Source organism: Salminus brasiliensis, chromosome 6, assembly GCF_030463535.1.
Source record: "Salminus brasiliensis chromosome 6, fSalBra1.hap2, whole genome shotgun sequence".
In the NCBI taxonomy this organism is placed as follows: domain Eukaryota; kingdom Metazoa; phylum Chordata; class Actinopteri; order Characiformes; family Bryconidae; genus Salminus; species Salminus brasiliensis.
This window is the reverse complement of record NC_132883.1, coordinates 8179944-8324122: the sequence shown is the minus strand read 5'-3', so window position 1 is coordinate 8324122 and position 144179 is coordinate 8179944. Positions and strand designations below refer to the sequence as shown.

The 144179-nt window shown below is 40.8% G+C and overlaps 5 protein-coding genes across 7 annotated transcripts in view; 2 read left to right on the top strand and 3 right to left on the bottom strand.

Annotated features, from left to right (window-relative positions):
- The window catches only part of dimt1l (DIM1 dimethyladenosine transferase 1-like (S. cerevisiae)), a 7849-nt gene extending 1605 nt beyond the window's left edge, over positions 1–6244 (top strand). Inside the window, exons 3-12 of the mRNA XM_072681500.1 lie at positions 195–281; positions 365–426; positions 534–627; positions 721–770; positions 1708–1831; positions 2498–2590; positions 2825–2889; positions 3263–3326; positions 3472–3578; positions 3704–6244. Of these exons, the coding sequence (XP_072537601.1) occupies positions 195–281; positions 365–426; positions 534–627; positions 721–770; positions 1708–1831; positions 2498–2590; positions 2825–2889; positions 3263–3326; positions 3472–3578; positions 3704–3746 (789 nt within the window). The 3' untranslated portion in view covers positions 3747–6244. The remainder of the gene's footprint in view (positions 1–194; positions 282–364; positions 427–533; positions 628–720; positions 771–1707; positions 1832–2497; positions 2591–2824; positions 2890–3262; positions 3327–3471; positions 3579–3703) is intronic.
- Positions 6064–23715, bottom strand: kif2a (kinesin family member 2a). 2 transcript variants are annotated; one of them, XM_072681497.1, is made up of 21 exons: positions 23546–23715; positions 19424–19518; positions 17610–17732; positions 17261–17315; positions 16964–17098; positions 14814–14914; positions 14293–14388; positions 13486–13540; positions 13228–13390; positions 13043–13133; positions 12884–12947; positions 12689–12780; positions 12418–12560; positions 11830–12034; positions 11467–11577; positions 11268–11335; positions 10887–10973; positions 8661–8811; positions 8305–8406; positions 7506–7641; positions 6064–7361 (listed from the first exon to the last, which is right to left on the bottom strand). In XM_072681497.1, exons 1-21 carry the CDS (start codon positions 23604–23606, stop codon positions 7276–7278), a joined length of 2220 nt encoding a protein of 739 aa, XP_072537598.1. In that variant the 5' UTR covers positions 23607–23715; the 3' UTR covers positions 6064–7275. The 2 variants fall into 2 exon arrangements, with proteins under 2 accessions (XP_072537598.1, XP_072537599.1); XM_072681498.1 differs by lacking the exon at positions 10887–10973.
- Positions 23716–25117: 1402 nt separating this feature from the next.
- On the bottom strand, positions 25118–32081 carry unc45b (unc-45 myosin chaperone B). The gene is made up of 19 exons (XM_072680832.1): positions 31911–32081; positions 31751–31787; positions 31457–31632; positions 31176–31265; positions 30909–31076; positions 30562–30727; positions 30302–30472; positions 30020–30191; positions 29604–29904; positions 28961–29055; positions 28662–28803; positions 28399–28539; positions 27129–27256; positions 26940–27006; positions 26735–26848; positions 26484–26599; positions 26108–26225; positions 25851–26006; positions 25118–25381 (listed from the first exon to the last, which is right to left on the bottom strand). The coding sequence occupies exons 1-19, from the start codon at positions 32079–32081 to the stop codon at positions 25118–25120; spliced, it is 2793 nt and encodes a 930-aa protein (XP_072536933.1).
- Positions 32082–36210: 4129 nt separating this feature from the next.
- Positions 36211–99010, bottom strand: pip5k1bb (phosphatidylinositol-4-phosphate 5-kinase, type I, beta b). 2 transcript variants are annotated; one of them, XM_072681502.1, is made up of 16 exons: positions 98812–99010; positions 86767–86885; positions 73384–73501; positions 72667–72735; positions 70366–70496; positions 68075–68192; positions 62106–62258; positions 58990–59286; positions 46225–46418; positions 45468–45551; positions 45175–45223; positions 44972–45056; positions 43130–43285; positions 41718–41853; positions 38607–38724; positions 36211–37441 (listed from the first exon to the last, which is right to left on the bottom strand). In XM_072681502.1, exons 4-16 carry the CDS (start codon positions 72733–72735, stop codon positions 37439–37441), a joined length of 1593 nt encoding a protein of 530 aa, XP_072537603.1. In that variant the 5' UTR covers positions 73384–73501; positions 86767–86885; positions 98812–99010; the 3' UTR covers positions 36211–37438. The 2 variants fall into 2 exon arrangements, with proteins under 2 accessions (XP_072537603.1, XP_072537604.1); XM_072681503.1 differs by lacking the exon at positions 86767–86885.
- Positions 99011–99668: 658 nt separating this feature from the next.
- On the top strand, positions 99669–112323 carry fxn (frataxin). Its single transcript, XM_072680830.1, has 6 exons — positions 99669–99835; positions 102716–102796; positions 103955–104040; positions 104161–104281; positions 109833–109930; positions 111154–112323. Exons 1-6 carry the CDS (start codon positions 99710–99712, stop codon positions 111290–111292), a joined length of 651 nt encoding a protein of 216 aa, XP_072536931.1. The 5' UTR covers positions 99669–99709; the 3' UTR covers positions 111293–112323.
- Positions 112324–144179: the final 31856 nt, after the last annotated feature.

Here is a 144179-nt window from a genome sequence, read left to right as displayed (position 1 = left end):
ATCCAGCATCAGATGAATATCCTGCTTGCTTTTAGGGATTAAACAGAGTGTAAAGTGTTAGGGACTGTAAAATGATTGGGCATGAGAACACAGGTTTTAGTCAGTACAGTTCAAACAAATCTGCTGTGTCTCATACATGTTAGTAAAGGGAATTATTAAAGTTTTTTTGTTTTTTTACAATGTTGTCTTCTCAGGCAGCCCTAAGACCAACAGATGTGGTCCTGGAAGTGGGACCTGGAACTGGTAACATGACGGTGAAACTTCTGGAGAAGGCCAAAAAAGTAAATATGCTTAAAGTAGAGGATGTATGGTTTATGCTGTGTATCTGAACATCAACGTAAAGCCCATGGTTTCTTTCTGGAAGGTAGTAGCTTGTGAGTTGGACACCAGGCTGGTAGCTGAACTGCAGAAGAGAGTGCAGTGCACGTAAGTATCTTTTGAGTTTTGCTGTTTTATTATTATTCTTTTTTTATTTGGCGAATCAGACTTTTAATGCAATGTATACTCATCTCAGTCTAAACTAACTTTCACAGGCCCATGCAGACGAAGCTTCAGATCCTAATCGGAGATGTCCTAAAGACAGAACTGCCATTCTTTGATGTCTGTGTAGCAAATTTACCATACCAGGTAATAATCCAGCATTTATTTTTTGTAAATAACCTTCTGATTTCTTCTGTGTTTTAAGCCAAATTTGTATTTGCATTCTTCATTATTTTGCAGATATCTTCACCTTTTGTGTTCAAGCTGCTTCTTCACAGACCTTCTTTCAGGTATGAATTTCAGCATTTAATTAATATAAATAAGTATAATATCTATACTCTGTACTGAATGATACTATGGCAAATGCTATGTTGCTTTATTTTATTACACTTCTCTCAGCTGTATTAACGCTTGCTTTTAATCATTTTATATTTCATCTGGTTTGAAATTAAGATAATAAATTGTTTGCCAAACTGCCAAAAAAGTTTTGTTTAACTTGGGAAAACTTTGTCCAACTCTACAACCAAAACTGTAGCAAGGTTACTAGCGTTTAATAAAATCTTTCTGTTTTATTGGGAAATCTGGAGGAATCTGATCCAAGTACCTTAATACTGACAGTTGGCCCATTCCAATCTGATCTTTGTGTTTTCATAGATAACCACAATTTAATTAAGATGTGCTGCCAATTAGTACCACTTTTTTTAGTAAACAGTTGTCAGTGTGATATTTTGTTTTTAGCCTACATTTCAAGTGATCATTTTGTAGTATGATAAATATATTTCAATACAATATCAGATCTCCTCAATCATTTAGTTTTTAAAATGCTCTTAGTTTAATGAAGCTGCTTGGTGCCAGTTTAAAACCATAAAGGGTGTGCTGTACTCCCATGCCGGGAAAACTGAGAATATCCAAGTCAAAAGGCTACAGTTACAGGTATTGGATCCATTATAACAGGGCTGGGAAACTGAGGGCTGTGGTCTAGCACAAATTGCTGATTTCTCTGCTCTAACATGCATACTAAACCTGATCATTACTAGTGAGTTAAATCCGGTGTGCTTGAGCAGGTAAAGCATAAAACTGTGTATGAGTCGAGCACTTCAGGACTGGTGTAAAATGTCAGGATCGGATAGGATTGTCTTGCATTCACAGCAAAGTTTATCTTGAATAGCCTTCAGTTTCTGCAGTCTGCTTCAGTCTGGCTAAACTGGAGTATTGTTTGTCTGAAAGGTGTGCAGTGCTCATGTTCCAGAGGGAGTTTGCCATGCGGCTGGTGGCAAAGCCCGGGGACAAGCTCTACTGCAGGCTGTCCATCAACACGCAGCTGCTGGCCAGGGTGGACCACCTCATGAAGGTCAGTCAGCTTTGCTGCTTCTGCTGCTCTCGCATGCTAATCAGCACTAGCCAAAGAATATTGATCAACAGGAACATAGATTAGATTATCTGTGTTTCTGGATGTTTCAAGCACAAACAAGTCTTGAACAGCACCATCAGATGTGTAAACAAGCCTGATGGATGTTGGATTTTAGTGTGTCTACTGATCAGAATTGACATAATTGAAAACTTGTATATTGGTCATAATGTACACAGATTTCATTATTGAAGATACAGAGTGGAAAAGGTTTTTTGTCAGTACAGTTCAATACAAATCTGCAGTATCTTATACATGCTAATCAAGGGAATAAATAGCATATGTAAAGTATTTACATTTAAATTGACATCGAAGGCATTTAGCAGACGCTCTTCTTCAGAGCGACTTAAAGAAGTGCTTCACTGTTTACTCACAAAACACTCTTAGCTAGTTTGTATAGACTAGGATCCAACATACCTCCAAACATTAGATGCTACTAAATACAAAAATCAGTATGAAGACCACAACACTCTGCACCACACTTCACCCAAGTACTCTTGGAAGAGGTGGGTCTTTAGTCGGAGTTTGAAGACTGTTTTATATTATTGTCTTTTCAGGCTGCCCTAAGAACAAAACTATGGCATCCCGTTTTTTGCTTGCTTATTTCAGGTGGGGAAAAATAACTTCAGGCCTCCTCCTAAAGTGGAGTCCAGCGTGGTCAGGATAGAGCCAAAGAATCCACCACCACCAATCAATTTTCAGGTTTGAATATATGGTTCTCATGAAAATTTAAAAGATGTAACTCTTAAGAAGTTAATTCTGGAGTCATTTTGGAGCATTTCTATTGGTCCATTTATTATGGCACAATGTTCCAATGTAAAGAACCAAATGAAAAATGTGTGAAAATGGAGAGACTAGGATTGTGTGTGACCGTGAGATGTCAGAGTGGATATGACCACAATGGCACTTAGTTTGCTTGTTTATATTTTCCTGTAGGAGTGGGATGGCCTTGTCAGAATTGCATTTGTAAGAAAGAACAAAACACTCAGTGCAGCTTTCAAGTAAGTACTTGCACAGTATTCTCTATGACTCAAAAGGCCTGTTTCCACCTGGCATTAGCGTGTGTTTTGTATATGCTTAGAATCGGGATCTACTTTGACCGGGTCCTGTTTACTCTTATTATTTAAATGTGTCCCTAGTGTGACCAGACCTTACCGATTTACTCTCCTGCATGAAAAGCACATCAATTATGGGGGTGTTTTACATCTGGCTTTTTTAATGCAGACAAGGTAAAATCAGAACATGGTCCTAGCATTAAAAACGCATGCTAATGCCAGGTGTACAGGCTCAGAGATCTGTCAGCTGGGTTTTGAAAAACAATCGTGAAACAGTATTAACTATGTTTCACGATTTTAAACCTTTTGTGTTTTGTAGGTCTGCTGCTGTTGAGCAGCTTTTGGAGAAGAACTACAGAATTCACTGCTCCGTTCACAACATAGTGAGTAAACACTGGTGCCTCTGTGTTTTTGGCTGTGACTCAGAGATCACATTAAAATAAATGTAGCTCTGCATTACTTTACATGTTGTATATAATTAACATGTGATGCACATTTAAGTTAATATATCGCATCCTATGATAATAGGAAGTACCACAGGACTTCAGCATTTCTCAGAAGATTGAAGCTGTTCTTCAGGAATCAGAGTTTACTGAAAAGCGAGCACGATCCATGGATATTGACGATTTCATGGTGTACGTAAATTTATGTTGCAAACATGTCCATTGTTTACTTGAGCATTCGTTCATCGGTTTCTTCTGTGTGCTTAAGTTTAATCTAAGTGTAGCTTAGATTAATAATGTTCCTTTCTGTCTCACAGACTTCTTCATGCGTTCAACTCTGCTGGGATCCACTTTTCATAAGGACAGTGCAATAAGCACAACTACAGTATGTTTGGACTGAATATTGATGCAGTTGTTGAACTCCCGATTGGTGATTCTCTTCGTTGTGCCTCCTTGAGCTACAGCCTGTATGTTATGGTCAAGAGGATTGTCACTTCCTTTCTCTTAGGTTTAGGAGTGATTTTTACAGGTAACACCATCTCCAGGAAAGGCACATGCACGTTGTATGGATGTGCTGCGGAGGGTCTCTGTGCTTCACTGTTCCAGATGAACAGTGTGGAGGATGTGTATTTTATAAAGGACAGTAATTCTCAGTATCTGTTTTCTCAAGTACTGGGAACAAATAACCTTCCAGTATCGTGTACTAATTTAAAGTACCCTTCTCCCAATACAAATCATTCATTTGCTGTTGGAACAGTTCTCAGAGCATCTCTTTTCTTCTTTGGTTACATAAACTTTAATATGTACATACACTGTATGTTCAAATGTTTGTGGACACACCTTCTAATGAATGCATTCGGCTGATTTAAGCTGTACCTATTACAGCAGTGCAAATGCACACACAGCTCATCTAGCCCCTGTAGAGAAGTACTGTCAATAGAATAGGACTCTCTGGAGCAGATAATCATGAACCCATAATGTCCCCCAGCATTGAGCTGTGGAGCAGTGAAACCATGCTCTATGGAATGATGGTGCTCCATCTAATACCTAATACTTCTAGGATGGGTTGGGGTGGTGATCAACATCCTCACTCATGCTCTTGTTGCTGAATGCAATTAAATTAAATTGAGGGGGACATGAGCAACGTTGGCTTTTCTACAATCTGAACTTTGGACTTGCCCTTAGGAAGCAACTCTTTTAGCCCCTTGTTTTATGGGAGAGCCCCTAGCCCTAGTTGCCAACTATTAACACTTGCATTCATTTATATTCTCCCGGTTGTTAGTATACATGATCAGCCATAAGATTTAAACCTCCTTCCAAATAATGTGTAGGTATGTCTTATCCCACCCAAACAGCTCTGCCACTTGCGTGGACTCCACAAGACATGGCCAGAGTTATGCTGCATTAGAATTTTTGTGGACAAGACGGGTTAGTCTTCACTCCCCATGAACATCAATAAGCCTTGGGTGGACTTTTGGCAGGTACTGAACACTAAATACTGGGAACACCCCACAAGAGCAGCTGTTTAGGGCATGCAGTCATCTAGTCATCACAGTTTGGCCCTTGTCTCAGATTCTTATGCTGGCCCATTTTCACATCAACATCAAGAACTAACTGTTCTAATATATAGATCCCACTTCTTTACAGGTGCCATTGTAACGAATGAAAGTTATTTAGTGGCTTTGGTTTAGAATTGTTAAAACAAGCACAGAATCAGTCATGAAAAGCCCATACATTGTTTCAGTCTGCTGCTAACACAGCATTATCCAGTAATTGACTACACGATTCTGTGTGTGAGCTGGCAGATGCCCCCAGTTGGCCAGACCTAGGAAAGCAACACAATGGGCTAAGTGTGCCTGCTTTGACTAGTAAACATGGGTAACTTTGCCACTGACAGGTTTTAATCTTGGGTCCCCTTAACTCACCCCACAATTAAACTACATTCATTAATGTTTGCCCAATTGTCTTGATTATAGTTTATCTGATTCCCTATAAAAATAAAGGCTAGATTATCAAGGATTGTTTAGGCAAGCATATGCTTCTTCTAAACACAGGATACCCCAGTCTTGTCCTTCATTCCACTCTTGAAGGTCTGCTGTCAAAAGTATGCTGTATGCTGTCAAATTAAGCATCTGTTATTAGTTTGTTAAATGTGTTTTATCCTGGATTTGAAGAACCCTGCAGAAACTGACTGTGCAGGTCTGTGCACGCAAGTTGGCAGATGCTCTCAGTTGGCCAGTGCTTTTGGAGATTGAAAAGAGAGGACTATAAGCCAACTGTGCTTACTTGGACTAATACACATGGATGACTTAAGCACTGCCAGGATCTGAACTTGGAACCTGCCAATAGGGTGAAAGCTTTAAGTGAGAATCTCCTAACCAAGAACTCTATTGCCCCAAACACTGCAATACAATCAAGATCAAGTAAACTCCATTAGTCTGAATAGTATGGGTACCTCTTTCAAAACACTTGAAACTGAGCAGGTGCCATGTCCCTTTCTAATTGCTTGGCTGCTACATGATTGCCTTGTTGTCTTTAGAAAGACTGAGTAGGCGGAGACTAGTTCATCGCAGTCTGCCTGCCCCTGTATTTCCTTTCTCTGCTCTGGCCCTACAAAACCAAGAAAGCACAAAGACTGATACAGTATAAATGCCTGCCCCCAAAAATCACATGAGACTTGTCAAATCAATGTTTATTTAGCCACCATTGACTTTGGTGCCAACAGTGAAAAATGTCAGCTGTAGGTGAGTGTTGTGACCTAAATAACAATTAATAGCTTCTTGTCCTAATTCTGTTTTTTGTTTATTGTTACAAATGTTGCTACTGGATGGTGTAGAATTTTGGAAGTATTAAAATGTAGAAAGCAAAAGAGAGGAGTGCTTTGTGCAACAGTTACTTTGCCAAAAATCAGAAACATGGTATGATGAGAAGAGAAGCGTTCTACAGCTGGTCAAACAGAACATCAGTACACCAGTAAAGCACATCAGTAAAGAAAATGAAAATAAAGAAAACAACGTTATAGTGATACTAAAAACAACCCTCACATTTGAGCCTATTAATCTTCACTACCATTCACTGACCTCAGCTCTACTTCCACCTCTGCGTAGCAGCAACCTTCTTTAAAAACATACTAAACATCAAAAAATGTTAAAAAAAAACAAAAAACAAAAAAACCCAAAACAAACAGTGGGACTAAAACGAACACTATAAATGACATAATGGACCCTCCAATGGGAGACAGTATAATAACATGTCTATGCAGTGCTGAAGGAGATTCACTGACAGACTCCATAGAAACAGAGTTATGTAAAGTGCAGATGGGTCTGGTCTGGTCTGGTCTGTCATGCTGGTAACGGTATTAAATGCTCATGCATAGAATTGAACTTCAAAAGAAGAAGAAGAAGTGGTAACAACCCCTAAAAGAGTGGACCAACAGCCATTTAGCTAAAATTTAAAAAAAGTAAATAAATAAAATTAAAAAATAAACAAAACATTTCCCAAGTCTTACTTCAACCAATCTCAGAAAAAAACAAAACATGAATTCACCTTCCTTAATCCTTTCCTGATGAAGTGTTCGTACAGCTGACTTGCTGATCTTGAAGAGCTGTTCATTGCAAATATATATGCCAGATGTTTCATCTCTAGGTCAGCACATGAATGGAACTAATGGTAGACATCGCTTGAAGATCAGCAGTCAAAGCAGTTCAGTACACGAATGCAACCAATGGTTTGAATATTAAGCAAAAAGAATTTCTGGAGAACTCCTCTGTACTCTAGGTCATCTAGCACAGATCCTTCTTGTTGTTGTTTGTATGTTTTAGTTTCTTTGCTGAATCTGCTTCATTGTAAAGCGCTAGGTGTCTAGCAGTCATGCTTGCGCCGTCATGGCCTATAGAGCACGAGGTCTTTTGGGATTGATCTGCTGACTGGCTTGCTCCTCTTCCTGCAGGGCCGAGCGGAACGACCTCACTTTATCTGTCCAATGAAAGCAGACACATTCAAGCTCTTAGTAAAAAACACATCAAATGAAAACCTGCATTACAGAACATTTATAATTTCTGAAAATATAGAGACATTGTTAATTAAATAACGAAAGACTAAATGGATGAATGGAGTCACCTCTGAGCTCAATCAGGATCTCAATCTTTTGGTCAAGAATCTGCTCAAGCTGGGACGAGTAGGTGTCTACATCGTAATCCACCTCCTCAGTCATCTCCAGGAGAACCTTCTCATCCTCCAGCCACCTGATTGATTCCTGTACATGAAAAAACACCAAGCTTAAATAAAATCTAAAAATAAATAAGTACTGATTATAGACGATTCCTGCGTTGACACAATTAAAAACAACATTTATACAGCTATGTACAGATGTCATGTTAGGTTGTTCCCCATGGGCTGAGTTTACCTTTGCTTTTTTCCAACATTTTAAACACCATGCAGCACTACATGCAAGCATGGCCAGTTTTACAGTTATCTTGCACATCTGGTATCATCGGAATCCCTGAATCTCCTGTCAAGGTATCTCCATTGGGAGAAACCTTAGATTTGCCCCTTTAATTCTCTTCTAAACAAAACTTCAAATCATGTTGATGCTCCACTGATTATAACAGGGAGAATGGAGTCTCTGCAACTGCCACCCCAGGCCATTTAACAGTTTTTTTTAAAAAAAAAAAACCCCAACCCAAAACAGTTTACTAGAACCAGTAAGAGCAGAATGCACACTGAAATGTAATCTGACTGAATCTCACTCCACACATTAGCACCAACAATGGTGCTCAATGAGAATATCAACTCTGCAATTACATTCAATACTGAGACTTGCTTTCTGCTGCACATACAACTAAAATATAACACTAACCCATGTTCAATGCATAACTGGACACCCAAGATGTACGTGCAAAGTGTAAATATCAGTCACCTGGAACACTGCCCGGTGATCCTCCAGGACTTGCTCTTCCATCTCCACCAGCTGGGACACTGCTTCATGGAAGGTGAAGAGCTGAGGGGACACTTCCTCTTCCTACAAAACATGATGGTCATTTTTAGTAATGAACTGGCTATCATTATTCTGTAATCTGCTATATTTAGACCCGATCACAGATCACAGCAAAAGCGGACGCAACTTTAGGTTAGATTTCCAACCCTTCACTTTTTCACTTATATGATAAGCATATGATGTAGTTGTGCTAAAAACTAGCCAGAGAGTCTAGTTTCACTGCAGTCCTAGTGCTTAGATGTCATTATAAATAGGCTACAGATAGGCTCCCTCCTTACATTCTGTTCACATAGCAGCTTGAGGTCATCTCGTTGAGGGGAGTTGCTCAGCTCCCACTCCTCGTCCATGATGTCCAGTTGGTTGATGGCGTTGATGTTGGGTCGAACTCCTTCTGCCACAGCATTGGGGTCCACGGTCAGTTCCTTTACTCTGTAGACACACAAGGAGCAGTTTTATATTTACTCTAGGTTCTGCAGTGACTGCACTAATGTAAATGACACCATGCACAGAAAAGAAGGAGGCTGCAATCACTAATATAATATAATAATTTGACAGTGTTCTCAGATACTATTTACCAAAAGAGCAAAACAAATTCAACCACTTAATGTAGTGATTGCTTCATTTAGTTCATCTGACTGCTTATGGTGTCATCATGTTCCCTCAGAACCCCACAGTGATTTTATTACTTTAAGCAACAAAAGGTTAGACCAGCAGTGCCCCCATGCTTCCAGAGATCAACCACCCTGCACCATGTGCTTCCACCCCCGATCTTACACAACTGCTGCAGTCTCCTCAGCCTCATCAGGAGCACAACAATAGTACAGCCAGGTGTTTCACATCAGGGCTAAACTAGTGGGCAAAATGGTAAAAAAAAAAAAAAAGTAATAATGACGCAGTCTTTAAACACTTGAATGCTTCTAATATTTGACATTTTGGAAGAGACTACACCTACCAACAGTGTCACATTTATACACCATGCATCACTACATCTAATTAAGCATAGCCAGTTATGCAGTTATCCTGCTTGTCTGGCATCAGGAGTGGTACTCCGTAGAGCTGGGCAATATGACAATATTTTATCATTGTGATATATTTTGTTATGATAACATGCTTTTCTAAGCATATTGAAGATACTGTTAGTGATTAATGAACACTGATCAGCTGCAAGTTTTATTACTAACAGTGTAATTAGACTGGTTTAATTAGATGAAGAGCAGCAGATGTAGTGGTTACTGATGTTTTCAGTCTGATTACATGTATTGTCATAAATATTGTGTGTCATGAAAAAAATAGTGGTATTTTTACCATATCGCCCTAGCCCTAGAACTCAGAATCTCCAGACCACTGCTATATTTTTTTCTTACATATTTATTATGTCTGTATATTTTGTACTTTTTTTAATTTAGGGTTATTTATTTTATTTAGCAAAGCTGCGTCTTTGCTTGTTTTATATATTATACCTTATATTCGATACTATTGTTTCATACGAGTTAACAGTTTTCAAAGCATGTCACTGCAAGTTGTATGGTGTATGACTATATGACAAAAAAAAAAACATTGACAGATATGCCGCTTTAATTCTCTTTTTAACAAAACATGCAGTCAGTTAGAATTCTTTAAAGGAATGGACCAGTGACAAACAAAACTTTTCACATAAAATTGATCCACCAAGACTTGTTTGATGCTTTATTTTGCCTCTTTGCTTAAGAGAGAGAGCAGAGAAGTCATACTATCTTTGCTCATATCAAATCATTCACACAGCTGAAACCTACATTATGTAGAAATGTAACCTTAAAATAACTTCAAAATGATGCTGATGCTCCACTGACTACTGCACTGCTGCTACTACACTATTTGTGGAGCTACACTACTTTGGTGGAGCTGCACAGGGTCTCTCGCCAGAACATATTAGTGTAAAATCATGTCATATAACTACCGCATCAGCCCCTCTATTACGTCTGCTGAACTATTCCTTTAATAAGGTAAAGGTGCACGTATTTGTCTCAATACCCGCAAAATACTCAGGAAAGCGTACTGCTGCAGAATTTGTGCTTCGATGGAACTAAAGTGTGCAGGATAGTAGATCTCCAAGAGTAAGGTTAAGCATTTTCAGGTTAGATTGGGTGTTTTTTCTGCCACAGAAAAGGAGAGGAAGCCATCACAACAACAATAGCACTAAAAAGGCACAGCACACATGCCCAGGGTTAAAATAATGAAATGAAAACAGACTAAAATTGGTGGGAAGGCAATGAAAATTATTCATTAAAGCACATCACTCAAAATGAGACAAAGAAGCAGAATTAGCTACTACACTAGAACGCACAGTGCCTGCTCAAATGGCAGGCTGTACATTATCAAGGTGCATTGCAATGCATGAAGGTGAACGTCCCTTCTTATGCATCATGGGTCAAAAAAACAGCCAACAGGATGTGACCAGAAAGTGAATGGCATGAGTGTGCTTGTAAGGCAGGTGGGTAGCTGAATTAATAGGCTTGTGCTCATACTCATAGGTGGGGGAAAGCTCAGAGCGACTTCCCGAGCCCCCCTGAGAGAACGGGATGTCTGAGGGACTAATCCCAAACTCCTTTACTCTGGAAAATCCAGGAAGAAGCAAGAAAGACAGCCGAAGACAGAGAAAGAGGAGAAAGAGCAGAAGTCAGGATACAGCCATTTGCCCTGCACAGGACATCCATTAGTAGTAAATATTTAAATAAAGATTAGACCATTCAAAAAGGGTCCCTGAACTTCTCTGCACATAAAATGCTTTCTATTCTCTTCACTTTGAGTTGTTTCAACTCAACAACAGAAAAGCAGCACCGGAAATATTTACTCTACATTTTTATTGAGGAAAATTTAGAAAATAAGCAAACACTTAATAGTCCTACCTGTTAGCATAGCGTAGTGTATTTAAAGTGTTTTCACAGGAAGCCATTCCAGGAGAGATGGTGGCAATCTAAACAGAAAAAAACAAAGCCATAACGAGAGCTGCAGTTTGTTCTACACACCAGAAGTCAACTGCATTTACTAAAGAAGACTGGGCTTCCCTGAATAAAGAGCTGTGTGGAACAGGGAGTGGCTATTTACCATGCATGTCCTGGAGTTCTCCCCAATGAATGAGTCTCGGAGCACCTGAGTGAGTTTACTGGCTCTGAATGGTGTGTGTGGTTTGTTCCGCCCCAGGGCTCTAATACACTCCTAATGAAGAGAGGATAGCAGAGTTTTAAACAATAGTATTTCACAAGAAAAGATAGCAAAGCATTTTAGCAGGACATAAGTTAGTTATTGTTGCTTTCATACAAAAACCTTGTGTCTCCAACATGACAGATTTACAGGAGAAGTAAAAATAATTATTCATTTCCCCCCCAGAAATGTCACTTTGTGCTTTTTTTGTTTATTTACAAATCTAAATTTGTATGTGCCTGCACTCTTCACTGATGTCTCACTGACCTTCAGTGCAAGCAGGCTCTTGTTGATTTCGGCTCCCTCCAGACGCGTTTGCCGGTCAGCACTGGATGTGTCAGCTCCGCGCTCATTTCCTGCCAGGTCGATAAGTGAGAATTTGCCATGCATCTTTGCCTTTCTCCGCAGAATTATCTGGAAGACGGCATGGCTCCGGGACGAGTGGGCATTGGCAGAAGTCTGTCCCGATGTTCTGAAAAAGTAGAGGTGAAGGTCAAGATTACCTTTAATCTCTTATTATTAAGAGATTAAAAGTGAACTAATTTCATCAGGGGTTGGGTGGGACCACAGAAATATACTAAAGAAGAGGTATATGTGATTCTTTCCTAAATGAGAGACGAATCAGATCTTTCCAAATCAGATTTGAGTCACCTTTATATGTGGGCCTTGATCCAAGATACATATCAATATACATACCAGCATGGGCAGTGCGTGAGCAACCATTAACATGACAAAAGACATCAGTGTGTTCACGATAAAGACACAAAATCGTAAATTTGTAATATAAATCTAACCTAAGTCTTTGCTTATTATGTGTGCACAATGTCAAAATGTATTTTGAGTTCCTGGAGTTACCTGCAGCTGTTCCCAACCTCAATGAGCTTGAGGACATCTTCAGTGCATTTGACCTCTCTCTCCTGCAGCCCAACCACCTGCACCTGCTGTTTCCCGTCCTCCAACACACGCAGCTTTGCCTTACGATTCAGCAAGTCAAACACCTGGACACCAAAACCAATGCAAACTAAGGAACAATCCCATTTTTTACATGCTTGCACATTACAATGATACAAGAAAACAATCTTATATTTATTACAGCAGTTAAAAACACTTGACAAGAGCCAAATACCTTTCCACTGTAGATTTCAAAGAAGGTTGCGTAGACTTGAAGTTCCAGCTTCTTGTAGTTGGGTTTCTTCAGCATGAGGAAAACATCCCGAGCTATATGTGGTAAAGAGCAAATGAAAGGGCTTAATTATGAGGACAGCCGAATCACTGGTTCAAAGTGGTCCAGCTGCAACAATCTCTTAAATAAAAGGGTTACCAGCTAATGCGTAGATTCCTTTTGAACAATCCTGATTCTTTCCTGAAAAATCTCCACCCATAGTCTAGAAAAAGAAAAAAATGCCAGGTGAATGCAGCTAAGGTTGAGCATAGATATGAAAACAAGCAAAAAAGAAATGCATAAATGATGTTTCCTCACATGCGTTTTTCCACTTCCAGTTTGGCCATAGGCAAAGCACGTGGCCATTCCTCTCTCAAAGATTGTTTCCACCAGAGGCCTTGCTGTAAACCTACACACAACAATTCCATACATTAAAATGCATTTCATTTTCTGCCTACAATTTCACCAAATTTGCCAAAATTGACCAGTAACGAAAAAGTCACCTGTAAACCATTTCATTCGTTGCACTGTCATCAAAGGCATAATCAAAACGAAATGTTTGGTTCTCTAGAAAACGCGTCAGGTCCACTTTCTGCTTTGGCTCATGGACCATGACCACATCTTTACTGGGGATGGTGATGACATCTAGTTCCTTTCCGGTGAGTTCTACAACACAAGAATGATAACACTTACACATAAACCGCAACTCACGCAACCACACACAGGATCACATGCTCAGAGTCCGATGAAGTCGCCTTTACCTTTTTTGTTGAGAGGACGCTTCCTTACACAAACACATATTCGGTGCTCTTCAATCTGCCGGAATAATATCAAACAGTTTTGTTTAGCTATGAATTCCGATCACTACCGAAGCAGCAATTTAGGTCAAGTTTCCACTTTCTTTTAAGTGTCTCTGTATTAATATGTTATTATATAACTGTGTATTAATATTCCTCATTAACTATCCCATGTAATTCATATGTAACTACTGTTAATGTGGTCACTGTTACAGATGCAGTACAGCTTGTATGATTACATGTATATCAATCTCAGTTGTGACTCATTTAAGTACACAGGACTATATACCCTCATCTTATTACACATGTATAACTACATTGGAGAAAATGTGCTGTTACTACTGAGAAACACGACACACAGTGTCGGATGGAATTTACCTTCCAGCCATTCATGCAGGAATTACACACACACCAGTGAGTAAAAGCACACAGTGGACAATGAGTGCATGTGTCCAGAGAGGTGAACAGCCTCTGCTGTGGCACCCAGGGAGCAGAAAGGTTAAGGGCCTTGCACCGGGACCCAACAGAGGGAGCTACTACTGTAATCTATTTGTAACAGTGAAGTAGTTATACTGCTGCTGCAAGGATTAGACATGTTTAATTACATAGTTATTAGATACACTTAATAAAGTGAGACCTAGGTCAGTTCTACAGGTAAAAGAACTACTCGTTTTAATTTGGTTTAAATGACAAACTAAAACCCTGCACCATACAAGTCCAGCTTTTATATTTTATATCTAAGACAGCATCTGCACATCAGTTCACACTTACCAAATCAGCTGTGGTCAGCGGCCTGTAGTCCAGGCTCGCTCTGAAGTCTCTGATCATCTGCATTATTTCATAGTTGGGGACTGTCGTGTCAACCTCCTTCAAAACAGAATGTACATGCAATTTATACTACAAGCTGCAAGATACACTTGCAATGCTACTAAAATGAAAGAATAAAGGACATACGGTGGGATAAAATCAGCAAGCTACAAGTTTCTTTATTGTACTGATGTATGCTCAGCTCCTCCAAGCCAGAGCCTATAATCTTAAAACTAAAGATGCTTCAAATGGTTCTTTAAAGAAATGGCATGAAAGAAGCACCTTTGGTTCCATGAAGGACTATGTTGTATGTAAAAGAGGGAGAAGAACATGGGAAAGTTTACAAATGGTTATCATAGAACCATGTGTGGAATTTCTAGGGCATCGCACAAAGAACCATTTGAAGCACCTTTAGTTTTGAGAGTAATGTTAACAGCAGCAACTGAAGATCTCTGTTAACTGATGAGTGTGAGTGTTACACTGACCTGTGCTCTCTTCTCTCTCAGCTCCTGCTGCTGCAGTCTCCGCCTCTCTCTCTTCTCCTGCAATTTTTCCACCTCCTTCACACAGTTAGACTTCCTCCTCGCTGCCAAACATGCATGACAACACCGTCAGACAATTCTGACTAAAACAGATGCATTGGTCACTTCCTCTAAGAAAGGGCCTCTTCCCCTCATCTCCCACTCTATGCACGTCAGAGAGAAACAGGCAGACTGCATGCGTTCCCTTAGAGGTCACTGAGTGCCTGTGGCAGGTGGCACTCGGCAAAACCCAACAACAGGCCCTGTCTGTGTCATCTGACTGGCACTGAACAGCCCCTTTAATCGGACGATCAACACAATGATCTGGCAACATCCAAGTCATTTAAGACTTGAACAAACAGCAAACCACAAGGCAGGAGTGGAGCATGTGAGGTCATTCAATACAATCTGCTCCCTCAACTTAAACCAGCCAGAGACGAATCATACCTCCGATTCTGGACACAGCTTTAAACATATAAAAGTTTTATGGTGCAGAACATTTTAAATGAAGTGCATTTAGAACGACAATTAAATCTGAATGATGACTCATTCTGTCTTTTTGTTAATGTTACAGACAGCGAAATGGAGCCAATGACATTTACTCATATAGGCAAGTGATAGCCATATATGATAGCCAACAGCAAAATGCTTTATTAACATTAATTCAGAAGTCAGTTTGTGTGTGTATGGAGATTTAAACACTGCTCAGCCAGTCATGTGTTTGTTTATGCGTCCGGCGTTGGAGCCTGTTGACGAAGTGTCTGCATTCATTTGGTTTCCAGCGCTACTTTGTAAACTAACAAGATAAGTATTTATTTCAGAATTAAGTTTTCGTTATTTGTATACCACTGACCAAGAAAACTTATCTAATTAATTATTTTTATCCAAGCGGGGCTTGAAAGACAACTTTACTTTAGTGAAGGTTTTGTCAACAGAAACAGAAATTACATCCTATCAATATATCACTATATAATATATAGTAACTGTAAAAAACATATGGATGTACACAGGTACAGTAGCACTAATTTGTAAGCCTTCAGAATTTGAATACTTGAGAGACTACTTGAGTACTAACACTGTTTGGGTTTAAGTTTCATCACAAAGTCATACAGAACGAAAGCATGCAGGACAGCAGTACAGTTTAAAATGCAGCTGCTATATGTTTTAACAGTCTAAATCTGAGCACAGTGCCAAACATTCATTGTTAATTACATGACTGAGAAGGCAGTGGTAACATGAGTATTAGTGTTGATTATATCATAAATATGGTTGTCTTGTCTTGTCTAGACTATACCTCTGCATGTTGCTACATTGTTTAATAGATTTGTTTTTACTTTAGCCCTACAGTCATTTCAATTATTTTTATTTAGTTTGTTTCTTTCCTGCAGATAACTGAATATCCATTCATTAACTAATTATGGATACTCAAATATCAAAACCATTCAGAATGCATATTACTTACAGTAAAAACAATAATTGAAGCAGATAGATTACAAACCTGTTATAACTAAAATATCTATATGATTAATTATTATAATTATTCAGATCCTATATTGTTGCCCTACAGAACATTATAGACCTACAGTTTTATATAGCAACACAGTCTAAGGTTTATACCCTTAAGATGCAAGACACTGACATTTGTGCACTGACTTAATACCAGTTTAAGGCAGCAGCCAGACCAACATAAGCTCCACAAATTCAAAGCAAGAGGATTAATCAGTGCGGGAGCCAGGTCAGTGACTGCTCTACAGTAACTTCACTCTTCACAGAGGACCTGCTATAAATCACCCCCCGCTAGGAAGAAGCTCAATGATTACATACAAACAAGAATTAATTCCACAGTAAAAGGGATTGTGTTTTTTGCTTGTCCAATGAATATGAACAATTGGAGTTGCTAAATTTTGTGTCTGTAAAGTGTTGTATGTTGTACATGAAGTATGTAAAGAGATGTACTATGGTATTTTAGCACTAGACTGCAACAGAAAGAACTGCCTAGCTGTATAATAACAAAAACACTGCTGTGGGGTTGCAATAGGATACGTTCTCTGCAGGAGGCCAGCACTGGAACTTAACTACGTCCTGTGGTAAACAATGGAGTACTGTGTGATTACCGTTCTGCTGCTGTAGCTGGCTCTGCTGAGTTTGGGTTTGTATAGGTTGCGCTGGTTGCTGGGCAGGTGGAGGGGGGGCTGACTCTGGCTGCTGCTGCTGCTGCTGCTGGCCTGGTCGCGCCCGGGTAGAGCCAACTGAAAGTAAAACACACACACACACACACACACACGTGAGTAATGCACTTATGGACAAAATGACAGTTTTGCTTAGGACTGCTCAAAGCAATACTCCAACTATACCCTAGTCAGCAATACCAACAAAAAAAATCTTAAATACAATCATGCAAGCAAACATACCTCTATTGTCTCTGGACGGTACCTCAGCCTTTCCAGGAGCAATGGTTCTACGATTCTGCACAGCAGTTAAAACAAGAAATATCTTTCAGAATAAAACACAAGCACATTTTCTGAACCCCCCTCTTTTTCTTTTTTACACTAAAGTTTATCATTTTATTTATGTGCTTATGTTACTATATGTATACATTCTTGTCTTGTGTTTTCTTGTGTATACTACAGGTATACTACATGTATAAGTAAATCTGATGTAAACTGATCCAATAAATCCCCAAATGAGTCTTTAAATTAGACTGAGTGAAGTGGTAAAGATAAATATAACCACATACTAAATTTGGGATTTTCTACCAACCTTAGGGATCTTGTTTACTTTGACAGAACTTGGCGTGGGAGGGGGTGGGGTTATAGGGCTCAAGGAAATCTCCTCCTCTGGAGCAACATCTGGGTTCAGCGAAAATATACACTCCAAATCAATCTGTTTCACAAAACAACACACACACACATATATTAAAACCAGCATGTTCCAGCATGTACCTTTCTTATAACTAATATAGGTAGTAGTGCAAGGAATACAACAAGTAACACTGCATTCAGTCGACTTCACATTTTCAACTTTTGCCCACTAAATACATAAGCTTTACAAGAAACACCACAAATGCTAATTTAAAATCAGCATGTGGCGATTGGCAAACAAATACACTTATTACACAGACACTAAAGAGGAACAGATAGCTTCTTAAAAAAACATCGAAATTAACTGTTAAATAAGAGGTCACTAATACGCATTGTCCTGTCCAGACCTTGACCTATCACCGAAAAACTATTGGTAACTATTTAATTTTGACAGAGTGTTTCTCTTTAGCAGCATAACATTTTTAGCCTTTATGTTAGTGATAGCAATACGCTTCTCTAAGCATATTGAGGATACTGTTAGTGCTTAATAAACACTGATCAGCTGCAAGTTTCATTACTAACAGTGTAATAAGACTGGTTTAAACAAATGAGGTGAAGGAAATGTTGAATAAAAATCAGTGTTCAGTACAGGAGAGTATCTGAAGAGTAGTTTATAAGAATCTGTCGCTCCTGAGGTTTTTAGTCTGTGTTTACATGTATTGTGATAAATACTGTGTATCGCAAAAAAAGTCTTTAAATATCGTGATATAGTATTTTTACCATATCGCCCAGCCCTACCACCCAGCCAATCAGATGTGTGCTGCGACTGACTGAGGGAAAAGACAAGACACAGTGGTCGGAGAAGAAAGCGAGTCAGAGGAAGTTAAATTCACATGGCAGCTCTAAAAACAGAAAAGTGGAGCTTTAAGAACGGACAGACTCGTATGTGTTTATTCGTCTCACAGGCAGTTAACTGAGACATGTTCCCGAGACTAATGATAATTATTAAAAGCAGTAATGTCGAGCGCCACTATGACACAACTGAATGCCACTATGGCACGCCGCTATTATTCATTTTATAAAAAAAAAAATTAAAACGCATTGTTTTATTTTTTTATTTTACTTGAAATAAATTTATTTGCAGTACGGTATTAATAATTCCTCCAGTTCAGTGTCAAATTGACAATACATATTGCTGAAATTGTAATTGTATTTGCAATTACAAGTCACATTTATTTGCTGACTACATACAATGTTTTTTATAACTTAGCTTAGCTTTTTCAGGATACAGGCTATTGCACAGAATTATAATTTATGTTAGACATTATGATATTCCAGACCTCAGCTTGAGGAAATTCTCTCTTACTGGACGTTACTGAATTTTAATGAAATGTCCCTGTGCTAAAACATGAGTAGACTGATAAACTATTGTGATTTTCAGTTATTTATCTCACTGTTTCTAAGCTCTTTTGAGGGATGACTGAATTGATAATCTGCTGAGCAGTAAACATGTTCAAAATTGATAAGCGTAGCATCACAGTTGTGCTGAACACATTTCATTGTGTGGCATAATTCTAAATGTATGATTGTGTACTTAGTGTACTGAAAATGTTGAACTCACACCCTGTCATACTGCTCAAACTCAAGCTGTCTTTAAGAGTAACATTCAGCGTTTTAAACAGTGCAGTAGCTTTCCTTACCCTCTCAACATGGCACTGTTGTTCCATACATTATTAATAGTGTTATAAGCTTACGTAAGACTGTTGGGCTTACCTCTTTTCCTTTCGTGTCTCCGTTTTCTATCCACTCCACAGTAACACTTTCATTGTCTTCATTTAAAGAGGTCACCATGGCCTGATGTATTCGCCCTGCATTAAAGCAAAAATTAATTTGTAAGATTTAGGCTTGGCGCTCGGGAAAATGCTGTGTGAGACAGGTCGAAAGACTCGTCACACACTCCATCCAGCCTTCACAAAACGTATGCACTTTGGCAGGTATTTCTCCCCAGACACAGAACCCTAAGACCTGGTCTTTCCAAGTAAAAGGTGAGACACACAAAGCTCCTCTTCACGGGACATTTCTCAAGTTGTACTACTCAGTGCTGTAACATCTCAGGGGAGAACAGAGCAGAAACAGCAATGTCTCGGTATCCATTATTCAGCGCCATCCTCCACACACCCCAATCTCTGCAATTATTTAATAGTAGCAACAACAGAAATGTAACCAGCTCTACAGCAGCTTCCAACAAGGGCCAACTGGATATTTCATACGGTAGCGCAAACAATCCTACAATCTAAGAAAAATAAGCTATTCCTTCCCACCCGAGTCAAATAACGTCTCTATAAATCTACCAACACAACCTTTAGAAACCACTACAGTCAAACTCCTTAAACATTTAGGGTATAGAACAGGACACACACTTCAATTTTCGATTAAGTGTTTTGTGAAAAATGCTAGACAAATAAACTTGAATTTAACTAAAATTCCTCACTCATATTTTAACTACATTTACATTTATGGCATTTAGCTGACACTCTTATCCAGAGCGACTTACAAGGTTCCTCGTATCACAGAGGAGGGCCAGTGTAGTGTTAGGAGTCTTGCCCAAGGACTCTTATTGGTGTAGCGCAGCATAGTCACCCAGACCGGGAATCGAACCCCAGTATTCCACGTGGTGTGGTAGCACACTGGCAGGTAGTGGTGTTATCTGTTGCGCCACACCAACCACATAACTACACAACCTATAACATACTCATAACATCAACAGGTATGGTTGTTCTATCTATATTCAGAATTGATAGTTATTTACAATGTATTGTAAGATAATTTATAGCACTTATTATATCAGAGGTTCTAAGGTATGTATAGTGGTATGCAATGTGACGATATCTGATCGTATCGTGATTAATTGTTTTATCGTTAAGGCACAATATACTTTTCTGAGCATATCAAGGATATTGTCAGTGCACCGATCAGCTGCATGTTTCATTACAAACAGTGTAATTAGTGCTGATTAATTGGATCACTGTATTTAGCATGGGAGAGTATCTGAATAGTAGTTTTTAAGAGACTCTACTGAAGCATTTTCCCTGCGATCCTATATATCGCGATATCACATACAGCGAAAATGTGATGGAACACGTATTTGTACTGAACCATCACAGTACAGACGTCACTTTTGGTTCATTTGGAAGATTGATAAACAATGTGAAACCCAAGTTTACAAGCATGAGTTCCACTGTAAGCTGCCAGAATTGCATGGAATTGTGAGAATTGTAGTAGATTTACAAGTAGCACTATAGTAACTGTACTCGTTGTTGCTTTTTTTCCCATGGAACCAAATTCGTACAGAACCGTGTGGTCTGATCCCTAAAATGTGCTAAATCAATCCAGGCATATTTTAACACAAATCCAATTCTGATCCTTTGTTTTCACCACTGTCTCTAGTTGGCATCAACGGACATTACTGACACTGATGGTATTATTTATAGAAATACAAAAATCAGACCGATATTCAGCATTCAGGTACTCTAATCCAAATGAGGCAAAACTGGATCCATTTATGGGTCAAGAGGTTAAATCTGAAAAAACAACATGCCACACTAAAAAAAGTATTGGGAGGGTTGTTCTTTGTCTTGGACTTTTAAACCCCCATATCATTACCAAACGGGACAATGCAATTCATACAGGAACTTCACAAGAAGGAAGAGGGGGGTGTTAAAATGAACACATCCGTTGTGTAACGGAGTAGACTTGGGCAGAGAGAGCAATGACATAAATACTAAATCACATGGCAATACTATTTTAACCTCTAATGTTAGCTGCACAGATAGATCTCACACTGGTAAAACCTGGTGTTATTACATAAGGAACAGCAGTGATGTACATTATTCAAGCTGGGATAAGTCTGTTTACTTGCCCACATCCCAAATGTGGCAACAGTGTCGCTGAATGAGGCAGGGGTTGATAAAATCACGTCTTATCTTTGTAATATATTCAGTTTATGACTTCTTGCAGAGTTGCTGCTGCCAGAAAAGCTTTAGTTTAGACCCATCAGAGGGGCAAAGTTAGTAACAGCTATTTCAACATGCAGCACATTGTCTGAGGTATAATGGCCCACTTAATGTTAGCTAACATCAAGATGTTTGACAGAGTCAATAGCCAGTGAACATCATCATCATACCAGCTATTTGGAGCACTGCGCTTATAACATTGCTTTCACTCATTCTCTCTCCCATATCAGGCAAATAAATGCCATGTAATAACATAGTTAAACTGGTCAAATAAATTACTGAAAACAAACAATGATTGCTGATAGTTAAGTTACATCTGTTGTTCAGCAGGTTCAATTATTAAGTTGATTGTCTATGGTTGTTTTAATTAAAGAATTTGAACATAAATTGTTTCAATAACGCAGCTTACATCTCACTATTGACCCAAAAGTAGCTCAATCTGAACTCCAGGTCGAGCTCAGCAACAGCTAAAATCAGTTCTGTGTTGTCGTGTTTTTTTTTTTTTTACACATTTCTTTTGATTGTGATTTTAATTAGGAAACTTCAGTCTAAAACTTCACTCATCCTTGAACCAAATTTGAGATTACTGAGCTACTACCGAATGGCTGCCTTTCAAATGTATGTTGTTTATTTAATATGTCAGTTTTCTATGGATATCCTAAAAAGAGAACATAGAAATAATAGGAGATCATAGAAAAGTAGGGTTTGCATACATTAACCATTTGCTGAATTTAATCACTTGTTCCATCATTTAATAAACTGTTCCCTGAATTAATAAATCTCTTTCCTGAATGCAACAATTTGTTCTCCCAATTTAATAAATAGCTCTTTTTACAAGGGACGCTTTAGTTTAACTGACCGAGCCATTTAGATAGATAGATAGATATATAGATATATATATATTGTGAATTTCCCCACTGCGGGACTAATACGGACTATATTATCTCTTATCTTAGATAGATAGATAGATAGATAGATAAAAAGATAGACAGACACTTTATTGATCCGGAAAGGAAATTTAGCAGCCAGTAGCAATTACACAATACAGCACATTAATACAATACAATAGTAAGGGTGGTACAGTATTTAAAAAAAGTAGTAGATCAGGCACAGCAAAAAAAGATCAGATTATAAAAGACAGATTATATCAACTATATACACATATATATCTCCCTTTTTACAACGAGGTATCTAAATATTCATTTTCTACCTTGATACTTTAGGGGCTCCTTAGTTTACAGTGTAATGCCCCAATTCCCTAAAATGGAGCCATCTACCTTTAGTCCTTGCCCCATGACACAGAGAGAGGAGAGAGGAGAGAGGGAGATGCTTTGGGTATTTTATTTGTTGGAGGGTTTCTATGCTCATCCAGAGAGGGAGAGAAAAGCAGTATATTAGTTTACACACCCAAGTTTCACAGTGGTATCGATGGATCACGAAGGCTCTCCCACGACAATAATAATAAACGATTAATGCCAATACAATAATCTAAAAGCACAGCAGCTACAGTTCAACACGCTGGCATTACTGAACCATGGCCACACTCTGTGAAATCGCGTGAAGGGGTTTAGCTGCTCCTCAGAGATCAGTGCTGGGGTCTAACAACAGCAGGTAGCCGGGTTAGGTTTCCAGTCCGCAGCGGCCGCTGCTGTGTTGTGTGTATGTGGGTCGTTCGCTACCAGAGCAACAGAACCGAGAGCAGCGCCGGCTAACCGACAGCGTGCCCGGCGGAGTCCGTTCAAACGCGCTAGCATTAGCATTAGCACGTAGCCTAGCCGGCGCTGCGGCTAATCTAATCCAAGAAAGACTTCAAAGTGGAAACGTTAGTTTAGTTGGGTTAGCCCAGCTAGCTCGCGTTAACACCAGCGGAGGATCAACTCACCGTCGCTGCGTTTTATCTCCACGTACACGCCGACAACGATTCTGCCGAAGTTTACCGCCATGGCTCCTCGGAGACGAACACGGACGATTTTAACGCTGGTTTTGTTTGAAATCTTCACATTTGTTCCGTGTTGCTTCACCCGCGAGGCGGCCAGCGGGAGAGATACGAGGAGCGGGGCGGCATCTGCGCATGCGCAAGCCGCTCAACTTTGGTGACGATATATTTTGAATTGGGTGGATAGTGAGCAAACCGAGATAACGACAATAATTATTTTTTAAATATATAAATAATAATAACAATAATACTAATAATAACAGTTCTTATTAAGACATTATTAATATTATCTTATATATAAAAAAATATTTAAAAAAATAATACACAATATAATATTGCATATCGTCGCATATTGCATATTGCAAATCTCCAAAATTGTGACTTTACAAAAAAAGGCAAAAATGCTCCTGACTTTGAATAGAAGTTATTCTAAAATAAGTGTTTATTTCATGTTATTTAGAGCTCTTCTATTTCTATTGGTTTATTCACCCTATCAACAGCTACAGGGTTCAAACTATGGAGGAAACTAAAAACGGACGAAATGGAGATGTTTTTTCATGTTTTTCGTTGGACAGCAGCAATGTTATCATCATATTGTTAATCAGGCAGAAAACATTAACTAATCATTTAGGGGCTTGCTTGAGGACTCTAGCTGGGCCCTATTCACTACATAGTGTACTGCTTTGGGGTTCCCCAATTCAGCAATGCCTCGAAATCTACCCCAGCGCATAGTAATGCCCATAATTCATCAAGTAGTCTGGTTTGAAGATCTGTGTGCAGTATCTCTTAGGAAGACCAGTGTTAAAGACACAGCTTTAGTTAATATCGAATCCACAACACTGTGATCAATAACTTACCCCTCTACAGACCTGGGATGTGTCACACTGCATGGTAAATATTAGGGGTTTAACAATTCACAATTTTCATTTTTTGCTTCTATACGATATAGTGTGGTCTTAGTTTATACTAAGCAATACAACAAAAATATGGAGAGCCTGAACGTAGTGCCTTATTATGATATTAATTTTAATTATAATAATTTGCTGGCCACAAACTAATACAAGATTTAGTGTGCTTTTCCTCCTCGCTCTTGGTTTCGAGGTTTTGTTTTGTTTTTAAATGGAAGGATAGGCCCTTATCTTAAGCTGTCTAGTTTCATTTTGTTATACTTTTCTTTTCTTTTTTTTTTGCAATATAATATTAAATTGCTTGGCTCCTATTTGCTATTCTTCTACACAAAATGTTAAAACAAATGACACTTTATCCTCAAAAATCTATATTTTTATAAACCTATAGTGTACATACAGCATAAACAATTACATATCAAATAAAAACCAAAAAAATAAGAACCCCATATCAAAACAATCACAACAAAAAAAAAGTTCTGTGTATGTGAATGTGTGTGTATCATTACAGATAGAAAAGTACATCCACTTTCCCAGAAAGCAGGGCAGTCCCCAAGGGCCTCTTTCTATCACTTCTAATTCCAGGTCTCAGTTTACCCGTTTTATGTCTGATTTATTGTGTGAAAGGTTTGATGAGTCCAAGATCCATGGCCCTGGAGATGCAGACACGTGCTGCATCGATGGCGGCTTGTCTCTTGGGGTTGTCCTCTTGCTTGGCCACATAGGAAATAATCTCCAGCAGCTCACTCTCAATCAGTTTCTTGGCCACCTCTTCGTCAGCCTCCAGCATGTTATACACTGTCACCATTCCTCTGTGCTGGACTTGAGGATTGTCATGGAGACACAACCTCTGCAAGATCTCAAGCCACTGCACAGTCTGCCAATCAAAAACATCAACAAAGACAAGATCAATAAAGGATCAATAAAGCATTATCATTAGGACATCTATTTAGAGACTCTGCTCTTTATAAAAGGGTTGACTTCTAATGTTGTTTTTGTAGGCTGAATCACATGTCAAATCACAAATGCCAAATTAATAAGAACATGGGAAGAAGATAATTAGCTAGTTACTGGCAACATCTGTAAAGGTCTTCATCTCCAGATCTTGAATCTAGTTTCCAGTTCTGACTTTTGTAATCACTGGTTGTTAATTGAGGTCACATAGTGTCATATCTACCAGTAATTATAAAATTATGGACCAGTAACTGGATTCAAGGTAGGGTCAGTTCAAACATGCTAGCGTTCCCAGGACTGGAAATGAAGAACATTATTCTACGTAGATGTTCTAAAACGTCTTCGTCTCTAGGCGAGTAGAGTGCTGCAGATGGGTGACTTGGGCAACGTACCACTTTGGTTATCTTGACAGAGAGTTTCTTCTGTGCTGCAGTGAGCATAGCCAAAGCACCAGCTGCTGCGATCTGCAGATTTTCATCATCCTCACTGCAAAGGAGCACGAGAAGCTTCAACTTGTCATTACCGTCCTCCAGATACCTCTCCTGAACCTGTTGGGATAAGATTCTATTTGGTATTCACAGCTTTCATAAACACTAGTGTGAAGAGATGAGTCTGGCAACAGCTTGTGCCAGTAGAGATTATTTCTTACATCTTTGCAGGAAACAAGATTGCACATGCACTCTGTAGCAGCCTGTCGGATTTGGTCGTGCTCCTCAAACATGTAGTTCTCAATTTCAGGAAGGGCCTTCTCTTTCAGGATCTTCACTCTGAGACAAGAATAAGAAAGGAAGAAGGTCAAAATTCATGGTTTAGCAAATAGCACTAATGTTGCTAACAAGAAATGAAACCAAATAGCCTCTAATTAGCATCAGAAGTTCATTAGAAATCATGCTGGCTGAATGGTGGCTACTAGCATTCAGACAGTGGTAGCAACATTAGCATGTGTGGCTGTTCTTTTAAAACACCAGTTTGCAAAACACTAGTATATACTCTTGAACATATTAAGTACGTGTAGGTATCCTCACCGAAGCTTTTCATTCATGGCTGCCAAATTGGTGAGACTTCGTAGGGCTTCAAAGTTCTGAAGACCGTCTCTTTCAGTGCTCAGCAGGCTAACAAGTGGCCGCACAACTTCATACACCTGCCGTAGAGAAAAACAATGGGCAAAAGCAATGGGGGGGTCGTGAGAAAAACAATTAGCATCACAGTAATGGCGTCTGATTAGCCATAACATCTGTTCCATCGTAAAAGTGGAGATGTGTCAAAGTGGTCTTACCCTTTCTCCAGGGAAGGCAATCTCTGGGTTAGAAATGGCAGCAATCTTAGCCAGTGCGTGGCAGGCCTTAATTTTCCCTGTGTCTGTTCCCTCTGTGGCTAAAGGAATCAGAGCCTGTACAGAAGAAACCCAGGCATTAAGACAATTGGTAAAGCACGAGGTTTACATATACATCAGGCACACCGTGAGACCTTTCATCTCTTACCTTCCCACCACCTTGAGCAACGATTATGCCGCGGTCCTTTGGGTCTTCTGCCAAGGCGAGGAACACCCTGAATAAGAGAGAGAAAAATGACACTGTTAGCTCTTGTTGACATAAGGGTGTTGAGTCTCTGAACGTTTTTTTTTTAGAAAACATTAACAGCAGGTTTTGGGTTGACATCAGAATTGTTACCTTGCAAGCATCTCCTTGGTCTGATCAGTCAGGATGGAACTGTCGGCCTTGACCATAACTGCCAGGGCTGAGGTCACTCCAGACTTCAAGAGCTTTTTTACTCTCTTCTCAATGAAGTCTTTCTTGTCCTGAGGTAAAAAACACACATATTACAATAATGTTTGTGCGCATTTTAATGAATGCATTCAGCTACTTTAAGTTACGCCCATTGCTGACACAAGTGTGCACATGCACACACAAAGCTTGTCTAGTCCCTATAGATAAGTATTACCAATAGAATAAGACTCTCTGCAGCAGATATAAATGGGCCAGAGGGGTATAAAAGCTCCCAGCATTGAGATGTAAAGCAGTGGAACTGTGTTCTCTGAAATGATGGTGCCATCAAATACTTTTAGAATGAATTAGGAAGTTGAGGATGAGGTCGGTCGGTGATCATCCATCATCCAGACCTTACTAATGCTCTTATTGCAAACTGCAGTCAAATCCTCAAAGCAATGTTCCTTCTCCAAAATTTAGTAGAAAGCCTTCCTTAGACAGTAGAGACAGTTACTCCAACTAAAGCAGGATGAATTCTTTTTAATATCCTTGATTTCAGAAGAAACAATAAAATAGTAGGTGTCCCATTACTTTTGCCTGTATGGTGTACATCCACTAAAGATGCTTCAATGTAGGATAAACTACCAAAACTACAAAATTAGAGAAAAATCAAACACCATGTCTTCAATGTTATCTTGCTAAGGGTCTTAATGTGGGCTCACACTTCAATTCCTCACTTTCATAACTACTTAATTTACTTCATAACTTCATTGTTGATGCTGATATCATATAATAATTAATCATAACCACTGATGAATCCATATTGAAGGGATAGTGCGATGGAAAAACAGGTTTTCAAATTTTTTAATGGTACAGTATGTTCAAAAGTATGTTTCAAAGGGAACTCCCTAGTCCATTCAGTTCACATTCAATTCCCTGTCACAAAACCAAGTACATTATCCTGTATCCTCTCATTCGACCTACAGCAGTTATGTTCTGTCCATTTACACTTAAGTGTTAAGGGTGTTGTTTCAGCCTACACTGCTGGGTTTATGAGAATTAAGGAATTATACTGTAGTATATCTTAGTACATAAAACATAAACAAGTGATTTATAAGACATATGTACAATTGAATTATACTAACATTTAAGAACATTCATAACTGATTAATAAGCCTAGACTTTTTTAAGGCATTAAGGCAGTCTATTACTATCAGCCTTGTAAGTGCATTACCTTTGGATGAGCTTCAGGGACGTGCTGCTTGGAGAACTTGGCCAGCTGTACCATCTCAGGGATGATCTCCTTCTTTTCATAGCTGTTGGTGCAGTTGACCAGTGTGCAGGCAACAGCATACAGGATGGTCTTATCTTTTGACTATGAATGGAAAACATATTTTTGCCAATAATTATAACAAGTGTGGGAAACTTTCAGTCATTTTGCTCATCTAATCTGGGCCATATTCTATTTTAAACATCCTGGAGATTAGCTTGTCTTACCTTAGCTAGCTCAAACATGGCTCTCATAGCTGGTTCATCCTCAACAAAGTCATCTTTCACATCAGCATCGCTGGTCAGGTAGGCCAAACCCTCAATGGCCCATTTCCTCGTGCGAACATCCAGGGTGGGGTTGCAAAGCCATCTGTAGGATGAGCATTACCAATATTCATTCACTCTATTGTTAAACTTGTAAAAGGTGTGTTTCAATTTCAGGCTTACGTCATGGCATGCCTGTCGTAGAACAACTACATTCTTTCAGTGTCGGTCATATCAGTGACGTCACTACGCAGGGCACTCACTTTCTGCACTGCTTGGCCAGTTTCTCAGTGGAGCCCTCGGCAAATTGTCTCATGCTGTAGTCATCACCTCCGGCCGAGCCTAGTTTACACAGTCCCTGAGGAAAGGAAATAGAAATCATATTTAAAGCAGCATTATGGAGAATTGCTATTTCATGCTCCTGGGCTCCCCTATGGTTGGGAAGTGTAATTTGCGCTTTGACCCACCCCTGAAGGATACACATTTCTGGACAAGCTGAAAGATACAGAACTGTCACGGAAAGTGAAAGAAGTGTGCGGACTGAGGCAGAAGAGTAACATTACAGGATTCTACACAAACATTACTCGGGTTACACAGAGTTACGCAGTTCTCGTGAGCATCATCCTGCCCACTTTTACATAGTGCAGTTAATGGAAATGTATTTTTTTAATAGAAAGTGTTGTATATTGTAACTTATCAATATTTACATATTACATATAATGCTTTAATTTCAATAAAATGAAGGAAATTGCATTTTCCATGCTAGGGGCCTTTTGATTGTTTTTGCAATATAACAAAAATTAACATATTTATATATATCACATCAGGCCTGACAGTCATTTACACCATATTTAAGATACAGTAACAGTAATATGGTCTCAATAACAGCAGTTTTCCAGTGCTTACCACAAGTGCCCTGATCTTAATCTTCTCGTTCTTGGTCTTCTTGTAGATATCCTTGAGCAGAGATACTCCATTGGAGATGATGAAGGAGGCTCTGCTCATTTTGGTGGAAGCATGGATAATAGCTTCTATGGCCACCAGCTGGTCCACCTCCCTCTCAGAGCTACACAGAGCCACCATCATCTCCATCACACCTTGACGACCCACCAGCATGTTACCCACATCAAAGGGCCCCTGCAGCAGGCCTGAGAGGGCATTGATGGCATGGATGTTCTTGTCCATGTCATTGGGGTCAAACTTGCCCCTGTGAATGGAAGACAGAGCAAGCTGGTTGAAAGCAATTGCTAAGTAATGTGTTGAAAAGGCTCACAATACATGCCCAACATGAGGATAGCATTTCTGCATGAGATTCTGCTCACTTGATATAGTCATCACAGATGTCCCTGTAGTTGTCTCTCTCAGGGTCGCAGCGCAGGTCGTCATAGAGCTTGTTGAGGAGCACGCTGGCAATAAGTTGAGTATTTTCTGTCATTGGCAACTGGTCCGGCAGGTCCGGCACCTGGCCACAGACCTTCAGAATCTTCCTCAGGCCTAGGTATGAGAAATATACATATTAGCGTCAGGTCTAAGCCATTAGGATTCCAAAAATGAACTGTCATAATCTCATGTAGCTTTTCAAAGTTACTTTTCACAGTACCAACCATGATCAATGGTGAATAGGGTCTTGGAGTGATCTGAGTCTTTCTTGTTCTTTCTGGGCACGTTCTTGGTCAGCAGGTTGAGGGCCTGATCTCTGCCATGTCCTGAGACCTTCTTATTGGTAATCATATCCAGCAATGCTATCAGAATAGTCTTCAGGTCCTTGCTTGAGTCTTTAGATTGAAAGGGAAGAAGAAATTAATTCATTATGAATAATTATAAATGAGACCATATCCAGGGACATAGTTCAAAAATATCTTACCAAGCACAATGGCCTCCTCTTTGCCATAAACCCTGTTGTCTGCACCAGACAGGGATTCATAGACACACTGGAACATGTTGCATGTCGCCAATGCAATCTCTTCATTGTCAATGGCCATAATACCGCACAGCTTGTCAATTCCTATCATGTGGATGATGGCAGTGGCCTACACACACATAGAATAACATCATTAACCTTTCAATTGGCCAGGATCCACTGGCTAAGATGATAAGAAAGTTGAGTCTCATTGAGAAAGTATTTACTATCACAGGATACTTCAGTATAATATGGTTTAAATGGCAACCCTAACCCTACCCATGCTCTACACCTCTGCTAGTGTTACCCACCCTCGCTCTGTGGCCAGTGCACATTTCTGACAGTGTCCGGATGGCAGCCAAGATCATCTCAACCTTTCCCGTCTCGATTAGCTGCATGAGCAGAGCTACTCCATTATTCTGGAAGATTCTCTCTGAGCCTGCGTCTTCTCGAGCCAGGACAATCAGGTTGTTGGCCGCCTGTAGGAGGAACAACCGTCAGGTTTAACGTTTTGAAGGAACACTTGGAAATACAAACGCTGTTGTCCTTGTTTACAGCCTGGGAAAATGTGTTTGTACCTTTTCTTTCTTGTCTTTATCCTCTTCATCACTCAGCAGAATGTCAAACATGTTCTGCACTCTGGAGTCTGTGGAGAAGGTGGTCTTCAGCTGTGGAAGAAATGGGGGGTTCAGACAAAGTTCTCAAAACTCTAAAACCCTCAACACTTCAGCATACATCATGATTACTCTCAAGAACCCTTGAGCCAACTAATAAGGGGTTTTCCAGAAATACCTCTGGTAGAAATAACTCTTCGGTTATCTAGTTTTTCTGCAAAAACACATTACATGGTAGGCCTCACCTTTTGTTGGATGTCAGCTCCAAGTCTCCTGAGAGTTTCTAGGAAGGTCTTGTTTTTAGGCTCCAGTGTTGCACACCTCTGGACATCCTTAAATGCCATGTCCAGTTTACCCAGCTTCTCCAGAGCCTGGCATCTTCTGTACAATGCTTTGATATCAGAGGCATCTACGTCTATGGCTGTAGTAATGAAACAAGAAATTAGGGATCTAGCAACACACTGGCATCTTCATTTACCTATGCTAGTCTGACACAGTAGACTTTGAATTAAGAAGTCAAGTCTAAAAGAAAGACTTACCTTTAGAGGCATCTGAAGCAGCACCAGTGTAGTTTTCCTATGATGCAAAGCAGGCAATTAAAAATGGAAGATTTTTGAATGTAGAAAAGAGGCAATGAATGAACTACTGTTAGCTGAACAATACTAAATGGCTTTTGAGGTTGATTTTATTAGAAAATACCTTTTTGAGGAAGCAGGCTGATCTGTTTCTATAGATGACGGCCTGGGCTTTTTTGTCCTTGCAGACTTTGATGGCTTTTGTGTAACACTCAATGGCTTTGTCAAGCTCTCCTGCCTGGAAGTGCTTGTTTCCTTCATCTTTTAACTGGACTGGATCTCCCATTTCTCCCATCTGAAAAAAACAACATATCAATAATGGGCTGATTTGCAACTTTATAAGATAAGGCAACATGCGCTTAAATGAAGAAAACCAAACCAGTGGAAATAGCAAATATATTCTTGTGTTATTCTATAATTCATGTGTTGAGGAACCTTAGATTTCTTAGTTTTGTCGGATGGTGGCTTCTGCACATATATACCAATTTGTTACTTAGATCCTTTCAGCATATCTTCAACCAAATCAAAGCTGTGCATGCAGATTTACCACAGCGTATATGAATGGGGAATTACATTTCCATGTAAAATATCAATACATACCAATAGCCAGACATACTACAGGAATGTTATACATGTATAGCTACATGTGCAATGGGAGCTAAAATTCTGCATTTAGTTCCACAAGAACTGCATTTTCCATTCAAACTAACTATTCTCTTTGAATTCTCCAAGAAAAACTCAGCTTTACACACTAATAAATCCTACATACCATTGTTTCTGCCTATTTAATACAACTCACCATTTCACTTCTTCTTCTTCTGAAAGTTCTTCAGCAAATGGTCAGGCACATGTTATCATCCTAAACCTGAAGTGTCCTACCCTCATGCCTTATTTGGGCAAAAGGTTGCCCTGCTGGGAGGCCTTTCCTTCACACCAGCTTTCAGAATGGACTTCAATGTTCATTATCCTAAAGATAAGTTATCACTGCATTCTGCATGCGTCTCTTCTGATTTCTGAACAAACAGAAACACACAAATCTGCCAGAAGCAACCTACCGTTACTGGCGTTAGATGATTCCTATGTTCAAAGTCAGTTCAGCAGTGGTAGACGAAGTAGTCGCAGTGCTCTCTCAGGTTTTTTACTCTCAGTGCGACAGACCCCCAAGTTGCATTTATATTTATCTCTAAGTGAGGTGGGCACATATCAGGATAGTGGGCTAAACCATTCTGGCCTGGGTGGGGGAGTGGACCACAACCTTCATCTAACCCACCTGTTGAGAGGCAAATGGCTCTTTAGCACTTCCTGTGGAAACTAGGAGTTTCCCCTTGAAGTTCTCCTGAAGCAATTAATTAACATCCCAATTTATTCATGTTGTTGCTTCAACAGACAATGAAGCTGCCGAGCAGCCCGTCCCTCTAGATGAGAAATAGAGTGTCCCAGATATATTCTATTTAGGGTGTAAGCATGACAGCTGAGCAATCAGCAACACATGTTAGCCCCCCTCCAAAGGCTGGGGCAGGGAGGGTGCTAGCCCTGGGACAGCTGGGACAGTGCAGGCCTGACTGGTAGTTTCTAGAATCTAAGAGATCTCGCAGGAAGGAAGGCGTCAACGAGTGGGGGAAGGACACAGGACCCGCAGCAGTAAAGACCACAACTTTCTGGGACAATCCCAGTGTCCACCTGATCTTGTCAATTGTGGCCGAGATGTTTACTTTTGTCCTCTGAGAAACTGAATCTTGTTTTCATTGTATTTTTCAACTCTAAATTCACGTAAAATGAAAGTTTACACAATTTAAAAAGAAAAATACACACAATCAAAAATTCAAGAGCACACGATTTCTCCCCTTACCTTAAATGCAGCCAGTATAAAAAAAAAAAGACAAGCCTCAAGTGGGCCGCCACTGTTGTTTGCAATGCAATACTTCATACAGAAAACAATATTTTTATAAATATATAATATATATACAATATATGTGTCCTTCACATAGATATTCATGAATAAATGTATGTTACTCAAATATATGCACAAAAATTCTATTAAAAATGTGTTAGAAACAAATGTATATCTGTAAAAAAAAAAATTAAATATATAAAAATCTAGAAATAATATAAGGAATAAAGGAAAGCAGGGCAGACGATTAGAACTGTGTATATGTTGTAATATATTACAGTAAAAAAAGTTAATGGCTGTATTTAACGGCATTATCATTTGCTTGCCTTTTCTTTGTCTTTGCTGTTGTAATAATGTTCCATCCAGAATCATTAAATATTAAACGTACAAAAAGTGCAAACGTTAATATACTGTGGAAAACAAGCGTGACATGAGCACCCTTTGTTAAAATACATTGGCAATCCAAAATATTTAAACCCCAATGCAAATTGAGGTTTATTATCAATTTTACTTTCAACTGTTTGCATTAAACCAATCAAACCAGACCAACTCCAATGCTCAACACAACTAATACAACAATACAATACAAGCGCTTTCTCCAAATTCTACACAAAAAGCACACATTTGTGAATTACTTTATTATTTCCATCTTTTACAGTTTTAAAATGCAAAAAAGGGAAAAGGGTCTGAAGCAAAAGTTTGGTCACCCTGCATGATCAGCTCTTAGTAACACCTCCTTTGGCAAGTAGCACAGCTTGTAATCAGTCTTTCAGTTCTTGTTTGGGGGATTTTCACTCATTCTCCTTTGCACAATGCTGGTAGTTCTGTAAGAGTCTGGGCCCATCTTGCTGCACTGCTCATTTGAGGTCTATCCACAGATTCTCCACTGTTATGTTTAGGGCAGGACCCAGCTAACATGTCCATGTGGTGCCTGTTTGGGTAGCCGAACTGGGAACCAGAATGTTTTGTCACTGGGTGTTGTCCCATCTTGGCTCCACACATGGATTCTCACCAGGTTCAGTGATGGGACCAGGAGGGGTTACACACGGGCATCATCTGGGTTGTGTACTGCACATGAGGCCTAGATGGGACCCATGTAAGATTAAGGTGGTCTGTAACAATGGGGCCCATTTGGGAAGCCTAATAGGCGCCCAGTAACAAAGTACGTACAAACCCACTTAGAGCCCATGCCCACCTGGAACCCACCTAGCCCACTTTCCACCCCTGTGAGCCCCAAATGAGCATGTTGGCTGGGGAGGTTGTGAGGCCCTTCAACTTGCATCTCTTGAGGAAGTACACTGTGGGGTTCAGGATCATTATCTTGCTGTGGAAGTATCCTCTTTTTTCATCTTCAGGGTTGTTTCAGATGGTGTGATGTTTGCTTCCACGATTAGAGAAATGTTCCCTGTGCCACTAGCTGCAAGACCAAAGTCCAAAGCCTGACTGATCCACCTCATCCTTAACAGCTGGAGAGAGCTTGCAGAACTGACTAGATACTTGTTTACGGTTAGTTTCTTGGAAATGTGCATGGTTGCACAGCTGTTAGCCACTAGAGGGTGCTAGAGATCTTTAGGATTCACTTTCTGCTGCTGGACTACAGGAAATAGTAAACTGTATTCTTAATTGAACACATTGTGATGACTTACACATATCACACACAGATTTTACTTTCTCACATAAGCCTTGTTGTCATTCTCCCAGTCTTGTTACAGAAACAGATCACATCCTATTCGTCTTTGCATGGATTTGCATATTATATCAAAATTTAGAATTTATTCCTCGTCTCATCATACACCTAACAGTAACAGTTACATGGCACAGATGCTCATTACTAACTGTACATTGTAGTAGTATCACTGCTGGAAAAAACATCTGCATCTGCGCCAACAGACTAAACCAGGCATTTGTCAGGCAGTCAGTCCAGCAGATGCAGCTGTAGTCAGGCAAATCCATTACAGTGAACCAGATTCTTGTAGTTTTTGCCAAACATAAGTACTTAATATTCAATTCATTTCAAAGCACCGTACTAAACTACAACAAGGGTATTCACTCGTAGTTCTGGAGGCCTGCAGTTCAGCAGCTATATGATTTCCCTGCTCAAACACACCTGGTTTAACTCATCTTTATAAGCTGTGCTTCAGCAGAACTAATAGACTAATGGTCTAAAGCAGGGTTATAATTTTAGTCCTGGGGGGTGGCAGAGTTCACATGATTTGGCATTTTCTTTGCTCCACCACACTTGATTCAACCTCAGCAGTTAACTGTGAGGTTTACTAGGTGTGCTTAGAGCAGGGGGATTGTCAACCTGTGCTGGACAATGGACCACAATGACCTACATTAATGACCCTTAGAGCACCACCATGCTAGTCAACCAGTCTGACCAGCTTCCCAAAGTCCATCAAATTTACACTATGCTAGTCAACAATTACCACAGTTGCCACACTCTCTCTAAGCTTTTTAATATCTAATTCGTAAACTATGATGTAATGGGTGGATATGATGCACACAAAAATATCAAAATCAGGCCAAAGTGTACAATATACACTGTTTATTGATAGTGATTTAATAAATTATGCTCTCAGAACCAACAAAGGTGCAAATACAATATTCCAAAGACATTTTCTTTATGGATCACTCGCTAAACTCTCTCTCTGTGTAAAAGAAGCACACTGACAAAGCAACAAGAAAGTAACAGGACACTTCGATATGAAAACGATCTCCTAAAAGAATGGATTTACAGATATGAAACACTCCCCACCCCTCATAAAATATTTTTCTCTATCTACACATTAGCAAAAGTCCTTCATTTTCAAACATCTATAAAAATGCATGTTTTTGAACAGAGAGATGTGGAAATATACATGTGTGACAATGAGAGTTTGACACCAAGCGCCACCAGTATTGTAATATTTGGCATTAAATACATCTATAATAAGCGATTTGTCTGTGCAAAAACATTCCTGGCATGATCTTTTTGAAATCAGACAAAAATATCGGCTAATGCTTTCTCCTAACGTACTCTGTATAATTTTTGAAAAGTTAGACATTCAGGAATAACTGGACCACTGACAGCCCACTTTTGGGCCACAGAAGGTTGAGTCTAGTCTACTAGCTAATCACAGAGATACAAACAGAGGAAAGAATGTAAAGGATATAAAGTGTCTATGCTTTATACTTTTTTTTTGCATTTCTTCAAACGATTTCTTAGAACAACACAATGTCCTGACTATTTTCAGTCTGATCTCAGAGGCTGTGTAGATGCTATAGGATGCAGGGACCAACTAGCTGAACATCTGCACATACACAAAGCTCTGTTCTAGGCAAAGCAGTCTTCAAACTGTGAGATCCTTTTTCCACACTACGTCTCTCTCTCTCTCTCTCTCTCTCTCTCTCTCTTACACACACACACACACACACACACACACACAGACACAGACACAGACACACAGAGACACAGAGACACAGAGACACAGAGACACACAGTAAATGATGATTGTGGATGTTTTGGCCCCAGGGCTGCAGAATCAGGCCTTCTTGCCTTTTTGTCTGTAAAGCACAGCCTCTCCCAAAACACTTTCCTGGGAAAGGAGAAACGTCTTGTTGAGAATTGCCTTTCGTCAACTGCCGCTGACGGCTGTTCTCCAATCTTTGGTCAGCAGAAGTCAGAACTGTGAAATCCTGGAGCAGCTCGGAGGATAAGTGCCCAGGACATGAGCAATGAAGGATGATGTGGAAGGATTTGATGAGCACCTCAAGTCACTTTACTAAAATATGGAAACAAAACAAAACATTAGGAGTGATCACGTCTGTTAATCAATATTAAGACAGTTTGACAGTTTTATTGATTGTTAATATTTTAATAGACACTACCATTCAAATAAAGTTTGAAATCACTGGTTACTAAAGAATGAAGAAAATATTTGTTATACAATCTTAAAATATTGCTACAATCCCAACACTTCTTCACACTTTCACATCTCAATTACAAACATGGTTCTTATGGAACAAAAACGCTTCTTCTATGTCATTGTTTGAAGAACAGAACCTTGTGTGCTAGTAACACACCAGATTATGACAATCAGCAGGAAAATATAAAACTGTAAAAAGGAGTTTTAGGCAGGATTCAGACTAATAAACCAGTGTTTCTGAAAGGTGTTAAATGCTTCCCTCAGGTTCTCCTCGGATGTTCCCACACGTTCCTTATAACTTTGGGCCTATTTACAATAATTGAAATTATTAACATGATTTCTGTTGTAATGGTGATAAAGCCTCAAGGCAAGTTAAGAGGGACGGTGGTGGTTCTACAATAGAACAATAGATGGTTCTCACATTCCCATAATGGCTCTATCAAAAAATATAATGGACTATTTAAACCGCAAGGGAACAAACTCCGTGATGCTGTTCTACTCAAACTACCAGTGAATAAGCAAGTAAACACGCACACAATAGAGCACAATGGAGAGAGAGCAAGTGGGAGAGACAAGCAGAGAACCACAGTAATCATTACTCGTATTATTGATTTTTTGGCAGGCGTATTTCCGCTTGCCTAAATTAATGTGGTTTGAGTGATCTGATCATAATTCCATCACAATGCATCTTTGAGTGTTTACACCCCTTTTTACCTGTGAACGAGTCTGTTTATGTCTGCCATTAACGCAGGTATAATATAAACAGACCCATAAAGATTTTTGCGTGACAGCAATCATTTAAAATATTAACCAATTATTTAAAAAAGGCTGAAAACATCAGTTTCAGCAGCACAAGCAATAAGTGGCTTGTGCTGCTAAAACAGATGTTGCACCATTGGCTTTTATGTAAGGGCATAAACTGGAGCTGAACAATAGCAACACTAATATAAAGCAGAATCATGAACAGTCGTAACAGAAGCAGAGGACGGTGATGATGATGACAGATTGTACATGTACTTACTAAGTAGACATCCAGCACAGAGCCATCGTCTCTGTCCATGTCCATGGTGCTTTGCTCAGACGTCAGACAGATGGCGCTGTCCTCCAGCGTGAAAGTGGAACAGGAGCCAATGTCACATCTGCAGCAGAGAAATTCAGCAGAATTTAGAAAGCAAGCGCCACACTCAGGCTGGCAGAACACACTCTGTGGACTGAACTAAAATGACAGAGCTTTTTTATAATTAGCATCACGAGGGGAATCACGTCTGGAACACATAAGTGTTCTTATTCTGAAGATAATAAAAATTTAAAGTAACAATCTGAAATCTGAAATAATAGAACAACTGGTATAAAAATGATTCCTGATTTCTACCCTATATGTATACTGTTTATATATTCTTTCATAAAGGTAATGGTTCTATGTAGACAACTCAACTCAAAATAACCATTTGGATGCTTAAATGTTTTTTTTTCTTTGTAAAAGGTGGGAAATCTTTTTAAATGGTTCTATATAGCACCATAAATCATACTATCATTATGAGTCAAAGTAACCTTTAGAGAACCCTTAGAGAAGAGCACTTGGGACCAAAATGCAGTCGGTTTGATTCCCTGGACCAACAGGACAGTGAGGGCAGGGGAAGTGAAGGAACAATGCTTTCTTCTACCTCGAAGTTCACAGTTAAGGTGCCCTTGAGCAAGGCTTCAAAACCCCAATGGCTCCCCCAGGCACTAAGGTAGCTGCCCTCCACTCCAATTATGTGTGCTCACTTCCACAGATGAGTTAAATGCTCTGCAGTGGCTGTGAACAGTGTTTCTAGTTCTACTGTAGAGCCCTTTTGCTCAGAGAGTGTGGTTTTCTCTACTGGCCTCACTGTTTCCCACCTTCTCTGTAATATACACATCACCGGGCAAGTAAGCATCGACCTCAGCTGAAGAAGGCGCTTACCTTTTTATTGCCCTCAATAATGTCTTGAGCTATTGCTGTCATAGCAACTACCAACCTGTCTACTTCTTGAACTTTCATTCTCATAGTAACACATTTCAGTCATCCGGGCTATTCATTAACACAGGTGTGCCCTGGACCCAATCAAACATTGCCCAGAGCTGAATCACAAATCTGTGCCACTTTCCCTCCTCAAAAAGTAATAATAGACTTTAAATGATGTAATCTCGCTCAGTATTAAAAAATATTGACCCTCCTCCGCTAAAGTTGCTGTTGTGGAGATACAAGGTTTTTGTGTGATGGCAATGACACTGCATGTTTTAAATACCTTATACAGAAAATATTCAGCCTCATCAACCATTTTCTAAACACCACATTAACTGTGCCTTTAAGACAGGTACATGTACATGATCTGAATTCTGATTGGCTACTCTGTATTGTGCCTAATTTTTAAAGCAGTCAAGGATGAAACGCAAATGGGCGGGGCTAATATTTTATGTAGTTTACTTGCACTACAAAGCACTATTACAGGAGAACTGGTATTTTTGGCTCCTCCTACAGTTTGTGTGTTCACTTCTACATAACTGCTGTAAATACAACTCATGGTATGGAGCTCCCCCTTATGGACAGGTATAAACATGCATCTGTTTACAGTCTGAGAAATATAGCACGGTCATCTGGAGTGAAAGAAGCATGAGGACTGAGGCGGTAGAGTAATATTACAGGTTACGCAGTGTTACACAGCTCTTGAAAGAGGTCTTGGGCTGCTACATCACAAATCCATAGTGCAGTAGCAGAGTTGTGGCTACATGATGATGAATGAATTAAACATAATTAATTAAATTAAAGGCTGCACAGAGGTCTGTCGGAGTCAGCCTCCCCAGCACCACGGACATCTACACCTCCAGATGCAGGAAGAGGGCCACCTGCATCATGAAGGACCCCACTCACTCAGCACATTCACTGTTTTGTCCCGCTCCACTCAAGTAGAAGCCTGCAAAGCATTACGAGTAAAACGAACAGACTGAGAAAGTAAGACTCTTAAACTCCACCTAGCCAAACACACTGCACTGGCACTTTTCGAGGACACTTAGACACTTGGACACTTCATGATGTTACAGCTACTTATTAATTCATGCTGCTGCACATGTGATGCGAATGCCAGTAAAGACTCTTTACTCTTTATTCTTAATCCTTAATCTTATTAAAATACTGTATGTGAATCATGTACTCATTTTTGTCTTGTCTTTTTATTTACTCACTCAAGGCAACTATTTTATCTAATGTTTTATATTGCTTGTTAGAATTTTTCAGGGTATGATTTTCATGCATTTTATTTATTTTCCCCCGTACAGTCCACTTATAACCAAAAACAGTCCTAGGGAATTTCTACATGTTCTTTTTCCAGCCGGATTTTGTTACTGTTCCTTTAAGACTGATATACGTAAATGACCTCTGTTCTGATTGTCTGCCCTGTATTGTGTCTCTTTCAGAAAGCAGCCCGGGCTGAAAGGGCCCTTGATGTTGTTTACTTTTCCAAGTTACAGAGGGATGTGTGTTGTTTGATAAAGGGAAAAAACACCAGAGTCCCCTTGTGTTCACCTTCCCTCTGAAAGGCTCAGGCATGCCGTCTGACACAGTGTGTTATTATGTGATGGACGAGCTGGCTGCATTGTGTTGGGTGACAAGGCAACAGGTGACAAAGGCCAGCTCCCTAAATGCTGTGGTTTCCAGAGAAGTGTGGTTTAAGTTGCCGTAGCGCCAAATGGCATTTGGATCGTTCAGTTTCCCCATAACAATAGACTAATTGTCAACTGCCTCAGGAGACTAATGAAACATTTAGCAGGCCTTTTCATAGCAAATTCGCTGCTTAACAGGTGTATTGGCCAGGACTAGCCAAGACTAGACAATAGCACAAAGTAATACAGTGAACGCACCGCAGCGGTTCATGGACCATATGGAGGATGTGGAGGGGGATTAGATTGGTTTGGAGTCCACAGATATGGGTTACTATCTACGTAATGACATATTAAATATAGCTCTTTAGAAAGGCATGGAAACAACTCCGCCCTTCTGGTGATCCGGTGAGTGATGGGGTGGGGGTGGGAATTCTGCAGGTGTGTGTAGGAGGTCAAGGTTTCTGAATGGCATGCCTGGTTTGTGTAATGCGTATGTGAGTGTGTGTGCTACCTGTCATTTGATCTGGCCTCCAGGTATCTGTCACTGACAAACATAGAAGAAGAGGAGACAGAGGTGCCTACAGAAGAAGCCTCGCCTAAAGAGGGTGTGACGGCCACCAGGTCTGGACGCTGATAAGAACCAAACACTGAAGAGAAAAGAAGCAGATGTGTCAGTACACACTGAGCAGAACTGGAGATGAAAAGATACAGGTTCTGAGTGAAAATGGTCAAAATTGTTAAAGATGATTTATTATTATCATAACAAAACTCTAATGACCTGTATGTCTACACATCCATTTCTACATAACGCATATGTTCAAATTAGCTACTGAATCATTTACTATAGTTACTGAATATTAAAGGGTCCATATGTAATATTTTTCTATTTTTTATTTGTAACATGCTGTTTTTGTTACTGTTGATTTGCTGCCATATTTTTTATCCTCTTTTATCTTTTATAAAAAGTTATAGTCTAAGTTACATACTATAGCATATAGTATAGTAGATAGTACAGTATATACACACTAGTGTGTGTGTGTGTGTGTGTGTGTGTGTTCATTACCACAGATGGACAGTTAATCAAATACTTTGGATATTTTATGTATATATTTGAACCTGTATGGATACTTCTGACCCTGTGTTGATTGTGCACTGTGCACCAAATCCTTGTTTTGTTTTCTATTAAAGATGTGTGTTGTACGTTCATTCTGCCACCCCAAAAAACATTGCCATGGCCTGTATGTAAACACTCATCACGCTCATTCCACAGCTGCAGAATTTAGGTTGCTGCTGTTAATGGTACATTTGAATGCTGTTGATGTTGTAGAAATCTGCTGAGTGTGGTAATCTGCCTTTGCAAGCCATGAAATAAACGTCCTGGAAGATGAGTCATGAAAGATACACTGCAATTAAAACGTAAAGTCTACAAAAAAAAAAAGAAGAAGCCAAAACTGAAACACTGAAACTCCACATCCCCTAATTTGACCTTTTCACTGTAGCCCACGTTGCTTCTTAGAGCTTGAGTCAGTGCTGCACAAAATGTTATTAGTCATTAATTTAGTCAGTAGTGTTTGTTCTAGAGGCAGTATGAATGAAAAATGTGCTGACATAACTGTTCCTCTTCTTGCAGTTCTGGGTACATGTTTCTTTTAACTGCTCAAGGTTTAAGGGTGACTGTATATGGGCTCACATTCCCATGTGCCATTCTTGTAAATTGTGAAACTGTGTATATATCAAATATATAGCCATTCACAACTAATAACTGAAAAATAAGCCTGTAATTTATGAGGCATCACCTGTCTATTAACACATATTTGAACTGATCATTGGTATATATATTTAATATATTCATTATGTCTTTATTGGCTGTAATAAACTGTAAGTAACTACAAATGCAACAACAGTGATTCAAGACTTCCTAACCATGTCCATCCAGGCTGGCCAGACTGCGGGCTCCAATCAGCCGGTCAGGTCTTTCATCCACTTTCTCGTCCTTCTGAGAGGATAGCAGCTCCTGAGAAGAGGACTTGAGGGGGACTATGGAGTTTCTTGTCCTCTTTGATGGAGAGTAACGGTTTGCTACATTGGACAAATAGGGTCAAGAAAAGAGAGAGAGAGAGAAAGAGAGAGAGAAAGAGAGAGAGAGAGAGAGAGAGAGAGAGCAGATTAGAGATGTATCTTATGAAAGAGAACCATCATCACTATTAACATTCCCAAAGCTTCTGTCCCAAATTAGCTGCAACGTTTATGATCTTGTGTCTCATAAATAGATGATGAAATTATACCCTATCCCCCAAGCCTCACATCACAACACTGCATGGAAATGAAGCTAAATTCTACGCTAACTCAATTCCAACCTCCCGAGACCCATTTACTTAAGTGTAGACTAGAAAAAATAATGTACTCAATTTACTTGATTCAAAGATGATCCACATAAATAAAAAAAAATTGCATTTAATTAGTTCTTTAAGTTGTTGTGGTCATACTCAGAACCACTGTCTTCACTACACTGTAAATAAAAAATAAATATTATAAAGTAGAGTGTTGTTTTAATTCAGTTAAAAGTTCTCCTAACCCACATTATTTTTACCTCTGCATCTCGGTTTAGTCAACAATACATATCAAGTTGAGCCTCACAAACATCAGTAAATGAGCTACTCATTAAATATTGTGTAAGATGTGTAGTCTGTAGCTCCTCCCCCTCAGTTTGTTTACTGTTTATTCCCATCTGCAAGTTAGCATCCCCTCTATCACATGGATAGGTCTTCCTATTCTCACGACTCCTGACCATAGAGAGCTGTGGTGTTTAAGGGATCTGAACTTATGACCTCCTGTCTCTTGACAAGCAGGTGATTAGACAGCTGTGCCAGCTCAAAGAAAGAAGGGAAAGGTACATTTATTCAGAGCTGTTTTTATGTAGGGCATTTTCACAGCTCTAGACCTGCCCTACGGTCTAACTGCTGCTCATCGAGTGTGAGGAGATCAGAAGTTCAAATCCCAGCAAGGCCTCCAGTCTGGGGATGTCATGTGATAGGTTAAGTGCTACTCTGCTGATGGGAATAAATAGGTTGAGTAAACAAATTGAGGGGGAGGAGCCACTGACTAAATATATTACACAGTATTTAATCAATTTCAGCTGCAGCTCAAATACTAATGTTTTTAAGGCTCATCACAATATGTAATGTTGACCAAACTGAGATGCAGAAGTAAAAGAATGTGAGTTAGGAGAACTTTTCAGAAACTTTTCAGAAAGTGAGTTAACTCAAAAACAAGTTAGTTTATCATTTTGACTTTTTTAAAGAACCACCTTTTAAAGAGTGTAGACATTGTTGCAATGGCAATGGTTGCTTGTGCAACTTCCCTTTTATGCACATCCTTTTCTGCAAAAACACAAGATGGTGTTGCTGACATTAAGCTGTCTTTCCTAAACCTTACATTTGAAGGGCGGATTAAGCCATTTTTCCAAATCATAGACATGCACTCTTGAGCAGGGACCACCTTCTGAGGTCTGGAAGGGATCCATGAATTTCATAAGGCAGCTAAGTGACCCTACCATTATCTAGCTTTATGACCACTTTAGCTTCATGACCAATTTCCACAATACAAACACATTACAATGATAAAATATATCAACACAATCATTACCACAGGTAGGTAAACCAAACAGTACAGCTGTCTTGATGTCATACAAGACACAAATAAGACAATTCAGCGCTAGCTTTTTTTTAATACAGCTTGAAAAAAACTGAATGGATGGACACTCACACTGAATCTTCCGGAACACTCTGTTGCTCATGAACTTGAGAAATCTGTTTGCATAGAAGCCCGGCCTGTGCACGGACACCGTATCCTACGGATATTAAAGGGAGAGAGGGAGAGGATTTAATCAACACGGCAGATTTCATAATGTAACAAGAACAAGGAAGCCTTTTCATAAAGACCGACTAATCTGTACACTATCAACTTACACCGTCGTAGACGAGGGCTTTCCATGAGTGCTCCAGCTTCTTGATGAACCTTATGAAAGACAAAAAAACAGCACAGAGGGAAGGCTTAGCTGGAACTGACAGAGCTTGTAAATAAGCTAGTGACAAACTAGTGATTTCCTCTTAAACTGCCAACACCAAGTGGGTAAATATCCCTGATCTAAGTCTTATGACACTGTGAAATGAGGTAGGTATATGGTATATTAACAGAGCTTTAGTAACAGCTGTAATACTACAGGCAGTGCTTCGGTAAAGTAGGAGGCACAGGGTTCTACCTGTAAGACTGCAGGATGTCGATTATTCCCAGGAAAATCAGCAGCTTCTCCCCCCTGTGTGTTCTGGCTGGGATACCTCCCATTCTGAAGAAAGAATCAATACAGCAGCACATCGGTTAGCCTTCACAGTTCACCAAAACGTCTAAAACTCCTAATGTTTGGCTTATGAAGGCCTATCTTCAGGCACGTGCCTCAGAACCATGTTGAGTTACTCAATAATCTTAAACAGGCCTGCTTATGTGTTTTGTGACACTGAATGCCGTGTCCATTTATCTACAAAATGGACATAATCCAAACTTTAAAGTGGCCAATTGTTTTTAGCTGTGTGAAGTATTTTTGTAATTTTTATAGATAACAGTAAGTCATACAGCCCTAGAGAGCATATTAGCAAGTCTATTAGACATGGTTTGAGGCAAGGGTGCAATGATTTAGGAATTAATGCAATTAATTAGAGGACTAACAACTGATTAACAACTAATGAAAGTATACAGTTTGAAACAAAAGCTGTTCTTTAAAATGTCCCAATCTAATGGTCTCGCCACAAGCTAATATGTTAGCCTCAAGTTAACATATTAGCCACATGCTAACACATAAACAAATATGTTCATTATCAACAATATGATCATTTCTTGCAATACAATAAGGTGTTCTGTCACATCCCTAGTAGCTGGCATTTAGTAATGTTAGCCTCATTAGCAAAATGGGCAGACTAAACCTGTCTTTTTGATTCCAGACTATCACTTAAGTAGGTGCTTACGTGTCATCTGTGGTTATGGCTTCGGCTGCCCTGCCTTCTCCCTGGATGGACTCCATGGCAGTTGAGTAGAGGACTCTTTGGCCTACAGGACGGTTTCCGTGTCCCCCATTCACATCTCCTTCTCGGTGGCCCTGATCCAGCACGTGAACCCCTAGCAGCAGACTATAGTCCATAATCTTAAAGCTCTCCAGCACCTACACAAACACACACACACACATAACACTGTTAACACTGTAATGTCCATCTGTCAAATCCTGCTAACACGCGAAGCAAGGACACTATGCAGATTAATGATCCTAATGTCTTGGTCAGTACAAACACAAAACTCCATAAACACACAAATTGTAGCAATTCAGAACTGACACGTCTGCACTACAATATGACTGGGTGGGGTATATTATTGTTATTTGGATCAGTTCAAGGTCAGCTAAGCAGACCTGGGTATTGAACCCACAAACTTGTCTCTGGGGGCAGCACTGACCCTACTGAACCTCCTCCATAATAAGCTTCTAATAACAATACATGTATTAGATGACAAACATTTTTCCTATTACACTATACAGACAAAAGTATTTGGACACCTGCTCATTTATTGCTTCTGCTGACACTAAGGGTTAAAAAAAAGATTTCTTCCTGCTTTTGTTGGAGTAACTGTCTCTACTGTCGAAGGTAAGAAGACTTTCTACTAGATTTTGTAGGAGCATTGCTGTGAGGATTTAATTGCATTCAGTGACAAGACCGTTAGTAAGGTCAGGATGTTGGAGGATCACCACTGCACCTCACCCCACCATCTCAAATCCTCCCAAAAGTATTGGATGGAGCACCAACCATCATTCCTAAGAACACAGTTCCACTGCTCCACAGCTCAGTGCTGGGTGGGTTATATGGTTATATATATATATATATATATATATATATATATATATATATATATATATATATATATATATATATATATACACAAAAATAAAAAAATAAATAAAATAAAAAATGCACTATTTAAGCAAAAGAGATAAAAGATATACTATATGTACCCCTTCTTCTGATGCGCTGACACAGATGCAGTGTGCAAATACCCACACACACACACATATATATATATATATTCAGAAGAAGGGGTACATATAGTATATCTTTTATCTCTTTTGCTTAAATAGTGCATTTTGTATTTAAAAAAATGTGTACATTTCTGTAACAGACCGTCCACAAACTTTACAAAAGCAGCACTGCGCACAGAGCAGCCGCTCAGTATTCCAGCAGAGGCACGAGGGGGAAGCATTTTTTGCCCACGGGGGGCACTCCGTCATGGCTGAAACAATGTGCTGAGTGTGTACGTTCTGTATTTCTCAGCAGTGAGATCAGCACAAACTGGGGGAAGAGAAAAACTGAAGCAGCCACGGCAAGCCAGGCAGGAAAAGCAAGACACCTCCCTGCTGTGAATCTGGGGTGAAACAAGTGCAGAAGTCACAGTGTGTCCTGTGTGTGTGTGTTTGCTGATGAGTGTATGTGTGAAAGTGTGTGTGTGTGTGTCACAGTGAATAGGCAATTTGCTTCAGAATATCCTGTTGTCTAGATGGGAAATGTTCAAAAGGAAAACGCTCTTATATGAAGGTCAGTTTAAGACCTAAAGTTTATAGGGTGAGTATTTATGTAGGCTGAGTTATGTATTAACGGAGAGAACACTTTGACCTTGTCCATGACTGAAGCTCTCTCTCTCTCTCTCTCTCTCTCTCTCTCTCTCTCTCAGAATCACTCACATGACAAAAGCCTCTTGAAAACTCAGTCTACTATATTCTGTTGAGCATGCGAAGGACTTCAGTCCAAAAGTCAGTTTTGAAGAATGATATGGCTTTAATTTTAGGCTCTACGCTGTTTCTTGTCATTGCACATGCTAAAAAAACAGTAATGCATGCTTTTATTTACTATTTTATTTACTCTCTGATAAAGAGATAACCATTATAGTAAAAAAGCAACTCTGTACATAGGCCAAGTGAGACTTACAAACCTGGCCAACAGCACCAAAACACTTTGCAGAACACATTAGTGTTTCAACAGAACTAGCCTTTCAAAAGACTTCCTGAATGTCTGCAAATGCAACTCACGGTAGATCTACCTTGTGTTTCAAAACCAGTTTTAACACGCCCTCATCCCCATTTGGCCTCTAGGGAATCCCCAGCCCCATCTTAAGAACTGTTGCATTACTTTATTAGCAGAAGAATAGTTAGGTAGATGATCTCTCAGAGGGACAAGGGATCGAGCGAACATAATGGTGCCTCCCAATTGCAGTTCCCTGCAAAGTTCATGTTGGGTAGGACCTCCCTTTTCATTCAAAATTGCTTGGATTCCTCATAGCATGAATTCCACAAGGTGTTGGAAACACCCCTTTGAGATTATGGTCCATGTTAACATGACTGCGTCACACAATTCCTGCAGCTTCGTCAGGATCACTTTCATGCTCTGAATCTCCAGTTCTACCACAACCCAAAGATGTTCTACTGGATTCCGATCTGGTGACTGGGAAGGCCTCTGAAGAACACTGAAGAACTAATTGTCATGTTCATGAAACCAGTTTGAGATGACTTTGCTTTTAGATATGATGCATTATCATGTACATTGAAGACATTTAGCAGACGCTCTTCTCCAGAGTCACTTACAGAAGCGCTTTATTGTTTAGTCAGAAATTATCCTTAGCTAGTTTCTATAGACTAGAGACCAAAAGATACCTCTAAGCTTAGACACTACTAAATACGAAAGTCTGTATGGAGACCACAAAACTCGGCACTACACTTCGCCCAAGTACTCTTGGAAGAGCTTCTTACAGATGGAAGTAGCCATTAGAAGATGAGTAAATTGTGGTCATTAAGGCATCCAGCAACAATACTCAAAGCCATCAAATGATGATCAAGCGATGATTGGTATTAACTGGATCAAAATATGCCAAACAAAAACCCATTCCACCACCACCTGAATGAGGTACAGGTGTTCCTAATAACGTGCTTGGTAAGTCTAGATATTTCATTAACAGCAGTTATTTTCATGCACATCCCTCCCTCAGTGTTTTGGGAATTTAACTGTCATAGGGAGCCTGTAGGATGGAATGCAGCTGTATTAAGCAAACTAACTCCAATCCATGGCCCAAAATGGTGGATAAAGCTGTTTATAAGCCCTATCTTCAATCACTCTTTAATTTACTATTATAATGTTTAATATTTTAAAACTACATTATTTGGTTTTCTGGGCTTTAGGTTGCAAGCATCTACATTTCTAATGTAACCACTGATACAGCTTCATCACTTTACTGGGCTAGCCCGCTAGTTAGCCAGACCAAGTCTACATGGCTAACACCAACAAACAGAGACGATACACTGCAGGTTCAAACCAAAGTTCAGTACTAAGTTCTAAGTTCTGTTCTGTTTAAACGTTTAAAAATACGTTTTACATTACGTTTTGCAAAGTTTGCATGACTAGGTAATCATCCAGACAAGAGAGAGGGCAATCAGTCTGAAAATGATGCTTTGTCTTTGTTGTTCCCTCCTCCCTTTGTGCTTAAAGGGGACACTTGTTTAACATAGGTAACACACACTTTCAAGGGCTGAGTCAAAATTGGTGAGAAAGGAAAAATGACTTCCCAAAGGAAAAATGACTTTTCTTATGATTATCTGAGGAGAAATAAGGCAGAGCCAAATGTTGCTTCACTGGTTTCTGACTTTTTTCTCCTAAACCCCACCTTAAGAGAAAGAGGAGATCCACATCAACGCTTAACTGTGAGGGGTTGTGAACAGAAATGAGAAAAGCATACAATTTTCTTCTGCTTTGATAGACTGTTGTAAGGTCTCTGAGATGGAGAAGAGAGCTTCATAAGAAATGAGGGGATCTCACACTGGTCTTATATGAATCTTATTCTGAGCTGAGACTGAGTTGAGATCAGTCTGACCAAAAAGAGAATAAGCCACTTGTAAGACATTAGTTTTACATTTACATTTAAGGCATTTAGCAGACACTCTTATCCAGAGCGACTTACAAAAGTGCTTTGCTATTTACCCCAAGAAAACCTCAGCTAGTTAGAATAGACTAATAGTTCAAAGATACCTCTAAGCTTTAGACATTACTAAACACAAGTCAATAAGGTGACCATAGTACTCTGCTATTCGCCCAATAGCAGTTTTGATCAAAGTGAGGAGCTGAATGTCAGAAATAGGAGTAAAAATCTCATATTGGCCTCAAACAGGACTTGTCCATGTCCAGGAAAAACAATGACTCTAAGATCTTAACTTGAATAGTTCTGTCCTCTGGGGATGTTTAAAAATGGCGAGGCTGAAACACACATACACAGTGATATACGTTTATATCTATCCGCTTCATTCGGTGAAAGGATCCAAATTTGGAGACACTTTTTGACTTCAGTTCCTATCATCAGTTAATGCATTCGGAAATAATTTCCTCCCAAAGGAGGTGGCCTGCCTGATCATTGACTGAGAGTGCACGTTTCCAAGGTACTGCACGAAACCAAATGTAGGATTCTGGCGAGCTGTGTTTTGCATGGCGTTCTCATTCCGGACATATCAAATGGACTCTCTTTGAATAGGGCCACAGACTATTGTCCTGATTTTGTTTTGCATCCTGCCCCGTGGTAGGCGCAAACCTCCAAACAAGGTCAATGCATTACAGTCCGAACAAACACTGTAAGTAAGACAACAAGTAAGACAACACTGAAAGATTCATTATAATTTCCTTGTGCTATTCTTCTTGAAACCAAATACACTGATTAAAATGCCAGCGAAAGAGGAAGTTGCTAAGTGTATGCTGAATGGGTTAGAGCTTTATTGTGAAAATCTTATGTATAAATACACCTGTCAGCAAGACGCTTAGGAACATACCCAACAGACAGCCCCCGCCAAAGATTCTCTGCACGCAAACTGAAACGGGTTCAGCAAGATCACACTGTCACCATTCAAAGATTTTGTCAGCAAGGTGGACAGGATGTAAAAATAACTGTTGAAGAACGGCCTCTTACTGCTCATGTTTACCCATAGTGCATTTAGGTTAAAAAAAGATGGCCAAAACAGAAGATCTACAGCATGTACAAGTCTGGAAAACATCCTGGTTGGGATGTGGGTGGTTTGCTGGGCTGTTTAGAGTTCTTACATCCAGGCAGCCCGATTGAAGCACCTTAGTAAAGACCAATCACCAGAGTGTTACTGCACTTACAGTAATATTACACTGGCGTTATTACTTAAGGGGAAATTCAATAACATAAAGAAATAATTCAATAAACAGTGTTCACAATGTCAACAATGGTCTATAATGACCAGTGAACCATTTCATTTTGTAATGGTGTGCATTTCTGCTGTTCTTGGCTGGTTCTTGTGGCCGGTTTCACAATCCCAAGCCCATTACCTAACTTTCTTAACTCATTATAGAGTCAAGAGAGAGCCGCATATCACCACCAGACTTGGCTACTTGGCGAAAACCAGGCCTTTCCCGTAAAAGACAAATCAGCCTGTTTCATTCTGAGACTTTTTAAACTGCATCTAAACATTTTTGCACCAAAAAAGTACACAGTAAGTACACAGTACACATACTTACTATTTCTACATCACAGAAAACGTAAAGGGCTTAGAGTGGCTCAATAATCTAATATGCTACCACAAATTTGGTATCAGCAACCGGAGTCCAATAGAACACAATTGGCCATGTTCTCTCTGGGTGGGTAGATGGTGCTTTCTCCCCTCATCACTCTTAAGTTAAGTTGGCCTGGCACAAGTATCTGTTGGCTGGTGCCGTGGTGCTGGGGGCCTGGCACTTTTCTCCAAGCACGTTGGCCGAATTGGTTGCAGTTCAAAAAGAGGTGATGGCTGGGTTTGCATGTATTGGAGGATACATGTGTTAAGTCCTTAGCCTCCAAGTGTTGGGAGCATTGCTAGTGCTAAGGGAGCTATGGTCGGGTGGGTTGATTGGCAAACCAAAACTGGGAGGAAAAGGGACAAATTCGACAAACAGATTATTGAAGAAAAAAATAAATTGCCATTCCTGGGCACTTTTAAGCGTTATTGCAGCAAGCAGCATTCTCATAACACTTGTTGGAATCAGTCTTTACAAACAGTTGTGTAGGTTTGCTGCCTTACAGCAGTGTCACTCGAAATTCCTTATGAAAGCCATCATGGTGCTTGCTGCGTGTGTGTGAACATGTACTGCAAGTTCAGTTGCAGGCGGCGTGAGTGTGACGGAAGCAGAGAGTTCCTGCGTTCTGCAACTCTCTTAGTGCAGAGGTGTGACGTGCTTAGTCAGGAGCACTCAGCAACATTTCTGCTAAGAACACACTTTATCACTTCTCAGCCCACAGGAAACAATAACAGTGAAAACTTCAGTGTGTGAGCTCACACTGTTTACAGGAATCACTCATGAATTCCTGAAAGCATCGTAGCTCGATGAATGATGCCCTTAATGGTAGTTGGTGTGGTGCAACAGATAACCCCACTACCTGCCAGTGAGCTACCACATCATGTGGGAGACTGGGGTTTGATTCCCGGTCTGGGTGACTATGCTGTGCTACACCAATAAGAGTCCTTGGGTAAGACTCCTAACACTACATTGACCCTCCCTGTAATACCAGTTACCTTGTAAGTCGTTCTGGATAAGAGCATCAGCTAAATGCCAGAAATGTAAGTAATGTAAATGTAAGCTTGCAGAGCCCAGGTATCATTAATGTAGTCTTTCATTCAGTGGTGTTCCACTGTAGTGTTTTTACATGGAGATGTACAAAAGCACGGGAAACAAGGCCTTAGTGTATTTGCATGTATGGTCACATGTGTGTGACTATGTGTATTTAAACTGGGGTTCAATGTCAGTACCATCTTCAGCTCCAGTACGTTTATCATTTGCCATCATCATTGCCACATATTTCAGATGAAAAATACGGTGTGAAAATATGTTTAGATATCCGACAAGTCATGTATAATTTATTTTAAACCAGCTCGGCCCTTATGTGGGGTCATAATTCTTCACACTTAATGACTACATAACTCAGAAATATGTTAAATGGTAGATACTAAACAATTCATATTAAATAATATGTAATATTGCAGAGTAAGACTGTATAATAATCCTAAGGAATAGTTTCACCAAAAATCTAATGAGCTTAATCTTATACCCCTATGCAGTTGTTCAGACACATGTTTGGTTTCTAAATGCTGCCTCTCATGCTGAGTTTAGAACGAGATAAGAGGAGCCGTTTTAAGCAACCTGAACCACTTCTATCTCAGCAGAGTATGTGGTATTATTATGCATGCTGTGGTCCAGTTTGAAAGAGAAATGGTGCTACAAAGCATGACATTATGTAGATGATAATGTAGGTCCAATTTTAGCTTGTATTTGTAGTCGCTTTTAGAAAGGTGTTTGAAACAAAGAAATTAATATTTATATAGGTGAGATTTGTGATGGTCTAATGCTGCATTCCAGAGCTCATCAAACAGTTGTATTCAGCAGATGGCTAACTTGTAAACACAACGTAACTCCGTTGGGGTAATTGTCGGAAGATCTGCCCACTAAGCATAGAGATCAGTAGGATATCAGAAAACAACGACACGGAGTCGACCACAAACACTAGAAATAGCAAAAAAATGTGTAAAGTGTAAAAAAAATGATTAAAAACTGCAATTAAAAACAGAGAAAAAAGGTAAAAGGTCACTAAATATGTCACCTCTCATACACTTTTGTATCATCCAGAATCCTGAGTTTCCCCACTCGTCAATATGACATTTATTGGCTGTTTGAACGCAATTTACAAATGGTACAAACTGTATTTCCTAGTTTCCGACACCACTTGAAAGCAGCATAGGTCCAGTGTTTGCTAGCAACAACTGCAACTGGGGTATGTGATAAATCAGGTTCATCCTTTAGAGAGGATCAAATGGGTCCAAAATCTAGGCACAGATCTGTAATATGCATAATAAACACAGGCCAGACTCTTTATAGAGCGTTAAACTACACTGTTAAAGATCCTTGAGAACCTTTAGGAGGTTCTTCGATTTGAAACTGTGGAGGAAGCTCTTAGGTTTTTAGAAGAAATAGGTTCCTTGAAAGTTCCTCAAAGAACCTGATAATAAAACCCTATATAAAGCTCAAATGTAGGAGACAAAAACAGAGCAAAACTGTTCCATCTGTACTGTAGAACCGGTCTTTAGCATGGAGAAGCTGTAGCATTTTAGGCTGGCCTCAAATTCCTCAACATATTCACATAAACGAATTCCCACACTGTCCGGCTGTCTGACCACCCCACCCATAGCCCTCTCTGTGGACATCATGCCTTGCCTCCTGACTCGACCCACTTGTGACTTGCATTAGTGCTGATCCTGTTAGCGCCTCGCTGGTCAAAGGGCAGGACAGATGGAAGGGAAAAAATTGTTTTACCAGGAAAGCAAAATGCCAAGCACTTCAAAGAATCTGACCGTTATAGATGGAAGTTTGGTGATGGCTCCATCACCCTCCCCAAGAGAGCACGTCTGGCCTGGTATGTCGTCAAAAGGGCAATGTTCCGAAGCCTGTTTGTTGGTAAACAAGCAAGAGGTGGGGGGATTTCTGGAAGAATGCCACAATTGTATGAACAGCAGAGAGACAAAACACAAGGCGGGCAGTGAGAGCTGATTACCCAACATGGCCAGTTTTAGACACAACATCATGCCACTTATTTGGGCAATTCAATCAGAGGCATGGTTCCTTGAGGTTTGTTGTTACCAGTATGATTATGGTGGAGATGAACTGCTTTTACCCTGTAGTTTCAGAAGCTACTTTGCTTTACTATGTTCTTGCTTAAGATGGATTAAGATAGTATTGCCTGAAAAAAACAAAAAACAAAAACACCGTCAGGATAAAACAAGACTGCTGAACCGCTGAATAACCAAGACACAACTAATTAGGACGACTCAAACAATATATTCGCACTAATCCTTAGAGATAGGGATCTCTAAGTTTGTACCACACCAACCTTGGAAAAAAAGACAAATGCCATCATCACTAATAGTTCTAACATTTGTCCATGTAAGAAATTCACCAACAGCCAAAAGGTCCAAAATGTCCCATCCAGTTAGCTGGCAGTAACCACTGCAAAGCCCAGGCCAACAACCGCAGGGTGATTCAACATAATGAAAAGCACAATACAAAGAGACATTCATAAATATAAAACTAATAAAGAAATTACAGATAGAACAAACATATTTAATACTTTTTAATTTTAGTACTGCTTAGAATGATCATCTAATGGAAAAATGGCATCATATGAGCTCAACAATACCCATGACGTCAGGCATCTGAGGAGCCGAAATAGAATGGAATGCAACAGTGGAGATTTTTCGAGCTCTATCTTGGGCCTGCTTTGGGTGGCTTGTTTTGGCCATGCCCAGAGCATTTCTTAATTACATTTGAGAAGCTTAGTCTCCTATTATGTCCTCGACCCGGGGGAAGACTCCAAAACAGGCAAAAACATGTTGTCCCACTCCCAACCAAACAGAGACTTCAACTCCTCCACCCACTTTGAGCTTGTTATTAGGCCTCTGTGGTCTTCAGAGCAACATTCTGGCCTTCTTCTAGTCAAAGGATGGAGCTGCTGGAATGATCTGCGGAAACACCTCAGCTTTGGGGCAAACAAATTACATTTCAGTGTTGCAAATTCCTCCAACAAATTAAGTGTACCAAAAACAGTGATCAGTCAGTTGAACATCTCATGCATGAAATGCCTTTAGAGTGATGCAAAGTTCTCAGAGTCAACTCAATTTTGAGCTGGATTCCATGGAATTCAATGGTTAATAAGATACACCTGCCTTGTGTTTACACTTGCTGGTCATTTTATGAGGTAGATCGACCACATAGGTGCACTTTCAACACTCTCTAAAGGGATTTGTTATTCAACAACTTACTTTACCAATTTGTATGAATACTTAAACCTGTAGGAATACATTCTTTGTTGGAACACAGGCTTAATCTGTTAAACATAACAATAATGATAATGATAATGGGGAAGATAAAATAACCATCCATCCATCCATTTTCTTATCTGCTTCATCCTGGTCAGGGTCGCGGTGGGCCTGGAGCATGCTTGGAATTATTGGGCACTGGACAGGGTGCCAGTCCATCACTGGGTACCACCTAGGGGCCATTTAGCATGGTCAATTCACCTACTTTGTATATTTCAGGGAGGCGGGAGGATACCGGAGTACACAGAGGAAACCGGTATAGACATGGGGAGAACACACCAAAACCAGACAGAAACCCAGGTTTAAACCCACAACCCCAGGTCCCTTAAGCTTTACGACACATGCACTACCTGCAGCGCCTCCATGCCACCCGAAAAAATAACTAGTAGTGGGAAAAAACAGAAATGCAGGGAAGTTTACAGTAAAAGCGTATTATAATAGTTAAAAAAAAAAGTAAGACAGACACTTGTGTGTTGGACACTGCAATGACCATGAAGCTGAACATCTCACACACAAATGGCAAACAGAGCCTAGTTTCAGGAATCCCCCCTTCAGTATTTCCGTATTTGGAACAAAGGCAGAACAATGAGATGTACAACCAGATACGCTTTCGTGTCATTTCAGAGTAGATTCTCCAGTAGATTGTGATCTCTGAAAGGTGACACGTGTCTCATATACAGCCCATGCTTTCAATTTATCTCCACAGTTCATTTCTTGAACTGTTATCACAGTTCATTCACCCACAAGTTTTCATTTCATGTCAGTGAAAGTGTTAAACATCTGTGTCGTTCTTTTAAACTTTAATATCAGAGAAAATACTTTTTTACTCGAGTTTACTCGATTTAGTTTGGTTAAAGGTGCTCCTAACTCATTTCTTTCAGGTTTGTATCTCATTTTGGTCAACAATACATATAGAGTTAAGGCTCAAAAACATCAGTAAATGATCTGCAGCTGAAACTGATTAAATACTGTGTAAGATGTTCAGTCTGTGGCTCCTCCCCCTCAATCTGTTTACTGTTTTTTCCCATCACATGACATCCCCAGACTGTAGGTTTTTGACAATAGAGCGCTGAGCCCTTGCTGGGATTTAAACTTCTGATCTTGTCACACTTGATGAGCAGCAGTTAGACCGTAGGGCCGGTCTAGAGCTGTGATATTACCCTACATTAAAATGCAGTTCTAAGTAAATTTACCTTTCCCTTCTTTCTTGGACACAGAAATGTACATGGCTTCACACCTCTAAAGTGGCCCTACGGTCTAACTGCCTGCTTGTTAAGTGATAGGAGATAATAAGTAATAAGATAATAAGAAGTCTCAATCCCATTATACACCACAGCCCTACAGGGTCAGGGATATAAGAATAGAAAGGCCAGTAAACAAGTTGAGGGTAATGACACTAGAAATTTGACTAAATATTTAATGAGTTTCAGCTGACGCTCATTTACTGATCCTTTTAAAGGACCAACTTAAGATGTACTGCTGAGCTGCAGAACAAAAACAAATGTTGAATGTAGAATTAGCTGAGTCATCTAAAAAACACTCAAGTTACATTCGAATTTTCAGTTGGCCTGACTTCTACAGTGTAACTTTATAAAAGGAAATGTTTTTTCCAGGTAACAAGGCGTCAAGGGTGTAAACTGATCTGCCAGAGCAGTAAAGTCATTTGAATTGGCTTGTTTTACATTTCAGGTTATTAAAATTCCCTAACCTCTCAACTTTCATTGACCTGGTGACATGTTTCCCATATGGTTTCTGAGTCAGCTTTATCTTTTACTGCACAGTGACAAAAAAAAAGAAAAAGTAAATAAGAAAAACTGAACAAGCAGGACACCTGGTCCTGTTCCAGCACTGCCATCATTAGATGCCTTATGAATGCAGGATATGTCAGAACATCTCGATCTTAGATGTGTGAAATCAAATTTGTAACAAAAGTATGTAAGGGGGCATATTTTCAGGAGGATACACCTGCTGTTGCCATAGCAACAATTAGCTTTGGAAACCCAGCAGACGGATGTTTAATACTGCATCCTCGTTAGTCTCAGGGCCAGATGCTCCACAAGGACATTATAAAATTTCATTCACATTCCAATAACGGTTCCATCAGAAAAGGCGAAGGACTATTTCAATCACACTGTTTAAAAGTGCAAGCTGTGATCATCTGCCAGTGATTAAGTGTGTGATCTCACACGCACACAGACATATACATATACACACATACACACACACAGAGAATCCCGTATCCTTACAGTAATAATTACTGTAATAACTTTTTTGACAGACCTACTACCAGTAAGCTGGTGGTTCAATTAATCCAGAAGATATCATACACTATGTGTTCAAATGTTTGTGGACACCCTTTCCAATAATGCATTCAGCTATTCAGTTGCACCCGTTGCTTGTCTAGTCCCTGTAGAGAAGTATTGGCAATAGAACAAGACTCAGAATAGCCCTTCAGCATTGAGCTGTGAAGCAGTGGAACTGTGTTGTCTGGAATAATGGGGGTGCTCCATCCAGTACTTTTGGGATGAGCTGGGGAGTTGGGGATGAACTGGGGGCTGGAGTGGTGATCATCAACCATTCTGACCTCACTAACACTCTTGTCCATAAAATGCAATCACGTCCTCACAGCATTGCTCCAAAATCTAGTAGAAAGCCTTTCCTGGGCCGTAAAAATAAAACAGGATAAACTCAATACCCTTGACTTCAGAACAAACAATAAATGAGCAGGTGTCCCAATACTTCCGTCCATAGAGTATCACCCGAAAATCAATCAACCAGCATTAGGCTGAATACTCACCCTACAGTCTCGCTGCAGCGTCTTCGTGAGGGCGTTATAGGTCTCTGTGTCAAAGTAAAGGCCTTCATGCATGTCCTGAAAGTCCAGATCCTTGTACGTTGGGCAGGGCTTCTCCCGCTCTTTCCGAGAGGCCCTCCGCTTATACGTGGAGCCCTTCAGGTCATATTTGTAGTGCATTTTTAAAGAGCGGGGCAGAACGTTGTTCATAACCACAAGCCGGATGTTAATTCCCCCCGACTGGACACAGTACAGGCCGTAGAACTTGGGCAGGAGGGTCCTGGGGTTCTGGTTGAGGTTCTACACAAACAAAGCAAAAGGGGATTATTCAGTGACTGCTGAAGTTCAGTGTAGTGGCAAGATTAAAACACACAGGTGTTCCACTGTGGCTCCCGGATTTATACGCCGCATCAGCCATAACATTAAAACCTAACATTAATGCCCAATATTGTGCAGGCATTGTGTGGTATCTGACACCATAAGATTAATAGCAGATCTTGTCCTTCAAGTCATGTACAGCCAGGCTAGCCTTCACTCCCTACATGAATCAATAAGCCTTGAGCACCCATGTCCCTGTCGGCAGTTCATGGCTTGTGTTTCCTTGGATGGCTTTTGGTAGGTACTGACTCTGACCCAGTCGTCTAGCCATCTCAATTTGGCTCTTGTCAAAGTGGCTCAGATCTATACACTTACCCAAAGCTGGCTGTTCACTTTTCACTTGATGGCTAATATGTACGTCTTACCCCTTGAGAGATGCCATTGTAACCATGTAATCACCGTTATTCACATTACCAGTCACCTGTGGTTTTAATGTTATGAAAGACTGTACTCTCGGTGGCAGCAGTCCTAGTTAAGACCCATGTCCATGTTCACATACAAAACACATCTCCATTCATATACACATGCATGTACTGTACATACAATGAGGTGCTTGACAGGTATATTAGAGGAAGACCATCATTTCCATGGCTGCTGACATGCAGCTGTGACTGTGCCGTTTTTAACTGTTCTGTATTTATACAATTTCCCTATGGCACAGCTTACCACACTTATGCAACATGGCCTTCAGGTTTTACAACTCACTGGAGCACGTTGTCATTTCCTCACACAGCAGCATTTGTGCAAAGTCTGCCAACATGGAAAAGACCTATAGGGGAACTTTCTGCATGTGTGCGTCTATTGTGAAGAGCAGGAGTTTAAGCAACACTGTATTTGGATAGTTAAGACTTCTGATGCTCTAAACAAATACTGCATTCAACTAAATATCTATAAGATCCACCTGAATTTTCCCTAAAACTAAACCTGACCTTAACCCTAGCCATAATCTCAGCTAATACCAAAGCTAAACCTGACCATCACCTCAGCCTAAACCTAATTCTGGTCCTTATAATGGTTTACATTCATAAATATAACTGATCTGTATCTGTCTGAAATGGGAATGAATCTGTCCTTCAAACAGCACGTTTATGCACATCACCCCATCACTGCAGTTCCTTTCCTCCATTGCTGTTTTGCCGTGCTGCCAGTGCTGGCTGATGACGACAGCACTAAACGCATGCCTGCAGGCTAAAAACACATGAAATGCTCACAAATCGTATATGTATCCAATCTAGGACCACATATGAAAAGTCTACGTTCACATTCTTCACAGCCTTCTTAATAAAGTCCTGATTTTTTTGCTCAGATCGGAGTTGGCTATTTTTGATTTTTGAGTTCACATTCATAAATGTAAGTGACTTGTATCCGTCATGTGAATGAATCTGTAACGGCATACCTGCACATCGATACCTTTATGCACATGCCTCTACAAAGATGTCATAAATTTTATATTTTTTATGCATTATTAAGCCAAATGCTGCAAACTATTCATAAAAGATGTTTATGAAATAGTAGTTTGACCTTCAGTTTTAAATATTTCGTTCTCTCCCTGTTTACAGAGATCAGAGCCTGGTGTTGTAAGAGTGGAATAATACCCAGCCACGTTGCAAAGATGGCCGCAGAGTGAGCAGACCTTCCTATAAGAACTTTGGCCTTCGTCACCAACAGCATCAAGCGCATGCGTACATGCAAAAAGACGCATTAAATGTTGCATGCTTACAAATTGGATAGGTAATCTAGGAAGACATATGAGACTACCTCACTGGACTCAATATTTATTACACATTGCATAATTTGCACACTACCCCAATTATTTATTATTTTCTGTCTGTACTGTGTTGTGTTGTCTGTCTGCACTTGTTTGTGTTGCACTTGCATTCTGTATGCACTGTCTATGTTACACCATGGTCCTGGAGGAACGTTGTTTAGTTTCACTGTGTACTCTGTATGTAGTTGAAATGACAATAAAACCCACTTCACTTGACTTGACTTAAGTGATACAAATCTGATTGGAAAAGACTGCATTTGACGTAGCCCTGACAAAATCATATCTGTGTCACATTAAAGCAAAAAATCTGATTTGGGTCACTTCAGCCGTGTAATGTGAGCATAGCCAGAGCAAAAACAACTTTTCACATTTCATTAGGTTTACACAATCAATTACACAGCTAGTCACATTAATCAATAGAAATTGTTATTTATTAAGACTGCATTTTTGACTTTGTCCAAAACCAAAAGCAGGGCACAAGTCTACAGCATGCTTTTCCACAAAGCAAAACCTTAACATAACCATTAATCAAATTCCGATCACAATAAAATATCCCTCTGTTCTTCCCATGAACACAAATGTGGTATCGGTACCAGCACCTTTGAGATTCTTTGCTTATTTTCTTATTAAAAAACTTTACTTGTTTTTTTAAACCATCTGAATTCAGTGTTTTTAAATCAACAAAACCATGTTCTGCAAGTAGATGTTCAGATTTCACATTTCAACTGGGAAAAAGCGCAACACTTAAGATGAAACCACCCTTTAAAAAAACACTGGTGGGATATTTCTGTACAGGAGCCCAGTCATAAGGCTCTGACGAACGTGCTCAGCTCCATAAGAAGTGGTCTTCTGCAGCTGGAGGCCTTATTAGGAGTGGAGAGGAGGAGGAGGGGGAGGAGGAGGAGGAGGAGGAGGAGGAGGAGAGGACGCTGGGAGCAGTGAGGGAATATGCACAGCATGGAATGGATCTTACCATGTAGTAGCCTGGCAGCAGCTTCTGCAGGAACTCTGCCTCCTTGTGCTGCACGGTTTTGATGATGAACTCATCGTCGCTGGTCAAGTAGAAGAGAGAGCCGCTGGCCCCAGGGTTGGACAGCTCAATTAGGGGCTCCTTACAGATGGAGTACTGTGTGGAGAGTGGATAAACAGTCAGATTCATACACATATTGGATATTGCATGTGGTACATCCACCATATACTCCTAAAAACAAAGGGTACTAAAATGGGTTCTTTAAGCAATGCAATAGAAGAATAGTTTTTGGTTCTATAAAGAACCATCTTCGCAAATGAGATATACCTGTATGTATGAGGGACCTTTTTAAATGTTTAAAGAGGTCAATGCAATGGTTCTTTATCAATTTAAAGGTTCTTCACACTTACACTTAGCTCCTTTCCACTTCATGGAACAAAATGTGATTCTTCAATGAATTTGCTCAAAGGACCCTTTGTAGGAACTGTATTGTTATGAGTGTATAAATGCACTGTGTAGGTTTACGACTACTGGCTGTAGCTCATCTGTGGCTGCACTCCAGATCTAGACCAGATATTATTTAGCTTGTGGATCAATCACAGCACAGTACTGACATTGACATGGTGGTCACATGGTAGAAGATCTTGCACTGGTATGGGTGTACCAGGCACAGTAGTGATGCTCAAGTCTTTACACACACTAGAGTCATTGTTGAGTTGAAAATAGTCCATCTAAAAACATCCAACCTCTGGCCAGAAACTGACCACTGACGAAGAGCTAAAGCATAAACAAAATGAGCCACAGTCTCTAATTCTAGACTTTACAAAGAGCATCAACAAGGTTTGTGTATTTAATTGGGTGGTACGTTTATGTATGGCAGCCATGGCTTAATGGGGTTACAAAGGGTTCTTGAGCGATGCAATAGAAAAAACTTTTCATCCAAAAAACCTTACAAAGTGCACAAACAACGTATGTCTGTTACAGTGACCAGTATGTGTATGGGGTGGGGGGGCTTTATACCCCTCTAGCTCACACCTGGCATTTGGCATGGTCCTAATAGGTTCATCATGTTTATCTGCTTCAGAGAGACCTATACTATATGCTGTACTTCTCCACAGGGGCTAGACAAGCTGTGTTGTGTGCATTTGCACATCTATGTCAGCAATGGGTGCTACTTAAAGTAGCTGAATACATTCATTAGAAGGGGTGTCCACAAATATTTGGACATACAGTGTAGCACCAATATAACGTAATACAACTCTGAAAAATGCTATTACAAGAACTGATGACAAACGAGAAGAACCAGGAAACGCCAGACAACAGAGTAGAACAGACTGCTGCCGGATCACATTCCTCTCTGGCTGCCTGTTACCAAACCAGTGAAAACCAGTTAAACCACACTGTCTCAGGACAGGTAACAAAGCGAGGAGGTCTACTGTAATGCAGTGGTTATTATGAGGAACCTTGTCAGGTTCAGTAAACATCTCCATTTCCGTCCTGGGAATTTAATGGCCCTCTTTTACAGACCCATCGTTCTATAGTGCAAACATAGGTTCATTTGACTAAGTCACCGAAACAGCAGTGCAAGGGAGATGTGACGTGCAGATGAGGAGCACTGATAAGTTTTGGCTGAAGCCACACACACACAGACACACACTGCGGAATGAAGTGTTAAAGGGAACCTCTTGAGACAAATGAGTGTTGTGATGGCACACAGAGCTCAGCGGTAGCAGCCAGATCCAGCAGCAGACTTGTACTGCACTGCAGCACCCAACACACAGACACACACAGACACACACACAGACACACACACAGACATACATATATACATATACTTGTTTTACATACAGTATGTCAGCATGTGAAAGTGTGTGAGTGTCAGGCCGTAATTATAACATGGCCATATGCATTATATAGATGTTATTAAAAAAATTTCTGTATATATAACATTACCCATATGTAGAACATTCTCACACACATAATGAAAATGAGCAGTCACGTTGTTCCCCCACCACAAACACATGGACATTTTCTACAAGTATGTGTGTGTGTGTATGTGTGTGTGAGAGTGAGAGAGAGAGTGTGTGTGTGTCCTCTTAATTAGCCTGCACTCATCTTCCTCTCTGCTGTGAATAAATCCATAATCAACACTGTGAACCAAATCAAGTCAGCATCAAGCATCATTTTCCTCCTTCGTGTTCCTCGTCTTTCCTCTTCCATCCCCTCGTTCTCACTTTCTCTCCCTACTGCTGCATATCTTGTCTACTTTTTAGAAAACCCATCCTCTTATTTTCTAAAACATTATTTATTATTTATTTATTAATACAATAAAGGATTTTTCCTAAAAAGCATAATAAGTATATATATGTCCAAAAAAGGGAAAGGTAACTTTATGCAGAACTGTGTTTTATGTAGGGTCATTTTACAGCTCTAGGCCGGCCCTACGGTCTAACTGCTGCTTATCAAGTGAGGAGATCATAAGTTCAAATCCCAGCAAGGCCTCAACACTACATTATCCAAACCTACAGTCTGGGGATGCCATGTGATACGGGAAGTTCTAACCTGCAGATGGGACTAGACAGTAAACAAACTAAAGGGGAGGAGCCACAGACTAAATATCTTACACAATGTTTAATCATAAGCAAATTTGAACATTTAATCTTTCAGCCTCATGTGAAGTCCTACTCTCAGCATGTCCTTGCCTTTACTGATATGATATAATCATTATTACATAACAGGAGTCCGAAAGGGGTTTGCGTGCCTTTCTATGGAACAGGCAATGGAAGGGGACATTTTATAGCCGTAAAGGGGAGCAAAAGGAAGCACGGAATGACGTGTTTCTAGAAGCTCCATCTGTGCCCTGAGGCTAATTACAGCCCAATTCTATTTCACACAGAAAGAGAGACAATTAACAGCATGACTGGGACAATAAGCCAGATTATCATGGGCATTACTATCCCTGTCAAGCACAGACACACACACACACACACTACTGCACTAAATACACTGATGAACCAAAATATTAAGATGTTAATATGCTGATGGCCATCTTGTTGCCACCACAACTCATCACTCTACAAGACCCGTTAAGATGTACCGTGGTATCTGGCACCAAGACCTTACAACAGATCCTTTAACTCCAGTCAGTTGTGAGGTGGACCTCCCACAGGTAACCAGTGCACGTGCCAAGTGATGTAAAAAAACGTTTCTTCGGACCAGGTGACCTTTGTCGATTGCTCCAAGGTCCAGTCTACACTAGCTTGTGCGCCCACTGTAAGCACTTTTGATGGTGGACAGGTGTTAGCATGGGCACTCTGACTGGTTTGCACTGGGCACAGCACAGTGTGTTGCGAGGTATTCCTCCAGTCACCATCATTAAACAGTTCTGAGACAGTTTCCAACAGTTTTCCTTCGGTTGGTTTCACACAGATGGGATAGCTTTGGTCACCCTTACACATCCTTGATCCTTGGGTGACCAACACCTGCAGGGTTTTGATACGGCCCTATCAATTTGGCCCTTGTCAAAGTCTCTTAGGTCTTCACGCCTGACTATGTCTCCTGCATCCATCATGCAGAAACAGACTAGAAAAAGAGTGTTAACTAGAGTGTTTAGTGACTAACTAACATACACCCCAGACAATGCTGTTACTGTTTTGCCTTATTAATGCATTCATATGTATGTACTTGCATATTTACATATGCCTACCTAAACAGAAATACAGGTACACACACACACACACACACACACACACACACACACACACACACACACAGACACTTTTGCACTGCCTTGAAATAGCTACAGCATCTGCAGATCTGCTGCAGAGTCACTGCAGATGCTGAAGTCCCAAGTGGAGCTGAGCACAGCCAGAGGAACCAGCAGTACCAGCTCAATAAATGCGATACTCTTAAAAAAATAAGGTTCTTTGGATGCGTTTTACCCTCAAATGACACTGAGGTGTTGAGTGACCTCAAACAGGCTTGCTCATGTGGATTCTGACCCAGATGGACACACACCATCCTGCACAACACACACACATCCAAACCACCACAGCTTAATTAACGATTCAACTGGATCATACTCAGGAGTTCCGAACCTGACTTTAACTCTCACGAGAAGTACATTTGTGCCCGATGACATCATTCTGCAGTGTAAGCTAAGAAATAATGCTCTCTGCAGTGAGTGTAAAGGAGTCGAATTAAGGCTTTAATCCTTTTTGTAACTAAAAAAGGGTCACCATTAAGAGCCTTAACACGGATCCCAGGAGAAGCAGGTAGCGAGAGGTGTTGTTAAGATTAAACCTCAGCCAGAAGCATATTTTAAAAGAACCATTCAGCAAAAATATGATTTACGCAATTGCACAACATCAGCCAAGACATTGGTGTCTTAAGTTTGCTTCTTTGCTCTAATGTAGCGAACATGTAATGGAAGCTTATGCTGTATGAGTGGAAATTGGAAACTGGAAGCTCTTTTTTTCCAGTTTGTAATTCCCACTGTGAATGCCAGAATTTCTCAAAAGCTGCTCCGTGATGTTAATTCTAAATGGCAGTGCCAAACAGAGCAAGCCATACTGGAGTAAGGGTTTTAAACATATCAGAAATATGATTTGAGGTCTCTATTCGTGCATCATGTATGGTTTATGATGGGTCTGGAGAATAAAGCTGGATATCTGTAAGGTTAATAGCATGGAACTGCTTCCACACATGTTTCCCTGTTATTTTTCACCGCTATACTAAATGTGATTTGCCAAAGCCTACATCCACTTTTAAAATACACTCAGCACTAAATAAACAAAAATGTAAATGCTTTAAAACTTTAAAACAGGTGTATATTTTTCTGACATCAAAGAAATTAAGTTTAATGAAAACGTTAAAGCCACATTCTGCTAGAATTAGTACTTTATGCTGCTAGCCTCCCCCTACAGGTGCAGAGTGTAATTCACTTTTACACCACTGCCATAAATACGAATACAAATGAGCGCCACCTCACGGACAGCTGTACATATGCATTTCTTGACAAGTGGAAGTGAAGGAACCATGTTGACCAATGTGGTAGGGTACTATTACAGGATTTTACACAAATCTTAGGTTAAGAGGAGTTACACAGTTTGCACTGTGTCTTGTGCAGCTCCACTAAAGTCAGGGCATTTTCACACTTTTCCCGAAGTCCACACCTAGGACCCATTTTTGGGGAGGGTCTCATTATCACTGCGGTGTTTTTTCACACAGAGGGAATTCCATACGAATTGTGGATCAATCATCACTTTTCGGCACACATTTCTGCAAAATGGCGAGACCTTGGTTTATCTGATTATTGTGTTTGCTTATTATTCTTTGATACAAACACTCAAGCAGCAGAGAACAGTGCTTCCGAGTTTCATGGCATTTCACAGTGCAAGAACACCTGCAAACAAGGGGCCATTCTCATAGGAGAGCAGGAGCAGTCATGGGTGCCACACGGCGCTGGGTACAGATAGCTTCCACAGCAGACCGGACCAGAGTCTGCTTGAAGCGAACCCTAAACCACAGATTTCAGGAGGACTAGAGATCGGTGCTCTGGACTGCTTCCAGGGCTCAAAAAAAAAAAAAGCTTTTACACTTGACTAATCATACTGAACTGGTGGAGCGAGCACTCCCGGGTCTGCAAAAAAACCCTAGTGTGAAAACACTGGCAGAGATGCTATTCCCTCTATTACAGCCAGTGGACTGTTATCAACAGCAACATGATTTTGATGCTGTTATTTTATGGTAAAATTGCTACATAACGTTCCTGAGCAGAAGAAGGAGATTCCCAGTTGTCCTGAACGCAGCACTAAACCCCATCACAGCAGTGTTCAGAGATAACAGTAATATAGTCAGTCATACAGCTGTTCTGTTGCCAAAACATTCATTTACACTCTTCGATTTTGCTTTTAAAGACAATCAAGCTGTCACTTCTGTGGAAATGAGATGAAAAAAGGCTGATTGTTTACCAGGTAGTCATCTGGCTTGATTCCAAAGAGCTCCCGGAAGTAGCGGAAGGCCAGGGGGGCATAGGTTTTGAAACGGAAGTCAGGGAAGTGGTGCGCGGGAGTCAGGTTGCTGCCCTCACTGTGACAGAAAAGATACAGTATTAAGATATTGTAAATGATAAGTTATTCTATACATTATATAACCATCTACTATCAACTTCATAGGTTTGAGAAAACATGTCAGAGTATGATTCATTAATTAGGACCAGGTTATGATTCATTAATTAGCACATAATGTTCAGGACAGGCTCTGGCAGCTACGGTTGTGCTTAAACTCCGGTCTCAGATCTGCGTAAAATGGGGACCTTCCATAAACACCACGTAACACTGATCCTCTGAGAAAGAAGCAGTAGGTAACAAAAACACTCAGTAGGACAGAAATAGCGCGAGAACGTTCCCAGACCAAGCGGTACTTCATCCCTGAGGACTAACGACCATTTGATCTCTCTTTCAGGCCCATTCAAGGCATCGCTGTTGGAATGCAACGCGCCAGAGGAAAACACGCAACGCAATCTGTAGCCTAATGACACAGAACACTGCAAATGATGCCCAAGGCCAAGGAGGGCCCACTATATGCAACCTATGTAACACATACAAGTGCACACACACATCATGAGACGATGATGTCCTGGGGAGGAAAAAAAAAAGTCAGTAACCCACTTTGGTGTATGCTTTCTCCAGGTCTATTCATATCATGAGGGCGGTCATTTGTATTTGGATTGACCTCATTTTCATGAGATGGCCTAGAGAGCAGTGCAGGACTGGTGGACAGTGTCATAAACTCTTGACAAGGCTTCAATAAACCTCACAGTAAACACTACCCGACAAAACACTCAAGAATTCTAAGTGGGTTACGCAACAGTCGATTTTCTGGGGGGAAAAAAATAACAACAACATGCTGCTTGGCCTGCTTTACCAAGAGTGTAAAGTGATGCTGGCTCTCCCTCAGTAGATACTTCAGCTCCGACTGAAAAGTCCAGACAATTCACCTTGGATTTAGAGTTTTTTGTTCAGTGCCAGCTGAGTGGTGCGCTGGCGTGGGTGGTCGATACTGCTGCCAGGAAAGCCGTAGTCTTCGCGCTAGGCATCTTTGAGGACACGTGCAGGCACCAGCCGTGCATTCCCTCTGGCCTTGATGGCGACAAAAATTGTCAGCTTGATTCATACAGGGCGTTAATGCATGAAAGTGGAAAGAGGGGAGATGTCCAGCAGGGACAGCAAGCTCTAGAAATATGACTGCCTGTCTGCTAGGGTGGTAACTTTGCTGAGAGTCTCAGAAGATTGTTGTTGTTGCGTTTCCTCTTGTAGCCCAGGCAGAACGGAAACCCTCTGCTCTGAGGCTCAGGGAGTCATTAATTTTAGTGGTTTGTGCAAAAGAAGTCTCAGTATGGAGACAAGTGGTCTGGCAACGTCACAGCAGATGACGGTTTTCAAAAAAATACATCCATAATGCTGGTGCCTACTGTACAAACACAAGTCCCTAGGAGTTTTTCAGGACTGTGACACTGGAGTGTTTTTAATTCTTTAAACACCTTTTGAAAAAACTGGATGGACCAAATACCTCCTGTTTCCTGTAATAGTGCTTATTACGCAGTAAATGGAAGCCCAAGCCAGAATGAAGGTTCCTCGTTTGAGGACAAATCCACCGCTAGTCTTTTGCCTGAAGGAAGCCTCTCTCCTTTAAATCTCTCAGGAAGGAAAATGGTTCAGGTCTGACTAGTTACTCTAGTAAAATTCAGTCCTTTAGGTAGATTTTGACATTTGGTCATTCACTATCAGCTGGGTGCATGGGTTAAAGGATCCATATCCTACATTTCTCCTGTATTTTACTGATGTTCTTAAGGTCCACTTATGACAATGTTGTGGGATTATGCACCAAAAAACAGTCATAATGGTCATTTGTACATTAACACGCCATTCACAAGCTATCACAATTTCTTTAAGACTGATATCATCCAAGCTGAAACACTCCTTATAACTTCAGGATGAATGGGAGGGGCTAATCTGCTGTAGGCTATATTATGCCTACTCTACATAAATGCAGTGTTTTTGTGACATCACAAAAAACAACAACTTAAAAAGTAAGCTGGTCTTGCAGATTGGTGTCTATTCAATGACTGAGGAATAACTTGTGGATTTAGAAACTTTTAAAAATAATGAAAAATCATGGTAACTTATTTTAAAAGAATGTAAGAAAAAAAGCAATTTTCCCATGATATGAGCCTTTTAATATGAGGCTCCATTAGGCTTACCTGGGCAGAAACACGCTCTCCACCACATAAAAGTCCTGCATGAGAACATCTCGGTCAGGTTTTGAGGTCAGGTTCCCCACGGTATAACCGATGCCCAACTGGATTGCCCCTTTTAAGGCTGACGAAGTTGTCTGGAAAAACACATGTACACATAAACAGATCACAAGACTGAGTATGTGTAATAAAACCTCATAGAAGAGGTTGTGTTTAGAGACATCTTTACAGGATGCTCTGGGATGGACAAAGTGGAAATTTGATTGATTTCTACAGAAATGTCTTTGTATATTCTGTATTTTGTGTGTATTTTGTGTGTATTTTGTATTTATTTAATATATTTTTTATATAACTTTATTTTAATATGTTTAGTATGAATATAGATTTGTCCTCCTGTAGAGCATCAACCTGAGCCTCACCACAAGCATTTCAATGCATAAATGTCCTGACATGTTGTGCAAATGACAAATAAACCTGAAACTTGAAACTTGACTATGACTGGAAGAAACCTGTAAGGGTTAGAAACGGTGCATCTGAGGTGAAGAACCATCGAACAAAGCATGTAAACAATTACAAGTGAAGCAAGCGAATGGCTAACGGCACCCTTATGCCCTACAAACAAAACCATGAATGGACCTCTGTTTAGGCCACTGTTTTGGACTGTGAACATTGCACAGATTGATATATCACAACAGGAGATATCTGATCTTTATAAGGCTACACCAAAACTATTTTCTGCAGACTGGTGCTGAAAACCATTTCCACGTGCAGCACATCACTAAAGAGGGTATATTTTTAAAAAAGGGTATTTTTTTATTAATAATCTCAAATGGTCATGAAGCAGTGATTAAATTCTGTGTCTTCTCTATTTCATCAGGTCCAACATTAGAATTAACGGCCTTTGGATTTGAGATCTTAGCAGCTTCTCACATATCTCACTTATCTATGAAAAGGTTCATTTTCATCATACATTACGTGGCAAAAATATAGATATAAAGTATACACTGCCTGTTTATGACTGTTATACTGACACTCATTCTCGTTTTCTTCTGAATACACAAATTTGCCATAACTTTAGCACCACCTGTCTAATACTGAGTAGGTCTCCCTTGTCCATTCAAGGCATGGACCCCACAAGACATACTGTGGTATCTGGCACCAGATCCTTTAGGTCCTGTAAGTTGTGAGGTGGAGCTTCCAGGAGCATCAGTGAGCCTTAGGTGGCCATGACCCTGTAGACTGTTTACCAGCTATCTATTTCTGGAGCACTTGGTAGGTACTGACCACTGCAAACCCCACCAGTGCTGACTGATGTTTTCGAGGTGCTCCGACCCAGTTGTCCATCCATCACAATTTGGTTCTTGTCAAAGAACTCAGATTGGCTCAGATTCTTGTGCTCACCCATTTTACCCGCTTTTAACGCCTTCATCAATAACTGACTGTTTACTTGCTGCCTAATATATCCCACCTTTTGTCAGATGGCACTGTAGATGAAGACCGTCGATGTTCAATGTTGTTTGCTGGACCTAACAAGACTACAGTTACCATAGAAATACTCCTAAACCACTACAGCTCCAACAATACCATGTAAATCCAACGGCTGTTTACAGATTAAAGTTTGTGAAATGATCATATTTACTCCAACAGCGAGTACCTTATATTCTCTGTGCGACTCTGAGTGCATCGAACCATGACCCTCCTGGTTCATTTCAAATACATGTGTTTTTACACTCCTACTGCATGTCACTAATCCTTCTTAATGAAGTTACCCTAATTAGTGCATAATGGTGTTTTGGTCCAGGACTGAACAACCAGCTACAGACACGGCAGCCCACAGTGGATTCAGTCTCTAGTGTTTATGTGTGTATGTTACAATCATCATTATGTCATCTATGTCCCCCCTGCCTTTATTAGTGCAATAAGACAATATTGGTCACAGGACAGCATGACCGTAGATCAAACAGCCTTATATAAAAGATTTACTCAGATTGTAAAACTTCACCATAAAAGTTTTTTTAAATGATTAACCTTGATTTTTGTCATTGGTTTCATGCAAAAATTGAGATTTTCTGCCTTTTTTCCACTTACTTCTAAATCTGGCAGGTATTCTTTACTGTGGTTATTCTGAAATACTCCAAAATGACCTGGAATAAATGTATTTTTACCTTGATTTCAACAGAACGTTTGGAAGCTGTAAAGCTGCCATTATGGAGATATGAGGATTTTGCTAATACTTTGGATGGATTTCCTTTAAAGTGACATTAGGGGTGAAGGAACCAGTTCAACAGCTCACTTAAAAACACTTACCTTTTTGTAGGTTTTCTCTCTGCTATTATTGCTAGACCCTCCAACTCCATTTTCAGTTGCTGATGACATCTTTTGGAGAGACAGAAGAGAGGGCTGGGTTACACAAGGCAAGAAGAAGACATTCAGCTACACTAACTGATCTAAACTCCATCCCATAAGAAATTGAATCTATTCTATTAGATCTTCACTGTCAAAAACATTGTATGTACAAAATGGAAACTTCATTGGAGAAGGAAAAACTCTCTTAACCTTCAATAGAGGTTTTTATTTTTTCATCAGTCATTTTGGAGCATTGTTATTGGTCTATTCATCATGATATTGACAACGTAAAGAACCACTGCCAGATCAAAATTGGAGAAATAAGGTTTTTGTGTGACAGCAATATGTTATAATACATGGCTGACAAACTGTGACTACTCCCAGCATCAATTCATCTAAAAAGAAAAGCTGCAATCATTAACTGGTCAATAATTAAGATGGAATATTTATTATTATACTCAGGCTTTCTTTCGAAAAGCCATATTCTAATAATTTCTCCTTTGGATAAGGCTTGTTCAAACATAAACCATCTACCATTCGTCTAAATCGTGTTCACAAACAAACAAAATGCCTGAGATCAAGAGCAGAACAACAGATCCAAAGAATTGATAATAAAAATGATATAAGGTGAAAATATGCAGAAACAATAAAGGAACCACATTTGTTTGTTTGGCCCACCTTGTTTCAACCAAGAACACAGGTGTTGTTCTGCTGCTCACGGCTGCTGCATTGCTCAGTCATGTGGACCAGGTAGCAGATGAGGCTTCAGAGTCCACTGGAGATCCTTTAGCTCAAGCTGTGAGGGGGAAAAATGACTTTAGTTGATGCATATGTGGAAAACACCTTTATTAAATTATATATATATATATATATATATATATATATATATATATATATATATATATATATATACACACATATATACAAACTATTCTATATATAGTCTGGAAATGCCAAGTAATAGATGAATAAATAGAAACTGATCAAAATTGTGTAGGATAAATTCATTATGTATATGCATTAACATTCTATTTCTGAGATAATAACATACCTAATATAATAATATTTTGAGATGTAATATTTGATATAATAATAAGCCAATGTTATAAGCACAATAGCATTCACACCTACAAAAATCACATTTTCCATTTACTCTCTACTAGCAGAGCAGCTTCCAAAACCTGAGAGTTTAGTTTGTATCAGACCAGACTGAACCAAACTACCAGAGAAACTGCAAATCCAGCAGGAACTGGATGTCAATTTGATGCCAGAAAGATGTTGGGCTCTAACATCGAACAGATGGACAGTAGAGAGAGTAACTCCACAAACGCAGAATAAACTCTCTTTCAAAACCCTTGATCTTAGAAGAAACTATTAATGTGTCCAAATACTTCTGTCCAAACAGTTGGTTGACATCAAGCTTCACAGTTACACAGACATTGAAATTTTGTTACTTAACACCATGACTTGCAATCAACAACATGTGAACAACATGTGAATTTCACATTGTGTGGACATTAACATTAGGAAGTTTAGCAGATGTTAGATGCTGGTCTTCATACCTCACAGCAAAACAATGGTATTTTCCTTGAATATGATGTTTGCATGTGATGTTTGGAAGACGTTGTTTTTTGGTGACTAAACATTAGGGGCGATACGGTAAAAATACTATATCACAATATTTAAAGTAATATTTATTCTTAATATTTATTCTTATAAACTACTATTCAGATACTCTCCCGTACTGAATACAGTGATTTTTATTCAACATCTGCTGCTCTTCATCTAATTAAACCAGTCTATTTACACTGTTTGTAATGAAACCTGCAACACTAACAATATCCTCGATATCAGCCATGTCACTCCACTGCTGTGTTCTCTTCACTGGCTTCCTGTAGCTTCAAAACCCTGACACTGGCCTACAAAGCCAAGACTGGACCAGCCCCTCCGTACTTGATGGCAATGGTCAAAAGCCGATCCGCACCAAGAGCCCTTTGAGCTTCAAGTATGGCTCGGCTCGACCCGCCAACCCTCAAAATCCACGGAAGACGAGCGTCCAGGATTTTTTCTGTCCTGGCACTGAAGTGGTGGAACGATTTTCCCCTGGGTGTCCGAACGGCCGAGTCGCTCGCTGTCTTTAAATGCAGACTGAAGACCCTCCTCTTCAGAGAATACTTGGGCAAATAGCGGAGTGGTCTCCTTACTGACTTGTGTTTAGTAGTGTCTGAGCTTAGAGGTATTTTTAAATTTTCAGTCTATTCAAACTAGCTGAGGTTTTTCTTGAGTAAACAGTGAAGCACTTTTGTAAGTCGCTCTGGATAAGAGCGTCTGCTAAATGCCTTAAATGTAAATGTAAATGATTTGCTTACAAAAGCTTACAAAGACTATGAATTTTGAGCACCCGGCGCCACAACAACAACTACGTTCAACCAGACATCAAAGTTCTGTCGACGTTGGTGGCCAGCTGGGAAGATGTCAGACCTTAAGAATAACAGCCCTATCTGTCTGATCTTTCACGGCTTGATCTTGTGTTTAACCTAAAGAGTCAGACTCCTCCCTAATGATGTTTGCACTAGTAACCTACAGCTCCAGGCAAGCACACCAACCTCAACAATGACAACAGAAACTCCAAACTCAGGGAAAAGCACAACCCAGCCGAACTTGTTAGATTTGCATGCATGTGTTCATGTGTGTGTGGGGGTTTGTGAGCGTATTTGGGTGTTCTCCATGCCATGCACTTCCTCCTCCGGCACCTCATTACCTGACTGATTTGTGAGGAAAATGTGACCACTCCACTGTGTCTCTGCACAAAGGCCAATGTGAGCTTGTGTTGATTACCTCCAGTTCACACACAACTTCAGTGGTCTACACACGGACTCCTTTCCCCTGGTACTGAACAGTCTGTGTGGCACAGAGCTTTCTGTCATAGCACACTCGATGCAACCTCACCTCAGAGCACCCAAGGCCGAACCATTCTTCACAACCGAGCTAGAGAGCGGAGTGGTGAAGGAACCATGAGTCAGCATAGCTTATGATTTATTACTCCTTATGAAATAATTTTCATCCCTACCTCGGTGGCAGAGCTGGATCAAATCTATTACATCTAGAGAATCAAATGGAAAGTTGCTATGCAAGTGTGTGTGCCTGTGTGTGTGTGGGTGTGGGACACCTGCCCATTCAAGGGTATCACAAAAGAGGTTATCCTGCTTTTGTTGGAGTACTTGTTGGAGTTTCTGCTGTCCAGGGAAGACTTGCTACTAGATTCTGGAGCATTGCTGGGAGGATTTGATTGCATTCATCGAACAGAGAGTTAGTGAGGTCAGGATGTTGGATGATCACCACTCCACCTCATCCCCAACTCAACATAAAAGTAATGGATGGAGCACCATCCATCAGTCCAGAGAACACAGAGTCTCACTGCTTCACAGCTAAATGCTGGGGGGTGTTATATACCCCCTCTAGCCCACACCTGACATTGGGCACAGTGCCAAAAGGTTCATGTTTATGCTTATCTGCTCCAGATAGTCCTATTGTATTGGCATTACTTCCTTACAGGGAATAGACATGTGTGTGTATTTGCACATCTGTGTCAGCAATGGGCACAACCTAAATTTGCTGAATGCATTTATTAAAAGCTGTGTCCACAAACATGTGGACACATAGTGCATATTGACGATGATGACATTGGTCCAGAATGACCATCGGTGCGTTCCTCGATTAAAATGTTTAAATATACATTACACATTTATAAGTGAAACCCACTCTTGAACAGAAGTGTTTCTGCATGTGTGTGTGTGTGGTGTGTGTGTGTGTGTGGAGGATCATTCCTCACTCTTCAGCCAGGAGTTAGTAGCGGCTTTGATTTAACGACCGCTTGTAAAGGCAGTGGAGAAAGAGCAGGCGCTGTGTGCGGGTGTGAATGAGGGATAATGGCCTTTCGGGGCTCGGGCATAAACAGCCTGCACACCGGCAGCCCTTATTCAGGCCTACAGGCAGCCACTGACTCAGCCCAAGCATTTACTGCATCAATGCGAGCCTGTGTGTGCGTCATACTGTTTATACCAGCCTCGCTCACAGAGAGGGCATGAAGACGGTGGGGCGAGGGTGGAGACAGAAAGAGAAGTGAAGAGTGAAAGAGGTTAAAAGGGGAAAAGAGAGAGAAACAAGAGTGCAATAGAGAAAGCAAGAGAGAACAAGAGAAAACACGTGGGGGGAAATTCATACTGGTTACTACGTCTACTCCCAATAAGTCCCAGTAGCAGCAGGGCCATGTCAGTGACAAAGTTGACTCTAAAAACCACTGTTATGTGGGAAAACAGTGAGGGAGGAGATAAGCAGTGTGTGAGAAAGAGAAAGAGAAAGAGAAAGAGAAAGAGAGAGAGAAAGGGGTAGCTGTGTTTCCTCCTGACTGCTGGCTGCTGTTCAGTCTTCAGCACCTGCATGTGAATGTGGCCAAGACCTGACACCTCCGTTACATAATCATCCTCACAGGGCCACGAGGCCTACCTACCTACACCCCCCCCCCCAACACACACACACACACACACACACACACACACACACACACACACACACACACACACACACACACACTTTCAATTACAGACTTCTGAGTAACTACCCCCAATCATTACCACATGCTAACCACGGGGCACCATGTGTCTCACAGTAACTTCAGAAAGACACATTTAAAAAAAAAACAGCTTCTACTGAAGTGATAGTTCAGCACAAGACTTCATTTTGCCTCAAATGTGATTAATCAGCTAAGACATGTGGTTTTAGACACATCACACACCAATCATGTCATGGCTGATCACTTATTGAGGGTAAGTGCTATTAGTTAAGCCCTTAATACAGAAAGGCTTATTACACGCTAAGGTGTATTACTTAGTAGCTACAGGGACTTCTGTACAAACTGGTGGGGCTATTCTGTGGTAATAGAATAGCCTTTTTAAAGGGTTTGAGGCCATTTTAAGCACATTATTTAATGTGCTGCGAGCAATGCGCTCCCATCATAATCAATGTAGTCTTTCACGCAGGCCGTGGGACAAAGGAATGCTGTAAAAAACGCTTGCTTTTGAAGAATTCTAGCAGTTTCTAGGCAGACACAATATAAAATGCAGTATTTGCAGAATCATTTATGCCATAATCTTGCTAAAAGCACAATGTAAGCACAATGCAAAGCCAATAAACATCTCAACAAACTAAGCTATACACTATATGGAGCAAAGTATTGGGACACCTGCTCATTCATGGTTTCGCCTGAAATCAAGCGGATTCAAAAATAGTTCCTGCTTTTGTTGGAGCAGTTGTTTCTTTCTACTCATTTTCTACTAGAGTTTGGAGCATTGCTTTTAGGATATAATTACATTCAGCGAGAAGAGTGTTAGTGAGATGACCACCACCTCACCTCATCCCCAACTCCCCACCTCATCCCAAAACTATTAGATGAAGCCCCAACCATCATTCCAGAGAACAGGGAAGCTCCACAGCTCAGTGCTAGGGGGCTTTATGGCCTTCTATCCCTTGCTTGGCATTAGGCATGGTGCGAATAGGTTCACGGTTATTTGCTCCAGGGAGTCCTTTTCTATTGGCAATACTTCACTACAGGGACTAGGCTTCAAAGCTGTGTGTATATGCATTTGCACATGTGTGTCAGCAATGGGTTCAACTTAAAGTAGCTAAATAGGTTCATTTAAAGGGGTGCCCATAAACATATGGACATATAGTGTACCATAAAGTTGAAAGTAAGTATGAGCGATTTACAAGGTTACTCATATCACAGCTGAGGGCTAATGTAGTGTTAGGAGTCTTGCCCAAGGACTCGTGTTAATGTAGCGCAGCATAGTCACCCAGACAGAGAATCGAACCCCAGCCTCCCACATGGCGTGGTAGCTCAGTGGCAGGCAGTTGTGTTATCTGTTGCGCCACACCAACCACACTAAAGTCAAAGTTAGTCTATGTAATGTATTCATATGAATTCATTTGTGCAGTTTTTTTGCTAAAAGTGAAATCTAAGCCAATAAATATCTCAACAAATAGCAACTTTGAAGCCGAAAGTGAGCATTTATTTACAATCCACAAAACCGAGCAACTGATATTGTACACAAAACAGCTAGCTAGCTTACAAAACCAAAACATGCAGCTAGTAATTGGGTCTGTTAAGAGCTAATTAACAAAGCTTTGATGACATTTATTTTACATAAAGTTCATTTGAGCAATACACAAACAAAAAAGCCATTTGTAGCTTGTATTCCCATCACGAGAATCCTGTGCTTTCATGGAAAGATTCTGGCGTTCCACACTTGGCATGTTGCTTTTGGTGTACAATTAGCTTTAGGCCTACTAGTCACTTTTGGGTGAGAGGAGCTCTTTGTAGATTTACTTTCACTGAACTATCGCTTCAAAAAGAGGCTGGTCAGTTTCTTGTTAGCCTATTCTTCACTAACTACTTTCTTACTAACTTTAGTAGACAGTATTCACACGCTACCTCAACCTCCTAATCCATTCTCAACACATCCGAAGGCTCACCTATGCCCTTTAGTTCATGGAAATGTGAGGACGGAGTTTATCAGGGAGAGGCTGAGAGAACTGTGTTTATCATCAGTACGTGGGAATACTGTACGCAGGCCAATGTGTGGTTTTCTCCACCTGACTTCACAGTAAATTCGTAGACACTCCAAATGTTTTTAATATCACTTACTGAGAAACGCATACTGATCAGACAAACAAGGGAATTTAAATCTACGCCAAAGAGCAAGATGTCCACATGCTCTGGGAAATATTTTGTAGTGCCTTTAAAAATGACTCGGTCATCCCCTGAGGATCCAAGCATGTGTGCGATGCATACTTGTGATATCTATAATAATATTACATTCCACTCTGATCTTTGCCTGAGGCATCGTCTGCCTGGATGAGACGAGACCTCCTGCAATCCACTTCAGCACAAACACACAGGTTCAAGCCAAGCATTCAGTATCACTCATCCACTGGGGAAAAGCTGATAACACAGACAGAGCCAAAAAATGAAGTGCAGCAGAAAACAACCTTTTGACAACTTCTATTAGAAAATTAGTGAAAGGTGTGAAACACATTCAGCTGTAGAAGTCAAAGAGAATCAGCTCTACTAGCCAAGATTCCTAGTGAAACAGCACTGTCTGTACTAATGAAACAGAGCCAACTTCACTAGTGAAACTGATTCATTTTCCCTAGTGAAATAAAACCAACTGTACTAGTGAAATTAATTGTTTTTTTTTTCTAGTAAAACTGATTAATTTTCCCTAGTGAAACTGATTAATTTTCCCTAGTGAAATAAAACCAACTGCATTAGTGAAATCGATTGATTTTTCTAGTGAAACTGATTCATTTTCCCTAGTAAAACTGATTCATTTCCCCTAGTAAAATACAACCAACTTCACTAGTGAAATCAATTGACTTTGTCTAGTAAAATAGTACCAACTGAATAATTTTCCCTGGTGTAACAGAATCAATTTTACTAATGAAACTGAATTATATTCCCATTATGAATGTGAACTTTAGTAATGAAGTTTAGCCAGTTAAACCAGTACTGATAAAATACAACCCAATATAAAAGAGAAACAGAACTGTCTCTTCTTGTGAAATGTAGCCAACTTAACAAGTACAACAGAATCAATATTATTATTACAGTGGAATAATATTCGCCAGTAAAATAGAATCATCTTTATTAAATAAACAGATGTAACTTTACTAGTGAAATTGAACCAACTGTACTAATGAAATGGAACAAAATCTCATACGTATTTGTAAGAAGTAAGAATCAAACTGACTAGTAATACAGTCTCATCCATTCTAGTAAAACAGGCCTAACTTAATGAATTTTGCTAAAATGAATTTTATTAAGAAAATAGAACAAATAGGACTTTACTACTCAAACAGAACCAGTTTTCCTGATAAGAAAGAACAAACTAATACAACAGAACTAATATTTTTTTGTGAAAAAAAAAACAATGATTTGGGAACAGTTTTACCAGTGAAACAAACAACAGAATCACACTTACTAATGAAAATAATCAGAGTTACAAATTAAGCAGAACCAACAATAGCAATGAGCATGTGAAACACACCTACTACATTTTATTCATTCGACAGGACCAACAGGACTGCAGTGCTGACATTTAAAATCCCCTGTTGTTGCTGAACTAAAAAGCGGCCTGGAGATGATCCCTCACTGAGGCTTTTAGGGAGTATGTCTCTGAGATGATTTGCCAGAGACTAGGAGGGGATTGTTGAGAACACTTGTCTCTTTATCATCATAACACTTTTCTATCTGTCCTCTTATTCTGTCGTTGCTATGAGCTCAGGAGCAGCGTCTGTAAACAGAGTATATAGCAGAAAGAGAGAGAGAGAACCGGTATGGTCCAGCCAATCCAAAATGACATGTAAAGTTACTGAATGATGCACTTAATCATGGGATGTGGTTGCATGTACATCATTGTACAGTGTAAATAAAAATATAGAAAAACAAAACAACAAAGGGCCTGTGGCTACTTTTGACCTTGTCTAGTTTATTGGACAGTCATAATGTCAGCTGAATGGCAGTGGCTGAGCTGTTTTGTTGTCCATCCTAATAACAGGAAAATTACTGCCTCAACTTCCAGCTTGGACGTGTCTGAATTCTGACCAATCACCTACTGGCGCTGGCCTTGCTGCCCTTTCATTTTGCATTGCTGCTGTGGCCCTGAATGATGCTCCTGACCCTCAACTACTCCAGGCGGGTTGTAATACTGCGAGGAGCTGTAAATTCCTGTAATAAAATCATCTAGTGAATAACAGCTAACCTGCTGGAGCAATATACAGGAGCTGAGGATCTTAGATCTTGGATTTAGGCCCAGAGCACACATGATGAAAGCATAATTGCTATATCAGACTGAAAAGAAGGTACACAGACCATGACATGCTGTTTAGTCCTTGTAAGGCATGCTGTTGGTCCTTGTTTTAGCGTGGCCTGAAACAAACCACCTGATCCCTTTGGAAAAAGACTTCCAGTGCTGATAACGTGAAGTGGCTGATTTTAGGACGCGTTTAGACAGCTTGGCACAAACCAACCCTCTCTCTTTGTTATGAATAAGAGGCTTGCTATGCCTCTACATGCCTGCAAGGTATCTATTTACAGGCTAATCTATGACAGGGAGAGTTTACATGCACACTAATCATATGATCATTATCTGATTGTGGTAGTTCACGGATTATTCAAGCGGTCAAGTAAGACGAATGATACATGGAACTGCAGCCGCTGTTGAATTTGAAGCAATCTGCTACAAACTTTATTAATTAAAACAGAATTATGGAGCATTTTACCTTAAAATAACAGCTTCAAACGCATGTTGATAGTCCACTGACTGTAATTGGGAGAAAGTTCCTATTTGTAACCCGCCGAGTCCAATTTGTGTAAAATCATGTAATATATCCTCCAGAAACAGCTTTAATATAATGGTGATCTGCTATCCCTCATTTTTTCCATAGCCCTGAAGTGCTCCAAAGTGGCACACAGGATGCTAAGTGGCACAACCATCTAAGTGTAGCATCAGGTTAAGGTTATTAAGGTTATTATGGTCCACGTAATAGTCACTGTACACTGTACAGCGAAATGTGTCCTCTTCATTTTACCCATCTGTGGTAGTAAACACACACACACACACACTAGTGAACTAGGGGCAGTGAGCACACACACACCCAGAGCAGTGGGCAGCCAACTCCAGCACTCGAGGAGCAGAGAGGGTGAAGGGCCCAACAGTGGCAGCTTTCTGAGCCTGGGAATCGAACCCGCAACCCTGTCATCAATAGCCCGGAGCTGTAACCGCCGAGCCTCCACTGCCCTATGACTAAATTACAAAGAAAACCTAGAAAAATAACGGGCCTGGAGGGATAGTAAACACCAACTCAGAGAAGGACAGCATCTGATTATTTTCTTATTGACTTACGCAGACCTGAAGTTTTCCCTTTACCTAAAGGTCCCATGTCCCACATTCTTACATTTTACCCCCCTCCAAGGCTGATCCAGGACATTTAGATGGGGTTATGTACCAGAAACAGTCATAATTCACTTTTTTATGTTTTCTAAGGAACAAAGCGAGGATTGAAATCAATAGGCGGCTTCTGTTACTGTGACTGTTACAGGACAGATACGTACATCATTGCATATAACCTCCAAAATCGCAACTTTATAGGAAGAGGAAATGAAGGTCAAAAAAATAAAAATAATTTTAAGCTTTTCTATTGGTTAGACTTATGAAAGTTTGACACAATACTGATATATAACATCTCCTTTACATCTCTCCTTTACATATGTAAAGAAGAACCGCCAGATTCAAATGATGTCAAAAATTCAAAAAAGTCAAACATAGAAAAAAGGTTTTTGCCTGATAGCGACAATATGTAAATGACCTTTGTTCTGATGGGCTGTTCTGCACTGTCTGCATTGTCTGTTTCATTCAGCAAGCCGTCCAGGCTGAAACACTTCATATAATAATAATAATAAAAAAGTGAACAGGCACAGTTAAACTGCTCTGGGCTGAATAGACAATTTCCTGAAGTACAAAGTCGGCATATTCGCATGAGCCTGTGTGTGAATAGAGCAGGTCATTTTCCGGAGAATTCACAGCGGGCATGTTGATGACATCATTATGGACGTGTCGGTAGCCTTGTTCGCCATGTGTGCATCTGAGGGTCAGCTTTTTTTGCATCCAAACTAATCAACAACAATGACAAAGTGTACGGTGCCAAGCAGAATCCCCCCGATGTCCAACTCACTGAACTTTCCAGGACATAATCTTCACCTCGCTGACGTTCCTAATACTTCCACATCATCATTCAAGCGTGAAACTCAAGTTTCTCAAGTGTGTCCCGCACTAATTGAGGGCTTGCAGCTGTGATACAGGATGAAGACAGAGTCCCGCTCAGCAGGCCACACATGGACACTCTTTGGTCATAGCTGGAAGCACAATCTTCAGTGCGTTAATTGGACACAACACTGATTACGTAAAGGGCTTAGCATCCTGTGTAAAATTGTTTTCTAGCTAAAGGCTGTAATTGAATATTATGCTAGGAAATGTGTTGGAGGCTCCAGTTTCCAAAGAGGCCCCCACATTTTACCGTTTTACAGGACCTAGCACTGCCTCTCAGAAATAAGGTTACAGGCCCTGTTTATGAGAGAAAGTTACTTTGTTTATTAAAGAACCATATTTAACACTTTCTCCTTGATAGAGAAGAACCATATAACCTAGCCATGAACCTTTCAAACATTCAATTTGTTTAAATATATATATATATATATATATATATATATATATATATATATATATGAATGAGAGAGAGAGAGCGAGAGATAGATAGATAGATAGATAGATAGAGTAACTTAAGAGTTGTTTTTGAGTTACTCAAGTTTTTTTTTTACTTCTGTATCTCAGTCTGGTCAACAATACACATTAAGCTGCAAGCTACAAATACTGTGTAAGATGTTTAGTCTGTGGCTCCACCCCCATCTGCAGGTTAGCACTCCCCCTATCACACAGACTGGGAGGCTTTAGACAATGGAGATCTTGGAAGTCTTGCTGGGATTTGAACTTCTGATCTCCTCACATGAGCAGCAGTTAGGCCGTAGGGCCGGTCCAAAGCTTAAAAATTACCCTACATAAAACACAGTTTTATTAACGTACATTCACCTTTACGTATCTTTCTTGGACATGGATACGTACACGGCTTTACAGCTCTAGAGTGGCGCTGCTGTCTAACTGCCTGCTTGTTAAGAGACTCAGGAGATCACAAGTTCAAATCTTGTCAACACCACAGCCCCCCATGGTCTGAAAATAGGAAGGCCTCACCCAATGTGATGGGAGGAGCCCTAACCTGCAAAGACAAAGACAACCACATTCACCATTTGAGTTGGAATTTGGCCTCTGCCTTTAACCTATCTGTGCAGTGAACACACACCCACACATACACAAGTGAGAAGACATACACAGTGATAAAGTGAGCACTTGGCATCCAGGGGGCCTTGCTTAAGGGCCCAACAGTGGTACCTTACCAATCAAACCCACAATCCTCTCATCAACAGCCTACAGCTCTAACGGCTGAGCCACTGCTGCCCACTGCAAACCACTACACTACAGAAACCACAGGAAGAAGGGAATAAACAGTAAGCAAACTGAGGGGGAGGAGCCACAGACTAAATGTCTTACACAATATTTAATCAGTTTCAGCTGCAGCTCATTTACTACTGGTTTTGAGGCTCAACATAAAATGTACTGTTGACTAGACTGAGATGCGGAAGTAAGAAAGTTCTGTAATCGAGTGACTTTATCATGTTCAGCTGTCCAGACTTCACATGTTGTACAGAGTGGTACACTCCAAATATTATTATGAATGCAATTTCAGATTGTGGAGCTGAGAATGATGCAGGTGGGCAAAAATGGAACGTCACGTTCAAAAATGCAAATCCAAGAGCATGCGCTGAGCACTGCATCAGCGGCACATGTCACTGCAGGAGACAAAACGGGCCATGGAGACTAATTTTAGCCTGGACTGAGAGTTGCCTGTTTGCAGTGGACTTGAGCAACACACCTAATGGATGTGAGCACACACCTCCTGAGCAGCTAATAGAGCATTAAGAGTCATTTAGAAAAACGCACTCGCAGTCTTTCAGGACTCAAGACCGTCCAGTGGCCTCTGATACACTGGCCAGGGTGTGAGGAGGATGGTGTGACAGACAAGGAGGAAGGGGGAGGAGGAAAAACAGCGGGGAGAGAAAGAGAAAGAGAGAAAAAGAGAGAGAATGAGAGAGGGAGAGAGGGAGAGAAAGAGAGAGAGAGAAAGAGAGAGAGAGAGAGAGAGAGAGAGAGAGAGCGTTTGGGCTGTTTAAGTCTGTTTACTATTCTAGGCGGGTCCCACTCTGCATGCGGCGAGCAGCGTGAGGTGGCTGATTAGGACAAAAGCCTACAGGCCGAGAGACTGGAGGCAAGGGCAACAGAGAGGGACTGCAGCAGAGAGAGAGAGAAAGAGAGAGAGAGAGAATGAGACAGAGACTGGGAGAGAGACAGAGAGTGAGGGATAAAGAGAGAGAGACAGAGAGAGAGAGAGAGAGAGAGAGAGAGAGAGAGAGAGAGAGAGAGATGATTGTAGAAACAGAGAAAGGGAGAGAGAAAGAGAAAAAGACAGGGAGAGGGACAGAGTGGTAGGGATAAAGTAAGAGAGAGAGAGAGATGGTTGTAGAAACAGAAAGAGGGAGAGAGACAGAGACAGAGACAGGAAGAGATAGAGATAGAGAGAGAGCAAAAAAAGGCTGAAGGAGAAAGGTGGAAAGGGGGAAAGCAGAGAGGAGAAGGAAAAGAGTAGAAAGGATGGAGGAGGAAGGAAAGAGAAGGGGAGAGAGGAGAGATGAGGAGAGTGAAAGAAAAAGGAAAAAAAGAGAACACCGGAGAGGAAAGGGAAGATAGAGGAAAGATGACTGTAAAAAGTAAGAAGAGTAAAACCAGTGCCTGTGTGATATAGATTAAGCAGATCTGCTGGAAATGCAAAATAAATCTGTGTAACATTTACCATGTGCATTCCTCTTGGGCTTCAGCAGTTTAATAAAATACTGATGAAATACACTGTATCATCACAGTTAATCTGGCAGTTATTATTGTAGTTGATATGATACGCATATGGTAGCAAAGCAGCAAGCCTTTCCCTATCTAACCTGCGCCCTCAATTATTAGTCTGTCATCGATGATATGCAAAGTTTAGATATCGGTACTGGATGCATTTTTTGTGGACTGAAGAGCCCCTAAGATCTCTTCAAACACCTCCAACGCAGATGGGAAGCAATTCCTTTGACAGGGTTTTTGCTTGCTGTGCTCAACACGCTCGGAGGAGAACACTACTGCAATAGTACAATGCAGTACAGTCAGCTAACAGACACCTGCATTGTCCACCATCGCACTGAGTGATGTGGAACAGGGTGGATGCATGTGGAGTCAGGGATGTTGACATTTCAGCTAAACAAATTCAGTGTGTTTTTTCAGTGTAAGGGTTATATCTTACTGTTACTGCCTTCAGCGGTCTCCGCAAGCCTTTTCGCACTCGGGTGGAACTCAGAGGCAGTTCAGAGATAACAAGGCTTTTTCTGTTCTTCCTCTTCCTACTGCTGTTGATCCAAGGAGCTGTGGAACAGTGAAAAGGCGCTGTTACTGACTCATTTTTGCAGTGGTACGATGGACTACTTTCCTAACGGCAAAATGGATAACTGGACCTAAGACAAAAGGTAATGGAGCAGGGGTCTGTTCAGAAAGTAGAAAAGAACCAGGATCTTAAGAGCTCTTCAAGGGTCTAAGGTACTGTTTAGATCAAACAGCCTCTGAAGTGCCAACAAGCTTAAGAGCTATGGCACTTTGCCACTGGTTTGGAATAAAGAGAGAGGTCCACAACCCCCCCCACCCCCCACCCCCCACAAAAAAAACACATCTCTTGTACCACTACAAAGTTTGACCACCATGTGATTTGCTCTACAGGTCAAGCATGAAGAACGGATTACAGTGAAAAAGATGTGGTGCAATATGTATTATAATTTTAATTAGTATTATTTTATTATTTTATTATTATAATTATAACAATAATAATAATTATTATTATTGGTGTTGTTTCTTTTACTTGGACTTATTGTGAAGCACTTTGATTAATGATAATAATGAATAAAGGTTCTTTTCCTATTAAAGTTTTTTTCCAAGCCATGAACCACTTAAGATTCTTTCCCCAAGGCAGCTAATGGGCAGAACTAATGACCACCTATGACAATCCGTCCATTCCCTGGAAGCTCCTAGGCCACTTGAGAAATGTTGCCATTGGACACAATTAAAGCTCCTTTTCCCCGAAGATGAGAAGCTCCGGATATGCGCAGGACTAAACTCTACTGAGGTTATGCAACCACTGATATGAACAATAGTGCCCACATGTATAAGTCAAAACAGGTAGTGCTCCAGGTCTACACGGACAATTACACATGCGAGTGACGATGCTGGTCCAGACACACTTGGAGGATGAGGGTGAGGTCTACAATAGAACCATCAACTTCCCTGTGTTTACAGTATTCCTTTTCCTTCCTATTCGGCCTTTAAGACAGAGAGGCATATTGTATTCTATGATGGTGTCGCGTTCTTTAAGATTTGTATTAATTCCTAGACGGAGTCATGGTGAGACTGGGTATCCTCTACTGAAAGCCAGGTTTTAGTCTAAGCCTAGGGTTAATTTGCGTGTGAGTATTTTGTCTGGGACAGTAGATGTGTCTCTGTTAAATATGTAAATGTATTTTCTGACCTGCCTCGCTTTGCCGTTTTTGGACGATGTAAGAAACAGCTCCAGGGATTACCCAAGATGTCAAAGTGACAAAGTGTTTTAATGGAGAATAAATAAAAATAGTCTACAATTATTTTAATTATTGATTTTAGACAGCCAATTACCCAACCCACACCTTAGTACTTTTCCCATATCACATGTAATTCCCCCAACACTGAGAGGGTCATGACTGACACATGCCTCCTCTGACAAATGCAGAACCAGCCACCGCCTCTTTTCGATCTGCTGCCAATGTACCGTTACCAGGCAACCAACGCGCTCAGAGGAAAGTGCCAGGTACCAAGCTCTGATGCACTAGGGCTAGCAGACCCCCGGACCAGCCAGCATCACACTGAGGTGATGTGGGGAGAGAGAGTAAGCCATCTACCCACCCAGAGAAAGCAAGGCTAAGTGTGCTCTCTCAGGCTCCGGCTGCTGATGGCAGGCCACATGATGTGGCATTCGAACCTGAGATCCTCGGGTAATAGGGGAATATAGTCTTAAATTACAAATTAATCACTGACATAAAGCTGGTCCAGCAGTTTTCCATGTGGGTTCTTTGAGCGGTGCCATAGAAGTTGGGGTAAGGGGTAAAGGCCCTTACTCACAAGCCCTTTTACATAAAAGATTCTTTGTGGGACCAAAAATGGTGTGTCTATGGTATCGCTCAATGTGTCCAAGCAGATCTTTGGTGGAAGGAGCAGGTGCAAGGCGTAATCTCTCAAAACGCATAAAGACGTGATGTAGAAACTAGTTCGGTAAGCATTAATCAGTGAAAGGATCGTATATCAGCAGTTCATTGTTGATCACAACCCTGGGTCAACAAACCCGTCAGTAACATTGTTTAACTACAGAAGAGCTGAGTGACAAACTCCAAACAAAATCCAACACCTGCATAAGGTACACGTGGCACCAGGAAACCAGGTGACAGAATATCAGTAAGACAAAATATGACTAAGGCTAATAAAAATGTACAGCTTACATTTCTCTAAAACCCCCAGGTGAACACTAGTCAACTTCAGCCAATCTTCAACAGAATTCATTCACTTACCATCGTAAACACTATGAAACATCCATAAGGAGCTCCCGATCCCTTAGCAAAGCTCACCAGACCAGCTCACCACGAAAAACATATGTCACATACATTCCTTAAGTGTGCTGAACTGCTCCAACCAACACATGGAGGAGTCCAGCAAAGTGTTACATAAGCTCTGTTAAATGAAGCTCACATGCTGTTCATTTCATTATCATGCTGATCCACTGATTGAGGCAGTCCGCTGAGGCTGGGACACTGGACAACGCACCCTGACATTTGACGATACTGTACAGGCCAGCAGTAGAAGAGAAGGTCAAGTCACAAACATCCCCCTGCCAATAATCCCAACTAAACACACATACATAAACCCTGTCTCTGGCTTCATGACGTCGGCCTTTGAATTCAATCTGAAATTAAATTGGTCTTTTTTCCCCAAATGTTTGTGGACACTCATTCTAATGGATGCAATCAGCTGATTTAAGTTGCACCTATTGTTGACACAGATGTGCAAATCCACACACAAACACACAGCTTGTTTAGTCCTTGTAGAGAAGTACTGCCACTAGAACAGGACTCTCAGCATCAGGTAATCATGAACCTACTGGCACCATGCCTAATGCCAGGTGTGGATTTAGAGGGGTATAAAGCCCTCCAGAATTGAACTGTGGAGAAGTGGAATTGTGTCCTTCAGAATGATGGATGGTGCTTCATGCAATACTTTAGGGATGTGTTGCTTCTCTGGACAGTACAGACAGTTATTCCAACAAAAGCAGGATACACTTAATATCCTTGATTTCAGAAGAAACAATGAATGAGCAGGTGTCCCAATACCTTTGTCATATAGCGTAGAATTAAAAAGACAAAAACTTAATAAACTCGTTTTTAATCTCTGATTGAAGTACACTGAAATATATACCTTCTGATGTCTAATTACATCACCATTCCCGGCAGCGGGAAAAAATATATATATGAACTGATCCCATTTCAGCATGTTCTTCCAACACCCCCACCTATTATCCAATAGAAACAGCAGTAATCACCTCCATGCTCAGCTGTACATACAGGCTCAAGTACATATGACCAGTTCCTGGTATAGCATCTCCCTCCTCCTTAAACAGTGCAGGTGCGAAAACACCCTTAGTATGGGAGGAGCTACATACGGGGAGCCCTACCCAAAGGGTAGGAACTGGAAGTGATACAAGGAGGTAAAAATTGAGAGAAATACCAGTTAGCAAGTAAGTACATTTAATGTCATTATACCTGTAGATTACTATATAATCGTCACACATCCCAGCTTGGTAAACTTGGAAAAGCTGGGGTCAAACCACAGGGTCAACCATGCTACCATGCCCCGTCTTCAACAACCCAGCAATCCAGCCACCACTATGTTTGGTACTAGATGTGGAAGAAGAAGATCATCAGGGGAATTACAGAACCTTATTTCCTTTTCCTGGTTGTGAACATCCATGTGACTTTCAGAGGACCAGTCACATATATTACTTACCTTCAAAGTAATATAATACCCAAAATACACTTGATATTAAACTATCAGTGTTGAAGGTTGGATGCTGACTGTGTGGTCTGGCTCTGTGGAGGAATGGGGCTTCATATGAAGGTAAAGTCCAACATGGTCTGATGCTGTTGGAGACTTTGGAAGAGGTCATTTGCATCCACTGATTTCCAAGTCAAAACCGTTGGCACGATAACCTTTGGTTGTGATGACTGCACGGCAAGCTGAAAGCACAAACGCTCCCACGCAAAGTTGTCACTCTAAACACACCCTTCCTCCTCAATAGCAGACTGAAGCCCCCTCAGTGGCTCTCATACCACAGCACTTCACATCATTCACTCACTAAATGCTGAAGAAGATATGCTGCAGCTGTTTGCTGAGCGTACTTGCTGTTAGGGCCGCATGGAGGGCAATGTTAATTTACAATGTTTGTATAACGGGACACAAAGACATAAAGAATACATCGGGAATATTAACAATCCAGCTTCTGAAGAACTGATACTGATTTTAACACCTTAAACAGCCTATGTCCCGCAGGCAAGTCCCTATAGTGTTAAATAATACACCTTAGTGTGTAATAGGCCTTTCTGCATTAAGGGTTAAGGGATTTAGGGGTTAAGGGTTTTAATTTTAGATGTATAATCAAATTGTTATAGTTAAACAGTGATTTATTGACTTATTGTATTTTACTACTCAGAATGCTTTATGGTTTTTGTTAATTACCTCTTATTTTTCCTATTTTTTTCAAATCAGTTCTCTTTGTAGATTTTCTTTGCAATGCATTCTCTGTGGTATTTTTGCCAACACTACTACAATACATGGGTTTTCAATATTGCTCAATATTTTTGCTCAACCAATATATCGGCAGATACAGAACACTAAAAGCTTCTTGTTTAAAAGCATCTCTGAGGAGTATATCTCATAGTCAGCCACTTGCAGCCACTATGGAGTTACTACTTTTCCCAGACAGTAGCGTTCACTGATGTAAATCTATCTTTATTTTAAATAATACTTAACGTACAGGGTTCTAGAAGTACTTCTAATATCTCTAATACTGATATCATCGCCTCACAACTATATTCGTGTTGTTTTGCAATATAATATATTATTTTCATGCCAGGTTTGAATACATTTATGAATACACTCCTCCTATTGAATACACTTGAATTTGGGAAAACATGCATTATTAAGTTGTATCTCACCAATATTGAATCTATGGTCCGTCAAGATCATTAAAAATGATCAGCCGGACTCCTGCTCTACTACTCTAGAAATGGTCCTTCCCCGCCCAACCAGAACCCACCCAGCCTGTTAACTAACAAGTCTACAGCACGAAAGAACTGATCTGCATGCTCGTCATTCTCCAGCGCAGGAGACAGTATGTCACTCAATCGTGGAAGCCTAAAAGAACCACAAAACCACAAGGTACAGCCCCAGACAGGAGACAGAAATATGAAAGTCAGGTCGTACTTCATTAAAATAACTTCAGCACTCTGCCGAGTCCTGCGGCAAATGTTATCATGCAAACTGAGCAAAACACTGCATTTACATGTGGGAGAGCTCCACCCTTTACCCCCACAATTATCCCAGTACATTTATGTGAACGTCCCTCTACGACCATCTAATGGTATTAGCCTCTCACATTTGCAGCCTTATACAATAACTACATAGAGAGCAAAGCAAACTGGCTGGGTTATTCATAAAGGTGTGCTAGAATGGAAACCTGTGTTTATCTTGGCATAGTGGAATAATGAGAGCTCTGTATGAACAAGTGACAAACAGTATTCCTCCTACAAAGCAAAGCTAATGTAGGTAAGATGGAGCAGTACTATTTTACTTTGACCCCTGAAACAGGCTAGTGCCCGAACGCCAATTTCCTTACCCCAATTCCATAGCTTCAATTTCCTTACCCCAATTCCATAGCTCCAATTTCCATACCCCAATTCCATAGCTTCAATTTCCCAATTCCATAGCCCTAATTTCCTTACCCCAATTCCATAGCTCCAATTTCCTTACCCCAATTCCATAGCCCCAATTTCCTTCCCCAATTCCATAGCTCCAATTTCCTTACCCCAATTCCATAGCTCCAATTTCGATACCCCAATTCCATAGCTCCAATTTCGATACCCCAATTCCATAGCTCCAATTTCCTTACCCCAATTCCATAGCCCCAATTTCCTTACCCCAATTCCATAGCTCCAATTTCCTTACCCCAATTCCATAGCTCCAATTTCCTTACCCCAATTCCATAGCTCCAATTTCCATACCCCAATTCCATAGCTCCAATTTCCCAATTCCATAGCCCTAATTTCCTTACCCCAATTCCATAGCCCTAATTTCCTTACCCCAATTCCATAGCTCCAATTTCCATACCCCAATTCCATAGCCCCAATTTCCTTCCCCAATTCCATAGCTCCAATTTCCTTACCCCAATTCCATAGCTCCAATTTCCTTACCCCAATTCCATAGCTCCAATTTCCTTACCCCAATTCCATAGCTCCAATTTCGATACCCCAATTCCATAGCTCCAATTTCCTTACCCCAATTCCATAGCCCCAATTTCCTTACCCCAATTCCATAGCTCCAATTTCCTTACCCCAATTCCATAGCTCCAATTTCCACACCCCAATTCCATAGCTCCAATTTCCTTACCCCAATTCCATAGCCCAATTCCATAGCTCCAATTTCCTTACCCCAATTCCATAGCCCCAATTTCCTTACCCCAATTCCATAGCTCCAATTTCCTTACCCCAATTCCATAGCCCCAATTTCCTTACCCCAATTCCATAGCCCCAATTTCCTTACCCCAATTCCATAGCTCCAATTTCCTTACCCCAATTCCATAGCTCCAATTTCCTTACCCAATTCCATAGCTCCAATTTACTTACCCCAATTCCATAGCCCCAATTTCCTTACCCCAATTCCATAGCCCCAATTTCCTTACCCCAATTCCATAGCTCCAATTTCCTTACCCCAATTCCATAGCTCCAATTTCCTTACCCCAATTCCATAGCTCCAATTTCCTTACCCCAATTCCATAGCTCCAATTTCCTTACCCCAATTCCATAGCCCCAATTTCCTTACCCCAATTCCATAGCTCCAATAAAATTTACATTCATCAGGCCCACTGGCACGAGCCTTTCAAAGGCTAAGGAAGCAAAGCTAAAAAGGCTAAACGCTAACCGACTAGAGAAGTGCAGCTGCAGGTATCCACAAGAAGGGCCAGGAAATACGGTGTGCGAAGGCCAAAGGAGTGTAGCAAGTGCTAGGCTAGAATCTAACCCGGCTACAATCTCTTCAGCCAGCTGACGGCACATCGTGCCAACTGGACACAGAGAGGACCCAGAGTGCGAAAGTGTGTTTCTGCCTATGATCACTGATCACACGCTACACATACCACAGACAAACATTAGACTGAAAAACAATGGAGCACTCCTTTAGTACATGAACTCTTCCCTACGCACTACTGTTCATATGTGCATCATAGATGTTTGTCTGTAGACTCCGTAGCTCAATTCTCAAAGAGCTGACATCAGCCTCCTCATGAGCTTCAGCTACCGTGATGCTGCTCCTGCAGACACAGTCCTGCACCAGCTATTAATATGCATATTCTGACCTATTACTTCACATTAGAAACCACAGAGCACATGTCTCAAGCCACCAGAAGATGGTGAGAAGTGTGTGTGTGTGTGTGTGTGTGCGTGTGTGCGTGTGTGCCTGTCTGCTGGCCTGTGGTAGGAAGCCAGTAGAGGAATGTCGCACGGCACTGTGGGAACAGTAAATACGTGCAGGATGTAATGGCTACTGTTGTGAAACGGGCGAGGGGAACAAGGCGTACAGTTTACTCAGCTATTGTGCGCTTATTTGTTGTGTTTATTTATTTATTTATTTATTGATTGATGTGCTTCATGCACCTTTTTCATGTCCTAGGTTGTTTGTTGGTTACAGGCTCTCTGCAAGTCGCATAGCACACAAACACAGAGTCTAATGTTGTCCCAAATCCTGTTAAACATTTTGATGTAGTAAACACTTTTAAAGCTACCATGTCATGTCACCAAATTTCGCAACTTTGAGAGGTCAACTTTTGAGGAAATCTGACTTTCTGAATGGGAATTACAACTTGCTTGACCATTCAAGTGGATTCTTCCCTAGGAAGCGAACGCCGACTTACCTTGCAATAAATAGCCTCTGAATGTCTGAGCAAACCTGAGCGAATACTGAGGTATGTGACAAGCGCTGTGACTGAAACGGCTCCCTAGTTGTGTTGTAGGGCACTAACGAGTATATCGGCCAATTTTCTTGGGGTGTTCGGTTCGTAAAGTGGAACTCGAGCGTGATTTTGAGGACAATACAATACTTGTAATTTATAGGAAACACCAAAGCTCACTACATCAGTTATATGTGGAACGAAATGCATTGTGAGTCCTGTTGCAACAGGCAGCAAAACAAACTGAAGACGACGACTGCTAGTTACGAGCGCCCGAAGGCCGTGAGTGTAGCTCAGTCATTCATGCATTTGTTTATCTGACCGGTGCTGACGCATGTGGATGATGAGGAAGCGTCTGTGTTTCTACCACTACTTAGTAAACTAAATAGTAGGGATTAATTTCGGTCTCAGACAATGTCTGGGGTAAGGTTTCCTTTGTGCAAGCAATGCTGCACAGTGGAACAGTGCACCACCACTCTTGACCCTAGGCTAAACCATGCTCCAGGTTTCTCAAAGTCTTTTGTATGGTTTTGAGTAGCTTTTCTTACCAGCATATGAGCATATATGAGTTTTTGGCCTCCACACTTCCCCTGAATTCCCGTTTTTAAATAACATTCCACAGGGGAAAAAAGGCAGCTGAAAACGCTTTGCCATCAATTAGCCTACTTGTGTTTTCAGATTGTTGAAGGAGCCCATGGTTGAGGAGAGTCAGAGCAAGGCTTGAAGAGTCAGAGCATTTCGATTCAGCGGACAGTTGGTAGCATGCCAATCAACAAGACCTTGACCAGAAGGCTAGGCTTAAGGTGTCCAAACTTTTGCACAGGCCAATATTGTGTTTAACGGTTGATGAGCTACAGAGGTTGAGTTTACAACTGCTCAATTAAAAAAAAAAAACATCATCAAAATAGTGATTATACACTATGTGGACAAAAGTATTGGGACACCTGCTTATTCATCATTTCTTCTGATATCAAGGGTATTAAAAAGAGTTTATCCTTCCTTTGTTGGAGTGACTGTCTCTACCGTCCAGGGAAGGCTTGCTACTAAAATCTGGAGCATTGCTGTGAGGATTTTAATGTATTCCACCACCTCATCCAAAAGGACTGGATGGGCACCATCTATTATTACAGAAAACACAGTTCCACTGCTCCACAGCTCAACGCTGGGGGGCTTTATACCCCTCTGGCCCACACCTGGCATTAGAACTGCTTCAAAGAGTCCTATTCTACTGGCATTACAGTCTGTACATTCTCTACAGGGACTAGACAAGCTGTGTGTGTGCATTTGCACATCTGTGTCAGCACTGAGTGCAACTGAATGTAGCTGAATGCTTTCATAATATGGGGTGTCCACAAACCCTTTGGACGTATAGCGTACATCATCAGTTAGCCGTCAGCAGTTAGCATCTCCCGTAAAGCTTCATCATAATTAAAGTATGTGCGCCTGGTTCTCTGCCATGAAGCAGCTTTTGAAGAAGCTCCTGCTTCTGAGAAACGGTCACTGACAGTAGCCTAATGCACTTTGAGCATAAACAGTGTGCAGCGTCAGTGCAGGACTAAGAGTGATGAGTGACTCCTGAACACTGTCCAGAGGAATCAAACGAACTCGAGCAGAAACACAAGACGAATGCTCAGCGCGGCCTCAAACAGACCGTCTTCCTCCAATTGTTCCCCGCAATCATGTGACAAAGTGCCTGCAGGTACAAAGCTGTGTCAGTGACCCCGCCATACAGTCTCACGGCATCATGAGCACATGATCCTTCGGGAACTGCTGGGTAATGTACATGAAAGGCTTTAGTGTACTGGAAGTGAGGAGTATTCCTCCAATCCGTTTCCCTATTAAAATATGTGTAAATAACATATAAAATATATAAAATATGGTCATTTAGATGATGAACGGGTGAAAAATTAAATATAAGATTTATGTACCAGAGCAAAGCGTGCTGGACTTTTCATTTTTCTGACACACACGCACACAAACACACACATATGTTTGTATTTCTGCCCTTATGAGGTGTTTCCACTGAGTTTTGGACACATATAGGCTACACTACTGTTAAACCCTTATTTTAATCGATTGATAGAATTGATCAATTCTTTGATTTTTGGTTGCCTGGTTCTGCAATAGCCGTTCAAATACAAGCAGAGCTCTTGTATGTGGTTCTGTAAGAATATCTTATATCTTGAGAAAATCTATGATGTAAAAACATACATTTGTGTAGTAATGTTATTTGCATTTATTGCAATTTCAGCATTTTAATAAGTTAATAAGTTAGACTTGCACTGAACTATGCACTTTTCAATTCACTGTTGTCCCCCAGTCTTCAGCACCACTGATGACCTGAGAATAGTCCACCAGCCAGAAATATCCAGCCAAGAGCGGCCCGCGGGCAGCGTCCCGTGACCACCAATGAAGGACTAGAGGATGACCAGCACAAACTGTGCAGCAACAGATGAGCTTCTGTCTCTGTACTCTGTGACTGTACATCTACAAGGTGGACCAGCTAGGTAGGAGTGTCTAATAGAGTGGACAGTGAGTGGACATGGTCTTTAAACACTCAGGCGAAAGGAGGCTCTAAGGAATAAACACATGGACTACAGTCTGGAATTGGAGAACTATGTGCTCCTATGTGGTCTGTGGAGCTGATCAGTTGGACGATGAGTGTGGAAATAAGTATTAAATATTACAGTATTATTATTATTATTATTATTATTAGTTGTAAAACACTATTCATTTCGCATGGGTACAAAACTATGATTAGATATTTGAATATCCATACTTCCTGGGACATCTGGTATACACAATGTCCTGAACACTCTCTTACACACACACACACACACACACACACACACACACACACACACACACACACACACACACACACCAGCCGCTGATTAATATGTAAGGGAACAAAAATGACCATATTCCCATAATAATTCTGTTTTATATGTTAATGATAAAACACAAAAAACAAGCAAGTATTATCAGTATTACAAAATATTACAGATATTTTACATATTATTATTACATATTATTTTCTGACAGATGTTCAGAAAGTAGAATTTTTATTTATAGCATTTTTTAATGAAATTCTTAATCTAACCTGCATGTTGGTATAAATAGTCAAATATCCCAGTAATGAACACTGTGATTACATACCAACCCACAAGCCTCAAAAATGACTGTCCAGTGAAAACCATGTATCTCCATATTCGTCCGTTTTTAGTTTTCTCCATGGTTTGACCCCTATAGCTGTTCTGTAGACTGTGTAATAATTGTCCATTCCTCCAGACAGACTCCAGATTCCTCTCAGAAACTCTCATTTAAGAGCATCTTTGCCTTCTCCTGTAAACTCACCAGTTTGGAGATCCATGTTTTTCACTGGACAGCCAACGACACAGACACACACACACACACACACACACACACACACACACACACACACATACATACATACTCCTGCCTATAGAAACCAATCAGAGAAAATTAGACCCAGTCTTTTATTAACTGCATTAATGTCACATCAAAGCCAGGAGCAGAGACAGATTCAGAACCTGGCACTGACTCGGGCACTGACTCGGGCACTGACTCGGGCACTGACTGAAGGAACTCTTCCAGGAGCAGGAGGACTCCTGTACATTGATCTACAGCTCATCAACACCCCCTGCACGTTTTAGGAGACCCCACACAGCACGAGCCTGCAACACTAGCTCCATCACTCCACACTGCCAGCTTATTTACTGTAGGTGCGTTTCACACCAGGACCAGCAGCCGGTTATTAATGCTGCCTCATCGCTATTACCCCAAAGCTTCCTGCTCAGACCTTCCCCAGTGCGCCTTTCCCTTTAACTGGGTCTGATATTTTCCTGGTTTTATGAGCGTTTACCTTTAGAGAGAGATCCCGAACATCACATTACATAACACCCCTCTAACTCCGAGCCTCCTTCACCTTGGCCAGGTGGGCTAGCTCCCACCAGATCACAGGATAACAGCACGAATTCTCACCTGGGTCTGTGTCTGGCTTGTCCTGCGGTCAGAGCGGTGGGCTCCGGCGGATAGTAGTCCAGTGAGAGGGTCTCAGGAGCTGCTCTCTTCAGGTAGGAGAGCAGGAGGCGAGTCTCACCTCTAGTTTGGGAAATCGATCACGAAGAGAGCTGAACCGTCTCCGCCTCCCTCACACACAGCCCATAGTTCACAACAACGACAGCCAAGTTTCTGCAGTTCACCAACACTGCAGCAGGACAGGTTACCGTTAACGCGCCACCTGCTGGAGGACAGTGGCAAAGCAGCTCACAGAAGACGCAGGAGAGCATGAACGCATGATATCTTTATTTATTTATTTATTATTTCTTTCTTTCTTTTCTCTAAAGTTTTTTTTTCTTTATGGAGAGAGTTATATCTTTCTGACAACCAAAACAATATTTTCTATTTTTTTAAATTGGACATTCAATTTTGTCCAAAAAAAAAGCCCTATATACAATGTTTAGTATCTCAACAGCGCCATCATCTGGCTTTTCACATAGGTGTGGAAACCCATGTGCATGCAATAGATCTTTCTTTTTTCCCTTAAACCTCTGCTCAATAATTATATAACATTTTGTATGATAGCAATGCAAAATTGGAGCAGATCTGAATTTTGTGGCTATATTATTTAGATAATTTCCTCTCTGATTTCCAGTTTTGTATGACTAAGAGGGAAAATTAGAAGATTAATGTGTTTCGTTTTTTAAGCTACTTTTTTTTTTGTTTTATTTAGATATTTTTATGTTTTTTTCTTGTCAAACCTAAACTGGCTGAACGTGTTTGAACGTAGGCTCGTTACAGTGGGACTTTTATTTTGAAAACATCCGGCTCCAGACAGGTTCATGATTGGAGCCGGTTTGCAGCCTCGGTATCGGTCGTAATGTCCCTGTTAACGAACAAATGGCAGCGGGTGTGTGTCCTGCTCCGGAGGTCCAGGTGGAAATGTCATCAACCAGCTTCTGCGCTATGCTCACTCATTACTGGAGGGCGGACAGAAGAAGTGAAGGTACGGGAGTGAGGAGGTTAGCACTGCTGGCTAGCTAATGCTAGCCTGATTAGTCTGCTGCTGTGGCTGGCGCTAGCTAGCTGACTGCAGTTGGCGATTACGTCATCTGGCAAGATCTGATTTTATATATTATTGTATAAGTTTTTTACTGTAAACCACATGTTTTTGTTTATACTAGCTATATAGTAAAATCTTAGTATTAAAATGATTAGGATGTGTTCTTATTATCGAAGACCTGGATTATTGCTCAGTGCTGTGCCTTCTGATGCCCTGCCTGAATGTCACTGGCACGTCTTTGGTTGTCCCAGTACTTTACTAGACAAAAGTATTGGGACACCTCCTCATTTCTTCTGAATTTAAGAGTATTGAAATAGTTGATCCTGCTTTTGTTGGAGTAACTGTCTCTACTGTCCAGGAAAGGCTTTCTACTAGATTCTGGAGGAGCATTGCTGTGAGGATCTAATGGCATTCACTGACAGGGTGTCGGATAATCACCTCCCCAGTTCATCCCAATAGTATTGGATGGAGCACCATCCATCAGTCCAGAGAACATCAGTCCAACTGCTCTACAGCTCCGTGCTGGGGGGCCTTATACCCCTCTAGCCCACAGCTGGCATTAGAGTCAAGTCAGATTTATTTGTATAGCGCTTTTTACAGCTGTTGTCGTCACAAAGCAGCTTTACATAATTAGTAATTAATAAGAGACAGAGATGAAAAGAAGAAATAACGTAAGAAGACATGGAGGATCAAAGACCCCCAGTGAGCAGCCAACAGCGACAGTGGCAAGGAAAAACTCCCTCAGAGCTGGAGGAAGAAACCTTGGGAGGAACCAAGACTCACAAGGGGGACCCGACCCGTCCTCCTCAGATCAGAACTATTTAAACATTAATGATAAAAATGACCAAACCAGATACAGCAGATAGTTAATAATGGTGATATTAATAGTGGCAGATAGTTACGAGTCCATTTAGGTTTTAACATGGTTATTAAACAGGTAGCAGTGGTAGGAGGGTGTGCCGCTGGTCTGTTATGGGTGGTGGTGGGTGGAGGGTCTGATGGTCGGATTGGTAGGTGGCAGCTGGTCTGACGCAGGTAGAGTGGACCTCAGCGGGCAATCTTCCAGCAGGTCAGGCTGGGTGGCCATTTACTCGGAGGAGGTAAAAAGAGAGAGTTAGTACTGAGAGGATTTTATGGAGGGCAGAGAATGTTGAGCAGTATGAGTAGAGCATGGTGCCAAAAAGTTAATGATGTTTATCTGCTTCAGAGTGTCCTGTTCTATTGGCAGTACTTCTCTACAGGGACTAGACAAGCTGTGTGACAAATGTGTGGCATTTGCACATCTGTGTCAGCAATGGGTGCACCTTAAAATAGCTGAGTGCATTCATTAGAAGGGGTGTCCACAAACATTTGGACATACAGTGTAGCTCGCTTGTGTATGAATGGATGATGCCATGATGCAATAGTGCAAGAAACAGTTAAGCAGCCATTTGTTCACATAGATCTGGTCCATGCCAATGGGAGGAAGTTACGTTTACTCATGTAAGTGTGCCTTTCATATGTTTTGCACCCAGCATGAATGCATACACAGAGGCATGCAAAAGTTAGGGTCCCCATGGTCAAGCTGTCTGTTACTGTGAATAGTTAAGTAAGGGGAAGAGGCAGTGATCTCTGAAGGGCATGAAGTTAAACAGTCGTTTTTGACATTTTAAGCAAGATTAGTGTTGTGCAGTTTTAGAGTGGGAAACAAGCACCATTCAAAAGTTTGGGTACCTCAAGAACTTTTAGCTCGCAGGTAACTTTTGTTTGGGCTATGGCTTGTTCACAGTCATCATTAGGAATCGACTGGTTCTGACTATGTACACGGATATTTGAGCATACTCAACTTTGACACTTTTATTTATACAGCATATTTCAAACTTCAAAACTGGCTGGTATTAGTATTTCGTACGCAATTGGGATGCACCATCTGACTGCTCAGATCTTGTCCCAACAATCAGTAGCCCTGATGTCCTCTAAGCTGCTGCTTACTGCTCTGGAAATGAAATGGATTGGTGCCCACAAAGCAGGAGAAGGCAATGAGAAAGCAAAGCATTTTCAAGTAGTTAACAGTTCGTTAACAGTTGAGGTCAATTTGAGGTCTGGAAGACCAAGAAAGCTTTCAGAGAGAAGTGCTCATTGGTTAGCAAGAAAGTCAAATCAAAACACATGTTTGACTGTGAAAGACCACCAGGATGTTTTAGCAGACTCTGGAGTGGTGGTGGTGCTCTTTTCTACTGTGCAGCAACACCTGCACAAATATGGCCTTCATTAAAAAAGAGTCATCAGAAAGAAACCTTCCTGTGTCCTCACCACAACATTGATTATGAAAAGTTTTCAACAATTCTCATGCATTTGGACTTTTAAGTTAGTTAAAATCTAACCTTTTGGCCTCAGCAAGCAAAATTATGTTTGGAGAAAAACTGTACACCATTTGTGAAGAGAACACCTCTCCAACTGTTAAGCATTGATCACATGGCTCACATGGTTTGGCTTGTGTTGCAGCCAGTGGCACAGGGAACCTTTCAGCAAATTCTGGAAGCAAACATCCCAACATTTGTGAAGAATCTGAAGCTTATGCAGCACAAGCTGAAGGTTTTGCCTTTGACCTCACAGTCCCACTGAGAGGTTGCAAAATGAATTATGTTTTGTTTTTGTTTTTGTTTTTTTTGGGGGGGGGGGGGGGTAAAATCATGCAAATATTATAAACAGTCCACAGGGAAAATGTTGAATTTGAGCCCTTTTAAGAGTTTAAGGGATAATAATAATAATTGTTTTTCAAGATAAAATATTATGAAGCAGATTTTTGAAGTTTAATGTGCCACTAATCTCTTTGTTTTGTAGACAAGATGTGTTGGATTTTACGGCATTAACTCAGAAAGGCCTGAGTTTAAACCAGCTGCTCAGTGGACTCACAGGACTGGGGTAACTTGCTAATTGCACTAAAGGCTCTATTAATGAGTGATTTTGCAGTTTAGTGTTAGTGTAAGTGTGTGTGTGTGTGTGTGTGTGTGTGTGTGTATACTTACCTAATATCTGTACATTTACTATTAATACACTCAATATATACACTGTCCTATCAGAATATTATTACTACCTACCTAATAGTAGGGGGAAAAAAACACAGGCTCGGGTGACGCTAGCGAGATGTCGTGTTGTGGACTGTATTAGGTGACGGAAGGAGTTCATTATAGTTGTTAACTGCTCCACTGTGGCGCATCGATTTCTCTGTACCACTCACCAGAGTCGTCCTTCCCCTCTGGCATCAATGGCCCCTAGGGCACCACTGTTCTACTGTTGGGAGGCACTTATTCTGTGAGAAGTCCATTCTTGGGAAATCCTCACCACGACTGCTCTAGAACATCCCACAACGTTGAAGGTTTAGAAGATTCCACCACCCTTCGCCCACTGTCACAGTCAAATCAGAATATTATGATCACCCTTGGTTTGTACTGAACTCTGCCCAGGATTTGAAACAGGGTTTGCTGCCTGTATAAATAAGCAAGCACACCAGTCAGTTGTTACAGGCGCAGGATGCGATTTCGCTGGTGTCCAATAGGGCATGATAAAAGGGTACGAGGTGATGGGTAATAGCATCTCGAAAACTGCTAACTTTTGTGGGATGTTCTAGAGCCGCCGTGGTGAAGGTGTACTGAGAACAGACTTGTATTTATTCATTGAGTGCCTCCCAGCGGCATGCCCCACGGGCCATTGACGCCAGAGTCGGAACGTCAACTCTGACTGGTATAGAGCAGTTGATGCATCACTGTGAACCAGTTAACTTATATAATGAAAGCCTTCCATCACCTAATACGTCTAAGACGGCTTGCTAGTGTCATCCGAGCCAAGGGTTGTTATTTGTACTATTAGATTGGTGTCATAATACTCTGAAACGACTGAGTACATCCCTATTACTGTGTGTACACTGTGAGTACAGTGTAATAGTAGTTTATAGTACTTGTTAACTGACCATTCATTCAGAACACATAATATTAATAGGCTAATTGTTAACCCAATTAAATCAGATGTTAATAGCTGGTACAGGTGGAAAGACTAACCTGTGGTTGTTATTTCTTGTTTTAGGGGATTGATTTTATACATGGAGATGTTCAGAGAAGAGCACTTCACCTGACCACCCCTCTTACAGAAGAAAATGCTCTTCAGTTCAAGTAAAGGAAGCCTTTCTTTTCTATCAGGAGTACTATGGATAATAAATCAGCAACTACAAAAAAAACTTAAGTGATTGTAAAGTTTGTCATGAGGATTTGTTGTTTTGTGTGATTTGGCAGGGAGATAACAGAAGCTGCGTATGAGAAACTGGCAGATGAAACCTTGGATGCCCTGGCAGAGTACTTTGAGGACCTTACTGACGAGAGCTTCACTGCATCCGACTACGACGTTGTTTTCTCTGTGAGTATTCCCAGATTAGGAGGATACTTATGATGATAAGAAAAGACTTTTGGAAGCTAGTTTGCTTCTGTGCTACCATGCCATAGTGAGGACAGCTCTTATGAGGCTTCCTCGTTCCTCGACAAAATTGAAGCTCTAAGAAGCTACTATTGCTGATGAGCTACACACATAACCCCATTTTTTTAAAAGTATGTTAGACCGTGTCAGAAACCAGATAAGCAAGTCTGTTTGAGATTACCTAACAACTTTGTGGTTTGAAACAAGAACTTGACTATTTAGTAATGTTGTTTTGATTATGCTAATTGGTGGCTATAAGCTTCCATGTTTTTCTGGCTATATGGCTACACCACACTTGGCTGATGGACCAGATCTTGAGTATATGAGAGGGATTCTGTACATTTAAATAATCACTTCCTATTTTTCATCAAATATGCCATTTATCTAGATGTCCACTAGGGGTTGCTGTTGCTCTTTGAATACTAAATGAAGCAGGCTTTCAGTTTTGTGGTCTTGTGCTCTGTGTTCAATATAAATAGAACAATTCTCTCATTCCTTTTTGTATTCCTGTCTGCCTTATTAGGAAGAATGTTCCTCCTTCTGTACATTCCTCTTTGTCATGACTCAACAGAGTAGCATGTTTATCTTAAAATGACATAGAAATGCTCTCATGAATTGACAGCTGCTAAGCAGTGAGCTCACATCCATCAGGGTTTTTAGAGCACATACAGACATGCAGTTAAAATTACACAGTTAATAAACCATGGCACATGGGAATGGAAAATTAAAACATGGACACTTGTGTGTTTGTAAAGCTGTAGTTTAGCTGAAATTAAATATTTAAAAGTTTCCTCTAACCTCAAATGTAGTGGGTCAGTGAAGACATGTTGGTATCTAAAGTTTGCTTCCTTAGTTTTGAAGGAACTGTTGCTAAGAAGCAATGCAAAAGGCCTTAGTCATCCACTGGTTCTTCCCACTACCATTGAAATGTTCTCAGTGACACTGGCTGCAACACAACCCCAAAGCATGCAGTTGGACAGGTGTTCTCTTTATGAAATTCTGCACCCTTTTTTCCTCCCAACATACCTTTTGCTCTTTGCGACCAAAAAGATCAATTTTACTTTCATCAGTCATCAAACCATCACTTTAAAACTGGCAGAGCATTTCTGCTTCCTGATGTGTCTCAGTTTCTCAGTCATACATGAGCTGGAAAAGGCTGCACTTGTTGTTCTTCATCACGTGACTTTTATCGACCCATTTTGGCCAGAGCTGTCCAGCTGGTGGTATGTAGGGCCAGGCCAACAGAAGCCGATGCATCTGAGAAACCCTGTTTTTCCTGACCCAGTAACTGGGCATTCAAAGGAATGATGCTGATAGTCTGAAATAGAGCTGTGTAGTTGTATACAGTATCTTTTAAGCCTGGGCTGAGAGTAATTGTTCTCAGTCTGTAGACTGATGTGTTATTGCTTCACACATTTTCCTTCATTTTCCTTCATTTTCCAGAATAGCGAATACCAAGGGAATAACAAGCTTCCTAAAGCGTCTTAGCACAAAGATAATTCACAAATAGATGTTAAGAGATGTTAAGACCTGAACACTAAGATGTTTCCGGGAAACTGGGCCCTTCTTGTTTTGACCTGCCATACGTGTCGCCAAGGTCCAAATGGCCATTTCATGTACTCTCTCTCCTTGAACACATATGAAAGATATTTTTGTCATTTGTAATTTTTATTTTCACTGAAGACCATTTATTATTATTATTATTATTATTAGTTGGTCTATGAAAAAATATAATATATATATATATATATATATATATATATATATATATATATATATATATATATATATACACACACAATATAAAGGAAACACTGGACATGTAATTGTACAGGCCAGACATGCATAAGTTTGCAGGCCCCCAAAATGGGCCTTGATGCGATTGCGAACTCTGCGAAACTCTGCGAAATCTGACAGTCACTCAGGTTTTAAAATATGCCTCAAAATCGAGGGAACCACCTTTTTGTGGCACCCTTAAAACTAAATGTGCTTTAAAATGGTTCTTTAAATGATGCTGTACATTTTGGTTTGTGTAAAGAAGCTTTAAGAAGATTCACACTTGCTCAACTCTATTACAAACATGATCCTTTTTGGAGCCAGAACTGGTTCTTCTGTGACATTGCAGGATCCATTTAAAGAACCTTAATTTGTAAGACCTTTTTTTATTAATTTAAAAATAAACAACACCTGAAAGTCCACAGTAACCACAGATTGAGCCAAGCTTTATGTTTCTGTTAGATTGAACACATTTGACCTGATTAGTTTTGGTTTCACACTTAAGCAAGCTAAAGAACTTTGCATGATCTACCTACAATCTGTCATCATCACCTAGATGCACTGTGTCTCTCAATACTTGATATTGATTGGTTTATAGAGGGGTGTGCGTCTGATGTTGGCGTGTTGTCAATATGTTGGGTTGTCTTTCCTAGAATAATTAATAAAACAGTTGCCACTAAATTACTGATATTGTGACTTTACTACCAGCAGCACTAGTTCCAATATAGAAAGCGAGCAAGCTTATCCCACCACTCGCTTGAACTTATTTTTCAATTATTTTTCCGCTTCTGTTGTTTAATGGGTGACAATATCCTGCTTCAGCTTCTTGTAATTGGTCTGAAAGCCCGAACTATCCACTGAAGTGTTTTCTCACTGCAAACCAACTGAACCACTGTTCAGTTTGATCCGGACTGTGTCCACTTCCTTTGGTTAGACCAGATTCTGGTCCTTTTTTCCAGATTGTGATCTGAGGTAGCTTTAACAGCCTGCCTGTGTGGTGTGGACCAAACTAGATGGGTGTGGGAGTAATGATAAGTTTGGTGACAGAAATAGTCATTTTAATAAATTGTTCTTTTCCACCAGAACTTTCCAATTTCCACTACGCGGACTGTAAGGGCATACTGAGTCCACATTTAAGCACATTTTGAGCTCTGTCTTCACACACATGGACATCTGACACAGTAAGACACAGCAGTGTTCTTCTATTAGCATCCTTTCAACAAACCAGACACTCCTGCCTTCATCTAGCTGCCTGTGGCTGCTATCATTGTTGAAAAAAGTGCAGCTGCCACTAATTTAGTAGACTGGAATTTGCTGCACTTCTAACATCTCCCCACATTTTATGTGTGTTGCTCTTGCATCTCGACCAGACGTCTCTTCTTAAAAGGTCTGATAAAGGGGTCGTTCATGTCAGAGTTGTTTTACGGCTCATGTGTGTATGCTGGCTTGCGGGTTACTCAATTTAATTCTGTATCGGACCATCTCTGGTGACCTGCCGTAAAGGATCGCGGGGGGACTCTCAGCTCGGCCTCTTTAGTGTCAGACTCAGCTGCTATCAAGAAGACTGATTAGTTTTTCCTTGAGCCTTGGAAAGCTGTCCAGCTGTGTATTTGCCCATCGAACAAGGCCAGGCACTAATAGGCACATAACAGTGCCCAGAAGTGTTGTGCTTGTATGTAAAATGTAAAATCTTTTGTGAACTCTTTTACTGGACTCAATTAAAATGATCTTCATGGGCTTTTAGAAAATCAGTATTTGTTCTGGGTTGGTTTTAATATTTTTCTGTTCTCCATATTGGTGTCTGTATATGCTTAATTCTAACGAATTTTAACTGTCCAAGGACTAGGACTGGACAAAACTGCTTTTTTGTTTTTAGAGGGTTTTGTTTGTTTGTTTGTTTTCGTAAATGTTGTAAAAATTTTCCTCCCATATGCTACTGTTAATTAACCCACCCATTCATAGTTTCCCCTAACACTAGCAATGCTCCTGACACTAGAAGGACAAGGCCTTAACACGAGTCTCCTCCTCCTGAAAACGCAAAGCTAGCCACTGCCCTTTTTTGAACTGCGGCTACAGCATTGGCAGGCAGCCGACGCGCTTGTAGGAAAAAGCCCTCAACTCCACTATCCCAATTAACAGACACCTGTGCCGGGGCAACATCTCTTAAAAGTGGTGACTGCAGACAGTGCCATCTACACACATGGAGAGAGAGAGAGCATGGCAAATTGTGCTCTCTCAAACGCTGTTCGTTAATGGCTAAGCGACATGGCTCAGGATTCGAACTCATGGCCACTGGGCCGTAGTGGCAGGGCATTCGACCGGTGAGCCTCTCAGGGCTCCCAAAAACTGCTTTTACTGTTGTTCACTCTAGCAGCTCTAAAAATGATAGTAATAATAAAGTGGTTTCAGCTGTGCATCTATGCATCTTTTTTTTTTTTTTTTTTTTTCCATTTTTGTAAGAAACGGTACATCATAAAGCTTCCTGTCAGCCCCCCCCCCCCCCCTGCTGAGCAGAGGAGTGAGTTGCTTCCCCCCGTTACTGAATCATCCAGAGGAGGAGGACCTCTGTGTTGTTCCGAGTTTATGGAGCGTGCCTGTATATGGAATAGGGAAGGCGCTGCATCCTCTTTTGCCTCGCGATGTGTCGGCCACAGTAGGATGATTTAATAAAACTGCGACTTTTTAAATCATGTGGTCAGACAGCTGCTGTCTGAGCTGCTGCTGAGCGATTGAGCCATGCCCCCCTCGCTCTGTCCCCAAGCAGGGACTTCTCTTCAGTACCATACTTCTCTCTTGTAACTGAAACACAGGGGGTTACATGACTTCTTGTGGGAATGTGTGCCAGTCAAGCCTTATAATTGATGAATCTGTCCAATGTTATTAAACTGCTCTAGTCAAGCCCTGATGTCTTACCCTTTCTCCTTGCACACCTTCCATGAAGCTCAACTTGTGCAGTCTCTTTCTGATGGTAGATGCCTGATCTTTGACATCAACTGTGGCGAGAACTTCCTGTAGATCCTATAATGACATTTTAAGAATCTTGTGGTCTGCTCTTCGGCCGAATATGCTAGGACGGCCTGGCCTGGCCATGTTGGCAGTTGTTCCACTTGTAAATTATTTAGCAGACTTCACTCGTTTTAATCAATAGTTCCATCCAGAGGTATCAATAGACATTTTGGATAGGGGTCTCCTATCAAGCAAGCTCCCGTATGAATAATAAATAAAATAGAAAATAGAAAAAAAGCCCAAAAAATGTCAGTTCATTGTAAATTTGTAGAATAGCAATAAGCGTAAAATCAATGATAAAATAGGGCTGTTTGGTGAAGTTGGCAGACAGTTGGCCTTTCTTTTGATAGTTAATTCTAGACACAGACCTTATAGGACTTGATGAGCTTCATCAACTTCTAACAGAAACAGATTAACCGTAAACGTACTGAAATCAAGCAATGCTCTGTCTTCTCTTTTAGACTCAACAACAAGGTTATTGAAATATCCAGACTATAGATTGGTCCCTGATCAGACTTGGTTCTTCAGGTTTTCCTGAAGAAAAATTTCTTGTTTTCCCAGGGAATTTAGTCACTTCTGAACTTTTACAAAGAACTGCTACGGCTGCTGACAATAAATGAAAACTTATTATTACTTAAATATATATTTTTTTTATGCAGAGTGATGTTCTGAAGAGTTCGTTCTGCTCATTATCTTCATCTCTTCTCTACAGAGCGGGGTCCTGACTGTGAAAGTGGGTGGCGACCATGGCACGTACGTCATCAACAAACAGACACCCAACAGACAGATTTGGCTCTCGTCTCCCACAAGGCAAGCTGTGTTTTCTCTCACTTCGGTCTTTCCCAGTCTGTTTCTTGGAAGCTTTATCAAGCAGCTTATGCAAATTGCCACCACCATCAACAGCTATTTCATCAGGGTTTTTAAATTAAAACTGCCCTACTGCTAGATTTCCATGCTTTATATGTGGAGTTTGTTTCATATGAGATTCCGTTCTAATTATAATATCTGTAAATTACTCTAGATACACGCATACAGCAAATTATATGTCCAAAAGTTTGTAGACACCTACTCACCCACCATTTCATCAAGAATATTCATGGGGAGTTTGTCCACACTTTGCTGCAATACAGCCTTTACTCAACTGGGAAAGATGTTGGAACATTGCTGTGAGGATTTGATTAGAGCATTAGTGAGATTAGGTACTTATGTTGAATGATTCAGTCTAGATCATAAACTTCACTTCAGCTCATCCCAAAGACCAGTGCTCCATCATGCTGGAATATGCAGTTCCATCACTGCTCATAGAGGGTTTTATAGCCCTCTTGATAACGTGAGGAGTTAAGCATGTGACCTTAGCCTTATGTGTAGAGCACTAGACTAAAAAAAATATCTAAATATCTTATATTTCTCATTTTGAGAATATTGTAGTAATATTCTAAGATTATTTACCTTATTCATACTTGTTTTAAGAGATTTAATTGTATCTTTCTGGTAGTCTTTCTCTTTTGGCAGGTGCTTAATTCAAGAAATAACTTGATAAACTGATTTAAAACTAGTAAAAAAAAATAGGCCTGTCACAATTGTTGAATGATAAATTGGCCCAGAAGTAATTGCGATAAAAATACTATTTTTATTTTTTATATTGTGATAATATAACACCAGTAATATTGCAATTACACACTTTAAAGAGCTCTGAACTTGTAATTATTAAGAATATCAAACATGTTTAAATATCCTAAATAAAACTAAACTTTTTTAGCTAAAATGAAACCCCTGTTTTTGAACAAAATTGACATACCTGCTAATTCATGTTGATTAACTCTCCACGCTAACCTTAGGCAAAATAGAGGTCAGCTAAAATGATTGAGGACGTGTCGATGTATTATATGATTAGTCAATAACATATAATTATTGTGACAGACCTAAAAAATAAGTAATCCGGCAGCGTAGGGTCTCTTGCCAGTGCTTTTCTGAGGAGATTATACAAGCTATCTGTGCGCAAATTAACTCTTGAATATGTTTTATGTTTGCAGTGGGCCAAAACGTTACGATTGGACGGGGGAGCGCTGGGTGTACGCCCATGATGGCATGGCTTTGCACGATCTGCTCTCCAAAGAGTTTTCCATCATCTTTCAGTCAAACATGGATCTGTCACATCTCATCCATTCCTGATGGGGGCAGCAGGAGGAGCATAGTCCGATAGAAACACCACATTGCTGTACTTTCAGCTCTATAGATAACACACGCTCACAGCAGAACAGCTGATGTATTCACCATTATTCTTTGGGATCAGGAATGTATTCACACCCAATACATGTACAGGATTTCATGTCATGCTAAAAGACACAAAGAACTCCTTCATCTGTGAAACAGCTTGAAGACGTTTCTGTGTGACAACGTTTCATGATTGTTTCAATTCCAAGGCAATGCCCCAAAACTCAGACCCCAAAAAGAATGCAGATATATAAAAGGCAGCATAATTTGGACTATTTTGGTCTAAATTATGGACTAAAAGGTACTTCGGTTATTGTTATTGAAGTACTTTCATCATGCCCTGTTGTAATTGCATGGACCAATTGCAATTACTTCTTATATATGCATTCTACCGACCTAACGTGCACTCGGCCATTAAACCCTTCAAATGGAAAGCTCTTCAGCATTCCTCTTTATTCCAAACTCTACTAATGGCTCATTGTAGAAACTGCTCAAGGTAATCCCCTGTTACACTACAGTCAGATTACATGGCTCATAAGCAGGTGAAAGAGGCGAGAGGGCTGTCATTTGAAGCTTTTAGCTCAAAACCTCTAGACCTGGCTGGACTGTAGAGTGGATGGAGGAGACAAAGACGAATTAGAGCAGACAGCTGGAGGAGAGGGCCTGAATTGAAGGTTAGAGTAGTAGCCTTCATAGTGAGTTTGATCAGTAGATGGTGGCCCTGCATCAGGCTTGGAGATGCTTTATTAATATCAGCATGGTTAGATCTGTGTTGTATGGATAATTTAATGACCAAGGAGTAATGTGAATGAATCTACAATCAGTTACAGTTACAGTACTGCTGGTGAATATTTTACCATCTTGTACATCTTGTACACTTGTACGTTCCCTTCTTTTTACCTCTGTTTTTCCATTGTATTTTGTGCATAAAGTTTAAATGCAGATTAAGCTCTGTTAAAATGAATAAATAAGTTATGGTGTCTCTCAAATTCTGATGTATGCCTGTTAGGTGGTTACTGCACTTGTTCACAGACGTCTGTTTTTCTGGTCAACTGTAGAAATACTGGGTTCAGCGATTCACAAAACTAGAATGTGATTTTCAAGAAACTGCTGCTATCGCACCTTGTGGAAAACTCCAGTTAATGAGATTTTGCTTCTATCGCATGCTTCTATGGTGGTGAAAAATATGTGGGGTTTTAAAAAGAAGCCCTTTTCTTGTTTCGAGGCAACAACAAAAAATGCGATTTTCAAAAAAATGACCAAAAATGAATGGAGCCCTTCAAATAGAAAGCTCTTGAGCATCCCTCTTTATTCTAAACTCTACTAATGGCTCATTGTAGAAACTGTCAAGATAATCCCCGGTTACACTGCAGTCAGATTACATGGCTCATAAGCAGGTGAAGGAGGCGAGAGGCCGGTCATTAGAAGCTTCTAGCTCAAAACCTCTAGACCTGGCTGGACTGTAAAGTGGATGATGGAGTTTAGAATGGCATTACTCGGCCCAGGACTGCTATCACGCCCTGTGGAAAACAAAAATCAATGGGATTTTTTAAATTCCTGCTATAGCGCCCAATTCATTCTGAACTCAATAAGTTTTTACTGATTACGTTTTTCTCCCAATTGCCATCTTTGAAAATATGAGCCTGAATATGATTATTGATTACATCAATGCCACAAGCAAGATTAATTAGGACAGTTTCTAGAATTTAAGACCTCACAAATGAACATTTTCTGTTGATCTGCGTAAAAATATGCAGTCCGATGTCCGACAATAAAAATAAATTCACGTAAATAAATAAACACATTATATATTATATATACAATGTGTGTTTTTATTTATGTACATTTATTTTTATTGTTTTTCAAAAATACGGCTGGGAATAAACAAACATATTGATGCACCACAATAAGGTTGAGGTAAATAAATAAAAAAATAAATTGAATGGTAAAGAAAAAAGGGGGGGTTAACTACAAATGCAATGGGACATTAAAAATAAGCTATACAGTTACCATAACAATAGTGTCACAGTATAGTATATAAAGTAGCATTGGACAAAAATCAAATCATAATAATAATTAAAAACAAAAGCTGTGCTGTGTTATTACATTTCTAGTAGAGTGGTTGATATTTCTGTATGAGGTTTTCAATAGCCAATGCCGATACCGATATTTAGGGAGCTGAGCAACTGATGTCCGATATATAATAGCGATACAGTATTTTCTTTCTTTTGTAACTGATGAAATACAATTGAAATAATTTATTAATAAAAAACAATAATATGACACAATATTTGATATTTTTAAAGCCAGCCACCGAAGAAACCTTATTTAACCAATTATAATAACATCGCTCCACAGCAGCCAGACTGACAGGGCTGCCTTCAGCTGTGCCTGAAAGCGTTTTATGATGATCAGCCTCGTAATCGCAGACATCAGGTGATGCTGATTATCTCCAAACAGCATTAATTTCCCTAATCATTCAGCCAACCGATTAAAGAGGCTCTCACTAGATATTAGCATGAATTCTACATGTACATGTAATAGATACAGAATACTCATATGGAATATACCTCAACAATACAACAAGCGATGCTAGCTTTAGTTTTAATATTTCAGACTCGAAGCAGCTCGTGCCGTAATGACATTGTGGGGCTGGCTCACTGGTTATGGCTGTGAGTGTTATGTAGAAAATGGCTCTTGCTTTATTCATAGGCCAGTATTATTTTCACACCATGCAGGGATGATGAAGTGCAGACAGCTTTTATCCACTCACTCTTTGTACAAACAGGAATATGCAAATCTGTCACAGTGCATCAAACAGAGAGCAGAAATAGCTCAGGTTTCCATGGGAACAGTTTGGGCATCATAGGACACCATCAGTGTCCAGCATATTCATTTTCTGCAGGCTCCAGCAGGCCTCTCGTAGGGATGTGGTCTGTCCCATCAGACAGCACTGGTGTTTTCCTGGAAACTGATAGTGAAGGCAGATAGGAGCTCACTGTGATACAGTAGGGCACAGCAGAGGTGGGTGCTCCCATTCAGTATGTTCTTCAGATTAAAAGTAACGGAGCAGGACTACTTTTATCTTTTTATTTTTCTTACTAATAGAAATACTTTAATAATTTTAGTCCAGTTTCAGTTCATTGTGTCTGAATCTGGGCTGCTTAGCTGTTGCTCACAAGTCTCACTTTCCAGCTTTTGCAAACAAAATAGAGCCTATACCAACCTCAGCTCCTATTGTTGGGTTTCTATTATAATTATTATTATTTTAAAAACTTCAGCTCTGGACCTCAGGAGCTGTATTTCTCCTGCTCAAGCTGCCTTTCTTAGCTACTGCAACTTCTGAGTCCCTTCCCTGAAAATACCTCAGTGTGGGTTGAGCTACTCCTTCCACCTCTGGCCTGGTTTAGCTGAGACACCGAGGCACGCCCCTGAGCACCTATAGTGAAACCTCCTGGGAGGAGATCAACGTGTGCATTCTAGTCTGTTCTCAACCAGGAATTATCAGTCTGTCTGAATTTAACCCTTGATAACGTCGCCTGAGGTCTTTTTAAACAAACAACAGGGCTTAAAGCAAAGGAAGGGCCATTGCAGCAAAGGTGAGTAGGCTCAGGGAGGGTTTTCAGGGAGCTAGTTGTCAGAGTTGCAGTTCCTGTTTACAACAGATAAGCGAGCTAGTTCAAAAGTGACGTGGAAGCCTTGGAAGAGTTGGAGTAAAAGTCCCCAAAGGTCAGCAGGGCAGTTTCTGTCGAGCTGGCTCTTCTTTCTGGATTCAGTGGGACGATCTTCATTAGGGGGTCGTGGATGTATTCGTGAGCCTTGAAAGCTCAGAGGAAACAGGGGCTGTGTCTCAAATCGACCCCAGGTAATACACTACTGGATTTACCTGATTTGTACCTTCCAGGGTTTTCATTTTCACTCAGGATGGTGATGGTCACAGGTGTTTATTTTTTTATTATAGAGTAAAATCCTGAAGCTAAAACCTGAAATACAGAGTCCAGTTCTCTTCAGGTGTTGAGTTACCTTTGACCTGATGTTTGTTCTGCAATACCTAACTTCAGAATGGGTGAAGGACACTGAATGGACAAAAGTACTGGGACACCTGCTCAGTCATTGTTTCTGTTAAAATCCACAACCCGGCTTTTGTTGGAGTAAATGTCTCTACTGTCCAGGGAAGGTTTTCAGCTAGATGGCAAGACTGTTAGTGAGGTCAGGATGTTGGATAATCACCATCCCACCTGATCATCAACTCCCCAACTCATCCCAAGTACCGTCATTCCAGAGAACACAGTTCCACTGCTCCACAGCTTAATGCTGGGGGCCTTTATACCCCTCTAGCCTACACCTGACATTAGGCATGGAACCAACAGGTTCATGTTTATCTGCTCCAGAGAGTCCTATTCTATTGGCAGTAACTCTGTGTGTGTGTGTGTGTGCATTTGGACATCTTTGTCATCAATTTCACTTAAGTAACAGAATGCATTTATTAGAAGGGGTGTCCGCAAACATTTGGACATGTAGTATACCTGCAGTGAGGCTTTAACTATTTTCTGTGACAGTGAGCACACGTTACTGGAGCGGTGGGCAGCCACTGCACAGGTGCCCGGGCAGCAGAGAGGGCGAAGGGCCTTGCTCAAGGGCCTGACAGTGGCAGCTTGCCGAGCCTGGGTATCGAACCCACATTCCTGTCATTAATAGCCCGGTGCTCTAACTGCTGAGCCACCACTGCCCACGAAGAATAAATATAATAAATCAATAAATAGCAGATAGTGTTTTTATTTTACTAGATACAGAACAAGGAGAGCTCTGACCGCCATGTCCAGCTCATTCAATCAGAAATGAGCGGAAGTGCTTTTGTGGAGAAGTCTGGCACACATTGTTCTTCTCTGTTTAAGCTTGCCAGAACAACCAGGTGACAGTGAAAATGCCATTACTCATCTGATAGCTGATGAAAAAGCTAAACTGATAACTTATTGATCTCTGTGTGATGAGCCAGACATGCTAAGCTGCAGAAGCTATTGCTCTGGGAGAATAAAGGCCCTACAAGATTATCCTACAGATAATATCACAAGGAGAAACAGAGAAATCGGAAAAGGCAGTTCTGCCTTTGAAGACAAGAAAGTGCCCGAGTCTGTCAAAGATGAGAAATTAATCTTTCCAGTTTCCAACCAGTGTAGCAATTTGTCTCAATCTTCCGACCTCCTGCTTCAGCAGTGAACTCTGCTGTCATCTCTTAAGATTAAAACCTTCTCCTGCTGAGGAGGAAGACGTACCCTTTGTCTGCTGGCGTTTTTAGGAAACTAATAGGGAGTTTGGTTTCCCTTTGCTGCTGTAACATCATCTACTGTTCTGCAAAAGCTTTAGGCTACATTAGCTGTGAGGAATTGATGGCATTCGGCTGTGAGGGTTTCCAGTAGACTGGGATTTCTGCCACTGCTGGTAGGCCCGTATGACCGTACGCTTCCATACATCTGCAAATTCAGCTGCTTTCTTCACACTATAGCCTTTGGCACGTCCATTCTAATCACTCCTCACCTTAGCATCTGTTATCCAAGCCATTTCAGGTCTGAATCATCTTAAATCTCACTTTAAGTAAAGAGTAAATTGGCAGCCCTGGCTTTAACAAGTTAACTGAGCTTTTGGATTCTTGGGAATAAAGAAAATAAGTGATTTAAAAACGGTGTCAGAGATGCCAATGAAAGGGCCCTGCTTCAGAAAGCTAAAGGTGAGTGAAGGTAGTCCTTTGTAATAAGCATGCTTGTACCAGGCTCTCAGGTAATATCACAGAGTTTTATAAAGCAGAGGAACAGGATTGGTTGCCTGAGGCTTAAATCAGATGTGCTGAATAGACCTGCTATTGTGGCACAGGACTGAAATTGCACTGGATACGGATCCAATTACACTCGAGCTTTGACTTTGAGTTTTAGGACAGCTGACTGAAAGTTTTGTCTAGCATTCTGCGCTGACTAAGAATGCATACTAATGTGGTGTACTCTGCACGAATATCGTCATCATGAAACCCTCACCACTGTCTTTTTCAGCTTGACTTAAGTTGTTGATGTTTACTGGTATGAAAATATACATGATGCATATTTGAAATGAAATGGGTAGCAGATATGGGCTGGGCGATATAGTAAAAATACTATATACTATACTTCTATATTCTATCCATATATTATGACTTCATATATCACAATATATGTAATCACAGACTAAAAACATCAGTAGCGACAGATTCTTATAAACTACTTCTGTCTACTATATCTGTCTATCTGTCTGTCTGTCTGTCTATCTGTCTGTCTATGTATTGCTGGCTGGCTGGCTGGCTGGCTGGCTGGCTGGCTGGCTGGATGGATGGATGGATGGATGGATAGATAGATAGATAGATAGATAGATAGATAGATAGATAGATAGATAGATAGATTGATTTAATGGTAGTGTAAAGCATATGTCTATAGAAGGCATCCATAGTATGTAGCATATGTCTATGGCATGCATTTACAGAATACTGGTAAATATATTGGTAAATATTAAATAAATAAACAACCTAATAATAAACATTTCGGATAGGGCTTCTGTACCTCTTGTGTAGTATCCATATGTGCATCTAAAGAGAACGCAGTAACATTTGGTTACACTGATTATGTAGTTTGTGGTGTATCTATCTATCTATCTTTTCTGTGTGTGTGTGTGTGTGTGTGTGTGTAAACTACCTTGTAATTTACCAAACACAGCTGCATCATGCAGTGGTTCACTCTAAGTGTGTGAGTGTGGCCTAGGAGCACAAGTGGCAGAAGTGGAAGACTGAAAGAATGTGTAGGTGGTCTGAATGGGGTCTTGCTCACACTGCGTGGAAAAGTAATGGAGATTCATTGAGCTGTCGCAGTTCACCCAGGTATTCCCCATTAGAGCAACTGTGGGGAATTGGCTCGCCTTCCAAGATGAATGAAAACAGAAGTGTGAGAACACACACTTATGCATACAAAGCATTGTGTGTGTCTATGTGTGTGTGTGTGTGTGTGTGCATGCCAAACCCATTTGCAGTATACATAAACACATATAACCACAGGCATTTAAAGAACGTGTCCAAATATTTGTGGACACCCCTTCCAATGAATGCATACAGCTACTTTAGGTTGTACCCATTGTTGACACAGATGTGCAAATGCACACACAGCTTCTCTAGTCCTTGTAGAGAAGTACTGCCAATAGAATAGGACTCTCTAGAGCAGATAAATATGAACCTATTAGCACCATGTCTAATGCCAGCATTGAGCTGTGGAGCAGTGAACTGTGTTCTCTGGAATTATGGTTGATGCTCCATCCGACACATTTGGGATGAGTTGGTAATGAGGTGGGGTGGTGATCATCCAATATCCTGACTTCAGTAATGCTCTTGCTGCCTAATGCAATCAAATGCAATCCTCACAGCAATGCTCCTTTAAAATCTAGTAGAAAGTCTTCTTCCCTGGACAGCAGAAACAGTTACTCCAACAAAAGCAGGATACACTCTTTTACACCATGAATGAGCAGGTGTCCCAATACTTTTCTCCACATAGTGTTTATGTTGCCGTGCATGTCTGTGTGAGCAACTACAAATCAGACCATGTTTGCGCACGTGTGTGTGTGTGTGTGTGTGCATGTGTGCATGTGACATAGTGACAAACAGACCTGAATGTTATTGAGCTGTGAGAAGTAAATCAGCAGGTGCTGTTGATTAAAGCCCTCTCTGCTGAGGGTATTGATGACCTGGTAGCATCTTTCACCAGTAACAGCGTCCATGTTCTGATTTATTAAACAGCTCAGTTAGGCCCATAGGTAGATTTGTGTGTGAGCTGTGGTGGAACGTTGCAGATATTGTTTAGGACTGTATTATTACTGACGTCTGTAAGTGAAGGACAAAGCTAAATGCCCACAGGTTGATTTTGCTGTAGGATTATACAATAGAGCTGAACAGCTGGTGGGGCCCATTCCACAGCCTTAACAAATAACACAAGACCGTTAAGATAAGTAATGAGCCCCCCCCCCCCCCATTACAGCATAACACGGGCACTCCCAAAGCGTGCACAGTCATGTGAAAAAATTAGGCCAGCCCATAAAAACCCCTGTCTTTTTTAGCATGTTAAAACATATTTGATCTTCATTTAAACAATACTGAGCGATAAAGCAAAGCAACTAAACGCATACAACTGAAGAGATGCCTTTTATAAAAAATCATTCGTGAAATTACCACATGAATTGCACTGCAATTGTGGGGCAGATATGTATAAAGTACTAGAGACCCAGACTTGAGTAAAAGGACAAGTGCTCTATCAAAAAAGTGACTTGGGGAGAAGTAGTTCTTTGAGCTCCATACTTAAGTGGAAGTACTAAAGTACTCAAGATTCTTTGTACCTAAGTATTGCAAGTGGTTAATTCTGAAATGTACTACTTAAGTACTGAAGGTAAAAGTACAAATACAGTATCGGTGCGACATTGGTATTTAGTTAGTATCATTAATATACATGTGTTTTGTGGAGCAGGTTGTATGCAGCTAACGTATGTGGTGTACATAAATATGTGCTTTATGTGTTTATGCGTTAAATACAGTATCCAGTATTTTGACATAATGTGAATTTGGCAGTTGTTGTGGCAAAATGTACTAATGGGCCAATAGAAATGCTCCAATAATTATGTGGGATTTCTTTTCTTTTCTGTAAGTTAAGTTTACCATTAAAAGTTAAAAGTTTTAATTTTGGAGACATAGGATTTTTGTGGTGTGACAATGATATTTAAGATATAATTATATTTAACGTTTGAATGAAGTATAATATTGTTAATATTTAATATTCAATTACTTATGCTGCTGGACAAAATGTCTAAATGTATGTTTTGGTGAGCTCAAGGTAATCTTACTTTATATTGTTGCATGCATTTTCATCTTATGTGTGATTATTTGATCTATGTATATTTAGTTCTGTTTTGAAGTGTACTATTCTCACATTACCTATGATTCTATTTCATCTCTTGTCTTTGAATGAGATTTCTTCAATGTTGCCTGAGTGTGATTGTTTTTACATATCAAGGCCAAGGTGGTGCTCACGCTCACATGCACACTACTGCTATATGAAGCTGCTGCATGTGAAGCAGATTGTATTACACTGATTTGGCCATTTCACATGACCAGTGTCCTTCCCAGTGATGCAGTGACCGCTGGCCCAGTGTAGCTGTGACAGGAGGTCATGCCCCCTACCTGCAATCAGTCAACACATCCCTCCTCCTCTAGACCAACCCCCTAACAACCCCATGCCCTCACACTGGGCCAGAAAAGCTCACAAAGCTGCTTTCATTGGCACAAAGCAGCAGCTTCCAGCTGTAGAGTGTTTTTTTTTCCAGGTGATTCTGTCCTTGACACTTTTCCCACACTCTTGCTGAGATGCCAGCTGATGCGGCCCTGCCACCACCAGCCCTTTACTGCAAGGCCTGCCCTTGAATAGCGCCTTTGCAAAACCCCAGCATGTTTTAAAGGTTAATGTTCCAATATCAAATCATAAAGAAAACAAGAGACATCAGGAGCACTGGTGGGTTTGAGCCCTCTGGACACATAGTAAGTAAATGCAGTTACGGTAGTTACTGGGAAGGGTCAGTATGAGGACACACTTCATCGCTTTCTGAGCAAGCCGGAATTTCTAGGAAGGTCAGTTCACTTCAGCCATCTTGGCCATGCTTTGGAGCAGTATTGGCAAGGATTGCCAATAGAAAATGACTCTGTGGAGCAGATCATTTTGAACCTGCCATGCATGGGCTAGAGGGGTAGAAAGCTCCCCCCAGCATTGAGCTATGGAACAGTGGAACCATGTTCTCTGGAGTAATGGTTCACGCTCCATCCAATACTTTTTGGATGAGTTGGGGAGTTGGGAATGAGATGGGGTGGTCACCATCCAACATCCTGACCTAATGCTCTTCTCACTGAGTGCAATCAGATACTTACAACAACGCTCTAGAATCTAGTAGAAAGTCGCCCAGAGATGTGGAGCTTAGTGTGCATGCCTTTTACATATTGTAACATACATGAGGTTGCAAAGGTGCAGATAACAACTTGCCTTGGACGACACGCTGTAGTTCTTCGTTGTTATGCTGTTCTGGCGAAAAAGCTTTAGCAGCTCCACCAAAGTTTCATAGTGCGGTAGCAGCCCTCTGGCCCAGAGTGGCAATGACAGACATGCCAGTCTTCCTATTACAGTCAGTAGAGCATCGACATGATTCTGAAGCTGCTATTTTAAACTCAAGGTTTCTTCTCAATGTTCTGGTGTGTACTTTTATGACCCGAGCTGAAGGCCCAGCTCTAACAGTCAGGGTTTGCTGCTGATTTTTACAGCACTGAAGTCATATTAAGTAATGCTTAATGTGATTGGAATGACAAAAACAGTAGGCCTATAGCACACAGCGGGACAGTCTCCTGGAACAGACAGTCAGTTTAATATCAGCTGATTTAACAGTGAAACTGTTTGCTTAACAGGCTGTTAATTGTAACCCATTTGTTCTTCACTTATTAGAGGATTTAAGAAGACGAGCAATCAGCCCATGCAGCATGTGCTCCAACTAATTAAACAGGCAGACACAGTCACCTCTCTCTCTCTCTTACTCTCGCTCTCTGGCACCAAACCTATTGGATCCTGGAATCTGCTCAGTGACAGAATCTCTCTTCTGCAGTGTTTACACACAAACAGATGGAATTGTCCTGATTCTCTTCTGTAGCAGAGTCTCTAAAGTCACCTCGCTTTGTTTACATCGAAATAACTAAACATCTAAAAGTTAATGCAGTTAGTCATCATTTATATGTATGGCAGTGTGCAGCAGGGGAGCAAATCTCTAGTTAGTTTAGATTAGTGTTTCGAATGGGGAATGCTTAATCAAATGTAATCATTTTAAAAATATGACCATCCTCATGGTGCAACTGGGTATTGGGATTTGACTCCTAACCTCCACCAAGTTCCCAGGTGATGCCACTGCTATCCGTGGCTGGGAGTCCAAGTTTACACCTGGTCCATGTTAACATGCGTTGTGTATCTGGATAGTATCTGGATTTACTTTGACCGGATTCTGTTTACACTCATCATTAAAATGTGCCTCCAGTGCGATCAGAAGAGATCCGATGTTACTTTCCGTGAAAAGAACACCAACACGTACCTCATTGTTGCTATACTTCCTGTAAACAGCGGTTTCTCATGAAAACTATGAGGAACGGTAGGGGTTCTACAACGCGGTGGAACAATAGATGTTTCTCGAATTCCCATAACGGCTCAATCAGAAAATGCAACAGACTATTTAAACCGCAAGACGGCCACAAACTCTAATACTGCGATCGTCTAGCAGTAAATAAGCACAAGCGCACACACACATACAAAGCAAGAGAGAGACCAGAGCAGATAGAAGCCAAGATCCACAGTGATTATTACTTCTACTAACGTTTGCCTGACTGAATCTGATCACAGAAAACACATTCAGTTTACACTTGGATTAAATGTGGACGAGATCCATCTCTGACCACCTCCAAATGTGGATCGTATCGTAATCTGTTCACAGTGCATCTTGGGGGTGTTTACACCTGCCTTTCATACAGAGAAGTGAAATCCAAACCTGATCCGATCACCAAATGCTTATGATAATGCTAAGTGTAAACAGGCCCTAAGAGAACACAATTGGCGTTAATTTCTCTGGAGGGGTAGGGTGGCTCCCCGTCTCCCCCCTCACTCACTCCAGTGCTACTACAGCTGCCTTATTTTGGAGTATGTTTACACTACGTTTACATTCATCCAGAGCGAATTGGATTTGAATCACGTTACACAGGAAGGAGAATGTAGTGTTAGGAGTAGGGATGCACCGATCCGGCTTTTTTTTAGTTCCGATACCAATACATAAACTTTCAATACCCGATACCAGTCGGATACCATTGCCGAATTAATAAACCATATACCTCACCATGTGGGAGAGACTTAAAGCATTAGGATTGACTTAAACATTGCTTTATATAATATAACAAATTCACACATAGATATAAATGTACTAAATTGCAAATTGCCATTTATTTATTTGCACAATTAGTGCAGTCTCACTCCAACAAATTAAAGAGAAAAGATCAGTTCCATGGATCGGCCTAATTATCCAATACCCGATCCAGCTAATTTTGTTAATATCAGGACCGATATCCGATCCTAACATTGGATCGGTGCCTTCTTGATTAGGAGTATATCCAAGGACTCTTATTTTGTGTTGAGTAGTGTGTTGTGCTTGCCCTAGTCTTCTACAGGGAAGGTGGTGCCGTGACCCGCTATGCTACACCAACTGCTGCTTATTATGTAAATATAACTTGGAGTTGGATAGTTAGTAGCGATCATGCCTTTTAATAAAAGCTTGTTCAGCATTATCTCATGACCCTTAACCCCTAGCTAATGTGCATTAACACTGTCTTGTGAACAAATAGCTACATTATCCCTCCACACTGACGCACTCAGACCTATAAATGTTCACCGTCCTCTCTGATCCCTAAGTGAGAAAAGGGAACAATAAGGAGCTTCCTTTTCTTTCACTTCAAATAGTAGGCCTCTGTTTTACAGGCCTGATTTAGGGCTCTCGAAATGTCACGGACAAGTAAAGCACTGAACACTCGGGAGCCGAAAGGGCACATTTTATCACGAGGTTTAAAATATTCCACTTGCCGGCCTTCTGCCTTGGCTGCAGATCCTGAATCTAATTCCGTCTTCATGTTGTTTTCACTAATTGATTTGACTTTGCTGGTGTCTAATGTTAATCAATGTTGCTATGGGCCTGTTTTGCGTATGACAGATGTGTAATGTCTAGAGGCTTGTGGTCGTGCATGAGCACACACTATTGATGGATCCCCCGCTCGCTAGGCTAACCCTGTTTGCGTGCGTGGACAGAGACGTATAAGGCCGCTTGCCTGTGTCAGTGCATCCATTAGATTTAGCAAGAGCGCTGTATGTGTGCGCTGAAGCTAATGCAGGACGCTGGCTGCTCTTGGAAAACCTGCTGACTGCCAGCCACTGGATCATGACTTATAATCAAATGAGGACGATTTTCTTCTCTCTCTCTCTCTCTCTCTCTCTCTCTCTCTTGTTCTGTCTGCCAGTCTCTCTCCTACTTTCTTCTCACAGGGCGTTACTGGTACATCCAGAAGTGACCTTGGCTCAGCCATTGATTTGAATAACGCTGGACATTCATTAGCAGGTTCCCTACCAACAGAGACCAGGGACTCTGCCTCTTATGCACATAAATGATTGGCGTTTTAGAGTTACACTATATGACAAAAGTATTGGGACACCTGCACAATTGAAAGTTTCATCTGAACTCAGGGGTATGAAAAAAAGAGCTTGGCCTGCTTTTTTTGAAGTACCTGTTTTTACTCTCCAGGGTAGACTTTCTACTAGATTTTGGAGCATTACTGTGAGGATTTGATTGCATTCAGCAACAAGAGTGTTAGAGAGGTCAGGATGTTGGATGATCACCACCTCACTTCAACCCAAACTTCCCAACTCATCCCAAAAGTATCGGTTGGAGCACCATCCATCATTCCAGAGAACAATGCTCCACTGCTCCACGGCTCCACAGCTCAAGGCTGGTTGGCTTTAGACCCCTATAGTCCCTGTCTGGCATTAGGCATGATGCCAATAAGTTCATGTTTATCTGCTCCAGAGAGTCCTATTCTATTGGCAGTGCTTCTCTACAGGGACTAGACAAGCTGCATGTGTGCGCACTTTTGCACATCTGTATGGGTGCAAGTAGCTGAATGCATTCATTAGAAGGGGTGTTCACAAACTTTTGAATCAGAGACTCAACTCTAGTGTCTTTCTTGCTTTAAAGTGTCCCTGTAATTTATATGTTGAATCATTAGAACAGAGACAAAAGGACACAGCATTGCTGGCTTTACCCTGTGCTTAGCATTCCACTGTAAGATGTGGGCAGATGATGGTGTTTTATAAAAGCATTAGAGGAAATGTATCCATGTCTGAGGGTGGGGTGTGTGTGTGAAAATGTGTGTGTGTGTGTGTGTGTGTGTGGAAAGTGGACAGTTACATTGTGTTTGGGGTTGAATTGAGGCAGGCTTTGGACTGATCTGCTTTGAATAAAAGGATCACATCTGGATCACTGTCCTGGCTCACACTGCAGCGGAGGTTTTACAAAGAGAGAAAAACACTTATGGCCGACAGAACGACAATATCCCCGCGTCCAGCTCGGGATCGGACGGGATTTATGTGCCGGGCATTTGCAAAACTGGCCATGACTTTCAGACCTGTTTTTATGTAAGCCTGATCACTGTAACCTTTTGCTGTGTGCGGGATGATGACTTTAGCTAGGACTGTCGCAGATTACCCAGCTGTTGTTTTTTGGTGCGGTTGTGTGTTATTATCATGACTAGCACTGTAAGCTAGTCATGATTCGGATTTGTTCACGATTATCCCAATCGATTTTCTGTGTATCTCGTCGTGTTAAATGAAAATTTCAAGTGCCATTCACTTTCCAGTAAGACTGGGAGCCATAGCTGTGGGAAATGTCCTGTAATGACCGGTTGACACCAGCTTGTTAGTTGTTTGTTTGTGTATTTATTTATTTCTGACCCATCATTTTAAAGCTCTGACATTTAATTCCGTGGGATTTGTAGAGGAAAGTTATATCAAAGTATAATCTAGCTGCCATGAAGCCTTCTGCCTCTTAATTTAACGGCTACACAGCCACTGCTAGCATGCTAACATAGAAGAAACAGGCCACAGTCTTGAGCTATCTGGACTTTTCCCCATGGTGTGAGTTTCATAGCCCCAAGTGAGCCTTCCAGACCACCAAATGCCATGCTCTGATACTGTCCGAGTCCCACAATGAGTTATTTTTTTTGCGGAGGCCACAGTTAAAGCTAAAAACAGGAACAGTCCCAATCCTATCGCTGAAACATGCCTATTATCCAGTAACTACATCTATTTCATACACATTTATAGAAATACTGCATTATTTTTATATTCTTTCCTGGAAATGTTTCTTGCTTTCATGTCCATTTTCTCTGGACATTGTAACCAATGCAAGACATAATCCATTCCTGCAGGCTGCCGTCAAATAATTTCATTTCCCAAAGCTCTGGCTGGCTCGGTGCCCTCAACCCTGCTGCTCCAACCGGCGATTAAGCTTGTTTGGATGTTTTTATGTGACGTATGTGTCTATGTGTATTTCTGTGCACACTTTTGGTTGAAACTGGTGGGAGTTCATGCATTTATCCAAGTACAGAACTCTACTCTGGGCCAGAACCCGTGCATGTCCTCAAGCCGACCGTTGTCCTGTGTTGTGCTCTTTTTCTGGCAATGATGGGGGGGGGGGGTGCTTGATGGATGGGGAAGTTCGCTGTCGTACAAGTCAGTCATTAAATGCAGTGAAGGCCGCATTAAGCCGGAGTTTAAGGATTACAGAGAAAAGCGAGTCTCCATTATCTGTACAGGCTTAGTACCACAATTACCCCAAACCACCCCCCCCCCCTCCCACACACACACACACACTACCCTGCCCTACCCTACACAGTTGGCTTTCATTTGTCGCATGAAGACTCTGAATTATGTAAGAGTGACGCCCATTTAAATCTCAGTGCTCTTTTAGACGCTCCGAGATAAGTTGAGATATAGGTTGGAGCTGTACTTGTGTTCGAGCAGGCCACCACTGTTGGAGGTTTGGTCATTATGGGCAAATTCTGTACCTTCATAGACAACCTTCCAGGTTGGTCCAAGTGGATTTAGTGCGGAAAGGAGCAGTTAGACAGTTTAGAGGAGACTGACAGGTCAAGATGAAGTATAAGAAGTTTTTTCCGGTGATGCAGGCAGCCCTGGGCATCGTGCCCCTCAACAAACGAGAGCTCCTCCCTCCTCCTCGAAGACTATGGAAGATACACGAGTAAGTGTGTGTTTGGTTTTGTACATTTTGAGGACAGAATTTGCTTACTGTATAGAAGAAGAAGAGCTTACAGTTAATGTGTATTGTGTTGAAATTTGGTTTAATATTAGACATAGACAATTCATATGACCTATAATTCATATTATAGAAACTGACATGTCAAACCACAAAAGCGCAACTTTACAGGAGAAGGAAAAACCTTAATTCTTAATGGAAGTCTTTTTCGGAGAAATTCTATTGGTCCATTCATTGTGAATTTTCCAAAATATAAAGAACTGTCAGATTTGCATTATATCAAGCAACAGCAAAAATGGAAATACAATGTTTTTCTTTGATATGCATTATAACAAGTCTTTAAATATAATAAATATGAGGCATATTATTACTAAATCTACAGTATGTACTGTACATATATACAAAAGAACCTTGGTGATGTTCTTATTATCTGTAAGTACTTACATACAGTTAGGGTGGAAAATATGGTCAAAACTGTATTGTAATATTTAAAGACATTATTATCTCAATATTTTGACATGCAGAAAAAATGCACAGGTGGGGCCAAATTCTTAATAACCACTATCTAAATACTCTCCTTTAGTCATACCTTAATACTCAGTACTGTGATCTATATTCAAACTATGCTGCTCTCCATCCATTTAACCAGGACTAATTACACTGTTTGTAATAAAGCGTGCAGTTGGTCAGTGCTCTTAAAGCTCTGACCGACAGCCATGGTTACAGCAAACAGCTAAAATTGGTCAATCTGACTAATAAACCTATTTAGAATTGGGAAAGGGGGGTAAATCATTTAGATCACAACTCTATAGTGTGTGTATATATAAACTGTTTGGGCCATATCATTATTACATGTAGGTGTTTGCAGACAAGTAATTTTGGAGTATTTCTATTGGTCCACTCATCAGTAAATTGTATAGAGAGCAACCACCAGAATCATGGTACATTAAAAAGTGCTATATGGCAAAAATGGAGATGCGAGGCTTTGCATGACAGAGACGATATGGGACATATACATGAACTCTGACTAGGTACAAAAAACAGTGTTTGTGTGTGTGTGTGTGTGTGTGTGTGTGTGTGTTTTGAGCCTGAAGGTGAACAATGAACATTAATGACCGTTCAGAGACCACACCGGCAGCAGCAGCAGCAGCATGCACACAGATGCTCTGCAGTGTGAGGAGAACTGAGCTCTGTTCTCTATTTATAGAACCTATTTGTTTTTTTTTTTACTGTTTATAGAAATTATGATAAAGAGCCCAAAAAGTTTTCCATGGAAACACACTGCTTTCCTGTTCTGTCACTGAGACGGGGATGGGGGAGTCCTAATACACCTACAGTGAGTTTTCTGTGAGCTCTGCAGATTGAAGTTGCTGCAGGTAGAATGTTTAAAAAGGCCAGCTAAAAAAGCCCCGTGGTCTGTATTAGAGTGTGTGTTTGACCACCAGAAGGTACCAGTGCAGCTCAGTGGTTGTGTGTATATATATCTGTCATTTAAAACATGGAATTACAACCTTTTTAAAGACATACTTTCATTTTTTTTTTAGAAAACCTCTGATGCTCATGGAGCCCCCCCTCCTCCATAAGCATCTGCTGCTTAATACCTTGGCACCAGTTACCACAGGACACCTACAGAGGTGTTGTGGAGTTCATGCCTCAGTGGGTCAGAGTTGTTTTGGCAGCACGTGATGCACCTTTACAATATTAGGAGACTGATGAACCAATATTAGTGGTTTTAATGTTATGGCTGATCTGTGTAGGATTAAAATCTCTTGTAAACATGAAATCTGGTTTGTTTGTCCTAAAATGTCCTGATAAACAGACACTTGTGTGCAGTATGTGTGTTTGTGTGTGTGTGTGTGTGTGTGTGTGTCTGTGTGTGTTCTGCTTGGGGGCTTGATCTGAGTCAGCATGGGCTGTGAAAAATGTCCTCATAGGTTCTCTGCTTAGTGTCACATCAAACACACACACACACACACACACACACACACATATGCAGATACAGATGAAAGCCGTCAACAAGGAGACAGTCAGTGAGCAAATGCATTTACAAATCTAGAGCAATCAGTGAATAATGAATTGTGACGAGAGTGGAAGGGGTCGTGTGGGTGTGTGGGTGTGTGGGTGTGTGTGAGAGACAGACAGAAGATGATAGCATGAATGTGTCTTATGTCCAGTGCTCGTCCTAGATGTCTCCTCCACGTGCTGACAGAGACTGAGGGAGGGAGACGCCCTGCTGGGAGGACTTTCTGTGTGTGTGTGTGTGTGTGTGTGTGTGTGTTATGCATGTGCTTGCTTTAAGGCTCATGGGTGCCTGACTGAAAGTGTGTGTGTGTGTGTGTGTGGAGGTAACAGTGTCCGCTAGTTAGCTGGATGTCAGACTACACCTGTTGTGTGTGTCACTGTGTGTGGGCACACACACACACACACACACACACAGGTCCTGCAGCAAACAGCTGAAGAAGCATCTCTCTCACCTCTCTCTCTCTCACTCTCTCTCTCTCTCTCACGCACACACACACTCTCTCGCACACTCTCTCTCTCTCACACACTATTTTCTCTGTCTTTTCTCTCTCTACTCTCACTATCCTTCTCGCTCTACTCTCTCCCTCTCACTTTCTCTCACTTTTTCTCGCTCTATTCTCACTATCTTTATCTCTCTCTCTCCCTTTTACTATCTTTTTTCTCAACTCTAATTTCACTCTCAATATCTCTCTCTCTCTCACACTCTCTCACACTCTCTCTCTTTCCCCCTCTCTTTGTCTCTCTTACACACTTTCTCCACCCCCTCTGTCCCCTCTTTTTCTCTCTCTCACCTCAGTATCTTTCTCTCATGTTCTCTCTCTCTCTCTTCTTTTTCTTTATCTCGTCCCTCTCTCTCTCTCTCTCTCTCTCTCTCTCTCTCTCTCTCTCTCTCTCTCTCTCTCCTATCATTGCTATCCTGTTTTTTCTTTCCTTGCTTTTCCCGCTCCTCTTCTTTTTTCCTCTCTCTTATATCCCCTGCCCTTCCTCCCTTTCCGTTCTCTATGTGCTCTCCTTTTCTCCTCTCCTCCATCACTCTCTTCTCCTTCACTCCACCCTCTTTCTCTCTCTCCCTCTCCCTCTCTCTCGCCCCCTCTCCTCCCTCTCTCACTCCTTTCTCATCACTGCCTCACACTCCACTCTGACAACATCAGGGGACCTGGACCTCTCCCTCATTCTCTCTCCTTTCACCTCTCTTTTCTTCTTTCTCTCTTTTTCTCTCCATCTTTGTGCCCCTCGGAGTGCTTCACCATGCGGCTGGGAATTTCAGGCTTCATCACGGACATCCTCAGCACCTCCAGCAACATCTGCTTCTGTTGGGCCGACGGCAAGGTAGAGCCAGCCTGAGAGGACCAGCACCTTCACCTTTTCTCTCATTCTCTCCCTCTCTCCTTCTCTCCCTCTCTCTCTCTCTCTCTCTCTCTCTCTCTCTCTCTTTGTGTCTCTCGCTCTGTGGCTGGAGTTTTGGTCAGTGCATGATGGGACTCTCTTGCATTTTCAGTGTTGTGCTGGTTTCCATGACTTCTCTTCTGAGCAGACCGCTGTTGATATGCTTTTGTATTGTCTGTGGAGGAGATGACAAGACAGAGCTGACACTACTTTGTCGAGGAGTGTGTGTCGAGGGGGAGCCAGGCTTGGCATGTGTGGGTGACTTGGTGTTGATGTGAAAGCGGCAGTAGCTTTATGTCACAGCGTGTATTCAGGGTGAGAAAGAGACAGGACAAGAGAGAGCGCGAGAGAGTCTAGAGAAATGACACATAACTCTCCAGGCTCATTTGCTTCCGTACTGCACAGTCCGGATTGTGACAGGTTGCTCCCCGGCTCCAGACACACTTTATTGACTTGGCAGCTTACTCAGGCTACTGGACCTTGAAGAGCATTTTGTGACTATCTTTACGAAACCTCACATCTGTTAAATGCTACATTGTCTGGAGAAGAGACAAAAAAATGTCTAGAACTTTTAACGTCTGTTTATTCAGCAAAGTTTTACCGCAAGTAATACTGGCCTATTGATTGTGATGTAAAAACATTTACCTGTTGTAAGAAGACCCTGCATCTGCAAACCAGTAGCTTGTGACTTTCTAAGAGAGGAAAAGACACTTTTAACTTTAATGTACATTTATGATTTACAGTAACCTTGAGGTACATTAAAAGAGCATTAGTCAAGATCCAAGAAACGCCTCTAGCACTTGACCACAACACCACTAGAGCATTTTTTCCCTTTAGATCCACCTAACACTCCTGATAAAGAACACAAGGTACGACTATACACAGCGATTTTCCACTGCGTGGTACCAACGCTACTCGACTCTACACATTTTTTGTTCTCATGGTACCTGGTTTGTTTTCCAACACCCCCGAAATGTAGCTGCTAATTTCGCAAAAAAAAAAAAACATCACTACAGTTTATAGACTCTGAATGACATTATCTGAACAGGTTTCCAGATGTAAACTGGCTGTTTTGTGTTCAGCAATTCTAAGAAAGTAAATACGTGACTAGATATGTTGGTGACAAGCCAGCTGGGCTAGCACGACACTATTGGATATTTTTAAGTCAGCTCTATTAAAAAAATAAAGAGTCAATTTTAGCTTATATAGCACACACGCAAGTAGCACACACTATGTTGACAAAAATATTTGCGTTTCTGCCTTTGCATGCTTATAACCTTAAGTGACATCCCATTCTTAATCCATAGGGTGTAATATGATGTTGGGACACCCTTTGCAGCTATAACAGCTACAACTGGGATCACTTTCCACAAAGTTTAGAAGTGTGTTTATGGGACTTTTTGAGCATTTTTCCAGAAGCACATTTATGAGGTCAGACACTGTTGGAGGAGAAGGCCTGGCTCGCAGGCCCTGTTCTAATTTATCCCAAAGGTGTTCTGGTTAGTGGTTGGTTTAGGTTGAGGTCAGGACTCTGTGCAGGCCATTTAAGTTCTTCTACACCAAACTCGCTCATCTTTGTGTCTTTGTGGACCTTGCTTTGTGCACTGGTGCGCAGTCACGTTGGAACAGGAAGGGGTCACCCCCAAACTGTTCCCACAAAGTTGAGAGCATGAAATTGACCAAAATCTCTTGGCATGCTGAAGCATTAAGAGTTCCTATCACTGGAACCAAGGGGCCGAACCCAGCTTCTGAAAAACAACCCCACACCGTAATCCCTCCTCCACCAAACTTTACACTTGGCACAATGCAGTCAGACAAGTACTGTTCTCATTGCAGCCGCCAAACTAAATCTTGACTTGGATCACTAGGCGGAGAAGCATGATCCGTCACTCCAGAGAACACGTCTCCACTGCTCTAGAGTCCAGTAGCGGTGTGTTTTACACCACTGTATCCACCGCTTTGCATTGCGCTTGGTGATGTAAGGCTTGGATGCAGCAGCTCGGCCATGGAAACCCAATCCATTAGGCTCTCTAGGCTCTGTGCTCTTGAGCTAATCTAAAGGCCACATGAAGGTTGGAGGTCTGTAGTGATTGACTCTGCAGAAAGTTGCGCTGACCCCGCTCTGTCATTTTACATGGCCTTTACTTCATGGCTGAGTTGCTGTCGTTCTCAATTGCTTCAACTTTGTCAAAATACAACTGACTGTGGAATATTTAGTAGCAAGGAAATTTCATAACTGGACTTGTTGCACAGGTGGCATCCTATCATGGTACCACACTGGATTTCACTGAGCTCCTGAAAGCGACCCATTCTTTCACAAATATTGGTAGAAGCAGTCTGTGTGCATAGGTGCTTGGTTTTATACACCTGTGACTATGAAATTAATTGGAACAGCTGAATTTAATGATTTGAAAGGGATGGGTGAGTGAATACTTTCGGCAACATCAGTTTTTAGATAACGCATTATTTAAAGGCTTAAACTGCAAGTGTGTTTTTATTATTGTAGCGTTAAACAGTTATCTAGCTGGCTAGATTTCTCCTGCATGTCCAGACAGATGGCGAGAGTAGAGTGTATCCTGCTATAAAGGAAATATAACGTGTTAAAATAAATTGTTAATGTTAGAAGTTTGTCAGGAGTCTTTTTAGTTGGCTGCTTTACAATACACCAATCCCAATGCAATAGCCCATAGCACAACAATAGCGCTAGCTAATTTAGCTAATGTGGCTAGCACAAAGCCTTAGGACTAAAACAGGCTTTGTTGTCAGTAGTGACCTTTAAAATATCTAGCCACTAAAAAGTTTCGAGAGATTAGCTTGGACATTTGACAAATGTCTGGTTTGTGCTGGATGTCTGCATTGCATTTAGGGGCATTATGGTGTTATCAGTCACTACCTGTGTTATCATTTACTAACATTAGCTGTAGCTGACCAGTACTACAAAATATTTCAGAGAAAGAAGGTTCACTTTTTTACTCACCTCTCTAAAGCCAGTGTTACACTACACAGTTTAACGTATTTCACAGTTTTAAATTAGTGTGTAAAATTAAGAGAAGGTACGTTAATATGTACAGAGTTTAGTAAGTCAGTTACAGTATCTCTGGTTAAGTGCCCTAAGTGCGCTATATGCTACTAATAACTACGCTTATTACTCATGCTAAGTGTTACTGTATAATTAGCAGCTGTTTTGTGGGATTCTGGGGGGTATCGTATTCAGTGTGTGGTGGAAACTGCCAGCGACGTTGCAAATGATTTGTCTGCTGCGACCGCTGAGCCTCCTGACCTTACTGAAGAACACGGCAAGCGCTGACAAGCACTACATCAATGGTGGGCTCATGGCTATAAACAGGCTTTTATTTGCTTTGGGGTCCGGACCGCAGGCACTCAGCTACACAAGCACTGTCATTAAAATGAAAACACATGGTTAAATTGATGGTTTTGGACCACACGATTAATCCTGGTTCCCACACACTAAGAGGCGTTCAGCTGCCAGTTAGAAAAGGCTGATAATTATTGTGTTTATGCTGTAATGGATTTGTGTTAATGTTGTTTTTGCTGTTGGTTGGTGGCCGTGATAAGCAACGGGATCACCCCTGACCACCACCCAAGCTCCAGGAGTGTTGGTATATACAGTACAGTTTAAAAGTTCAGAATCAATTGTTGTACTAATCTTCCCTACTACAAGCAGGCGTCACCTGAACTCCTGCCCAAAGGTCTCTCCCTTCTATAACACTCTTATCTTATGTTGATGGCTTGGTCTGAACTAGTGAATAATGAATTGTACATCATCACCGCTGGAGCCGAAAAATCTTTGCATCTTTAAAATAGTAACCTTGCATTAGAAGGAAAAAACGTGACTTTCAGTGGACGTCAATGTAAAATATTTAATTTAGAGTCATTTTTGGTGCATTTCTATTGGTCTGTCCATCATGAAATTTGGACACATATTATTCCTGATGATATTTTTTATGTTTTATACAAGAATTGTATAAATTATGATAAATAATACACATATACAGATTTTTGGCGATGATATTTGATGCAATATTTACAGCGATTCCAAATTTTTGAACAGTAGTCCATTTGTTCTCCTAACCAGCCTGGGTGGTCTGTGCCATCTTGTCACTTCCCCAGATGAACGCTTCTGTATTGATTGGCTGTTTGGACATGCAGATCTATGGACCAGCTGAAGGCTGCTGGCTGAGGCCATGCTTTTGGATTTGTCCGTGTGGAGAGTAGATTTGGCTGCCACAGGGGAGCCGGCCTGCCGCTGTACTGGAGCGCTGCTTGGGCCCGTGACATCCAGCTCACTGCCAATCACTGACAGGCTTTTTCGAAGTCTCCAATGTGCTTCTGATTGAACAGTGCTGTTCAGGCAGGGTGTGGTACTGGGCTGGAACATGGGTAGCAACAGCAGTTGTAGTCTGAGGAGGACCAATCATGTTTACACACAACCAAGTCTATTTGAGAGTAATGAACATTAGCAATGGGTGGTAAACATGGGCTGTATGGTTTTTCTGGTATACCAGATAAAAATTGTACAATAACCGTTAGATTTGTGTTGCAAAAATGCAAAGTTAGCTTTGTTGTTTAGTTGATTGGCTAAAACAGCAGTTTTTTGCTGAGGAAACCGATACTGGACAGAACTGGGGTTGGCCTACGGTCTAACATGGACCCTTCTTACCGTACTTCTGGTGGCACCACCTCCCTCGGCCAGCTTCATCAGAGCATGTTAAGATTTTGGGACCTTAAGTGAATAAGTGAAGCCATATTGGATGGTCATAAATGTAAGCAATGAACCAAAACAACAATTAGCAGACAAATGACCCATAACGACATTTGGCACCATTTCAACACCATCTATCACCCATAACATTAAAACTACTGACATAAAGTAAAGTGAATGACCCTGATTATCTTGTTACAGTGGCCCCTGTCAAGGGGTGGATCTACATGTCAGGCATTAAGTGAACAGCCGTTTCTTGGAGCTGATGTGTTGGAAGCAAGAAGTATGAGCAAGCTTAAAAATGACTGGATCTGAGCATCTCCTTGCTAATTATTATTAGCTTCAGATTACTTGCTTGCTTCATTACCAATGTAGCGTTAGTGCAAAACCAATGAAATGAACACCCTAAACATGTCTTGGCTGATTGACTACATTTAGAATGAAAATTGATTTTTTGAAATTAGATTTTTTCCTTCAAGCTGTTCCTTCAAAGTCATTTTAGTGGTCAGTAAATTGTACGAAAAATGAGCAAGCGTTTAAAAAAAATAGAGGAGATAGACGACTGGATTAGAGTTCCTCGTATGCACTGGACAGTACCTACCAAAAGAGTGCCAAAAAAAAGTCAAAGAGTGAGGTTCAGGGCTGCTCAGAGCTCATTGCTGGACGTGGTAAGCGAAGGCTTGTCTGTCTGTTTCTGATCCCACGAATAAGTACAGTAGGAGCACAAATTGGTGAAAATGTTAATACTGGCTCTCTCTTCTAGTGGCATATATTTTAGACCACTACTACTCAACAACTTGACACCAGTGTTTGAGTGAGAGATGATTCTAGGCGTGCGGGTGGAGCACAATGCTAATTATTATTAGCTTCAAATTAATTCCTAGCTTCATTAGTTTTGTTGCAGCTTCAGTGTAAAACCAATGAAATAAAACACCCTAAACATGCCTTGGCTGATTGACTACATTTAGGATGAGAATTGATTTTTCTACATTAGATTTGTTTCTTCAAGTGATTTTAGTGGTACATCCAGCTGTTGGTAAATTGGAGTTCAAATCTAGGCTACATCTTCATCCAGAATTTAAGCCACTTATAGTTATGGCTAAAATAGACCCCAAAACATGGCTCACACATTGACAACACACTGCCTGCTAATTTTGCCTTCTCTACTACCTAACCTGTGCTGTTATTTAAAGTGTTGTCTGTCGTTACATTAGTGTGCTTAACCACACCGTGTGGTTATTTTTAGGCATGTAAAAAAAGTGGTGCAACTCCTGCAAAATGCAAATGGCCCTGCCGTCGATGGGGACAGCATTGATTTGTGTCAGGGATGACCCAGCAAAATGGATCTCAGCCACACGCCGCTGCCGTTGATTTGTGAGGACTTTTTTACGGCTCATTTTAAAGACTTGAAAACTGATCAAATGGTGCCGATATAACGCTCCACATGGTGATCATGATGGACCGGCTCAGTGTCTCTCATTTCCACCAATCAGTCAGATTCCTGTCAGCCACAGATGAGCCTGGCTCCCCGTGGCGGCCTCAAACTGACAGCGCTCTGAGGGCACAGGCTGGCCTTTGAAGCCTAAGGGGGATTTTTGGGACAGCAGCCTGGTCCACAGGCGTGGATCTATGTCACTCAGCGTGTGTGCGGGAATAACCCGGATTCAATCAACTGCCCATCGTCCAAACACTAACCTTTAGCTACTTTTTCCCTCGCTGAAAATTTGATGAGCATTTAAATAATTAAAATCCCTATAATGAATGTTTCAGAAATTGAGTTTTGAGGGGGTTTATCTGGGTGGTCTTTGGAGATCCTGCATAGAGGTCAAAAGAGTGATCAGGATACTTATATATACATATATGTACATATATATATATATATATATATATATATGTGTGTGTGTGTGTGTGTGTGTGTATGTGTGTGTGTTTATTGACCTTTGGCACGGTATTAAAGCAAATGTGTATGTGTGTGTGTCAGTGTGTGTGTCTTGAGTCTTCAGATTTTGGCAGTAATATTGTTACCATCTACTATCTAGTTGCTAAGAGTGTGAGGGCTGAGAGAGGTGGTTCACTGACTGATGTTTGCATGCTGCTTTGAATCTTTAGTGTGTGTGTGTGTGTGTGTGTTACACACCTGTGTTAGTCCCATGGCCTGTAGTCAGACCCTTGTTGTAGATTCCTGTCTTCATGCCCTTCATGCTTGTTGACCTTTTTCAGGGTCACTGGGTTTGGATTACAGTGCTAAGCTTTTTGTGTGTGTTTGCTATCATGGACTCGAGGGTGTGAGTGACCGCTGGAAGTGCTGTTATTCATCTGAAGATGCGGTAACCCCTGGTGGACATCTTGCGGTTTCAGTGTTTGTAACTCCTTTAAGACCTTAGAGAACTGAATGGTACTGAGAGGATGTCACTGGAGGAATTTATTGTTATCAGATTTTTGTGTTTTGTAAAACTGTGAGAATGTTTTTTGCTCCTGGGCTCCCCTTACAGTCAGGTTATAAACATGCATTTGTTAACAACCTGAGAGATACAGGACCCTCATCTGCAGTGAAAGAAGCATGTGGACTGAGGCAGTAGCGTAATATTACAAGATTTTACACAGATATGACAAATGTATGGTTATGCAGCATTGCACAGTTCTGGCAAGAGGTCTCCTGCAGAGCCACCAAAAGTCCATAGTGCATTATCTGCATTCCAGCCCACAGTGGCAGTGACAGACCGTAGTTCTCCCTGTTACAGTCAGTGAAGCTTCACCATGATTCTGAAGCTGCGTTTTTTGGGTATGCTACATAATATTGCTTTAAATGGAAACATTAATATATTACCATAATGGACATTCTTTTTTGTGATTTTCTGAAATTTCTACATCATTAATTATATAGTTATTTAAGGAATTCAATTTTTATTTCATTCCTGATCTGTATTAACAGGTTAGAATGTCTTTTTGGTTTGTTTTGATGCCAAACCGTGCCAAAAAAAAAAAAAAAGGACTCAGTGGCCTCTTTTTCACAAAACAAGACTGCGAGTCATTCTGTGAAATGGGTGCCATTTCCACGCTGCAATTTTCTAAATATTCATTAAGAACAAACTCTTAATCTTCCAAAAAACGACCTGAGGCATTAAACCCTTATTAATATTATGCTTTTTATTCAGATATGGGAGCCATAGTCCAGATGAAATGTGACAGGGTGGTAAACTTAATTCTAAAATGGCTGCACTTCCCCTTGTGGTCAAGTTACTGACCTAGCACACGTGCCAATCAATTAAAAATAAATCATTTATTTTGTATTATTAGTGTAAAATATTAAATAAAAGAGTTTTCACCATTTCTTTTGTATAACAGGGTGGTTGGGTTGATCTTGACGGACCCTGTCTAAAAGGAAAAAGCCACAAAAAAAAAACGTATATATGAAAGTGTAATCTTTTTTCCTGGCTGCTCTCATGAAGGCTCAAATCATGGCATTTGCTGAGAAAGCCTAATATTTTTTGTAGTAGTTTTTTCATTTGCATAAATGTGTCTTATGTAAACAGGAACACACATAATACTGTAAATTATATAATGATATATATATAACTGTTTTCATAAACAATAACATTGTTGTATTTAGTGATGCATTAGGTGGAAATGTCATGTTGGTCCATATGAACATGTGATTTACTAATAAAAATGATTAGATAGTTACTCTTTAAAAATGATATGTTCTCATATATCATGTTAACAAGAACGTGTGGAAACACACTTTGGTGCATCTTTATCTTTTGGGGCAGCTTAATGCATCTCCTCAAATGTTGCAGGCCCACATGAACTCTTCATCAATTTGGAATTCACGCTTTTGTCAGAATTTCTCAGGTTACTGGAATTAGTTTTAGGTGAGAAATAACTCCTGAACACTGCAGATGCGGCAGGTATGAAATAAACTGGTAAACGCTCATTAAAAGAATTAGGTTGGGCCACAGTCTGGGTGGCCCATCCCTCCTTATGGGGTGGTCCGTGCCATATCTCTGACCTGATGACTCCCCCAAGAGGTACAGCCTTTTATGCACCCCTTCCTGTAATTGTCTCTCAGATAAGAAAACCTGTACAGTGGGGTTTAGGGAGCGGAGTTCAGCCACAGGGAGGCGGATGTGAAGGTGAATAAGAGAACAGCAGCAATTCTTCATTCAGTATCCCTTTCTCTCTCTCTCTCTCTCTCTCTCTCTCTCTCTATCAGTCTCTTTCCTTCTCTCTCTCACTTTTTTTTACTACCCCGCCTCGTCTTCAGTTCTCCCTCACGCTCTGTCCTCTAATCCTCCCTGATGCTCGTCTCTCGTCCCCCCGTCCTTTTGCCCCTGCCGTGTCTCCATCTCCTGGAGTTCTGCAGCTCCCCCGTGGCTTTTAAACTCTAATGCAGTGTGATGTAATTGTGCTATTCGGTACTGTAGTTAAAGGAGGAGCACTCCAGTATGTCCTAACCTAATCTCTGTCTGTGCTGTGCGCTGCGGACGGCTGATACAGTGGTTTCTTTCTGGGCTTGAAGTGAAGTACCAGTGGGCAGGTTCGTGAAGCAGCTGAAAGTCTACCATGCCTCAGACTACAACAAAAATAGAATGGAAATGTTTTGATCAGATATGGTGTAAAGTGCAGCTGCACATCAGCGTCTCAGAAAATGTGTCTGTTGTTGTTGAATATATGAAACAGATGCTGCAGATTCAAACACCACCATCATATTCATTCATCAAGTCTCACAAATTACACTGCTTATACTGATATACTCTCTCTCTCTCTCTCTCTCTCTCTCTCTCTAAATGTCTCTTTTAATGAGACTTTCTATCTTTCTATCTATGTGTCTGTCTGTGTATTTATCTGTCTGACTGACAGTCTATCTGTCTATTTATCTTTATATTGTCTGTCTGTCTGACTTAAAAGAAGGGTTTTGGCAAATTTACCAAAAATATTAATATTAATATTAATAAAAAAATGTAGTTTTACATTAGTATTACATTAAATAGGGAACTAGTGAGGTTTGTGTAGTTTTTACACACTCACGTTTCTCTCTCTCTCTCTCTGTCTCTATCCCTCTCCATTTCTCTCCGGAGAGTAAAGGTAATTAGCTGTAGACAGATGGAAGGGGGGCAGGATGTCCACACAGTGCAGCGACAAAGCCCCATAATTACACTTCTCTAAATCGCTGCAGTGAGAGAGAACCACCAGCCGTTCATTACATAACAAACCGCAACAAACTCTCTCAGATTACCTTTCGTAACACACCTCTGCTATGATCAGCTATGATCCACATCACTGTACAGACTTCAAAATGAAGGTGACCTCACAGCTGATTTCAAGGACAAGGTTTGACCAGTGTTTGATGATCAGTGTTAAGTGGAGAAGCAGCGTTCAGTACTGTGTCCCACCACTGTTAATCTGTTCAGGTAGATTACCACATCTGTATAACAGAGTTGATGTGAAGCAAATCTTACCTCTTTATCTAAAAGTGAAACAGATCTGGTTCATTTCAGAGCAGTGTGAACACAAAATGGATTTAGTTTTCTAGTCACCTTTGAGCCACTTTCATCTGCAGTGATAGACTGAGTACATATCTGATCTGAAGTGGCCATGTGACTGTAATGAGAGTGGTCAGATATTGACAGCACATAAGGGTGACAAAGTGTGTCCTTTCAGGTCAGGTCCTTTTAATCTATTCATACTAATGACGGCTGTGGGTCACTTACAGACATGAACATGAGCCACGACGTATAATGTGAATTTCATCGTAGTTGAGTGTTGTGTGTTTTTGCTGTGTTCTTGCCAGTCTTATTATTTTCTATGGCCTCTTGATTAGTGTGTATTACCCACTGTGAGCTCGTTTGTGTTGCTCGTCTGGTGAATTTGTTATCACACTGCTTCTGAAGCAACCTTCTTATTATCGTTCTCATCTCATGTTGCACATTTCTCCTTTTCAATCTGGAGAATCTGACCCTTCCTCTCTAGAGAGGCCACACAGGTGATTGTTCAGTCGCTTGTCATTTCCAGACTTAATTACTGCAACTCTCTTCTGGCTGGTCTCCCTTTGCACACCATCAGGCCCCTGCAGTTAATCCAGAATGCAGTGGCACGGGTCGTCTTCAACGTTTCTAATTTCAGCCATGTAACCCCGCTGCTGCGTTCTCTTCGCTGGCATCCTGTAGCTGCTGCCTGCATCAGATACAAAACCCTGACATTGGCCAACAAAGCCAAGAATGGACCAGACAGCCCCTCCGTACTTGATGGCAGTGGTCAAAAGCTGATCAGTACCAAAAGCCCTTAGAGTGTCTCGGCTTGACACGCCATCCCTTAAGATCCACTTAAAACAAGCGTCCAGGCTTTTTTTTCTGTCCTGCACCGAAGTGGTGGAACGAACTTCCCATGAGTCGCTCTCTGTCTTCAAACACTGATTGAAGACTCTCCTCTTCCAAGAGTACCTGGGCGAAGTGTAGTGCCCAGTGTTGTGGTCTTCATACTGACTTTTGTATTTAGTAGTGTCTAAGCTTAGGTATCTTAGGTAGCTTAGGTATCTTTTGGGCTCTAGTCTAAAGAAACTAGCTAAGGGTATTTTCTGAATAATAGTGAAGCACTTCTGTAAGTCACTCTGGAGAAGAGCGTCCGCTAAATGTCTTCCATGTAAACTCATGCCCCGAGACTTGAGACTCAACTTTGACTCACACTTGAGACATAAGACTGGACTCTGGCTAAGACTAGGGACTCGAGACTTGACTCAGCCTTGCACAAGACTTTTACTCTGATTTTACTCTAACTCACACCAGTCGAGACTCGACTCTAACTCAAACCAAAGACTCAAGACTCAACTCAGACATCAGCAACTCAACTCTACTCAGTCTTGGACCCAGAGACTTAACTTGGACTCATACTAAATACTGAACACTTAATTCAGACTTGCATTAGGGACACTGATTTACACCAGTGACGGAAAACTTGACGTTGTTGTGATGAAGGTGACTTATGAGCTGTCCTATCTCTGTTGTGAGGATGTTTTAATTGGTAAAGTTTCTTAAGAGACTTTCTAAATATTGAAATATATATATATATATAAAAAATATTAAAAACATGAAAGTATTTTTTAAATGTCTGCAGCCACACAGCGCTTAACGGAAGAGCCCTAGACAGCTTTCTTTGCAACTCACACTTCATCGAGCTCATGGAGGGTCTGCTAATTACCTGATGAGTTAAATCAGGTGTGTTAGAGGAGAGGACACACCGACGGTGCTGAGCGGCAGGTTCCCAGATCCCGAGCTAAACTGCTGCCACGATGGATGGCGCTGAGTATGGACGCTGGGGAGAGAAGGGTCAGTCTGGAGCTGCCTTCAATATTCATAGCTCTTCTTTCAGCAGGGGAGGGAAGGGCTGCTGAATCATGGCGTTTGGCTTTATCAGCAGCTTTCAGTATCTTCTCCTGCATAATCAAGGGCAAATATCTGACCTTTCCTCACTGTGACAGCGTCCATATTATGCACAACGTGAGGCTACACTGGAAACCATTCACACCTCATGTTTATAGCTAATGGCATGTCCTTAATGTCACTACCACATTAAGGGCCTAATAGGGGCCTTGCGGAGTAATTGGGGATAAGGTGTGGTGGTGATCATTCAGCATCCTGATCTCACCAACATTTTTTTAGCTGAATACAATCAAATCCTCACAGCAGTACCCCAAACTCTAGTAGAAAGCCTTCTTCCCTGGACAGTAGAGACAGTTACTCCAACAAATGCAGGATAAATTCTGTTTTAATACCATTGATTGTGGAAGAAACTACGAATAAGCAGGTGTCCCAATATTTTTATTCTTTGTCATTCAGGTTTGTATGGCAAATTTCTTTTATTGCACCTTTTAAAGGTCTGATTGTAAGTGTAACTGCAGGGCAGGACATTCTAACATCTTCCCTGACAATTACAACACAATGCTGTATGAAAGCGAGCCGTGGATGTTTGCATTATGTTGACAGTTCTGACATTTCCCGGTGGTTTTTAGGCTTGCTCGTGCATGCAAAGCTGTGCTGACATCTGTCTCCACTGGTTCGTTTGGTCTTCTGCCTCCCAAAGCGTCCAATTTAAGTCGAATCTTGCGTTTATGTGGAAAGCGTGGGTGCCTGGTCAGTGCCACAGCATGAAACTGATGTTATGAACAAGGCTGCTTCCAAACACAGTGGACACAAAGCCATTAGCCAGTAAACTCAAAACATTATTATTAGGGAAATACATTGTTTATTGCTGTTGTATGAGGGAAGTAATCATTATAATTTTTTTATGACTGACATTTATTTCTACAGGGACTTGTGAGTTGAATCAGACCCTGCCAAATTCAAATATATATATATAATGCTGTATTAGAGCTGGTCAATATGATGACATTTTATTGTATTGTGATAAGGTTTGTGATAGTGATAACAATACGCTTTTCTAAGCATATGGAGGATACTGTTAGCGCTTAAACACTGCTGCAGGTTGCAGGCTTCATTACTAAGAGTGTAATTAGACAGTTTTTTATTAGCTGAAGAGCAGCAGATACGGGAGAGTATCTGAATAGTAGTTTATAAGAATCTGTCGCTACTGATCTTTTTAGTCTGTTAGGATTACATATATCATGATAAACATTGTGTATCGCAAAAAAAGTCTTATATAAATATTGTGATATAGTATTTTTGCCATATCGCCCAGCCCTATGCTGTATAGCTGTACCATATATAAGGTAGCTCAATTAACCTTAAACTCCAGAAAGATTTTTTTAGTGAATACAGATGT

What these genes read in the sequence shown, in the direction of transcription:
- kif2a (XM_072681497.1), bottom strand. Translation starts at nt 23,606, where the DNA reads ATGGCGGTAAACTTCGGCAGAATCGTTGTCGGCGTGTACGTGGAGATA. An exon ending in AGAGCCTGCTTGCACTGAAG is followed by an intron (nt 11,578 to 11,829) that starts GTCAGTGAGACA and finishes TCTCTTCATTAG; the next exon opens with GAGTGTATTAGAGCCCTGGG. An exon ending in GATCCTGATTGAGCTCAGAG is followed by an intron (nt 7,362 to 7,505) that starts GTGACTCCATTC and finishes TTCATTGGACAG; the next exon opens with ATAAAGTGAGGTCGTTCCGC.
- unc45b (XM_072680832.1), bottom strand. Translation starts at nt 32,081, where the DNA reads ATGGGAGAAATGGGAGATCCAGTCCAGTTAAAAGATGAAGGAAACAAG. An exon ending in ATAAAGACAAGAAAGAAAAG is followed by an intron (nt 31,077 to 31,175) that starts GTACAAACACAT and finishes TTCCTCCTACAG; the next exon opens with GCGGCCAACAACCTGATTGT. An exon ending in GCACTGGCCACAGAGCGAGG is followed by an intron (nt 30,728 to 30,908) that starts GTGGGTAACACT and finishes ATGTGTGTGTAG; the next exon opens with GCCACTGCCATCATCCACAT.
- pip5k1bb (XM_072681502.1), bottom strand. Translation starts at nt 72,735, where the DNA reads ATGTCATCAGCAACTGAAAATGGAGTTGGAGGGTCTAGCAATAATAGC. An exon ending in TGCTGCCAGGCTACTACATG is followed by an intron (nt 59,287 to 62,105) that starts GTAAGATCCATT and finishes TTGTTTGTGTAG; the next exon opens with AACCTCAACCAGAACCCCAG. An exon ending in GAGGCCAGATCAAATGACAG is followed by an intron (nt 38,725 to 41,717) that starts GTAGCACACACA and finishes TCTCTGCTGCAG; the next exon opens with ATGTGACATTGGCTCCTGTT.
- fxn (XM_072680830.1), top strand. Translation starts at nt 99,710, where the DNA reads ATGTCCCTGTTAACGAACAAATGGCAGCGGGTGTGTGTCCTGCTCCGG. An exon ending in GGCGGACAGAAGAAGTGAAG is followed by an intron (nt 99,836 to 102,715) that starts GTACGGGAGTGA and finishes TTTGTTTTGTAG; the next exon opens with ACAAGATGTGTTGGATTTTA. An exon ending in ACTACGACGTTGTTTTCTCT is followed by an intron (nt 104,282 to 109,832) that starts GTGAGTATTCCC and finishes TCTTCTCTACAG; the next exon opens with AGCGGGGTCCTGACTGTGAA.